Here is a 141233-nt window from a genome sequence, read left to right on the forward strand (position 1 = left end):
GGATCAAGGGTGCATAGAGAGGAGTCTGACTTGAAGAGGCAAAGGGCCATTTTTTTGGGTCAGAGTAATAGTAGATAAGGGTGAGGGGAGAAAAGGAGCTCTTGACAAATGGCTTGTCTTTATTTTTAGTGAAATAGGATGTTAGATTCTCAGTTGAGAGGATGGGGAGGGATGGGGACAATGAAAAATTTTAGAAAAGCCTAGGTGGTCAGTGAGATAATGAGTATACTAGACAGGTGGAAAAGGATTACCTTACTGCAGTGAGGGCCCAGTTGAGATTATTTACCATAAATTTGTAGTGAATTTAGTTAACATCGTTCTGTGATTTTTCTATAAGTCAGTATGTGGGTTGAAGCAAAAAGGGAGTATGTAGTCTAAGGCCAGGGTTTGAAAAGGTGTGACTGATGGTAGGATGAAGGGCCAGGGAATTGAATATAGAGCTGAACTGATTCACCAAGGGGTTGAGGAGGAAGAGAGAACAGTAAAGGTGGTGCAGGATTAAGAGCTTGGGAAAAAACTGAGGAGTAGAGAGATTGGAGGTCATAGTGAAGACATAGAACAGTCTGTGGTTGTAAGTCAGAGGGAACGATAGAATAATACATGTTTATGTTAGTCAACAAACATTTATTAAGCATTTACTACGTGCCAGGAACTATGTTCCACTTGCCGTACAAAGATGGCCCCTGGAGCTCTCAGGGAGCTCCCAGTCTGATGGAGGAAATAGGATGCAAAAAATAACATGCATGCAAGCTCTAAACCAGAGAAATGGGAGAGGTTCACCAGAGAGAAGGTTCTAGAATTAAGAGAGATCAGGAAGGTGGGATTTGGAGGAGGGAGAGAATACCAGGAATGAGGGACAGACTTAGGAGTTGGGAGATGGGATGTTTAGTTCTAGCAGCAATAAGGAGGTCAGTGGCACTGGATGGCAGAGTACATGGGCTTGGCTAAAAAGTGGTGTAAGACTAGAAGACTAGAAAGGGACCAGGTTATGGAGGTCTTTGTAAGGCAAATAAAGGGTTTCATATTTGACCTTGGAAATGATAGGTTACCACTGCAGTTGATAGGACAGGAGTGTGACATGGTCAGACTTGTACTTTAAGAAGGTTAATTTGACAGCTGAGTGGAGGATGGACTGCAGTAGGGAGGGACTTGAGTCAGGAAGACCCACCAGCAAGCTATTTCAATAGTTGAGGCAGGAGGTGTTGAGGGCCCGAACCAGGGTGGTGTCAGTATCAGAGGAGTAAAGGAAGCATCTGGGAGGGATATTGGGAAGGCAGAAACAACATGACATTGTAACTGATTGGATATGGAGGAACAGAGAGAGTGAGGAGTCAAGAATGATATCTAGGTTGTGAGCCCAGTGATTGAGAAGATACGTCCATAGTAATAAATACACCAGGAAGAAGGGAGAGTTTGAGGGTGGGAAAGGCAATGAGTTTAGTTTTGGACATATTGAGCTTAAGATCTCTACAAGATGTCTAGTTTGAGATAGCCAAAAGGTAATTGAGATGAGACTGGAGGTCAGAAGAGTCAGTCAATAAACATTTATTAAGGGCCTATCACCATGTGTCAGGCACTATGCTAAGAGCAGAGACTATAAAGAAAAGCCAAAGACAATACCTCTCCTCAAGGAGCTCCTTGTCTGATGGGGGAAATAACAGGCAAATAAATATACAACAAACTCTATACAGGACAAATTGGAGCTAGGCAATGGAGGAAAGGCATTTAAGGGGGATAAGGAAAGGCTTCCTGTAGAAGGGGTTGTTGACTAGGACTCTGAAGACAGCCAGAGAAGTTAGAGATGATGAGGGATAGCATTCCAGTCATGGAAGATAGTCAGTTAAAGTGCATAGAGGAGGGAAATAGAATGTCTTGTTCATGGACCAGCAATAAGGCTGGTGTCATGGGATTGAAAGGAACATGATGGTGGGTGGGGGTGATGATGTATGATGTAAGATTGGAAAGGTGGGGGCTGGGACATGGGTAATGAAGGACTTGTAAATTCAAGTAAGAGGGATTTATATTTGATCGTGAAGGCGATAGGGAGTTTATTGAGTGTGACATGGTCAGACCCGTATTTTTAGAAAGATCATTTTGACAGCTTAATGGAGGATGAATTAGAGTAAGGAGAACCTTGTGGTAGGCAGACCAACCAGCAGCTATTGCAAGTGGGAGGTGATAAAGGCCTGTACTGGGATGATGGCAGTGTCAGAGGAGAGAAATATATCCAAGAGATATTATGAAAGTTAAAATAGATGGGCCTTGGGAACTGATGGGTGTAGGCAGTAAAAGAGTGAGGCTTTGAGGATGACATCTAGGTTAGGAGCCTGGGTGACTAGGACGATGATGGTACCCTCAATAGTTATGGGGAAGTTAGAGGGGAAGGTTTGGGGGAAAAGATAATGAGCTCAATTTTGGACATGTTGAGTTTTAGATGTTTAGTGGACATCCAATTTGAGATGTCTAATAGGTGATTAGATATTCAGGACTGGAAGTTCGTAGAGAGGTTAGGGCTGAATAAGGCCTGAGAATCATAGGCATGGAGATGATAATTGAATTCATGGGAGCTGATGAGTTTACCAAGTGAAATATTGTAGAGGGAGAAGAGAAGGTGGTACTAGACAATACCCTATGAGACACACAGAGTTCATGAGCATAACCTGGATAACAATACAGCAAAGGAAACTGAGGAGTGGTCAGAGAGGTAGAAGGAGAAACAGGAGAAACCAGTGAGAAAACCCTAGAGAGAAGAGAGTATCAAGGAGGAGAGAGTGATCCACAGTGCCAAAGGCTGCAGAGAGGTCAAGGAGCATGAGGATTGAGTAAAGGCTATTAGATGTGGCAATCAAGATCACTTGTAACTTTAGAGAGAGTCATTTTGGTTGAGTGATTAGGTTGGAAATCAGACTCCAGGGAGTTAAGAAAAGAGGGAGAGGAAAGGAAACATAGGCACTGATTGTACATGGGTTTATTAAGACACATAGCCATAAAAGGAATGAGATATGGGATGATAGTTAGTGGGGATAGATGGACCAGGAGAAGGTTTGAGAATGGGGGAGACAAGGGTATGTCTGTAGACAGTAGGGAAGCAGCCAGTAGACAAGATGAGTTTGAAGATTAGTTGAAAGAGAAGGAACATAGAGGGGGCTAATTGTTGGAGGAGATTGGATGGAATAGGATCCCTGTGCATACAGCAGGGTGTTCCTAGGGAAGTAGAATGGACACTTTATTCATTATGTGAGATTCTGGTGAAGGAGGAGTTAATGGCAGGAGGCAGCTGGGTGACATGAGATAAGGAGTGGAAAAGAAGAGACTCTCAGAGAATGGCCTCAGCATTTTCACTAAAATGTGAGACCAGCTTCTGAGCTTAGGAGGATGGGGAAGAGCCATGGGAGGTTTGTGGAGCAACGAAAAGGTTTAGAAGAACCATTGTGGTGATAGGGACTATAGTGAGTCAATTGTGGAGGTATAGTAGGATTCCCAGCAGCAGTGAGGGACCAGTTGAGATTGCATAACAAATTTGTAATGGATCCAGTCAGCACAATTTTGCTATTTTTCCAGTTTCTTTCAACAGCATGTAAAAGGAGCAAAAGTATTGGATGGTCTAGTTTAGGAACAACCTCCTGAGAACTTGAGAAAGCCCTTGGGTGAAGATAGAAACCAAGGTGCTGGGGCTGACACAGGATTACCTGGGAAGATTCTGCAGTGAAGAGGTGATGACTGGAATGAAGTCACCATATCTGGAAATGTCCAAGAAGGGTTTTAGAGACCTGGTACTAAGCAAGCTAAGGCCAAAGCTTGTCTAAGGAGGTTCTAGGTGTGGAGTCTGAGAAGAGGTAGAGGTGATGGCTTGTGCAGAGATGGCTTGACTGTAAATGTCCATGGAGAAAAGCTATCCCCCCAAGTCCTTGGAAAATCTCTAACTTTCTTTTTTTTTTTTGTTTATGGTGATTTATAGTGAAACAAGCAGAACTGAGATAATAATATTTACAATATACCAAAATGTGAATCTCAGGATCACATATTTAGAGCTGGAAAGGACAAAGACCTGTAATCCAACCCTCTCATTTTATGGATGAAGAAAAAGAACCCAGAGATTTAAAGTTACTTCTCCAAGATTATATACATGAGAAGCATCAAAAATAGTACTTCACCCAATGTCTTTCCCCTGCTTCCTACACCAAAATGGAAGTGTAACTGAGTAGTTGGGGGAAAAAATAGAAATAAGGTCCAGAGAAGTATCATTTTCTTATGACTGGGAGGTGAGGGACTACTGGGGCAGAATGTCACATACATCACCATACTAGTCTCAATATCAATTATTTTTCTTTCAAAAGGCAGGGAAAGTTGAAAATGGTCATGATGTTTAAAGACAAAAGCATTAGTGAAACATTGGGATAGGGACTGGACAGGTAGTAGTGACTAAAATTCTGATTTTATCAGTATGGGATATTTCAGGAGTGTGCTGGTATGTATTCAACAATCAGACCTCCAAGGTAGGAAGATTTTAAAATTTAATCTATATTATGAATTTTTTCAATTATATTCTTAAGTTGAGACAATCCATAAAACAATCTATCAAATCCTGATTTGTAGCTTTTGCTCATTTCAGAAGTGCAAAAGCTCATATTGAAAATTTAATGATTGGCTTTTGGTGACTGGGTCAAGCTGACTCTTGCACTCTCTGCATATGACCAGATTAGAAAGTCCCCTACCAATGCAGACTGGCACTTCCTTTGCAACTCAGAGCATAGCCTAGTGCCAAGAAAGATTAGGTGACTTGACCAGAGTTGCACAGACAGCAGATGTTGGAGGTGAAATGTGAAATCAGATCTTGGCCCTGAACCTGGTTTACTGTCCACTATGATGCTGCCACTAGAACATACTTTTATTTATTTATTTTTATTTTTAATGTTCTACAATCACTGCCATAAAACTTAGATTTTTCCCCCCACTCCCCTCTCTCCCCAAGATGGCATACAATTCTATATAGGATCTACACATACATTCCTATTGAATACATTTTCAAAATCTCTAACTCTTAAAGATGCTTTGGCTATAACCAGTAGATAAGAGTTAATTTCTTTGGATGAAAGAATCAGAACTCAGTCCTTGCTTATACGCTAGGTAGCCACTTTCCTATTGACATCAAGAACTTCCTGAGGAAACTCAATTTCACCCTGTGTGGTAGTAACCACACTAGCACACAGGGTGGGCTGCTAGCACAGGTTCTTTGATCTGTTTTTCTAAAGGAAAGACAACTTTAAAGGGGTTAACTATCTTACTTTAATTAACAGACAGATAAGTACAGTTAAGTAGTCCAAGAAAGAATTCAATAGACAGGGTTCCAACTATCTTAATAGGATACTATAAACACCTACATAACACCACCAGACTGAAAGAGCACCAATATCTGAGTAGTTAGGGGGCTCTTAACAAATGGCTACCCAGAGTTCCATTCAGGGAATCAAAAGTAACTTCTCATGAGTGAGCCTCCAAAGCAAAATGCCAGCCTCCTAGTATATGTAACAAAGACTCAGCCCCTGATTACCTCAGAGCCAGAAGGCAAGAAATCTACATGACTCAGCACAGCTGTGAATTATCAGGGTTCAAAGGAGATTAATCCTTCAGATGTTTACAATTTATCCTGAGTCTGGGAAACTGAACTCCAAAAACAAAACAACAAAAATCCCACCTTGCTTATGCTTACACCCTGATATCTTCTAGGTACTTCTAGGCCTTTATCACTCAAACTATCAAGTCCCAGCAATTGAAATTGAGGGTAACACTGTTCAGGAAAGTCTTGCATTCTCAGTTTCAACCATCACATCTGCATAAGGTCTTTTGACATTTTAATTTTAAATTTATTTTATCTAAGCTTGCTTTAATGAATCTGATAATGAAATTACAGTTAAGCAGAGGGCTTATTACTTTACTAGATACAGTCACTGTTCTCAAAGGCAAAGAAGACTTAATGACATCAGTGATCAGAGTACATATGTTTGGTTTGGTGAGTTAACATGTGTGGTAGGTAAGTGTCCTCTTTCCACACAACATTGTGTGACTGTCCTCAGAACCAAGAATGACTTCTTTTCCTGGTCCCACCTCAGTTTCACCAAACCGGAAAGGAAAACATCAACTTTTATGTGACCAACTCTGCATTTCTAGTACTGGTATGGTCAAAGTGGCTATGGTCCTCAGATCCACAGCATAACAGATGGTTGATTTGGATCAGGTTTTTGTACCCTCCATTCCCTTGATCCCCTTTCACTCCTGAGTGTCTCCACACTGGTGCTTGTGGCTCAGCCTTGGTGGTACTACTTCCCTGCTTGGCTTCTGAGCCCCACACTGCAGAAGAGGGGCCAGGGCCTGCTATGACCAAGTCCTTAAGCTCGAGAGTACCCATCTCCCTTGAGGGAATTGTTGGCCTTGTTTTCTGTGGCTGCATAATCAAGAGTCATGCACTGACACAGTCTCCACAGTCCCATTTCACCTGAGTTTTCAGGGTCCACCAGGCCTCCCTGCATCAGTCTGTGTAAGCATTGCCCTACCCTCAGGAGGAACTCAACAGGCTTTTCTCCTTCCTGCTGCACATTATAGAACAGGGGTGGGGAACCTGCAGCCTCGAGACTACATGTGGTCCTCTAGGTTCTCAAGTGTGGCCCTTTGAACTTGGATTCAGTCAACTGCAGTTTCCTTACTCCTGATATAAAGCCTAATTAGCATAGGCTTCTTCTAACACCCCCCTCCCCAAACATCTCAGCTACAGTTTGGATACATTTGAGCAAGCCAGGTGACATCTGGCTGTGTACCTGTGTTCACTGCCATTGAGGCTGTCTCCCTTAGCCACGTGGTCAGTGTCATCACTTTGTCTGGCTCAGGGATCTTCCAGTGTCTTGGGCCCACTGGTGCCTCTACAGCCCAAGCCTCCCAGTGTTGTTCTCTTAGGCTACAGGGTTCCTGTCCTGAGAAAACGATCATTTGGGGCTCTATCTACCACAGGGGCTCTAGTCTCAGCCTTACTCATGGATGAAGAGATATTCCTGGATTTAACTGGGACATTCAGTTTCTCTACAGGAATGCCTCTTTTGATTAGATCTCCCACCTTTCTTGGTCATTTTTCCTCAAAAGGTGGATTAGTATAAAATTTCTAGGAGAATCCTTTATTGTCAATTCATCAGGCATATGTCTTTATGGCCATAATTCTCATGTAGGATGAGAAAAGCTTCCTGAGTGGTCTCACCTGGTACAGACTTACTTTCATCTGAAAGCTTTTCCTTTCTCACTCCTCTATCTTCTGAACCTCTCCCGATGACACAGTGAATCTGGCCACCTTTTCCAGCATTGGTTGCACTCACACTTAGTCTGCATTACTTGACATGGCTGAGATGGAGGAGATGAAATACTTTGTACTCCCTATTTTCATGTTCAGGTTCTCCTTCTACCACCATCACTTGATAACCTCTCTTCCTTTGTGGTTCATCCAGTACACTTCATCTACCTCCCAATCAAAATTCTGATATCTGTTGTCAACTGGTATTCGGGATACCCTCCTTCTTTCCTTAGTGGGTTCAATGCCTGGCATGTTGATATTCCCTTAAACACTTTACTCTTGTCCCCCCCAGCTCCACTCAGCACCCCTGTAAACATACTGTAACATACCTGCCACTGCCCTCAAACCCCTGCACATACATGTTACATACTTTAACATATCAGCCAGGTGTCATCACATACTGTGCCCACGGGGCACATCTGGTATCTAGTGCCTTCTCCCACTCCCCATGTGCTTCAGGCCCCCTTCCCTCCTCTCTGGGTGGGCCTGGGAGCAGGGGCAGGGTTTAAGGGCTGCCCCAAAGCCCACCATAAACAGTGGTCATAAGACAAAAACAATTTGCTCTCTCAGTTCCTTAACTCACTCATTTCCTATGAACTACTCCTCCACCCCACCATAGCCATATACAGAGATGGTCATACCCTTGATCTTGCCATCACTCACAAGTGTGGCACATCTTTTATTCATGAGTACTGAAATTCCTTTATCTGATCACAGTCTATAGTCATCCCCCTTCTCCTTCTTCGCAACCCCAAACCTTGTTCTTAGTTCATGCCATCACTTCCAATCTCTCAACCCTTCAGTTCTTTCTCAGGCCATCATCCCTACTCCAGCTATACTCTTTTCCCTTCCCTATCTTGACCCCTTAGTGAACCAGTTCAACTCTACTCTGTTCTCTTCCTTGGAGTCCTTAACCCTCTTTTTTTATATTTCCAATATTACTCTATGAGCCTCAGTTTTGGATCACGTCCAGCATCTGTTGCTTTTGCTCCTACTTATATGCTACAGAACAAAGGTAGAGAAAATCATGAAACCACTAACTGGGTCCATTACAAATTTATGTTGCATAACCTCAAATGTTATATAACCTCAAGTAACCTCACTGCTGTAAGTCAATCTTCTCAAATAAACTCATTATCCTACTCATGAAAGTGGTTCTTCCAACCTTTTCATCCCTCCTCAAATCTCCTATGGTTTATCAGAGTTCCTGATACATAGTAGGTGCTTAATAAATGTTTATTGACTAGTCAGTCAATGGCTAGGCAGATCTTGGCTCCCCCCCATCATCTTAGCTCAGAACCCCACCTCCTATTTTACTGAAAATATGAAGACCAGTTGCTGAGAGTTTCTTCCCTCTTCATCTCATGTCACCAAAATGCTCTCTGCCATTATCTTTTCTTTCACTTAGGCCTTATGTGATGAATGAGATGGCCCTTTTCCTTGCCAAAGCAAACTCTTCTACATGTTCAACTGGTTCTTTTCTATCCCATCTTCTCCAGCAGAATGCCCTATCATCCCCAATCTCTCAATGATCTTCTCCTACCAGCTTCCCTACTGCCTCCAAACATGACCATATCTCCCTCATCCTCAAAAAAAAAAACCCCTTAATTGATCCATCCATTCCCTGGTATAGAACTGTAACTTGATGTCTCATTCCTTTTTGTGACCTTAATGAAGCTATCAACAGTCAGCACTTCCACTTCCTTACTTGTGACTCTCTTCTGAACTATCTATCATCCAGTTTTCAAACAAATCATTCATTCAACACTGCCTTCTCCAAAGTTACTAATGATGTCTTAATGGTCAAGTGTTGGAATAGTGAAGTGACATGTGTTTTATATATAGTTCCTTGTAGAATTGTACATATAGAACCAGAATTAGAACTCAGGGCTCTGGAGTTTGTTTCCATTTTGACTATACCCTGCTAACTTCTGAAACACTTATTCGTAGAAGCAAAGAGAAAACAACACACTCCTCCTCTGTCTTCTACCCTGCTCCAACTACATGTGGAGCATGATGTTAATTTCTGGCCAGCATAGTTTGAGAAGAACACCAATCAATGAGGGAACACCCAGGGAAGGGTGGGGACAATGGTGAAGGGCCTTGCATCCAAGATATGAAAAACAGTTGAAGGAATTGGCAACATTCTGTTTAGAGAAAAGAAGACTCAAGGAGAACATGATTGTTATGTGTTTAGGCTCAGAGGTCAGAACCAGGAATCTTGCAAGGTAAACCTTGCAAAGAGGTGAATTTAGGCTCAGTGTCAGGAAAACCTTCCCAAAGTGCAATGGGGTACCCCTACTGGAGGTATCCCAACAGGGTTGGACAACCCCAGTCAAGTATGTTATAGAGGGAATTCCTCATGGGTAGGTTGCACTAGATGGTTGCTGAGATCTCTTCCCAGGGCAAATCACTTCACTCTGTTTGCCTCAGTTTCCACATCTATAAAATGAGCTGGAGAAGAAAGTGGCAAGCCACTCCAGGATGTGTGCCCAGAAAATCCCAAACAGGGTCACGAAGAGTTGAATATGACTGAAAAGCAACTGAACAACAACACCGGCCTCAAGGATTCTATATTCTGATGAGGAAGACATGTACATCAACACTGTAAGTATATGTTTATTACATACAAAGTAGATGGAAATAACTTTATTGAGGAAGCATTGGGGACTGGGAAAGGCCTCTTGTAAAAGGCATCTGACCATGAACCAGAAAGTTTTTACAGTTTTGCCAAGAGGTGTTCAAGCTTTTCTCTGTGTTTGGTTTCCTTGTAAGGATTTGGTGTGACCCAAGTAGAGACATTGAGAGGTCAATGAAGTCTGCAGTACATTCCTAGTACATGGGGTACCAAAAATGGCCCCCCAGCCTTTAACTCTGTGTTTGTGGATGTTTGGGCCAAATCCCCATTTGCCTGTTTCTTTCTTCTTTGGAGACTGGGATAATGGAGAAGGCATAGAAGCACGAGAGATTGAATCTATTGCTTGGCTGGAAGATCCTCTGAAAGAAGCCTACTTCCTCATTCTGGCCTGAGCTCCCAGGAGCCCTAAAAGGAACAAGTGCTGTGAGGATGCTTGAATTCATAGTCAGCCAGCAAGAGGATAGAGCTCTGCTCAGGAATCTTGGAGGGCAGAGAACACACAGGAGAGATGGAAAGCTCTCCTATTCCTAGAAGCTGAAAGATCAGGCAACAAAATAGCCCCAGAAAATGGAGAGGCCTTGAAAAGACACTACATGAAAACTACCTGTTGCCCATTGGGGGTTGGGTTAGCTGGACCCTGTGGTGATGGATGAGGAAGAAAGTGAGTGTTGGCACTCGTACGGGGGTCAAGGAACTCTGGTGGGACAGAGCAATGTTAGCCAGGAGGTCCTGGAGCTGGTCAGTCAATGCTGAAAGTGCATGTATGCACCCAGGAATGTGCTAAGTGTTGGTGATAACATAGAAAAGGCAAAAATACTGTCTCTGTCTTCAAGGATCTCAATTTGAATGGGGGAGACTACATGCAAATAACTTTGCATTTAAAATATACCAAGTAGAGGGGAAGGAATCTCCTGGGGGAAGGTACTGGCAGTGAGAGAAGTAAAAAGTTGAATTGAGTCTTGGAGGAGGCCAGGAAAGGTAAGAGGCAGAGATTGGGGGTAGACTGTTGAAGAAATGGGGGATGGCCAGTCAAAAGACCATCTTCCATGGAGTTGGGAGGTGGCATTTCATGTGCATGGAATAGTCAGGAGGCTGGTGTAGCTGGATCAATGCATGGAGGTGAAAAAGATTGGAAAGGTGGGAGGAGGCCACAGTTGGAAGGGCTTTAAATTGTAGATAGAAGACTTTGTCTATGCAACTATGACCCAGGGAACCTTGAATATCCCTACAACAATTCTTGGGAAGCTGTGAAGTCAGACCTGTACTATCCTTGGGATGCTGAAGAGGGAGGAAATCGAGTCCAGACTGGGAGGATTTTTTTTTCCCCTTTGCCTTGGAGAATCAGAGTTTGTAGGTGAGTGGATTGGCACATTTTATGATATGTGCTCATTGTTTCTTGGATGTTGACCACACTTTTTACCAATGTAATTAAACTGTTTAACCATGGCCTTGAGGTCTGAGTGACTGAAAGATGCTGTCTTTGGAAAGCACAGGTGTGGCATTGAGTAAGAATCAGGATTGAGGTGAGAAGTCCACTCCTAACAGTAAAGGATAGAGTGTTGGGTGATGGACAAAGGACTCATCCCAAGTACTGTGGTAGATGGGGAACGGCTGGTCACCGATTTAGGCTTAGATAGATTTAGATCTGGAAGGGACCTCAGAGGCAATCTATTTCAACTGCCTCCACATTCTTCTCCATTTTACAGGAAACTGAGACCCAAGGAGGTAGAGTGACTTGCATAAGTAGTGCCGGGTGGTATTTGAACTTGGGGGTGGCGGGGAGAGGTCCTCTGAGCCAGGGATCTTGGCTGTTATCAGCCTGTATTGGACACCTGTTACACCAGAATATCTAGCTGCACCTGCCCAGTTGTACCCATGGTAACAGCTCGGTTGGTTTCATGGTGGAAGACAGCGATTGCCCTTGTGTGACTCCGCTCCTTGTCCACCAGCTCGGCCCCGGGCCAACAGTCCACTCAGTACCATTCTCCCTTTGTGAAAAGATAACGACGGGGCTGGGTTGGGTTTCCTGCCATTCTTTGCCCCTGTCTGCGCAGTCCTTGATTTCTGTTTTGCTCCGGGGTGGTTTGCGTAGAGCGCCTTCGTCTGTGGACGTGGGTGGCCCTGGAGAGCTGGCCTTTCCTTGGGCAGACAACAAGTGTCGCCGGCTGTTGTGGTTGGTCTGTTTGCGTTGGGAACAGGCGGGGCGGCTGGGGATCAGGAGGAGGGAACGACAGAGTGGGGGGGGCGGGGGTGGATGGGGGGGACGGTGGAACAGGAAGGAGTTTGCACACATTTCTGCCTCCGTCCGCATTTCGCACGCTGCCGAGGCTGTCCAGGACTGTGTCTTTCCAAAGCCTGCAGAGGCGCGCGCGCGCACGCACGCTCTCCTCCGCCCTCCCCCGGGCCGGGGCGCGCGCACAGACACCCGCACGCTCCCTCTCCCTCCACCCGGCTCAGTGGGTCTCTTCTTTCAAGATGACAGGACGGAGGAGGCCAGGCTGCTGGAATCAGCTGGTACGTAGGGGAGCGCCCTGGCCGGCCGGGCCTGAGCCCGCGGCTGCCCGCCGCTCTCAGTCGCTGGGTCCCTGCCCAGCTGCCGGGCTGCTCTCGGCGCTTTGCGGCGGCTCTGCGCTGCCCGGCTGCTCTCCGCGCCCTGGCTCGCCCTGGGCTGGCGGAGCGCTCCCGCTCCTGCTCTGGCTCCTGGCAGGGAAGGAAGCGAGCTAGGGGCGCCCGGGGAATGGGCAAAGGGGGGAAGGCAAGGAGAGGCGCTGGAGCGCCTGCAGGTGAGCCCCGTGGGTGGGCGGCCGGCCGGCCGGCTGGGAAGGCGCTCTGGCCCGCCTGGAGACAGGGGCACCCTTGCCCAACTTCGCCCCGATGGGCGGCGGCGGCGGCGGCGGGAGCTTTGGCCGTGGCGGCAGCCGGGCGAGTCAGAGGGAAGGGTAGGGAAGGAGGCCAGCGTGCGCCCGGCGTGCCCGCTTGTGCCCGGCTCCTGCTTCCATTCCTTAGGGTGGCCAACGCGGCCGGCAGAGGGCACGCCCCCTCGGGGCTTGCTTGGGCGCGTTCGCCTTGACGTTCCCCCCTCACTCTTCCGCCTAGTCCTACCCCGCACCTTGTCCTGCCGGCCGCTCTGCCTGTCCTGCCGTCCCGGCCCTGCCCTGCCCTGCCCATCCCAGCATCAGGCGATGGCGCACTGGCTGGGGGAGGAAGGGGGGGTTAGGGGGGCGGCCCGGGGAAGGGGGGCGCTCTGTGGCTGGCCAGGAAGGGGACCTTGAAGATGGCAGGGTGGAAGGGGGGGCGGGAGTGGCTGGGCCTGGCCCTTTGGGCCTGGCCACTTGAGCCCTTCCTTCTCTATTTCCCGCGGATGGCCCTCTGTGAGACTGAAGTTTTTGCTCTTCCACTCACCCAGAGTTTTCCCCTCTCCACCTAGCCCATTTATCCTTTCCCTCCCATTCTACCTTCTCTTTTCAGTGTCTTTCCTTGGTTCATGTGTGGATGGGTGTATTTGTGAGGAGGAAGGTGTGTGTGTTGGGGGGGTGGGGGGAAGATCTATATGAAAGCAGTGGGATTATGTATGTATGTATGTATGTATGCATGCATGCATGCATGCATGCATTCTATTGGCTCTTATTCCAATGGTGACCCAGCTGAGCTGAGAAGACTACCTATTCCACCTTTTCCTCTACCCAGTGTTCCCCTATGGAGGAGGGGTGACTGGCCCAGGGAGGGTTCTTTTATGGCTTTGTCCCTCTGCCGGGGGCTGAGTGTGGGTAGGGGTGAGGGGGGGGTAGGAGCAGTGTCTTTCCTGCAGCTGGTGATTTCAGCCTTCAAGCTTCCTTTCCCTCTCCCACCCTAAGCCTCTGCTGCCCGATTCCTTAGCAAATTTTCAAAGGGGATCAGCAGTTATTGGCTCCTCCATGACTCACAGGCTGACCAATTAGTTTATTAGAAAAATATGATGTAAAGTGCCCCCGATTTGTTACCTGGAGTCTGTTTTCCAGGTTGTCATTCAGGTCTGAAAGGTGAGAAAATAAGAGATTTCATCCCAGTTGGGATGCCATTTTTGCTTTGTGACCTCGGGGCAGTTGTTGAGACCTTTCTTTTCTAGGATACCCATTTATATAGTGGGATAATCATTTTTGCCCCAATATTGTGAAATTTAACTTTATTCTTGAAGAAACAGTCTGCTTCAAAGGACAGAAAATTGGGTTTCCACTCAGGATCCTTAATCTCAAACTGAAAGGGGCCTCAGGGCTCATCTCCAATATCCCTTTCATTTTACAACTGAGACCCAAATCGATGAAGTGACTTGCTCAAGGTCTTAAATAGCATCACAGGTATGATTTGAATATAAGTATTCTGACTCCAGAATTAGTGTATCGATTCCTTCACAAGATGGAGGACCTGGGATTAAATTCTTACTCTAATGCTTTATTACCTGTGTGACCTTGGTCCAGTCCCTTCCCCTGCCTAGGTTTCAGTTTCTCCCTCTGTAAAATGAGGCATTTGAACTCAACAGCCTCTGAGGTCGTTCCATGTTTGGACTCTTCCACTCACCCAGAGTTTTCCCCTCTCCACCTAGCCCATTGATCCTTTCCCTCCCATTCTACTCTTCTTTTGAGTGTCTTTCCTTGGTTTGTGTGTGGATGGGTGTATTTGTGAGGTGGAAGGTGTGTGTGTTGGGGGAGGGAGGAAGAGATCGGTATGAAAGCTGTGTGATTATGTATATATGTATGAATGCATAGTTCCAAGGACTCTCTGGGTCACCTTGGACAGGTCACTTCATCTTCCCTGGGCCTCAGCTTCCTCCTCTGTAAAATGAGAGGGTTACACTTGTTGGCCTCTGAGGTCCCTCGCAGCCTCTGGAGCTAGAACTCTGAGTCCAGAGCCAGTTCTGTACATAGGGAAAGAAAGCTGGTTATATAATGAGTAAAGCCGGGACATTGGCAAGATAAAAACCTTCACTTGCTGTTATTGGTCTTCTAGATGCCAAATTTACTCGTTACCTTGTTTTTGTTACAAGCCTGATTTTCTTCAAGCTAACAGAAGGGGTGGGGGGAAGCAGGACTCAGGAACCTTAGGATTCATTCTGGTGAATGCTAATCAGTTTCAGTCATAGCCTAAATGATTTTAAGGTGCTCTACCATGGCTTATCTGAGTCAGTCATTTGGAAATAGAGCCTCACCCATTTTGAACCTATGTGGGGGCAGCTACCTCATTTGTATTGGAAAGCAACATAAGTAGTTTTTGGCATGCACATTTTAGGCATCTTTAGCATGTCGTTATAATGAGTCACAACATTTATTGAGCCTCAAACTGATCCATCTGCTGCCACGGTCTTGGGGTTTGTTGGTGTTGGGGTGGAGTGGGTATTTGTCTTATCTACTCTGGACAGCAGAGGCTGGGAATGGGAAAGGGAGAGGACAGTGGCTCTTGTAGTTAGTTGTTCTTCTGGCTGGGTTCCTCATATAAGTCTTGCCTCGGGCCTATGTATCACACGAGTCCACCTCTGGAAAGTCCTGATACTAAGAGTGACTCAGTTGCTTCGTTAATATGAGCAGTGTAAATTGATTTAGATGAAATTGGTTTAGTGAAGCCTTCCTCGGAGTACACGGAGCTTGTCCCAACTTGCAGGTCCTAAAGCACTGCCAGTGGAGTTTGTTAATTGCATCAAAGAATCACCCTGGGTACTGAGCAGGTCCACTCCTCCCTCAAAATCTGCTGACATCAAAACCATCAAGGCAGGGAAGGAAAATGAGGGGTTGGACTCGATGGTCCAGTTTGCAATCCCCTGTTTGGGAGCACCACTGACAAGCCGGAAGTGTTCTGACCTTACCACACGATGGCTCTCTGTGGTATGCAGGGCTGCTGTTGGATCTTATCCCTTCTGTCCCATTGACGGGAACCCAAGTGCAAACCCACTTAGGGTCAGGGCTGAGACAAAGGTCTGCCCTTAACTCCTTTAAACTTCTTAGTCACCTCTCCTGAATGTATAGAATATCGGTATGCCCTGGAACATTTGTATATGTCATTCAATACTCTGGGCGGCTAGTGAGGGTCAAGTCGAAGTTGCTAATATCTTCCTTAATCTGAAAGGTAGTATTTGCCAAGGACCCAACTGCTCTGGATGCCTAGGGACTCCACCCTATCAAGATATGGGTTGTAACATGTTCTTAGGATACATCATGGTTCAGTAGAGTTCAAAGCTGTTTACTTTTTGCCAAGTGAAAATTTGGTACCATGGTGAGGTTGGCTCATCAGTCATCCAAATGGCCCTGCTATTTCTACTTTGAGTCTCTTAAGGCAGTGATTAGTCTCATCCCTGGTCATTGGGTAGAGAGATATCTAGCTCAGTTTTTTTTTCTAACTGGGGGGTATCCTTGATTTCTGTGTTTATGCTGGAAAACCTGCTAGTCCTTCGCAAAATAATGCCAGCTCTTCTTGGTTTTGAAATTGTTCGGTAAACGGTGGCTGCTACTGTTGCTCTTTTCCAGGGAGCAATACATTTTTCTCTAACATCCTGAAATAGAACCCTGCTCAAGGTTTCCTTTGGAAATATATATGGGAGATCTATAGCTTATAATCCAAGCTCTTCTACAGCAGCCTAGTGGCTATTTCTAAACCCCCCCTCCCCCAGTCTCCTTCTTCCTCTCCCTCCCTCTCTCTCCCTTCTTCTCTCTCTCTCCTTCCCTCACTCCCCCTTCTTTCTCTTCTGTCTCTCTCTCTCCTTCCCTCCCTCTCCCTTTCTCTCTCTCCCTCTTCTTTCTCTTCATTATCAGTCAATGTAACTTGATTTGAAAAAAGTGCATATTAAATTTAATATCGTAGTGACAAAGTTCCCATCTTTATTCCCTTCTCAACTTTTTTGTTTTCTTCTGTATACCTTCTAATTGTTTTATTGATGCTCTTTTCTTATTCCTTTCTCATATTTTCATCAAGGATATGAGAGTATTCTTGTAAGAATTTGATAAAGATCAAGGAAATAGACCTATGAGAAAACTGATATTGAAAGTCTTTAGATTGCCTTTTTTCAGTAGTAGTCAAATTTGTGATTTTTTTCCCAATTGTTTGATGTTCTCCTTTTAAGATGCCTTTTGTTGCCTCTAGTTGATACTAATCATCTCATTAATTTTCTTTGCTGGTTCTCTGGGGTTTTCTAAGCGTACAATTATGTTGTCTGCAAATGGGTATAATTTTGCCTCTCTTTTGCCATTGTTTATGCCTTCGATTTTCTCTCATTTTATTGCTATAAGTTAATATTTATAGAACCATGTTATATAATACTGGGGAAAGGGAGTATTCTTATTTTACCTGTTTGTTCCAGGAAAACTTCTAGTGGTTCTCCATCTTACTTATAGGATCAATATAAACTTCTGTTTAACATTCAGTGCCCTTCATAACATGGCTACTTCTACATTTCCATTCTTCTTACACTTTACTCCCCTCCATGTTTTCTATGATCATGCTAAGCTGTTATCCTGGTTGTTCCTTACACCTGATATTCCATGTCTTTGCAATAGTTTTCTTCCCGTCTGCCTTATAGTTTTCCTGACTTTCTTCAGGATTCATTTCAAAACCCACCTTCTGCACCAGAAACTTCTCTCCTGCCCCCTATGCCTTCTCCTTTCAAATAATCATTCTCTCTCTCTCTCTCTCTCTCTCTCTCTCTCTCTCTCTCTCTCTCTCTCTCTCTCTCTCTCTTTTTCCCTCCCTCTCCCTCTCCCCCTCTCTCTATTTTGTACGTGCTTAGTTTACATTTCGGCTCCCTTATTAGACTAGAGCTCCCTGAGGGCAGGCATTGTGCTTTTGCCATTCTTTGTATTCCCAGTGTTTGACAAGACTCCTGGCACATAGCAAATACTTCATAAATGCTTATTGACTGACCCACTCTTGATTTTAAATATATGCTTTTGATGATAATTAAATATGGCTTCGTCTATACTCACATTTTTCCCTCTTTAGGTTGGTTTTGAACCTATGATTTCATCAATGTAGGGAGCTTTTCTGGCATGGATTCTCCCTCAGCCAGTTCACACGGGCAACTCACCAGTAACTAACTGTCTTAGGGAGGAACTGAGAGGCTCTAAGTAAGTTGCCCAGGATCCCACAGTCAGTATGTTCCAGAGCCAAGTCTTACACTCAATCTTTCTGTCCCCAAGGCTAGCTCTCTGTCTTCTCTACCAGGATGCTTCTCCATGTCTCAGATTTTTAAGATTTTTAACACAAACAAGCCCTGAATTTTGTCAAAGGCTTTTTATTGCTTCTATTGAAATAATCATATACATTTTGTTTTATAGGGTTAATTATGTTAGTTGTTTTCCTAATGGCAAACCATTCTTTCATCCCTGGTGTGAATCCAAGTTAGTCACAGTAAATTCTTTTTTGGATACAATTCTGTAGTCTCCTTGTGAGGATTTTATTTAAAACTGTTGCATCGTTGTTCTTTCGTGAGATTTGTCTGTTTGGTCTCTCTCTCTCTCTCTCTCTCTCTCTCTCTCTCTCTCTCTCTCTCTCTCTCTCTCTCTCTCTGTCTCTGTCTGTCTGTCTGTCTCTCTCTCTCTCTCTCTCTCTCTCTCTCTCTCTCTCTGTCTCTCTCTCTCTCTCTCTCTCTCTCTGTCTCTCTCTCTCTGTCTCTCTCTCTCTCCTTCCCTCTCTCCCTCTCTTTGCTTTATCTCATCTTAATATGGGGATTGAAACTATATTTGTTTCATAAAAGAAGTTTGCTAGCGTGCTTTTTTTTTGTTTTGGAGTCATTTTGGTAGCATGGATATTAGTTGCTTTTCCAGTGCTTGTTAGAATTCATTTGTTAATCCATCTGGACTGGGAGTTGTTTTCTTTGGCAATTCATTTGTGGTTTGCTCAATTTCTTTTTCCAAGATTGGGTTGTTCAAGACCTCTGTTTCTTGTTTTGTTAGTCTGGATATTTTATATTTTTGGAGATTTTAATCAATTTCCTTTGAATTCCCAGTTTTGCTGACATCTCATTGTCTGTTGTAATTTTTGATAATGGGTTTTATTTCATTTCTGTTTAAATGTGAATTCATCTTTTCAGTTTTTTTGGTTTGGTAATTGGATTTTCTTCTCTTCCATGCCATCAAGTTGGCTAATATTAATCAGTTTTGTTTGTTTTCAACAGAATCAGCTCTTGGCTTTTCTGATAAGTTCTGTGGTCTCTATTTTTAAGTTTTTCTATTCTCTGACTTTCAAGATTTCTTTTGTGTATGTTTAAAGATCTTTTAAGTTACATTATCATTTCACTGATCTTTTTTCTGTTTTGTTAACATAAGTTTTCAGAGGGAAATTTTCCTAAAAGTTTTGGTTCCTTGTTTCACTTTATTGTTGTTAACATAATTACTTATTGTTTCTTTGACTCAGTCATTCAGGATGACATTACTGTGTCTTCATTTACATCTGCATTTTTTCTTTTATTTCCTTTATTCATTATAAATTTCATTGTAGCAATCTATAAAGCATCCATAAGTTTATTATTTCTTCCTCTTTACATATGTTTATGGTTCCTTTATGTTCTAGCATGTGATGACTTTTTGTAAAGGTACTGTAGCATAATGAGAAATATGAATATATTCTTTAATATTACTTGCAGAAGTCACCATAGACCAGCCAAAACTGGTCAATATCTTTCTATTTTCCTTCTCTCTTATATTTCTGTTGGATTTATCTTACTCTGAGAGGAATACTAAAATATCTTGCTATTATTTTGTTATTATTAAATTCTTCTTGCCTTTTGCCACCTAGCTTTGAGAACATAGTTGCTATGTGATTTGGTGCCCATCCATTGAATACTGCTCATTTCTCACTGTCTTTGGTGCCTTTACGTGGAATGCAGTTTTGTCACTTTTCTGTTTTGACTATCAATTTTTAGTTTCTTTAAGATTGTGATGCTAATCCTTGCTTTCTTAGAGTTGCCTGAGGCACAACAAATTTTTTTTTGCATCTCCTTATTTTCATACCCCTGTGTGTTTAAGATGAGTTTTTTCTATATAGCAAATTGTTAGATTTTTTTTTTTTTGTATTTTGATGTTCATTTTCTTTGAAGAATTTAACCTATTTACATTTGAGGTTCCAATTCAGTTTGTATTTTCTTTCATCAACTATTTATACGAATATGTACATCTATATATTCTATATGGGATACCATCGGACTTATGATTTCATTGGCATAGGGACCTCCTCAGTGAGGAGACTCCCTCTACCAATGCAGATAGAGTTGTCTAGAGCACTGAGAGGTTAAGTGACCAGGGCCATACAGCCAGAATGTGTCAGAGTCCAGACTTGAGCTCAGGTCTTCCTTAGTCTGAGGCCAGCTCTCCATTTTTTTATACCAAACTACTTAAATGCATATTATGTATACATAATATAAATGTGTTGCCTATTATGTTTGTTTTGCTACTGCAGACCTAAACCCAATCTTCCCTCCCAGTTCCTTGCCCAGTCCCAAACTCTTTGGGTTTCCTTTTATCATTGTTCTCCCTTGCTCTTGTTTAAGCTTTCTTTTTTCCAACTCAGGTAAGAATATGATACCTAATCATCCTTCCCACCACTTCCATTTTTCTGTGTCAGTGTTATTAATTTATAATGCAATGCCCCTTTCCAAGAAGTGCTCTCTTCCTCCTGCCCCCCTTCTTACCCCTCATTACTTCTAGGATTCTCTATTCTAAGAGTTTTTAACTTTTCTTTGTTTCAAGGGTCTCTGAGGGTCTGGTGAAGCCAGTAGATCCTTTCTCAGAATTATATTTTTAAGGAACTGAATGCTAAATTTTAATTAGAAAATAAAGATGTAATTTCCCCCCTTATTCAAGTTTCTGGACCTCCTGAAATCTATCCATAGATTGGGTTAAGAAACCCTACTCAACTCTATTCTAGGATAAGTTGCTAGGAATTCTAATTCTTAATGGAAGTAGGATACAGTGGCAAGTGTTCCATGAGGCTAGTCTTGAGTGGGGAGAGCGGAGAGCTCTAACTGTTCTTTCCCTCCTCACTTAGTCTTTTTGATATCATACCTCCTTCCCTTTGAACCTCTAAAACCCTGTTCTTCCCTCTCTGGGTCATGCCTCCCTAAATACCCAACTACTTTCTCCCCCTTATCCCCAACCCCCAGTGGGAATTTGCACGGAGTGTTTATAACCACATGTTGTATAAGCTGATGGGGTCCAACTCCCACCCTCCCAAGTAGGATTCATTATGAGTCGCTTGTCTCACTCTCTGGTTTATGAGGGACTGACTCCATGCTGCTCCTTCTCTGTTCACCATACTCAATTTCCACTGTATTCTGTTACCCCACCAATGTTCCATCCCTGTTATCCCACCCACCACTCCTAATGGCAGGGAGAGAAACGGAAATCCTCCTGTCTATTTCTTGAGTGATGACCACTCATTATTACCATCCCCCCCTTCATTCTCTCCTCTTCCTGGCTGAGATACATTCCTCTTTTTTCCCTTCCACCTATAATATTGATTTATTAATGAGGGGCTGAGAATTTTTCCCCTGAAATATTAATACACTCTGTCTACCTAGCCTCTCGATTTTTCCTGTTACATGTTTTGTTCCTTAGCTTAACATTTTCTTTTTTTTATTTTGAACTTAGCAAATATCAACAAGCAGCCATTTCAATAAACAGGGAACAGAAAAGAAGAATGTATATGAAATTGTGAACTTCTTTTAGGTAAAGTTTTTTACATTTAACATGGTAGTAACAAAACTGCCCTGTGTCTTCTTATGAACTCCCTTCTGTTCTCTTTGTATTTTTTCGGTTCATTAATGCCCTTTTCTTCCTTTTATTTTTGTTGTTTAAATTTAGTGTTTTATTTTCCCCCACTTAGATGTAAAAACCTTCTTTTTGAATCTCTGTAACAGCTCACCAACCCTCATTACCTCCCCCTCCCCTAACAGAAACCCTCCTTTTGCAACAAATACATCCAACGACAAGAATGAGCACTTCAGCAATGACTGAAAATGTACATCGTAGTCTGTGTCTCAGTCTGTCACCTTTCTTCCAAGAAAGAGTCAGAAACAGGCTTTGTCATTATTTTTCCCAAGTCGGAATTGGCCGCTGCTTTGATCAATGTTCCACACTCTTGCAGAGTTGTTTTCTTTTACATTATTTTGATCATCAAGTAAATTGTTCTTTATTCTACTCATTTTACTTAGCTACAGCTCATACACATCTTCTCTCAATCCATTATATTCTTTTCTTTTCATGAAATGATACCCCATTACATTCACAGATCATCATTTGTTCTACCATTCCTCAGTCGGGTGCACTCCCTTTGTTTTCAGTTCCTTGCTACAACACGTATGATGCTGTACGTATTTTTGGGTACCTGTGGGACCTTTGTGTCTTGTCTTTTATCTCCTTTGGCATATATGCCTAGCAGTGGACCAGTTTAGTGACTTTGGGGATAGAATTACAAATTGCTTCCCAAATGGCTGGAGCGATTCTTAACTTCACCAACAGTGGATTCTTGTGTCTGTCCTCCCACAGCCCCTCCAACAATTGACATTTTCCTCTTTTGTCATTGTGGCCGATCTGATGGGGAGTGATAGAACCTTGGTTGTTTTCATTTGTATTTCTCTTGGAGCATTTTTCATGTGATTGAGTTGGCATTTCTTCATTTGGAAAATTCCTCTACTTATTTTTGACCATTTATTTGTTAGAAAATAGATTTTTGTTTTACTTTGAAGAAATTTTCTATGTGGTTTAGATATCAGACCCTTATCAGAGAAGTTTTTCTCTTTTTTCTCTGATTTTATTCTTCATTGGATTATAGTTTTAGAATTGTAAGGGACCATAAAGGTTATTAAGTCCAACTTTCTCATTTTATGGATGAGGAAACTGAAGTGCAGAGAGTTTGACTTGCCCAGGGTCCCACAATCATTAAGTGTCTGGTAGAATCTGAACTCAGGATTTCTGTTTATAGGTCCATCACTCTACCATACCATAGCAAGAGCCTTGTCACTAGCCTGGCCCCTGAGGGCCGGTCCCTCAGGACACTACTGAGGGGGTGCTCCAAGAATGCTGTAAGCTGAAACCTCTTAACCACCTTTGTGTCCTTTCTTCTACTGATTGCCCATTTTCTTCCTGTGCTGTTTTTATTACTTTTAACCAGTGGTCAGTTTCTGATCTCTCTCTCTCTCTCTCTCTCTCTCTCTCTCTCTCTCTCTCTCACACACACACACACACACACTTTCTTGTTTCTCAGGTCCATCTCTGTATTACTCCCTCTTTTCCTTCTTAAGACTCTAGGGTGAGTGGTCCGATTTACTGTTGGAACAGAGAAGGAAATCTAGAATCCATGGGTGTACCCTGGAGTGATGGGACCTCCACTCTTCCCTGAACAGGGACAACCCTTACCCCCAAACTAAAAGTTGACTTCAAAGGCCAGGTGCTTTAAATCACAGTAACCATGAGGGTCATAGGGTAGTATATGTGGAGCACTCTAAAGGTTAGGTGGGTGAATTGGGTTTTGGTTACTTTTTTCTGCAAGAATTACCTTGAGGAGGGTTTTCTCACTATTTTCTTGTTCTTGATGAGCCTTCTAAGTTGTGAGGTTCTTTATACTAGTTGGCGTTGTGGGTGGAAGTTTCCCTTAGGAAACCATCTTCTTACAATAATCACTTCTCATGACTGCTAGGGCAAGATGACCCAGTGTGCCATGAAACTTCTTGCCCTTTCATCATATCATGTAACCAGCTCTCTTAACACCTTTATTTGCATAAAACTCATAAGCCATCCTTCCATAGCCCAAAGACTAATGGACTCCATTAGTGGAGAGCTGGTCCAAACCACAAATCTGATAGATGACAGAACTGGGATACAGAGGGGTTCAGTGATTTGTTCAAGGATGAGGAGAACAGAGCTGGGATTCAACCCGCTTCTTTTCACTCCAAATCCAGCCCTCTTTCCACTGTACTGTACCACATTCCATGTGGCTGTAACTTTCTTTCATCTCTGGCTTCATTTATAGTGCAAATGTCAATATTGACATGACTCAGTTCCTCCAAAAGTATGTTGACTCACCGATGGTTGAACAAAGATTGCACAGTTAGAGCACCAACAGTTAGGTTACTGTTGATTGACTTTTGAAAAGTTTAGCCCACTGCCACCATCACTGTGGAACCAGAAGGGGACCACCCAAGACTGAGAACCATTTGTGGCTTGCCCAGCTAAAGAATTCCTCACCTGGTGGCCAGCCAGCTGGTGACAAGCCTCTCTGTACTTAGCTGGGCTGGTCCTCAGAAAGCAGACACAGTCTGTCACCGGGCTCAGACTCAAAGCTTTTCCAGTATGTTAGAATATGCCAGAGTTTATGCCCTGTTGGCATGGCCTCTGAAGTTACCACCATGTCACAATGTGGCATTAGAGAAGAAGGAATTCCTTCATGGGGGAATAGACCACCTCTATAACCAAAAAATCCCATTCAACATAAAATCTCATGGTCTACAGTTTACCCTGACAGGAGCACATTATATCAATGTGGTAGAAAAGGCTGGTTCAGACCAGTTAGAGTTTTCAAATTTCCCCTTCGATACCCTTTGAGCCCGTGTCATCTTGGGCCAGGTTCTTCATTTCCTTGGGCCTCTTTTATCAAATGAGAGGGTTGGGCTAGATGCCTCTGAAGTGCTTTCCAGTTCTAAATCCAGAACCCTATGTGCAATCTTGAGGGAGTCACTTAGTATCTCTGAGACTCAGTTTCCTTCCATGTAAGGATTTGAAATTGTTGATCACCTTCTCCTTCGGGATACTCTCTCCTTCCTGATCTCTTTTGGTTCTCCTCCTACCCCAACCTCTGACCACTCCTTGGCCTCCTTTTCTAGAGAATCATCTTTGTTCTGTCCTATGTGCCAACTTACACACTAGGGTTCTGGCCTGGCTTACTTTTCTTTTCTCTCCGTGACTTTATCAGTTCAACTACCATCTCTATACAGATGACGTTAAGATCTATTTATCTACCGCCTCCTGTCTTCTGGGCTCCAGTCTGTTGGACATCTCCACTTGTATAATCTCAGAGGTGTCTCAACAGATCCCATATGAAACTTCTATTTCCCCCTAAACCCACCTTTCTTTTTAACATCCCGATTCTATTGAGTGAAACCACCATTCTTGTGTTCACCTCTCACCTGGGCTATTGCAGTAACCTCTGAATCAGTTTCCCTGCCTCTTGTCCCCCTCCTCTTCAATTCAGAGGTCACACCATTGCCAAATTGATATTCCAGAAGCACAGGTGTGACCATGTCACTTCTGATTAGGAACTTCATTTGCCTCACCATTACCTCTGGGACAAAATACAAGCTTCATTGTCTGGCTTTGACCTCTATTCCTAGATTGATTTCACGTTAGTCTTCATGTTCCAGCCAAACTGTCCTCTTGTTGTTCCTCTCCCATACCCCCAAGCAAGATCCCATCACCTGTCTCTGTGTCCCTCCTCTACCCTCTTTAAGTTTTCTGTCTTCTACTATGAAACCTCCCCCATTCTCCCCAAAGTCCTGCTTCCATTATTTTTAAAGAAATACTTAATTATTCTTGATAACCAGGATTCTGGTGAGATCGCCTGGTCCGCTAGTAGGGAGATGGGCCTTCAATTGGAGCTACCAGAAGTCATTTGACTGTGAAAGAAAAAACAAATATTGGATACTCCCTGTGTTCTATACAGATTGGGATCTTTGGTCCAGTTTTTTTTTAATTCATTGTGTTTGCATCTGACTCCTAAGCACCTAAGTAAGATCCTTACAATCTATTTTTGCCTTTTAGTTTCCTTATAGCAGCATCCAAGATCTTTTGATTAGTCTCTAAAACTTTACAACCATCTTGTACTCTACCTCCTCTTCCCTCCTCTCTGTTTTGTCAACTTGCCCTACTCCTTAATCCTTTTTGCCAATTTGCTTTACCCATCTATTTGTCCTCTTACCTCTTTTTACTTGCCTTGCCAACTACCTTCCTCTTTCCTTTCAGGTCCTTATTATTTAATCTTGTTCCTTCTTCTTCAACCTTCTGTCAAACAAGCTCAAAGTGAAATTGTTCTCTTGGCCATTTCCTTTAATTTCCCCTCACTAAACACAGTTTCTACTTTTTCACAAGTCAAAAGCCCTCTATTTCATCTTCACAATTTCCTATTTCTTATTCAGCTCAGTCATCTCTTCTCCTATTCCTTCTCCCATAACCTTCTCTCACAGCAGCTGAAAGTCAAGTAGACTCAGGCATTTTAGAAAGATTGTTAAAATAAGTGGAGGTATCAAAGATTTTCTGTTTAACTCTCAGCTAATGGGACATTTCAGCTTTTGAGCATGAATCTTCATTCAAAAAAAGTCTTAGTTTTAGATTATGGTACTAGGAGACCATTTGCTTTGGGAATTCTTACTAATACCTCCTTTGTGTTACAGGTGAATGACCAGCCTCCATGGTTCTTAATGGACCAACAAGATTATCTTCATTAAAGATGGAAACATTGGAGTCAGAATTGACCTGCCCAATCTGCCTAGAGTTGTTTGAAGACCCCCTCCTGCTTCCGTGCGCCCATAGCCTCTGCTTCAGCTGTGCCCACCGAATCCTTGTGTCCAGCTGTAGCTCTGGGGAATCAGTTGAACCCATCACCGCTTTCCAGTGTCCTACTTGCCGATATGTCATCTCCTTGACCCATCGTGGCCTAGATGGCCTCAAGAGGAATGTGACCCTACAGAACATTATCGATCGGTTCCAGAAGGCTTCTCTGAGTGGGCCCAATTCCCCAGGCGAGAGCTGCCGGGAGCGGACTTATAGGCCTAGCCCCACCATGTCTAGCGAACGAATTGCATGCCAGTTCTGTGAACAGGCTCCACCGCGTGATGCAGTGAAGACCTGCATAACCTGTGAGGTGTCTTACTGTGACCGCTGCCTCCGAGCCACCCATCCAAACAAGAAGCCCTTCACCAGCCACCGATTGGTGGAGCCAGTACCAGACACACATCTTCGAGGGCTCATGTGCCTGGAGCATGAGAATGAGAAAGTGAACATGTACTGTGTGGCTGATGACCAACTGATCTGTGCCTTATGCAAACTGGTGGGGCGCCATAGAGACCACCAAGTGGCATCTCTTAGTGACCGATTTGAGAAACTCAAGGTAAGAGATTTGGAAGTGTTCTGACAGTCTGTTCTCCCTGCTCAGAGTCATGTAGTCCTTTAATTTTCATGGGCATGGGTAGCTTTTCTCACATGACCAAGTAGTTTTTTTTTTCCATTTTGCATTCAAAGGGAATACCCATTTTAAAGAAATAGCTCTGCTCCTATAATTTGTCTACTCATGCAGACTCTTGCTGGGTTTGGCATCAGAGGACTTGGGTTCAGATCCTGACTTACCAGTGTGACTCTGGGCAGTTGACCCGGGGTGGGGAGTCTGTGGTCTTGAGGTTACATGTTCTGTGAAGTTTGGATTCAGTCAAAGGGTCACATTTGAAGACCTAGTGGGCTTCATGTGGCCTCAAGGCCACCGGTTCCCCACCCCTGACTAACCTCTTGTTTCTTCTGTTTTAAAAGGAACAAAGTATACTACATGACCTCAAAGGTGTTTTCTCCCTGGATCAATGATCCTAGGAACTCTGTTAATATATAGTCAGGAAGTGCATAAGTAACCAGTGGCCTATTACATCTACAGCCTAGTCAAGTCTGATGGCATCTAGTTATAGCCAAAGCAACATAGATAATAGCTAATAATAATAGCTAGCATTTATGGAGTGCTTTAAGGTTTACAAAGCACTTTTCATATGTTAATCCATTTGATCCTCACAGTAACATGGGAGGTAGGTGATATTTCTTATTCTCATTTTACAAATGAGGAAACTGAAGGTGATTTTTCTTTTCCCCTTTTTACAGATGAAGAAACTGAAGCACATAGTGGTTAAATGAATTGCTTATGGTCACACAGCTAGTAAATGTTTGAGGTTGAATTAAAACTCATTTCTTTCTGACTCCCAAGTAGCAAGCTATATCTACTGCTGCCTAGTACCTTCCCAGGTACTGGGAAACACTGCATGATACATACGTCTTCTCACCCATCCATTAGCTCTTTAAAAAAAAATTTTTTTGTTTCTTTCTGCTTGACAAATGCCATGAAACATGAGCATTTTCATGTTCACAGAACAGAAAAAAGGATTTGATCTGAAGCTACATATCTCTATAGCATACTGTTTGCATTTTCACAATGTAAAAAAAAGGCTAGTTTCAAAGCTGTCCTAACTTATCTGTATCTCCTTTTGAATCTCTTTTTGTTTTCTTTTGTACATTTCTCCCAAATGCTACAATGACCTTCTTTTCTTTTCAACCTCTCTATTGCTGTTCCCTCTCTTCTTCCTAAGTCCTGCTCCCTCCCCTCCATCATTAAAATCAATTCTCCCTTATAGTAAATAAACATAGGCATGGGGATAGGGGTTAAACCTGTGATCTCAATGATATAGGGAACTCCGGTATAAGGAAAATCCCTCTATCAGGGTAGATCAGCAGCTACTTTATAACTTAGAATCTTAGAGAGGTGCCTGGGGCATTGAGGAATGAAATGACTGCTCCAGCTTGTCCTGAGTCAGAGGGAAGACTTGAACCCAGGGCTTCCTGCCTCCAAGGCTATCTCTCTATCTACCATGCCATAGCAAGCTTATCTACACATTGGCCATATCCAAAAATTTATCTCTCACTCTCCCATGAGTCCCCCAGCTCTCTGCCAGTCCACCTCCTCTTTGGAGTGCGTCCATGTCTACGTGTCTATATCTGTTGTATGTCTGTCTTTCTGTACCTATGTTTATGTTGGGGGTGGGGTGGAGAGGTGGCAGGGAAGCTTTGGGTGTGTATAGTTATGTGGGTGATGGGGTTTGTGGGCAGCATATATGAAAAAGCCATTTTGGAACCATGAGACCTCACTGATCCACCTGGTGAGCAGGAAGGAGCCCTAAGTGCCTGACCGAATTGCAGTCATCATCACTGTGGGTAGTGGTCTGCCTGAGAGTCACAGGCCCAGACATTGCTGGGGTTTCATCAGTACCCCATTGGTCTTGCCAACTCAAGTGGTTTTGGAAACCCTATTACCTCACCCTGGGATTGCCAAGCATCAGGTTAGTAGATGAATTTCAGAGGTGACCATTGATCCTTCTCAATGTCCTTCCTGTGTGGGCACAAATGCCTCCAGAAGAATCCAGAAAATGTGTTGGTGTGTGGTTTGGTGGGGAAGTGAGAGTGTGGGACACTCAAAAGGGCCTGATTGTATAAGCCTGGATGGAGGGGGGAATCCAGGAAGGAGGAGGAAGGGAGAGAGAGGGAGGAAATGAAGGCTTTCTCCTGGTAGGCCAGTACTTGATCTCAGTCTGCCCTTAAGAATCCTGCCCTTTCATTTTTATTTTCTTTTACTTTTAATAGTTTGTTTTTTTGTAAGCACTTATTTATATCACCTTCATGCCTCCTCCATCCCCTTCCCTGTGAGCAACCCTGGTAATAATGAACTTTTTTTAAGAGGAGGGGAGAGATCTCAGCAAAACCAGTACATACATTAGCTGAGTTTAAGAGTATATACAGTAGAACCCCCTTTTAAAGGTGTGTATCAGCAGAAGCTGTTAAACTTGCTTTGTACACTGCATCCATCTGTATCTCCATCTCTGTAGGAAAGGTCACCCCAAAGGGGAAGGCACTGGTATCTGGGGGCACTGGAAAAATGGGATTTAAGCCGAGTCTCCAAGGAAGCTAAGGAAACCAGGAGGGGGAGGGAAGGAGGGAGAACATTCCAAAGGTGGGAGCCGGCCCAGGCTTTAGTGTATTCTAGAGGAGGAACAATTAGGGGACCATTTTTGCTGGATTGGAGAGTATATGGAGAGTTTGGAGAGATGAGAAAGGGGCAGACCATGAAGGATTTTAAACACCAAATGGAGGGATGATGACCTGTGTGACCATGGGTCGGTTATTTTATCTCTGTGGGTCTTGTTTCCTCATCTGTCAAATGAGAGAGTGGGATTAGGTGACCTCAAAAGTCCCTACCAGCTCCAGCTTGATCAGTGATCCTTGGAGCAAGTGTGACCTTAGGCAATTAATTTAAACTCACAGGGCTTCAGTTTTCTCATTTGTCAAATGGAGGGATTAAGCCAGATGGCCTCTGGGTTCCTTTTCAGTTAAGATCAAGGAGAGAGAGCTTAGGTCCTGGGACTGATGAGTAAGCAGTTCTAGGGAAATGTAGTGACTTAGCCAAGGTTATGGAGAGCATCTGTTCTTGGGGAGCTAGGTCTCAAGCCCAGGTCTTCTGCCTCTCTGGCCCCTGGCACTATATGCAATGATCCTCCTATGGGGCTGCTTTACCCTGTGTTCTCCCCCACTAAGACTGGCATCAGATGCTTTATACTTCAGCATAAACACATTACCCAAGTCATTAATTGATCACTAGCACAAGCAAATAAAGGTCACCTAATAGCTCACACATTATAGTGCTGCAAATTTTCCAACAACCTGGTGAGGTAAAGGCATGGCAAGTATGATTTCCATTTTCTGGATGTGGAAACTGAGGCTTTCTGAGAGTAAGTGAAGTCAGGATTAGTACCAGGTTTCTTCCATTTCCAAGACCAGTGCTCTTCCATTTATACCACAGTTTGCTTGGAGTAGATGCTTACTGTTTCAAAACGAAAGATATGACAGAAAGACAGAAGCTCAAGGGTTTGAAGCAATCTGGAGTTGGGAGAGTGAAGGGAGGGAGATGGGATGATGGAACAACCACTGCTAAAGACTTGCAGGTGTTGGAACTGGAACAAGGCAGTGATCCTGAGAAACATTGAAAGGATAAAACTCTGTATCCATGTGTATCCTTGAGATAATAAAAAAACTTGGAGAATATTAGGCTTGATATTAGGAAGAACTTCCTAACAGTCAAAGCTATCCAAAAAGAAAATCAAGTAGAGCAAATTGCCTCGGGAGGTGATACATTCTCCCTGCCTCCATCAGAGACCTTGGATGAGTTTTGGTGGAGATTTGGCAGGGGGGATACCAGTTGGACTAGATGTCCACCGAGCACCCTTTCCATCGCTGAAATGCTATGATTCTGTGATGAAACTATATCTCCACAGTACCAATTACTTGAAAACCTGTAGATGATTGACTGAATTTTCAAAATTTTGATGAGTGAAATATAGAGTCTGAGACTGAGCAGCGATTTTGGTAAGGAAGACCAAAAGAAGACCCTCTTTCAAACATTGCCTTTTTTGCTTTTGAGGAAATAGTAGATCCCTCAGATTATGAAATGAGTGGACATGAGGGGCAGTGTGGTGTTGTGGTGAGAGAGCTGGCCTTGGAGCCAGGAAGACTGGCTTCAGATCCTGCCTCTGAGACCTTCTAACTGGGTGACCCTGGTCAGGTAACTTAAAGCTTCCTATGCCTCAGTCTTCTCCATAGGCCAAGGAGGATGTACTGGATGACCGGTAAGGTCCCTTTCAACTCTTAAGTCTTAGGCATAGATCAGCACTGTTGTCCTGGTAGCATGGGCAGATCATTTAACTTGTCAGCACCACCAAAGACAATTCTCTCCAATTCTGACTTACCGAAAGGGAGCTCCCTCCCAAACTACAGACCTGGAGTAAGGGGTAAAAGAAATGAAAAGGTTTTCTGCTCAGGTTTGTGGTGAAAAGTAGAAGCATATGAATTGCTCACAAGGCTGTGGTGTGTTGTGTGTAGTAAAGGATTATTTCTTTCTTCTATTTGTATCCTTAGCACCTAGCATGGTGCCTGACCATGGGAAATGCTCAGTACTTGTTTGTTGATTGAATGATTAGGAGGTCTTCCGGATCATTTTGAATGGGGGGGCGTGGAGTTGGAAGGTGAACTATGTGAGGAGATCTGCTTTGGCTTGAAAGAATATTAACTTCTCCACATGAGGAGAGAGAGAGCTTGATTTTACTATCAGTTATATTCTATTGGGATGAATTAGAAATTGGAAAAGCATTCCTGATTATCTCCTTAATCTCTTGGGTACTTCCCTAAGGAGAGAAGGATTGTTGAAAGTAAAGTAGCAAGAAAAACATCTCTGGTCTTTTGTGAAGGAAAGGACAAAAACTCAAGCTAGAAATACCAGGAAAAAAAGAAGATAATGCTTACAGCAAATACACTACACAAGCATATCATGATGTAACGTAACACAAAATATCAGCATAGCTTAGCATAACATAACATTAACATAAACATAACATATGTCCAGTGATATATAGTGACTTAATGTTTTCCCTGGCCATGATATCATATGATTCCGACAACAGCCCTTGGAGGTAGGACAGAGGTCTTAGATTTATAGAGAGAACTGAAAGGGCCCTCAGAGACCATGGAGTCCAACCCCTGCCTTTTTGTTGTTGGTTTTTTGGAGGCAATTGGGGTTAAGTGACTTGCCCAAGGTCACACAGCTAGTAAATGTCTGAGGCCAGATTTGAACTCAGGTCCACCTGATTCCAGGGCCAATACTTTATCTACTGTGCCACCTAACTGGCCCTCCAACCCCCTCATTTTACAAAGGAGAAAACTGAAACCCAGGGACAGAAAGGGACTTGTGTGAAATTACACACAGGATCCTATGTCTAGAGCTGGAAGGGACTTCAGAGACCAGCTAGTTCAACCCCTCACTTTACAGAGGAGGAAACTGAGGCCCACAGAGAGCAAGGGACTGGCCCAAGGTGACATGTAGACTCTGATCTAGAGTTGGATTTAGAAATTTACAAATGAAGAAACTGAGGTTTTGAGAGGTTGGTGACTTGCCTGAGGTCACACAGCACTAAGCAGAGCAGATAGGATTTGAATTCTAGTCCCTTGACTCAAGATCCAGGGCTCTTTCTACTATATTCTGCTGATTATTCACATTTCCTTGACGAAGAAACTTTCACTCAAAGAGTTTGTGATTGGCCAATGGGAACATAACTAGTATGTGGCAGAGGTAGGATTTGAAAGCAGGTTTTCTGACTTTCCATTACACCATGAAGACTCCAAGCCAAGGAGTCCCTCCACCAATGGAGATCTTAGCCTTTCAGCAACTTTGCAAGATCTTCATGAGTCGCTGTGGCCAAAAGATTTACCTCTTTGCAGTAGACCTATTGATGGACCTCTCTCGGCATAGCTGGACTGGTAGTTCTGTGTTGGTCACACAGTCAAAGGCCTGGAATTGAAGCCTTTAGGAACCCACAGTCACCTCTATGACAAGATGAGGCATCAGCAGAGAATCTGGGTTCAAATCCTACTCTGACATTTATTCCCTGTTTGACCTTGATCAAGATACTTTATTTCCCTGGATCTCAATTTTCTCCTCTGAGGAGAAAGAAAGGGTAGGACTTAATGACCTCTGAGGTCCTTTTCAGCTCTATAGCTATGTTACCATGAGCCTGTGATCTCAACTTTAGTGGAGAATGCGAAGAAGCATAGCTAATATGTTTTGTTGTCTAGTCGTTTCAGTCATGTCTGACTCTTTGTGACCTCATTTGGGCTTTTTTTTGTCAAAGATACTAGAGTGGTTTGCAATTTTCTTCAGCTTATTTTACAGATGAGGAAACTGAGGCAAGCAGAGTGAAATGATTTGCTCAGGGTCACACAGCTAGTAAGTGTCTGAATCTGGATTTGAACTCAGGTCTTCCTGACTCCAGGCCCAACACTCTACCCACTGCAGCTCTGCCTGGTGAATATGTATCAACTGTTTATCCTGACTTTCTGGTCTGCAACTGATAGATTGAATTTTTTTTTCATTCTTCCAGAGCTTCAGTGCTGGTTTTTAATCATTTTTGATATAAGATCCCCTAAATAGGACTTAGAGTTCCTAATGTTGAATTGTGTAATGAGTAGAACATTAGATTTCAAATGGGAAAGTCTGAACAACCAGAAAGCACCATGGTCTCTTAAGATATGTTCTCCAATGAAATTCTATAATCCAGCCTCAGCTGTCACATCTACCAGTGGGGGTCAGTGTACATTTCAACCCAGAAACTACCAGTGCCTCAATTAATTCTTGAATGTTTAAAAATGCTTGTGTTTTGGATATTTCTTCTTAGAGGCATCTGGATAAAGTAGACAGAAACCTGTCATTGAAGTCAGAGGACCTAGTCAGATCCTGGCTTTTCTGCTTACCACCTGTGTGACTTTGGTCAAGTCTCTTCCACTCTCTGATCATTAGTTTCCTGGACTGTGAAGTGAAAGAGTGTAGCTATCTGATCTCTGAGGTCCCTTCTAGCTCCATGAACTCTACCTTCATATGCTCTATTAGCTCTATGAACCAATGAGATATTCCATATTTCGTGTGTGTGTGTGTGTGTGTTTAAGACTTGTAAGTTACAAACACTCCTCCCTCCCCCATCCTTAGAAAATGATGTTATTAACGTGGAAATACATTTTGATCTCTATAATTATACCGCTTTTTAAACTAGCAAAACCATCCTCCTTTGCTTCCAATCCAAACTCTTCAAGTTGATGTTAGGGCCCTCCACAGTCTAGCTCCACCCATCCTGCTGTTCAACCTCAGTTCCCTGCTTCTTTCCACCACAAATCCTTCAGCCTAGTTAGCTGGTCTCCTCACTGTTACCCCACACAGCCATTGATTTTTGACCCCGGCTTTTATTTAGGATATAGCCTGCTTACCTGGAATTTCTGCTCCCTCTATCCAAATCCTGCCTATTCTTCTGTGCCTCTATGCCCTATTCTGCCATCCAACCATCTTTGACTACTCCAGCCCACACTCACTAGAATGTAAACCCCTTGAGGCCAAGGACAAAGCCTTTTCATTTTATCTTTACTTGAGATGTATTTATAGACTTAACGATAGTTCCAGATGAAGCAAATCTTAACAGTGGTTTTCCAGAAGTCGGTAAAGCTTGCTACAGCTCTCACCCTGTGGGGTATGCATTCATCTTACCCCTCTGATTATTTCAGGAACTTGAAAGAATTACTGACAACATTATGAGCCAGAGTATGAGCAAAAGTGTTAGCATGGCCTTAATTTTAAGTACTTCTTCATTTTGATTGCAGGATTTTCCTACTGCCTAACCCGACAATGACGTCTGTGTAAATCAGACATGATTATCGTAATTCTCTTGGAGAGTGGTGTTGTCCCATTTCCATGCCTCCAGCCTGCCAAAAATATGGCGGATGAAAACCAGTGGGAATAGAGGAATTTCCTGAAATGAATAAACAAGCATATTTTCATTTTCTCATTATGTTTCCAACAATTTTCATAAAGTATGCTCAAACCGAGCCACGTTTACACGTTTTGGGGTTCTTGTTTTAAAATATCACCTGGCAATAAAGGATATTGGCAGTGATATAGGGGGAAAGTTGAAGAGAGAGAAAAGGGAAGAGAGAAACAGAAGACTAGAAGGGGAGATTGAGAGATGGGAAAAATGGAGCAAGACTGAGCAAATTTAGAGGAAATTCGAAAGGATATTAGCAGGTTGGAAAATCAGATGAAGTAGAATACTTTTTATCTCTTTGCTGGCTGGCCACTTGACCTTTTTTCCCTCTTTGTCTTTTTCCCCACCCACCTACCTACCCCAGCCCCATCTTTTTTCCCATTCAGCCTTCTAGTTAACTAGACAGCCTTCTTTTTGGAATTCTATGCTGATTAGTGTACCCAACTCTATAAATCTTATGTGTGTAAGACTATGTTTCTCTGTGTGTAATATACATTATATATGCACATATCGATCATTATGTCTGTCATTTTACAGAAGAGGAAACTGAGCTTTAGAAAGTTAGTAACCTGCCTGAAGTTACATAGATAGTAATTTATCACAGTGCTACAGACATATGGTCATAAGATCTTAGATCTAGACCTAGGAAGGACCTCTGAGGCCATCTGTTCCAACCCCCTCATTTTACAAAGTAGGAAACTGAGGCCCAAGGAAGAAAAGTGATTTGTCCAAAGCCTCACAGGTCACACACTGCAGTCTCATATCTATATCTGTTTCTGAAGATCTTTGTGGAACTCTACCAAGGTGCTCTATGTGAAAGTGCTTTGAGAAGTATAGAGATTATGTGAATACCAGAGATACTTATTAGTGCTCCAAAGCATATTGAATTATGTTTTGGCTTCTAGCAATTGCACATTTGGGCTCCTAAAAAAATGGCCACTGTTGGAGCCTGGTACTGTTGGGGGAGGGAAGGAGACCTATTACAGGATTTCATTTGAGAAAGTCTTAGTGGGCCATTAAATGGAAATGGTGGTTTTTCTCAGGAGGAGAAGAGGATCAGGCTGTTTTGTATTGTGTTCAAACTGGAGAAATAAGCAAAGAAGGAGGGTTTAGCTCCTGGCTGTATTTAGTCACCCAACCAGGGCTTCTCCTAAACCAGGGTTCTTGACTTGGGATCCATCACCTTGTTTTGTTTAATATTTTGATAATTATTTTAATATCTATAATTCAGGCATGTTGTGATCCAACATATTTTCTTGTGTGCATTGACCATCATCCTTCTGAGAAGAGGGCCACTGACTCCCCAGATACAAAAAAGGGTCCATGACCCCATGATCCCTTGGATAGCAAGATAGTTTCAGGGCCTCATGAAATGAAGCTTCATGACCTCCCAGCTGGCTTCACATCTTGACTAACCCAGGGGCAGGACTTGGCCAAGCCTCCCTACCTCCATCTGGCCTGGTCCTTTGGGTTTTTCTGCTGCCTGAACTTGCAGTTGAGAGCTTGAGGCAGCTGATCCTTTGTCTTCCCCTCTTCCTGTGGGGCAGACTGCTGTGGAACTCCATCCTTCTGCCCAAAGAGCCTCTACTTTGCTTTCCTCCTTCATTCTGGCCAATGCTCTTGTCATTGCTTCCTCTTAGCTCCTCAAATGGGGAAAATTAACCAGAGTTCCAGATGGTCAGGGCAAAGGTCCTAGAGTAAGCATCATATCAGTGCTTCTTGTGAGACCTAGCCTGTGTCAACCCAAGATGAAATACATGTATTTTGGGAAGGAATCAAATGTGACATAAGGCTATGGCCTTTAGTTTCTGAACCAGATGGCCAGTTCGGCTTCTAGAGAATCCATATGTCTTTGATGAACACAGAGACAGACTAAAGCAAAAAATCATATCTGGATTTGAAAATTGACTTTTAAAGAGAATACAAGGTGGGTCCCTAAAAGCTGAGGAGGGTCCTTTCTGTTGCTAGCAAGCCTGTGAGATCAAAGATTCCTAGATCGAGAACTGGAAAGGACCTCAGGGGCCATTCATATTGCAGATGGGAAAATTTAAGCCCAGAGAGATGAAAAAGCTTGCCCAAGGTCACACAGATGCTCTGTGTTCATCATTGAGCCTGAATTCTAACTTAAAACATTTGTATATCAATGAACGAAGCTTGAAATTAGGCTTATCTTCTCAGGCCTGCTTCTGCTGTTAAAAGGGGTTGGCGTTTTGTAAATTGCTAGGTAGGGCTTAGGCAAAGGAACCATTTGCCTCCATTTTGTGACAGTAACGCAAATCCCACAACCCAGCAAGACCTTAAATTGTGTGTGTACAGGTCTGATTTCTTTTTTCAACGGCTTCTTGGAGGCTCCGAGTCTCAGATCTGAGCCACAAATGCATAAAGCACAACAGTGTTCATACTTGTTCTCTGAATTATGAATTATTTATAAGGGTTTCCAGCATCTCACATAAGCCTGGTACATAGTAAGCATTTCATAAATGCTTGTCAGTTGATTGATGACATTTATGAAACGCTTTTTCAAAAACATATCATCCTTGAGGACTGCAAAGTTTGAAGAGAAATATATTATCTTTTGAATTATTGATTCCCCATATCACATGTTTGAGAAGCAAGGTGATAGAGTGTATCCAGAGTCAAGCAGACCTAAGTTCAAAGTCCATACTGGCTGTGAGACCCTGGGCAAGTCACTTAACCTCAGTGCCCCCAAGCAACCCTCTCAAATTTGAAGTTTAAGTGAATGTGCCAGTGGATTGGTAGCGCTGATTTCCTCATCCTTCCGCATCCCTCGGAATTGCGGCTCCATCCAAAACAAATGAGCAGAAACGAACATATCTACCCTAGGTTCTCCATTCTGTGTTACATTTCTCCAAGGTATTCTAATTTGTGCCTTTAGGACATATGAGATTTCCATTGGTCCAGGAATAATCTCCAAACTGAGATTCCTGCTCTCCTCTCCACTGCCTCCTACTATGCGAATGATCTGTGCTTTAATGTACAAGTTTACACAAGTAAACACACCCTAAAATACATACAGGGGAACTTTTTTTTAACTGGACCCATGAATTTATTCATGTTGGGATTCCTTTAGCCAACAAAAGTTAGTACCGTCTCTTCCATTCTTCTCTTAGATAACTTGAGAAGTTAAGTGACTTGCCCAAGGTCATACACCCAGGAGGTGTCAGAGTTGGGACTTAACCTCACCAAGTCTTCCTGACCCTGAGGCTGGTTTTTTAGCCACAGTTCCGGCCTTATACAAGGTAAATTAAGCATCCGCAACCTCCTAGTGTATTGAAAAGGAATGCTGTGCTTGAACCCTTCTGAGCAGACTTCCTGAAGGCTCTGGCTGCAATGAAAAAAGAATCTGTTCTCTGGAGCTTTCATAGAGCTGGAAAAAGGCTGAGATTGAGAGGTTTCTAAAAATCATGGTGGGGGATGTTTTAAGGAGAAGGAAGCAAGGCAGGAGTGTAGTGCGAGGCTGGGGAACCTGCAGCCTCAAGGCCACACGTGACCTGCTAGGTCCTCAAGTGTGGCCCTTTGACTGAATCCAGACTTGACAAAACAAATCCCCTCTAGGTCCTCAAGTGTGACCCTTTGACCAAATCCAAACTTCACAGAACAGATTCCCTTAATAGAAGAATTTGTTCTGTAAAATTTGGACTCAGTCAAAAGGTTGCATCCGAGGACCTAGAAAGCCACATGTGGCCTTGAGGCCGAAGGTTTCCCACCCCTGGTATAGTGTCTGAATAAGTTCTTGGCAGGGGGAGGGGTTGGGGGGGAGAAGAAGCTCCAGTTTAAGGCTTGAGAGAAAGGGGGTAGAAATAAGGATATGGGTGAGAGGGAAGATGGAAGAGATCCTAGAGGCTAGCTAGTCTAACCACCTCGTTTAACAGAAGAGAAAACTGAGGCCTGGGAAGAAGTGATTTGCTCAAGGCCGCAGAAAGGATCCTAAATATAGAACTGGAAGGGACCTCAAAATCTGCATAGTTCAATCCCCTCATTTTCCGGAAGGGGAAGCCAAGACCCATTGAGATAATATGACTTGTTCAAAGTCATGCAAAGTAAATGGCAGAGCAAAGATTTGAGCTCGTGTGTTCTGCCTTGGCATCCAGTGCTTTCCCTCACTTCAATGATGGGACAAAACCTCATTGTGTTTGGGAGTTGGAGGGGGCAGATTTGCTCATCTCAAGCCTGTGGTTCTAAATACTACAGTTAGGTTACATGAAGCCCTTCATGGAGATGGGAGCTGCTTACAACATGTGCCTGAAAGCACGTGAGTGACATCATCTAGTGCTCTCTCTCTTGATCCGATCACCCTGTCCATCTAGCTCCTCCATGGGCCACTCCTTAATGGTGAAGAAGGAAAACTCTGAGGCTAGATGAATGGACAGATGATTGAATGAAGATTTATTCATTTGGATCATCCAGTGCAAGTCTTGTCATCATTTCTCTTGTCATGGTCCTCTTCGAAAATGAAGGACGAACGAACACAACAGCAACTCAAGTGCCATTTTTTTTTTGAGGGGTAGATACAGATTAGTCCTATTAGTGAGAATAATGAATCCTCCTGAAGTGATTGCATTATTTGAATTTGCCCTGAATATTTCCATTGGGTTGGAACCAGTTACCATATTTAACCTAACTATCGCTTCAAACACTGGGAATTCAGATACATGTAACCAGGGGATTCATTATTCGTACTAATCAGGACCTACCCATGTTGTATCAGGACCAAAGAAATATTCCAGAAATCTAATGATGATATGAAAAATTGGAGAGGCCTAGGAAACATGGTGTTGCCATAGCAATGAACTTGACTGGGAGTTGTAATACATGGGTTTGAACACTAGTTCTGCTGCTAACTTGACATAGAACCTTTGTTGTTGTTCAGTCATTTTCAGTCATGTCCAATTCTTTGTGACTCTTTTGGTGGGTTTTCTTGGCAGAGATACTAGAGTGGTTTGCCATTTCCTTCTCCAGCTCATTTGACAGATGAGGAAACTGAAAAAAACAGGGTGAAGAAACTTGCCCAGGGCATACAACTAGTAAGTGTGAGGCTGGATTTGAACTCAGGAAGAGGAGTCTTCCTGACTCCAGGCCCAGTGCTCTATTCACTGCAGTGCCACCTAGCGGCCCTCAAAAAACCTATGTAGCAGGGTGTAATGGAAAAAGTGCTAGATTTAGACTCATTAAGTTTTGGTTCAAATACAGGCTCTGCCTCTTCATACTTGTGTGATGTTGGACAGATCTCTTCCCCTCCTTAGGTTAGACTTGACCTCTGAGATCCCTTCCAGTTCTGACAGTAGGATCTTTACAATGAGGCTACTTTTGAGTCTGAGAAAATTCTCATGTGCAAGGTCATTGGAAATGAATGTTTAGAGTTCTTGGCTGCCACATCAAGTGTGTCAATGCCTAACTATTGATTTTCTCTCCTTTTTCTCCCCCATGCTGCCACTTTGTCCTATTCCATGATGACAGCAAGCTCTGGAAATGAACCTGACGAATCTGGTTAAGCGTAATAGTGAGCTGGAGAATCAGATGGCCAAACTGATCCAGATCTGTCAACAAGTCGAGGTACGTGCTGCTGATGTTTGACTGTCCCAGAGCACTGGAGACTCCATTTTCTTTCTAGGGTATGACTTCCTCTTCTGGCTAACCTTGGCATTTGGAGGGAGGTGGATGGCAAAGTGTCACCAGCCCGTCACTAGCCACTTCTCAAGCACCAAGTGTCACCAAGCACTGTGCTGGGTACGGAGAATATAGAGACAAATTTAAAATTGTCCCTGCCTTTAATTAGCAAGCAGGTATTAAGCAACCTACTATGTGCTAGGCACTGTGCTAAGTGCCCGTGATACAAAGACAAAACTATAATCGTCTCTGCCTTTAATCAGCAAGCACTAATTAAGCACCTCCTGTGTGCTAATGCCAAGGCTACAAAGGTGGAAGTGGAAGTAGTCCCTGTCTTCAAGGGACTCAAGCTTGTTCACCCTAAGAAACAATGAACAAGATGGGAAGGCTGCCCCTTTGGGAGGGAGAAGCGATGTGGAGATTGGCCCTGAGGTCTGAGAAATGGAATTCCATTCGGAGAGGTGGCTGGGCCACAGTAGGGGAGCTGGAGCAAGGGTGGGGTGAGGACTATTGGCTCAGTTGCCAGCACCACAGGTAGCATTCTCCTCTCTGCCTTTCACCTCCACCCACTATTTGTCCTACTTCTAGCCTCTGCCCATCCTCATGGCTGTTCCTGCCCTGTCATCACTCCTCTCCTCATCCCAACCCAGCTCAGCCAAGGATTGTTTCTGAAATAGGAAAAGCAAAGCAAAAAATGAATGACCTGCTCTTCCCCCCTCCCCAATAGCAGAGAAAAAACTTTGCTAGGCTATTTTTCTTGTTTCGTTTTGATCTTATGGGAGGGGTGAGACCAGGTATGAAAGGTCATAGGAAGCCTCAGGGCAAGTACCAGGATAAAAAGGTTTGCAGGCCTGTTCATCAAGTTCTGATGGATGAGCCAGGTAAATGCAACCGGACAGGTGTACTTGGTTTTACACAATACGTATTGAAAGTACCTCCAAAGTTCAAGGCCAAATGCATTTCTGTACATCAGCTAATATCTTAAACCCACAAGAGAGGGATTCCTGTTTCCACGAGCCCTTCCAGGACTTCTTAGGGAAAGCAAAGAATCTTTCTGCTAGGTGAGTAATTAATTACCTGCTCTTAGCTTGTAGTGTAGATTTTGCTGGCTTGGGGTTCTGGTTAGCAGAGAGTGCTTGGGTGGTAAGTTGCCAGGGGAATGAGATCCTAGGAGCTTAGATCTAGACCCAACAATGGTGGAGGAAACCTTGGAAGCCATGGAATCCAACTCCCTCATTTTTTAAAATTAATTTATTTGTTTTCGGTTTTCAACAATCACTTCCATATGTTTTAAATTTTCTTCCCCTCCCTCCCCTCTCCCTCCCCTCTCCCTCCCCTCTCCCTCCCCTCTCCCTCCCCAAGATGTCACGCAGTCTTATATGGGTTCTATGCAAACATTCTTATTAAACATATTTTCACTTTAGTCATGTTGCATAGAAGAATTAAAACGAATGGGAAAAACCAAACATAACAAAGGAGAAAATAGTCTGTTTCATCTGCGTTCTGATTCCATAGTTCTTTCTCTGGATGTGGATGGCATTTTGCATCATGAGTCCTTTGGAAATGTTTTAGGTCCTTGCGTTGTTGCAAAGGGCTAAATCTATCCTAAACAGTCCGTGCGTACTGTGGCTGTTACTATGTACAATGTTCTCCTGGTTCTGCTCATTTCACTCTGCATCAGTTCATATAAGTCTTTCTGTGTTTTTCTGAAGTCCACCTGTTCATCATTTCTTATTTCTTATTCCATTACCTTCATATGCCACAACTTGTTCAGTCATTCCTCAATTGATGGGCATCCCCTCAATTTCCAGTTCTTGGCCACCACAAAAAGAGCTGCTACAAATATTGTTGTACATGTGGGTCCTTTTCCCATTTTTATGATTTCTTTGGGCTATTGCCTTAGAAGTGATATTGCTGGGTCAAAGCCTATGCACATTTTTATAGCTCTTTGGGCATAGTTCAACACCCCCCCCCCCATTTTACAGAGGAGGAAACTGTGGTCCAGGGAGGGGAAGGGACTTGTTCAAGGTAGCTCCTAGAATCCTAGAAAGAGAGCCAGAAGGTACCTTAGAGGCTACCCTTCTTGTTTAACAGAAAAGGTAACTGGCTCCCAGAGAGTTGAATGACTTACCCAAGGTCACACATAAGAGCCTAACTCTAAGAGCTAGAAAGGGTCTCAGAAGCCATCTAGTCTGATCCCTTTGTTTAACAGATAAAGAAAATGACACCAAGAGAGATAAAGTGATTTGTCCAAGGTCACATAGGCCAAGCTGGAATTTGAACCCAAGTCTTCTATGCAGGGCTTCTTAAACTGTGGTCATGACCTTTAGAGGCCTTCTAGTGGAAATCCCTCATTTTACAGATCAGGAAACCCAAGGCCCAGGGAGGTTAAGGGACTTCCCCAAGGTCACACAGCCACCAAGCCAAAGTTGAAACCCATGTCCTCTATAATCCAAAGGTAACTGGGAAGCTATTTAATTCAACCTTCTCACTTTACACAAAGGAGGAAACTGAGGCCCAGGGAGGTACAATGACCACCCAAGATCACTCTAAGGTAAAATTTTAACCCAGATCCACTAATTCCAGAGCCAGTGTCTTTTCCTCATCAGTTGCTGTTAGAGCTTGAGGTGATTAAAGAAGGGATGGGTACCACTTCTTTCTTTCCTTCTCTTTCTTTCTTCATGTTTAACTCCTATTCCCTCCATCCCCTCCTTCTGCCCCCCTCCAAAATCAAAGGAATAGAGAGACACAGCAGAGGGTTTGTGAAGGAGAAGGAATTCTAGAGCAGATTTCACCTGTGTAGCAATCATAGAATGAAACAAAATGAACTCACAGAACAAGAAGACTGTTGCCCCTTGACTGAGCAAGAGCTCGGATTGTGCCAGTGGGTATCACTGCAAAGGGGAAGCAGGATAATCATTACAAATGGCTTGGCTTCATTCTTTACATGTGTGCTTGGGGAATCAGAGGAGGGCTGATACTGATTGTGATGGAAACCTGGAATATAGAAACCATATTCTTGATCATTGAAAAGCTTTTATTAAATAGAATCTAGCAGAACTGCAAAACAATTAGGTGGTCTTTGGTGTTCACCTACGTCGCCACACTATTACGCCCCCCGCCCTTCTTCAGGGTTGCCTGGGTTCACCCATATTTTAATAGAAGAAAGAGCACTGCATTTGGAGGCAGAGAAAGGAGGTTCGTGACCTTGAGCAAGTCACCTAACCTTCATTTTCTTCATCCGGAAGATGAGAGGACTAGATAATCCTGTTTAAAGTCTCCTCTAGCTCTAAATCTATGATCTTCCTATAGAATTAGCTCCATAGATGTGCATTCCTATGGGCTCTCCAATCAAAGCCTTGATTCTCTTTACTCAGGGCCATGCTATTCTCTGATTTCAAGGGAACAAGTCCTTAATACATTTTTCTTTTTGCCCAGATGACTTCATTTCTATAGGGAACTATAGGTAAGGACTCTCTCTGTATCAGTATGGCGCCTTCATTCTTCTACACCTCATGGTCTTGAAGAGTTGTTTGGGGACCCCGAGAGTTGAAGTCACTTGCCCAGAAATAGAGAGCCAGTGTGAGTCAGAGGCTGGATTTGAATGTAGGTCTTCTTGATTCCAAAGCTAGCTCTCCATACCCTACTCCACACTGTCCCTCTGTTAGCTAACATGTACCCAATGCTTTCATGGTGGAGGAATGACTAACTCTGCCCCTCCCAGGCAACACATGTGTGTTCTGACTATGGCTTCTGGAGAAAAGAAGTAACTCATATCATGGGAATTTCAAGCCAGGGAGGAGAGAATGACTCCATGACAGACTAGTGAGAGATCACTTTGGGGGCAGTTCACCTTGGGGTGATACATCCGATCGTATGGGTAGCCACCTACTCTGTCTGTGCATAGGGCTACCTCTTTAAGAATTTACTTTTCTATGTCATGGTACAAAATAGAACTTGAGACATAGTCCTTGTTTCTTGAGAGTTTACAGTTTAACAGACACGCAGATCTGCATATATGGAAAATACCGACATCAGAATAAAAGATGAAAAAAATGTAATATAGGGTGTCCCAAAAGTGTTAGTGCAGTTTTAAGTTTATTAAGGCCTAAACTGCACTAAGACTTTTGAGACAATCTGTATAATATATTACATCAAAATGCTGTAAGTCATGGGTCAATATGTTTTAGGCATTTGCTTGGTTATGGTCTGAATGGACTACATCTTCCATGATATTATCATCAAAAGTTAGGAATGTGCCCTGGATTGCCCAAGAATGGGGTTTGGACTAGGATTTCATTGGTACAGGGAATTTTGGAGGGCAGAAGGTCCTTTCAGCAATGCCGATCAAGAACTTTTCTACAGGACAACTTTTCTATAAGTTATCGACTGTGAGAGTTACCTAGAGTACCTCAGTGGTATATCAGGCTAGGATTTGCCCAGGGTCTCATGGTCAGTGTGTATCAGAGTTAGGCCTTGAACCCAGGTTATTGTGTCTTTGAGGCTATATATTATGTCCCGCTGCTTCTCCTGTGTCAAATTCCTTACTGTAAGTCAAGACATTTAGTAAATAGTATATTAAAGCTGGAAAGGACCTCAGAGACTCACTAATCCAACTTCCTTTTTCAGCATGAGGAAACTGAGGCTCAGAGAATGGAAATGAATGGCCCAAGGTCACTGGGTTTAGCTCAGGTGTCTGGTCTTCTAGTGCAGTGAGAATACCTAAAAGGACCCATTTAAAAAAATACCCCAGAGGCTGGTGAACCTGTACAACTGAGACTGGAAGAAGAGGGAGGAATTAGTGCAGTTTACCAACCATCTCTATAGTTCCTCCATTGGGTGAAGCACTGTGCTCAATATGGAGATCCTAGGAGAATGATACTGGCTCTTGTCCTCTAGTAGCCTGCCTTTTGCTGGGGCAACCCAAGGTGGACACAGAATAGGAAATGCAAGCTAACCTGAGGAAGGAGAGGATGTCCTCAAGTGAGACTCAAGGTTTTGCATTAGAGGTCATGTCTGAGTTGAGCCTAGAAGGGAGCCAGGGAGTCTAAGAGGTAGAAGTGAGGAAGCAAGGCATTCCAGGAATAGACCGTGTCTATGCAAAGTTATGCCAATGAGGAATAGACTGTCCAGTTCTGAGGATAGCTAATGAACAAGCTTGGCTGGAATATAGAGTGTATGAAGGAAAATAATAGGAAAGAAATGTGGGAAAGTGGGTGGGAGCTGGATGGTGGAAGACTTTAAATACCAACTTTAAGGAGCTTGCCCCAAAAGGAAGCCACTGAAGAGTTTTGAAAAGGGAAGGAATAGGGTTAAGCTTCAGTCTTAGGAAGATTAATTTGGCAACTTTATGGACAATGGGTTGAAGAGAGGGAAGACTGGAAACCAGGAGAACATTGAGATATGATTAGCATTAGAGATGAGTGGTTGCCATATGTATGGAGAGAAGACAGTGAATGAAAGAAATGTCATGAAAGTGAAATTGACAAGACTTGGTAACTGATTAGATATGGGGGATAAGAAAGAGGAATGATTAAAGATGCCACCAAGGTAGGTTGCAAACCTAGGTGAGTAGAAGAATGGTGGTTCCCTCGACAGAAATAGAGAACCTTAGAGGAGGGGTGAATTCGGGAAGAGACTAGAGTTCTTTTTTGGCTAATAAATGAGGGATCTTAATGCAAGAAGGTAAATTCAGCCTCTACAGTATCCTTGGGATTTGATAGGATGTATACTGTTATGGAATTACTATGAATATAGAAGTTCTTTGATTCTTCATCGAATTTATGATCTCTGCAATGTGGGTACTTCCCTCTGCCATTGCAGGTCATGACCCATTCAGACCCTTTTCCAACATATGACTCTTGTCCACGTTCTCCCATGGATCTCTCCTTGAGAGGCCACCCAGGGTGCCATAGGTCTTCCTCTAAAGTTCTTGGCATTGTGGCGGAGTACTCAGCAGATTCTTGGTTACCCCCTTACCCAGGCTTGCCACATGATGAGACCCCCCCTTTTCTGGTCAAAAGATGTCTTTTATGTCTTGTGCCACCCCAGACTTTCTGTAAACTTCTTTTCCCCTGTACTGCTTCTCACTGTTTTCTGAGCTAATGTCTCTCAGGATCATCCAGCATCCTCCTACAGTTTTGCATGGGAGTTATAGTCTAAAACTGTGCTGTCTTTGGCCTCCATCTCTTTTGGCTTGGCAATACAAGTAAGAATTGGCTGGCGGAGTTGGTTCCCAGGCTCTTTTGATCTTCTTGTGGGGATTGATTTATATTTATTTTTCAAAATTCTCTTTTTTTGTCATTATTCTGAACTCCATAAACGTCATCGAACCATGAATATTTCCATAATCCATATTCTTCCACAGAAGAACAGAAAAAGAGGATTGTGCATGAAACCATGAATCTATTAGGTTCAGTTTGCACTTTTGAAAATTGACTATAATAAATTCAACAAACCGGTTCCAACCTGTCCTCTTTGTCTATATCTCCTTTGGAGTCTCCCTTTGCTCTCTTCTGTACATTTAAAAATGCTATAATGACTTTCTTTTTTATTTTTATCACTCTATCTGATACCCCTTGTCCTTCCAAATCCTCTTCCTCCATGGGAAAAAAAAAATGAAAACTCTTCTTTTGTAGCAAATAAACATAGTTAAGCAAAACACACTTACAGATTGACTGTTTCTAAAAATATTTATCTGTTTGCTTCTCAAGTCCCCTGTCTCTGCCAGGTTGGGGCAGGGTGTAGGGAAAAGCTAGTATTCCTTATCCTTGGTCCTCCGGAGATGTGATTGGTCATCGCATTGATGATGGTTCTTAAGTCTATGAGAGAAAAGAAAATCACCAAGAGCTCTCTGTTCTCCCCTCCTCCTACTCAAGTCTCCTTCACTCCAACTATGTCCCCCTTTTCCTTGCCAAGGCAAAGCTCTCTACATGTGTCCTTGATTCTGTGCCCTCCCGTCTTCTCCAGTAGATTGTCCCCATAAGCATCTCCACTCAAGCTCCAATCTTTAGTCTCTCCCTATATACTGTCTCCTTCCCTGCTGCCTACAAACATGCCCAGATTGCCCCCATTGCTAAAAAGCACTCAGTGGATCCTAGCATGCCCACCAGCTATAATCCCATGTCTTTCTACTCTGCAGCTAAACTTCTTGAAGAAGCTTTGTGCCTCCACTTCTTTTTCTTATTCTCTTTTAACTCTCAGCAGTCAAACTTCTGACCTCCTAATTCAATGGAAACTACTCTCTCTAAAGATACCAGTCCTCTCTTAACTGCCCAATCAAATCCTGTTTTTGCTTCTCATCTTTCCTGACCTCTCCACAGCATCTGACACTGATGATCATTTTCTCCTCTTGAATATTCTCCCCTCTCTGGGTTTTCATGATTGTGCTCTCTCTTCTCTTCCCATTTCTTGATCTCTTTTATTGCATCTTCATGTCACAAATGCTGATTGTCAACGTCCCACGAGACTCTGTCTCATGGGCCCTTCTTCTCTTTATGTTGTCTTGCTTGGTGATCTCATTGGTTCCCATGGATTTCACTTTATCTCTAGGCAGGTGATTCACAGATCTAGTTATCTAGCCCTAGCCTTTCTCTTGAGTTCCATCAGCTACCCATTGGATATCTTGGAACTAGCTACTCTATTGACACCCCAGACTCAACAGAACTCATCAACCACCACCCTTGTGTGAATCACTGCAAAAGCCAAATTGAACTATCTGCTCCAAAGCTCTCCCAGCTCCAACCTATCCTCTACTCAGCTGCCAAGGAGTTTTTCCCCAAAGATCAGCTAGGATCATATCACCCTTTGCTCAGTAAACTCCATCAGTTCCCTATTTGCTCTAGGAGCAAACATAATGTCCTTTGGCATTTAAAATTCTTCATGACTTAATCCTGCCCTGATTTTGTTCTGGTCTCTCCTGTCACCATTCATTTGTGTAAGCTGTATTCCATGCTTGAAATATACTATTTCCATGTCTTTTTGAAGCCTAGTTCAGGTATTCCCTTTTCCATGAAGCCTTGCTTGATCTCCCAGATAGAAGTGACCTCTTCATGACCTCTGGAGCTCTATTTGACCTTTCCTTTGGGATTAAGATCAGAGAATCCTAGATCTACAGCTGGACAGCACCTCAGAAGCCATCTGGTTCAACCTCCTCATTTTACAGAGATGGAAACCAAAGCCCAAGGAGGGAAAATGACTTGCCCAAAGTCACACAAATAGTAAGCTTCAGTGGTAGGATTTCTTACATTCTTACTTCTATTATAGTTATTTATGGACCTATATTTTTCTTCCTGCCACAAGACTGAAAAGTGCCTTAAGAGTAAGCACTCATTCTTTGTTCATTATTGAGTCCCCCCAGAGCCCAGCACAGTTCACTTAATAAATGTTTGTGGAGTTGAACTGAGTGATGGCCAAATATTGTGTAAGACTAGACAGAGGACAAAATACACAGATGACTTGAAAAGGGATCTGGGGACCATTTTCTAATCCCTAATTAAAAACACCCGAAACTTAGTTGAATGAAGATTTGTCTTCAGCGTAACTTTATTCAGCAAGTAAGCCTCGCCTGACTTTCTCAGTGGTGGGCCTCATTATGGGCAAGCCGGCCCAGGTACTTCTGAGAGAGCTCCAGCTGTTTCTCTTCATGCCAAACCTGTTTCCCTTCCTTGTTGTCTTAGATTGTTCTTGTCAGAGATTGACTTTCCAATAGGGGACCCTAAATACTCTCTCTTTTCCCTTTTCTTGTCATTTTTCCCAGCCTTCTATTCTCCCTGAGACGGGAAACATAGCTACATTCTTCCCATCATTACAGAAACAGAGATTAGAATCACCTCTTGTTTGTTAGCTGAATTCTGTAGTGGATTGGCCTGCAGCTGATAGTTGTTGCCCAGCTTTTAGAAACCGTCGACCTGGTATTTGGAAAATATTTTCTGTTAGGGCCAGGGATCATGGGAATGAGGCCAAGGAAGCCCCAACACTCCCTTTCATCTCTGTGTTGACCTTGCTACTCCAACAACTTGATCTCTTTATATAGTTCTTTGTCCTGTTTTTGTTTACATTTTCAAAGGAAATCCTTGTATCATGCCTATCTAGTGGAAAATGTATACCCAGATGAGTGCTTCCTCTTGGCTTCCAAGATGCCTTGGAAGTGAATGCTCCTGAAAAACAACTGAGAAGAGAGATGGGCAGTACCTAGTTAGCCAGCCAACAACATGTATTTGGATAGCCCACCATGATAGGTATTGTAGATGATAAAATAAAACCAACCAAAAAATAAAAACCAACTACCAAATGACAGATGTAGTAGTGGATAAAAAGCAAATAAGTATACATGATTGATACCATTAAAGAAACTTGGGTTAGGGAAGCACAACTTATAAATGTGTGTGGCACCTTGCATACAGTCAGTACTTAATAAATGTATTAAATAGAAATGTTAAAAAGACTCATTGATCTCCTGGAGGATTGAGAGAGGTCCTTTCTCCATTCTGGTGGACTATTCCTTTCTCCCTACCCCAGCGAAAGCCTATACCATCCATGTGATTCATAGCATTGCCGTCAGACAGGTTTTCATGGAGGACCAAAGAAAAAGGTTCACCATCAAGGTACTTCTTCCTGTTGATTGCTTCTGTGACTCCTCCCAGTTATCCTGACACTTGGAGTCATTGCTATTTGGTTATCCTTCACACATACAGTTGCTCTTTCTAATCCCTTCTGCTGTCTTCTTCTGTTTTGTGAGTGAATTCATCCCATTCATGTTCATGGTTATAGCTATTAGTTGTGTATTTCCCTCCCTCCTATTGTTCTGTCCTTCCCCCCTGCCTTTATTCCCCTTCTCCCTTTTACAAAGAATGTGGTGAAAGAGGAGTTGAAGCTGTTTTTAGTTTTCTTCCCCTCATTCTGTCCCTTATTGTGGATTTTTACCTTTTTTCCCCTTTTAATCCCCCTTCATGCCCCACCCTCTGACATTAAAAGTTTGTTTTGCTTATGAGTAATCCTTCACCAATTAGACTCTCCTTCTTAAAACCCCCTTCTACCCTCTCCCTGTCCCCACCTATTTCCCTGTTGAGTTTAATATATTTCTACATGCAAATCTGTGTGTTCAACCCTCCTTTGTCTAGTTCGCATAAAAATGAGGTTCACATGAACCCCATTCCCTCCCCACTTCCTCCTCATTTATGTACTCTTTATCTCATGAGCTCCACTTCTGTGAGACTGTAAATTCTCTCTTCTTTCTTCCCTATTCTCTTCCTTTCCTTCCTTCCCTTAAGATCATCAACACAGAACAAAATTACCCCTTGGCCCTTTGTCTTAGCTAATTCCACCAAACTTGAAGACTTTAGTATTTTGAAGGGATGCTTGTTTTTTCTTTCCCTTAGTAGAAGCACTTTATCATCCTTCTAGAAATTCAAATATATCATCCTTTCTAGACTTTTCTTGGCTACCATGTTTGCATTTCAAAGTTTCTCCACAGCTCTGGTCTCTTTATAAGGAATGCTTGAACTTCTTTTTATTATATTAAAAGTCCATTTCTACCCCTCTACCCCCTCCCTCCTTCCTCCTATACCCATAGGATTATGCTTATTTTCTCAGAGCAAGTTATTCTTAATTGGAAGTCTTGATTGTGTGCCCTTTGGAATGTCATTCCAAGAGCCCTTCTCCTTTATTGTAGTAGTTTTCAAGTCTTGTGTGATCCTGACTGTGGTTCCTTCGTACTTGAACTCTTTCAAAGGGCTGTCTTGAGTATGGTCTTTTACCTGGATGCTCTAGATTTTGCCTATAAAATCCCTGGGATTTTTCATTTGAGGGTTTCTTTCAAGCCACAGTGACATCAAGCAGAATCCAAATCCAGTGATTTCCCCCACCCTTGTCCACTCAGAGATCTTATTGATGAAGTCTCTATGAGTTCTAAAACTTGTCCAATTCATTTCTTTTCATTGCCATCTCTTTTATTGACTGGGAGGAATTATGGGGCAGGGGAGAAGGGGAGTTCATAAAAGTTGTAGTGGATCCTATAGCTTACTGTTTGAGAGACGTTTTACCACTTGGGTTTATATACTATGTTTCAATGAATTATATTTGTTGAACCCTAGGAATTGCAGGTCATGAAAGAAACCAAGCATGAGATGAAAACCTGAAGAACAGATGAGAGGGAGGGATTCCATATTTTTGGTAATTTAGGGGCATGCTCTGTGCCATATCTCTGGACCTCTTGAAACTAGAGTCCAACTCAGCCATACACAGATTCTAGAAAGAGGGTTAGTGGCTAATAGAGGGAAGTAAGGTAAGTACTTATAAGTAGGCAGAATAATTGTTGGTTGCCAAACAATATACTATACTTGTTCAGTTGGTAAATTAATTAAATAACCAGGTGACAAGTGGTGTTAAAGCTATAGCTCTGACAGCACCACTACTTTCTTGCCTCTTAGAACTCACCATCTTCATGATCACTAATGCCTAGACCTATTTTGCTTTTTTTTTTTTTTTTATCACTTTCTTAAGATAAGGCAATCCTTGGGAATTCATCAGGTGGCTTAATCATCTTAATTTCATGTACCCTCCAGAAGCTACCATGCTTTTTAGAATGTTTCTTGTTAATGATTTAAGTACAAGGTGCTAGGCCTGGAGCCAAGAAGACCTGAGTTCAAATCTGGCCTCAGGAACTTACTAGCTATGTGACTTTGGGCAAGTCACTTAACCCTGTTTGCTTTGGTTTTCTCATCTGTAAAAAGAGCTGGAGAAGGAAATGGCAAACCACTCCAGTATCTCTGCCAGAAAAACTCCAAATGGGGTCATGAAGAATTGAACACAACTGAAAGAAAGACTAAACAACAAACAACAACAACCTTACAGGGGTGTGCTGGAGCCAGATTTGACCAGCTAATTATTAAATTGTGAGTATGAGCATTTATCTTAGAAATCAACAGTGGCTACAAATCTGGACTTGATTTAATGTCTTCTCGATTGGCTAGGCTAGAAAGTATTAATAATGTAGTGTGTACACATTTTTCTCTCCTTTCCAGAGAGCTGGTTGTTAAACATTAACCAGCATACCCCTATAAAAACTACTTGAGTTCAGCAGGAACTGTTTGCTTCAATTACCTCATCTGTAAAATGGGGGTGATAATACCACCTACCTTCTGGGATTGTTATGAGAGTCAAATGAGATAATCTTTGTAAAAGTTTTTAGCTCAGTACCTGAGGTGTAGTTGGCACTATACAAATGCTTATGCTCTTCCCTTCAGTCAGAGGTGGCAGGTGGGATGGCTAGATCTCACTTTGTCTCCCCCTTTCCTTGTTCTCTCCTGAAATCAATTAAAAATGAACTCAAGCATAACTAACTCTGAGGGGAAGCAGGTTGCCTGAAGGAAAGCCCTAAGGTTTCCTGATGTATTCTTAGAGGTAGGAGATGGGACAGTGGCCATTCATCCAAATGACTGCTTACTGTTGTTCAGTGTGTCCGACTCTTCCTGACTCCATGGGATACAGCAAGCCAATGTTGTCCATGAGGTTTTCTTGGCAAAGATCCTAGAGTGGTTTGCCATTTCCTTCTCAGCTCATTTTATTGAGGAAACTGAGGTAAACTGGGTTAAGTGACTTACCCAGGGTCACACAGCTAACACACAGTATCTGAGGCTGGATTTGATTCCAGGCCTGGTGCTCTATCCATTGAGCCACCTGGCTACTAACAAATATTTATTGGGAGTCCCAAGAGGGAGGGTTCTAGACTAGGTGATTAGAGTAAGGATAACAGTACCTCCCACTGATCTATTAGTTTAAGAAATAAATGAGGCCTGACTCTAGACAGAGACCCGGGGTTTGAATTATGTCTTTGCTACTTAATACCCATGTGAACTTGGGCAAGATATTGAATCTTCCTGGCTTCAGTTTCCACCTCTGTGAAATCCAGCTGTGATTCTATATGTGGCAAGTTCATTTCTCTCTGGGCCTCAGTTTCCTCCTCTGTTAATAATGATGATGATGATCATGACAATAGCTACCATTTATATAGCACTTACTATGTACTTTACAATTACTTACCAAGTACTTTCGAATTCTCTAATTTGATCCTCACAACAATCCTGGAAGGTAGGTACTGGTATTGTCCCCCATTTTACAGATGAGAAAACTGAAGCAACCAGAGTAACTTGTCTAGTGTCACATAGCTAGGAAGCTTCGGGTCTCCCAGACTCCAGACCTGGTGCTGTTGGAATGGATGACCTCCTATGTATGACCTTGGGCAAATCCCTTCCCCTCTCTGTGCCTCAGTTTCCTTCTGTAAAGTGAGGGGGTTGGATTCAGTGGTCTTTGGGGGCCCTTCCAGCTTTAGCTCCTGGAGCCTAAGATCCCTGTCCACAGAGGAGGTCTAGGAGAAGAAAGGCCAAACCAACTCTAAAATCATATTTTTTTTTCAGTGAGGGAACATGTTAAAATATCTGATAGTTTGCCCTCTGGCTTCCTGAGGATTCGACTTCATCCATTTTAGGTGAGACCAGGGTAGAGAAGCAAGGGGGTGGGGGCAGGGTAACAAGTCCAGACAAAGACATGAAATGTAATCAGGACTTTGTCAGGGATAAACAAAAAAGAAGAGTTCCCTCCCTTTGTATTCAAAGGGTGGTTTATAAACAGGCCCTAGCCTTGAATGTCAAGGGACTTGGTGATGGATGGGCTGCTGGGAGGAGCAGAGCCAGGAGTCACTTTATCTGGAGAGTCGTTGCTGACCTCTCCAGGTAACTGCATTTGGGAATATGGGGGTGAAAACTGAAGCTGGCTGAGAGAGGGGGAGGAGGAGGATGGGGAGGATGAGGAAGAGGAGGGGGAAGAAAAGGAGAGGAAGAAAGGGAAGGGGAAAAGGAGGAGGAGAAAGGGGAGGAGGAGGAGGTCAAAGGAGTTTCAGAAAGTTAAGCCCATGCAGTATCCTAGGTGAATTAACAAAAACCAAATGAAAGACAAGTGTCTGTTTGGCCTTTGTGGCTGGAAACAACCAGAGTATGTGAAAGTGGATTAGCCAAAGTAATTTGGCACTTTTAATTCTGTTTTGTTCCATGTTTTCACTTTTATTACGTTTTCATAAGAGACCATCATATGAATTCCAAAGCATTTCTGAGTCAGAATAAAATTGAACACATAAAACAGCTATGTCTGAGAAAGAACAGGGCAATCACTGAAGGGCCAGACTTAAGTCTGAGCCAGTCAGAAGGGATGATAGTCATGCAAATAAGCCTTAGAGACAGCTTGAAGCTTAATAATGTCTTCTTAGACCCAGGAGGAAGTGTACTGGTTACCTGCATAGTACTTTCTGGTAGTGGTTATCATTTGTTAGTACAGCCCTGTGGGTATTGCATGGGCTTGTGTGTTCATCCTTCGTTGACAAAGAAGACCATGACATCAGAGAAATAATGACCTGACTTGCACTTGACTTTGTTTTGAGTGAGGGAAGGCTGTGCAGGTCACCAGCCTCACTTCTCCAGAGCCATCTGAATCCAGTGACCAGATATTCATGAGGATGACTGGAGATGACCCAGCATGAGGCAATTGGGGTTAAGTGACTTGCCAAAGGTCACACAGCTAGTGAGTGTCAAGTGTCTGAGGTGAGATTTGAACTCAGGTCCTTCTGACTCCTGCACTGTTGGTCTATCCACTACACCACCTTGCTGCCCCATTGCAAGGGCTTATCAACAGACAGGATAGACGGCCTCTCATGCTATTCATGGGATCATAGATGTAAGAAACTTTAAGGGGCATACCCTCTCATTGTACAGAGGAGGAAATTGGGGCTCAAAAAGGGAAAGAGACTTACTTGAGGTCATCCATAAATTGAAGATATAGAGTTGAAATGATGTCAAGGCCAACTAGTTCCCTCTCATTTTATAGAGGAAATGGAGGCCCAGGAAGGGGATGGGACTTGTCCAGAAATCACAGAAGCAGGCAGGATTTGAACCCAGATCCTCTGGCTCCAGACCCAATATTTCTATCACTGTACCACATTGACTCACTATCCCATGAATACTTGTAATTGATCCTTTGTTCCCCAAGGGTCCCTGAAAGCCACAAAAACGACCACCCTGCTTTAGTTTGTTATTTTTTAGTAAATCCAGCAGGACCATTTTTGAGATATAGTTATTTTTCCTTTATGAAGTGAAAAGATACAATGCTTTTTGTTGTTTTTTTCTCTCTGCTGATATTCAGCTTTAGATTTCACACATAGGCTTGTGATATCATAGCAAGGACATTGGCTCTTGGATCAGAGAAATAATGACTTTTCTGCTCTGTGTATGTGTTACCTAATGTATGACCCGGGCTAACCCCTTAGCTTTGACCTTCATTGGTCGTGCGTCAGGCAGCCCTGATTCTGCTACGTTAAACATTCTATCCTTTCTCAGAAAGTCAGGAACTTGTTCTGCTTTTTGCAATGACAGATTGGTTATTTTTTAGCTCTTTGATAGTCTGAAAACCTGTTTACCCCCTCTCCCTTTTCCTTTAGTGTCCCTTTCTCAAAGAGGTGCCAATATATTGAAGGCCATACAGCTCAGACCTTTCTCTGGTTTCATCACATTTGAGAAGGTGGGAGAGGATATTGCTGGGCCAGCCTTGGGCAAAACTGAGAAAGCGACAGTGTGTGTCCTTGGGCAAGTCACTACCTACATTGTTCCCAAGGTTGTTGGGAGGAGAGCCATATCATTATATAAATGAGAATCGTTTCTATTTCAGCAGCTCTCCTTCCCACATCTTCCTGTTGCTAGTTTGTCAGCCGATTCTCCAAAGTAGTAGCTGATAATGGCTTAACAGACTACCACTCTCAGAGGTATTTGTACTTTTTAAAAATTCTTTTTTTGTTATTATGAACTTGACTAACATCAACTAATAGGAGCATTTCCATTGACAGACAAGAAGAGAAAAGAAGATTATATAAGAAACTGTAAGACATATACACACACAGAGGGAGGGAGGGGGACAGAGCTTATTTTTAAGTCTATGACAATTTAACATGGTAGTTCCTAAAATGTCCTACTTGGCTGTCTTTTTCTGAATTTCCTTCTGTTTTCTTCTGCGCATTTTTTGAAATGTTTCCTTGATACGCTTTTCTTTCCTTTTTTCTCTTTTTTTTGAGCATCACTGTCATTTCTTCCTCTTTCCTATCCCATAATTTGCCCTCCCCCTCAAATTCAATTCCTTGCTTTCAATAAATAACTAATACTCGAAGAAAAAACAAATTCACACATTGACTCTGTCTGTAACTGTTTATGTCAGTCTGCACTCCTAGTCTATCACTTCTGTGTCTTCTGGAGTCCTTCTGGAGTGGAGATGGTCACAGAGTAGGACACAGTAAGGGAATGACTAACAAACGCAGTTGTTGAAAAGCTTGCTCTTTCTTTTTTGGAGAACTGCCTGTTCATATACTTTGTCTTATACATTTGAATCAATTCTTTATATATCTTGGATGTGAGACAAGTTTGCTGCAAGTATTTCCCCCACCCCCTCCCCATTCAACTGTTTGCCTTGTAACGTTAACTATATTGATTTTGTTTGTGCAAAAATTTTTCAATTTTATGTAATTGAAGTTTTGCAAGTTGTCTCCAGTAGTCTTCTCTATCCCTCATTCATCAAGAGTTCTTGCCCTGTTCCTAGCTGTGAAAGAATTTTCTTCCATGTTCCTTTAATTTGTTTCTGATATGACCTTTTGTGTCCAGGTTATGTACCTCTTTGGAGTTTGTTGTGTGAAATGGTAGTCTCAACCTACCTTCTGACAGGAAACTCCTTTCTAGTTTTCCCAGCATGTTTTGTCAGATAATGACTTCCTTACCCCAGTACTTGTCATTGTCTTTACTGAACACTGTAGTACTATGGTCATTTGCTTCTGCATGTTTTATACCTAACTTGTTCTGTTGATCAAACTTTGTATTTTTAAGCAGGATCAAACAGATAGCATCGTTACTGTGTTGTAGCATAACGAGGCCCCTTTCCTTCCTTTTTTCCCCCATTATTTCCCTTGACCTTTTATTCTTCCGGATGAATCATTATTTATTCTAGTTCTATAAAGGAGACCTTTTGATGGCTATGGCATTGAATCTGTAAGCTAATTCATGTAGTATTGTCATCTTTAATCTCTCCAGTTATTTAAGTCTGTCTTTATTTGTGTAAAGATTACATTGCAGTTCTAGTCATATAACTTCTGTGTGTTTCATGGGAGGTGGGATTCCCAAGGCAGAATGTCCCAAAAGCTTAAAACTGCTCTCAGACATTTGGAACACTCTGCTTTTTATATAATCTGTAGTTCTTTTGAATAGAATTTCTTTCTCTTTCTGCGGCATTAAGTTGGTAATATAAGGAAAGGCTGATGACTTGTGTGAATTTGTTTTATGGCCTGCTACTTTGTTGAAATTATTGTTTCAATTAATTTTTAGTTGACCCTCTAGCATTGTCCAAGTGAACTATTAGTTCATCTGCAAAAATCAATGGATAATTTATGCTGTAATAGTGGGTTCTTAGAGGACTCCCAAAGCCTTTAAGTCTCAAAGAATTTAATTCCCACACTACTGAACATGTATCCCAAAGAGATTCATGACAAAGAAAAGACTTCTGTGTAACAAAGTATTCTTAACAATACTCTGTGGAAATGAAAACAAACAAACAAACCTGGAGCAAAGTGGGCCACCTTCAGCTAGGGGGCGGCCAAACAAATGTGGCCTACAATTGTAATGCAGGGGTATTGTTTCTCCCTTGAGGATGGAGGACTGTAGCCATGTAGATGAGTAGGGCCTAAGAGAAAGTGGTCATTTTGTAGGGTTCCCTGAGGCCAAAACAAAACGTGGGTAAATCCACACACCACAGCTCTTCCTGTTATTTGTTGAGTTGTTTCAGTTATGTCTGACTCTCTGTGACTCCATTTGGGGTTTTCTTGGCAAAGGCACTGGAGTGGTTTGCCATTTCCTCCTCTAGCTCATTTTCCAGATGAGTAAACTGAGGCAAACAGGGTGAAGTGACTTGCCCAGGGTCACACAGCTAGTAAGTGTCTGAGGCTAGATTGGAACTCGGGAAGATGAGTCTTCCTGACTTCAGCCCCAGGGCTCTATCCACTGCAATGCCACCTAGCGGCCCATATTCTCTTATAAGGCTTTCTTTCTCTCCAAATTCAAAAGAAAAAGACTGAGGGTCTAACCTGAACTTAGACACACTCTGGAAAGTTATGATGATAACAGATCTGCTCTCATCGGCTCTGCTCCCACTTCAACTTTCACTAAGGGAATCTTCTCTTGTCCTTTTTTTTGGATTAAATGCCTCTCTCTTAATCCCATTCCACACATTCATAATGAGACAAACTCATAGTAAATGGCCTTATGGTTTTAATACTGGTTTAAAATAACATAGCATTGTGAATAACCAATTAAAAAAAATAAAACTTCCAAATGCCAAACTGCCGCCAATAGGGAACAAAATGGCTTTTCTTCACTCTCCTCCTCCCACTAGGTCTGAGGGGAAACAGGAAGTGAGTGGTCAGACAGGTAAATAGACAGTAGCTTCCCCCATCTAGGGAATAACAGGCCTGTTGTTCTGCTTGATCTCCTCACTACCTCACTGTACTCTCAATTTACACTGTTCCCTGTCCTCAACTTGTGGGTCCCAAGTGAGCAAAGGCAACTTTGGCCATCCCGCCACTCCTGTGCTCTGTCAGGCATGAGAGAGTCCAAAATCCTCATCTGAATCTCCCTATGACTGCCTTCGAGTCACTAAGGAAGTCCCTTTCAAAGCCATCTGTTTTCAGAGTGACCCATGTTCTCTCTAGCTATTGGGCTTTCCCCATCTCAGGGGCAGTGTCTCTGAGGGTAGGGTTATAATTTCAGTCTAAGAAATAATGAATACAAGGAAGCCAGAGAAATATGGGGAGACTTAAGTGAACTTCCCCAGGCTTCGGTTTTCTCCTCAGTAGGAGAGCTTTGCATTTGATGGCCTCTGAGGAACCTTCCAACTCTAGATCTATGAGCTTAAGGGCTGAAGTAAAAACAAAGACAGTGATGATAATAACATAAAGTAAAAACTCCCTAGTAGGCAGCTGAGCTTAGAGGAGATACAGTGGACAATTTTGGTTCCAGAGAACACAGCCTACAACCCACATCCCTCTTCTCAGTTGAGACGTTGGGGGATCGTGGGTACAGAAGCTAGCTGATGTTGTCAGACTTAAGTGCTTTGTTGGTTGATTATGCTTAACTGTTTCTCTTTGTTACAAGAGAGGATTTAGTGATTTGGAGAGGGAGTATATTGGGAAATGATGAATTTAAAAAAAAAAACACAAACTAACGACCATAAAAATGGTAGGGAAATCTCTAGCGGTAGGCATCTGTTAAGTAGATTCATAAATTTAAACCTAACCTGCAGTGCCACCCCACCCCCCACCCCAAATCATTAGCGATCAGAATATTGCATAAGAGAAAATCTGGATGATTTCTCCTGGGCCTACTTGGTCTGAGTCCTGACTGCTCCATTTATTAACTATGTGGCTTTGGGTAAGTCATTCCACCTTCCTGGCCCTCAGTTTCTTCATCTGTAAAAGAGGCTTGGACTAGGTGGTCCCTTTCAATTCTAGATCTATGACCTTAGACAAGTCCCTTCCCCTCCCTGGGCCTCAGTTTCCTCCTTTGTAAAATGAAGGAGGTAGAATAGATGACCTCTGAGACCTCTCCTAGCTCTAAGTTCCCTGACCTTATGATGTTGGATTTTTTTTCAAGTAGATTTCAAAGCCAGAATGGTTCTGGTAGTGCTTTCAGGGAGGATAGATTTCATGAGGTTGCTTACTTGTTGTACCAGCTACATCCAGATGTAAAAAGGACAGGTAAGACTCTAGGGCCCTCTGACAAACCAGCTATCACAGAAGAGATAAAAGATCATGAAGGTAAAGCTGGGCTGCTCTCTAGCCAGCAGGTGAAACATCTGTGTAAACAAAGAAACTGTAGCCCTGTAAAATCCAGCAGCTTATCTGTACCCAGAAATGTTTTATTCATGCCATGGAAACAACCTTTCCCTCGATAATCTCTCTATCAGAAAACATGATGGGCTAATCTCAAGGTCCCTGGGCCTTTAGGCTATCTCTTCACTTGGTGAGATTTTGAATCTTTTTAAATTATTGTTATGAACTCAGCACATATCAACAAACTTGTGCATTTCCAAATGCAAAGAACAGAACAATTATATATGAGATGATGAATCTCTATTATGTATAGCTTTTTTTAAAAAAAATGTCTTTAAAAATTTAACACAGTAGTACCAATACTGCCCTGCTTGACTCTGACCTCTTCTGAAATCTGAAAGGAAGTTTTAATTTCAAGGCGTATCTTTGGTTTGCAGTTCTATCTTTTCCAACTCTACTAAATTTGCATAATTTGTCTCTTTCCTCACCTCCATCCCCACGCCATATGAATGTAACAGTGGTCCAAAATGCTACCCAAGAACTTTGGGTAGCTTTGGGTTCAAAACTACTCACAGTATTACTCTAGAGCCCTGACTCACTGAATCTGGAAATCTCATGATCTGAAATCATGGTGAAAGCAAAAATGATTTCCTTAAAATAGAATATGTAGTATGGGATGAAAAAGTGGATAGCTAGGGTGCTCCACTGAAATGTCAGGAGAAAGCAAGGAAGGTCTTTGGCACATTGAGTGGAACTGCTGTAATGAACTTTTGGAAAGACATGGACAGGCATCACAGAAGACGGACAAGCATGGCTGAATTAAGATTCTGCATCACTGAGAAGACCTTCCAAATGGACGAGATCACAGATCCGTTTGGGTATTTTAGTATGTGAAGAAGTACCCAAAGGATCTGTGATTTTGTAAGTTTGGGGAATTCTACATGTGGAGCCCTCTTCTATGAATGTCCGTGTCTTCAGAAGCTTCATCAGAGGTAAGTGATTTGATCAGGGTTATGAAGCTCTGTCCTAAGTATCAGAAGCAATATTTGAATCCAGAAGTTTCCCAACTCATAAGACCAGCAATCCATGCACTGTGCCAGGTTGCCTCTAGAATGCCAAGTAAATATTTGACCAATTCATTGACAGAAACCAACTCCCAACATGAATGTTTCCTCATAGACAGGAAGAATTAGTCTCAGTATACCATGTGTTGAAAGCACTCTGGGGTTCCCCCTTAACGTAGTAGCCAGGTAAAGAGGACATCGAGGTCATCTCTTGTCTGGTCTTTCTTTTCAATCAGATCATTCTTCTTGGCCCTGAAAAGCCATAGGCCCATATAGCAGCTACCAAATGGAATTTCCCCAGCACGGAAGGGGTGAAGATCTCACAGGATTGTCTAAGTCCAACTATGCCAGAGTTCTCATTCTAAAATAGTTTGAGGGGAAGAGTATTAATAATGGCATGACCTTGGGACAATGAGACATGATTTGTGGAATGTCCCTCTACCGTGACCATTGTGTTTCTTTAGTTTTTTTCTGTTATTGCTATTTTCCTTTCCTGCTCAATTTTAAAGTTGGTGCTTCTCATCTTGAACCTTCTGCCCTTACCCTCTATTTGGACTTTAAAGTAGACTTTGGACTTTAAGATAAGGACATCCACCTTCCAGCTAAACTCTCCCCAATTATAGGGTGAGTTTACTGAGAGCAGACTGGCTACTGCTTCTTTCTCTGTTCCTAGTTAGATCCCTATCATATAGCCCAGTGCTTGGCACATAGCAAATGTTTAATAAACGCTTTCTTACTCACTGATTGACCAATAGACCAATATTGAGGCTATGAACACTGAGGCTGCATTGGAAGCTTCCATTCATTAATGGTAACTGCTAGAGCATGTAACTCTGAGCCACCCCGGGGGTTGTTCTATTTGGGGATGCCCTCTTTTTCTCACATCATCTTGTCAAAGGGGAAACTTAAATAAATGTCAAATATGTTTTATATAGGCTCCCTCCCCCAACTTTAGAGGTTTTGAGGTTAATTTTTCCACTGCTATTTGGAAAAATATTCATCCAGCACTTCTTGATGCACAATGGGATAGAATAAGGAGCAATTATTAAGCATTTTCTATGAACTAAACCCTGGGGATACAAATAGGAAAATGAGGGAATACCTGCTCCCTTGGAGGGGAGATAGCAGATGTAATTAGGAAGGTTTCACTGAAGGGTGAATGGGGGTGTGTGTTTACCAAGCTGATGGCAATGACTAGAGGTCCTTGCTATTGGGAAGGAGAGATCTTGGTTGGATTTGGAAGGGTGGTAGAATTCAGGGCAGGGTCACTGGGGAACATCCCCCTACTTGTCCAGTCTGCCATTCAGTACCTTGTATTGGTCATGGGTGGGCGGGCAGGGTTCAACATAGGTCAACAGGAGACACTTAACTAGGTACTATGAGAAACACTTGGCATCAATGAATCTGGTTGGAAAACCAAAGAATGCATCAGTTGAGTAGTAAGCAAAGGAATTGCTCTAGAAATTCTGAGTGAGGAATTCTCCGTGTGGGAGAGTGGGGAGTGGGGAGCCCCTTCCAGAGTAGATGAGTCTTGAAGGACATAGAAGGTACAAGTAGACAGAGCTTTGGTGGGGAGTGTGGGGGTGGAATTGAGTCATTCAAAGCGAGAGGAATGGAGGAATAGTTTGGAGGTAGAGATGCACCAGGAACATTCCATGGAGTTAGCAGAAGTTTGGTTTAGATGTTCTGTGGAAGATAAAGTTGGAAAGGCAAGTTGGAGCCCAAAGGTAATAGAGAGCCCTTGAGTTTGTGCATGGTGATGCTCCTCTGCTGAATCAAATGATTTTTATGCCCAATAAACCAGCACAGTGGGATCTTATATTTACACCTTGGTCAGTTGTGTGACTATGCAGATGCCTGCTGTAAAATATAATTTGCAAAAGTCAAATGTTCCCTGCTCATTGGCGTTAAAAGTGCCCTTGGTACACATATAGACCATTCTTATAAATATTTTATAGAGATGATAAAATTAGGCATATAAATTGATAGTTTTTAATATCTTCTTAATCATATTTTGTGGTAGTAGTAACATTGACCCACATCTTCTCATATCTTCCTAAAGGATAATAATAGAGACAAATGACAGATGTAGATGGACTATAGCTTATTACCAACTAAGAACTGTATCCCAGAAGCATCATAAAAGAGATTATCCAAGAAAAGCAAAACCCTAAGAAGTGGGCTATTTGTGTGGTAATGGGATTCCAGTCACTTGAAGTATTCCAGCCAAGGTTGAAGGACCACTTGTTGGCATAGTAGAGAGAAGAGATTATCCAACAGGAGGTAATCAGCACAGTCGGGAGGTTCAGAAAGATGAGAATTGAAAAAAGACCAACAAATTTGGCAGTTAGGAGATCATCAGTGACTGGAGAAATCAGTTTCAATTGAGTGATGAGGTCAGAAGTCAGATTGAAAACAATTAATGAGCAAAAGGAAAAGTAAAGGCAACAATTGTAGATGACATTTTCTAGGAATTTGACTGAAAAAGGGAGGAAAGAGAAATGTAGGTTCTTGTCCAGTCTTTTCATTCCTCCCTCACTGATTCACCCTCTGACTCCCCACAGAGACGATTCCAAGCCTTTCCTCAAGCCTCTCACACCTCTCCCTACCTGCCCCCCCCTTAGCTGAGGACCTGGTCTCTTGGCAGAAAATGGATACCATTTATAGTGAGCTCCCTCTTCTCTCCTCATATCAGAACTCCTAGGTACTGCCCGTCCCCCATCCCCTCCTTTCCCTTAATCTTTAACAATGAGCGAGGCAAGACCAGACCTTATAGACGTGTTCTTGATCCCATTATCTACTGTTTCCTTTAGCAGATTGAATCCCCTTCCTCTTCTGTGTTCTCTACCATGATCCTTGTCCCCTAATCTTCATTCTTTTCCTATCTATTCATTCTTCCCCTGCTGTCTACAAACATATCTCCCACATCCTTCAAAAACCTTCACTCATCCCAACCATCCCCTCTGTATCTCTCTTCCCTTTCTCAGGCAAACTCCTAGAAAAAGCTATCTTTACTTCTTACCTTGTTCCTTAATCTTTTTCAGTCTGGCTTCTGACCTCATCACTCAGTTGAACCTGATCTCTCCAAAATGACTGGTGATCTCCTAATTGCCAAATCTGTTGGTCTTTTTTCAGTCTAGTCCTCATGCTTCTCAACCTATTGACTCCGTTGACCACCTTCTCCTGGATGCTCTGGGTTTTCATGATGCTACCCTCTCTTTTTTCTCTTCCTTCCAACCTGGTTGCTCCTTCTCAGTCACCTTGGCTAGTCAAACTATCATATCATGGCCCTAACTGTGAGTGCTCCCCAAGGTTCTGTGTGGTGCTCTCCCAGGTTCTGTGTAGACCCTTCTGTGCTCTCTCTTGGCAACTTCATTGGCTCCTATGGGCTTAGTTATCATTTCTATGAAGATGACCCACACATCTATATATCCATCCTCAGCCTCTCTCCTAAGCTTCAATCCTCCATAACCAATTGCCTATTGGATGTCTCAAACCAGATGTCCTAGAAACATCTCAGACTCACAATTGAACTCATAATCATTTCCCCCCAAATCTTCCCTCTTCTCAATTTCTCAGTTCCTGTCAAAGGTAGCCCCATCCTTCTAGTCTCCTGGGCTCATAACCTTAGCACTGACCTCAGCTGCTCATCCACCCTCACTTCACATATCCAGTCCCTTGCCAAATCTTGTCATTCCTACCTCCACACCATCTCTTGCATCTGAGCCCTTCTCTGTACTCATAACTATCACACAAGCCTACACAGAACCTTGGAGAGCACCTACAGTTATGGCCATGATATGGTAATTCAACCATCAAAGAAAACTGAGAAGAAATAGTCAGCTTCTCACCTTATTTCAGGCCTTCATCATTCTTGCTTAGATTATTGTACTAACCTTCTGAATGGCTTCCTCGTCTCAAGTCTATCTGCATTCCAACCCATCACGTATATTGCTGCCAAGGTAATTTTCCTTTGACGCCCCTACTCAATCAACTACAGTGGCTCCCTGTTGCCTCTAGGATAAGATATAAACTCCTCTGTTTAGTTTTTTAAGCCTTTTACAATCTATCCCTAGCTCGTCTCTCCCACTTCTTTAGATGTTACTCCCCATCTTGTACTGACCTTTTCCCTGTGCCTTACACATGACCCTCCATCTCCCATCTCTTTGCCTTTGTACTGGCTGTTCCCTATACCTGGAATGCCCTCCTTCTCAACTTATTCCATAGATTTACTCTTCTTTCAAGACAGCTTAAGTACCACTTTCAACAGGAAGCCTTCCCTGAACCCCCCCCCCAACTAGTAGTACTCTCCCTCCCAAAGTACCTTGCATTTAACTGCTTTGTTATTTATTTGGGTTTATACTTTGTATTAATTCATCTTTATTATCTTCATATTCTGTATATATTTATAAGTGTACTCATCACCCACATTAGAATATACATTCCATGAGAGATTGTTTCATCTTTTGTCTTAGTTTCCCCATTGCCTGGCACATAATTTGTGCTTAATAAATACTTATTGATTTCTTTCTGGCCTCTACAATCCTTTGAGTATTGAGATTCTGTGATACTTCTGAGAAGCAGTGTGCTATGATGGAAAGATTTTTGGACTTGGAATCAGAAAACCTGAGTTCAAATCCTGTCTTTGCCACTTAATTACCTCTGTAACCTTCAGATAGGTCACCTCGTCTCTTTAGCCTCAGTTCCCTCATCCAGAAAATGAGGGGAGTGGACCTCCAAGATCCCTTCCAGCTCTAAATCTGTGATTCTAGGATAGCTGTCAAGAGTGAGGGATGACAGATGGACAACACACATCCTGCATTAATAGCCACATAATGTAGGCCCCCCGCTTTGTTGGATGGTGTCCTTGTGGTAGATTTATCTAAAGATGTGGGCATGAGTTGCATAGGATGAGATGACATGGATGGGTTGTGACCTAATGCCACTGGCTGTTCGTTACTGAATGAGAACAGAGATCCCCTGATATTTTGAGCACGGTGCTACCTTATACATAATAGACATTTTAAAAATGTTCATTGAAATGTTAAAAGAATAAATGAATGAACTACTTTGTGAATTCTTTAGCCCATTTTTTGAATATTTTATTTTCCCCCAGTTATGTATAAAAACAATATCTAACATTCATTTTTAAAATTTTGAGTTCCATGTTTTCTCCCTTCCCTTTCTCCCCTCCCCTCTCCTTGAGACAGCAAGCAATTTGATATCAGTTATACATGTGTGATCATACAAAACATATTTCCATATTAGTCATGTTGTGAAAGAAAACACAGACCAAAAAACAAAAAACCCAAGAAAAATAAAGTGAAAAAAAAGTCTGCTTCGATCTGCATTCAAACTCTATCAGTTCATTCTATGGAAGTGGATAACATTTTTCATTTCAAAGCCTTCAGAATTGTCTTGGATTGCTTGTATTGCTGAGAATAGCTAAGTCATTCACAGCTGATCATCCTATAATGTCACTGTTATTGTGTACAATGTTCTCCTGGTTCTGCTCATTTCACTTTGCATCTGTTCACATAAGTCTTCCCAAGTATTTCTTTAGCCCATTTCTTTAGCAGCACTCTCATAAAATGTCCATACTTCTAACACAAAGTATGAGACACATATATAAATGAGAACAAAAGGAGATAACATATAAAGAGCTTTGCAAACCTTAAAGTGCTATATAAATGCCAGCTAGCGTTATTATTATCCAATTTCTAGCATTTTATATATAGTTGTAACCCCTTCTAAGCATCACTCCCTTTGCATTTTTCTCATTGTTTTTAACTATATATACATACTTTAGCAATTGAGAGGTAACTTGGAAACTCTAGTGAACTCTGATTTAGAAGATCTGGGCCCAAATCCATATTCTGCCGGTTCCCATCTGAGTGACCCTGAACCAAGTCACTTGACCTCTCTTAGCCTCAGTTTTCCCAGTGATAAAATGGGAGTGATAATACTGGCACTAACTACTCTTTGGAAAGCACATTTTAAGCCATTGAAGTGATATTGAGATGTGGCCTATAATAATCAGGAGAAACTGAACATCATGTTAGTGTTCATTCCTATTAGTGAGAGGTACTAGCTTTGGACGTTAAGGGTAATTAAATGTTCTGGAAATATTAGGAACATTTTGAACTCGATTCATTTTCTTGACACCATAAAGCAGCACATGACTGCGAAAATATGAATTGCATACCCCCCCAGCATTGGCATACCCAGTTATAAACAGTTACAGGCACATCATTATAAATATTTACATATAGACTCCAGTCTTCTTCAGACTTTTGACTTCAGAAGCTTAACTAAAGGACCTTACAGATTTCATCTGCTATTCTAATTGTATGTTTCTGCTGCTACATGGCTACTTCCCCCACGTGAACCTGAGATGCTAATTAAATAGGTGTCTACTTAAGATGCTACCTGGCATGTAGTAAGCACTTAATAAATGCTTGGAATGGGTTGTGTTCCTAAAGTTCCCTGAACATTGGCACCTCTGCAGCTTTGATCACTGGATTCAGCCTTCCCAGAATGCTTCCTTCCTTCTTTTCAGCTTATCTAAGTTCTGTAACTCATTCAAGATTCTGCCCCAGTTTTCTCTCCTCTGTGAATCACAAAGCCATCCATAGAATGTTAAAACTAAAAAAGATTACAGGGAAAGCTTGATACAACTTCCTCATTTTATAGATGAGCAAACTAGAGCCTAGAGGAGGAAGTGATTTCTGCAGCGTTACATATTGATTTGTGACAGAGGACAAAATCAATGCAGTCAGGATAAGAAGAGAAAATGTCGATTGGAAGGAACAACCCCCAAACCTTCGTACCAAATATCTCTGATGTTCCAGGTATATAGGGAATTAACACAAATATGTAAGATAGAAAGCCATTCCTTGAAAGACGTGATCAAAGAATTACCAACTAATAACTACGAAATCATCCTCCAAATCACTAATAATAAAAGAAATAAAAATAAATAGAAAAATAAAAGCAACTCTGAGGTTTCTTATCCAGCAAATGGGCAAAAAAAATAATGATTGAACTAGTAGATGTTCAAGGGGCCTTGGGAAGATAAGGCACACTGATGTACTATTGGTGGAGCTGTGGATTGGTCCAGCCATTTTGGAAAATAATTTAGGATTACAATTGAAGGGGAAAAAAGACTAAAATATGTATTCCCTTTGACCGAAAGATCTCACTTATAGGCATAGTCCCCAAAGAGATCAAAGACAAAAGGAAGACCCCATGTTCCCCCAAAATAATCATAAGAGCCCTTTTTATGGTGGCAAAGAACTTGCAACAAAATTAGATGCCCATCAATTGAATGGTTAAACAAATTTCAGTATATGAATGTAATAAAATCTTATTGTGCTGTAAGAAACAATGAAAGTGATCAGTATAGAGAAGCATGGAAAGGTTTATGTGAACTGACACAGAATGAAGTAAAAAGAACGAGAAAACCACTCTACATGGTGACTACAGTAACATAAATGAAAAGAACATGGGCACAAAGACAAACACTGTGTCTTTGTGAGGACCATTCTTGGTCCAGGAGCAGAGATGAGGAAATGCCTTTCATTGCAGAGGTGGGGGACTCTGGGTACAGAAATGTTTCACATATTGTCACACACAGTTGCCTGTAAAAAAAAATTACACAATAGAACTAGAGAGAACAATGGTGCTCCAGGTAGCAGATGGGATTCTGGCCTAACTCAGAACTAGCGGATCCATCCTTCACGAAGAAGCTGGTTTGGGTAGAAGGGAGTAAACACTTTGGTTACGGACAATTGAGTTTGAGTTGTTTGTGGGTTATCAAAGACAATGTAATTAGCAGGCAATTGGAAATATTCTTGTTTATCTTCCTGACCTCTTCCCTAGTGAGAAAGGGGAGAAAAGAGAAGGAAAAGCCAAACAGAAATGGAGAGTGATCAAGAATTCAAGTACGAGATTCTGTTCTATCACTTGGGGGCTAATCACAGCAAGAACATTCACTGGCAGGGTAAGGGTTGGAATGTGGGTCTAGCCTAGGAAAAGTGTATACAGCCACAAAGGACAAGAGAGGGGATGGTCAGTAAAGAGAGGCAATAATTTGAATTTCACCTGGAATTTCACCTGAAACATGCCCATGTAAAGTAAAGGTACTTTTCAGAGGAAGAAATTAAAACTGTCTACAGTCATATGAAAAAATGTTCTAAATCAGTATTGATTAGAGAGATGCAAATCAAAACAACTCTGAGGTCCCACATCACACCTATCAGATTGGCTAACATGACAAAACAGGAAGATGGATAAATATTGGAGATGTGGCAGAGTTTGAACACTAATTCTTTGTTGGTGGAGCTGTGAGTTGATCCATCCATTCTGGAGAGCAATTTAGAACTATGCCCGAAGAGCTATAAAAATGTACATACCCTTTGACCCAGCAATATTTCTTCTAGGGCTGTATCCCAAAGAGATCATAAAAATGGGAAAAGTCCTACATGTACAAAAAAAATTTACAGCAGCTCTTTTTTTGGTGGCCAAGAACTGGAAATCTAGGGAATGCCCATCAATTGGGGAATGGCTGAACAAGTTGTAGTATATGAATGTAATGGAATACTATTGTGCTATGAGAAATGACGAACAGGAGGACTGCAGAAAAACCTGGGAAGAATTATATGAACTGATGCTGAGTGAAATGAGCAGAGCCAGAAGAACATTGTACACAGTAACAGTCACAGGGTGTGAGGACTGTTTCTGATAAACTTAGCCCTTCACAACAATGCAAGGACCTAAAACATTCCTAAAGGACTCTTGATGCAAAATGCCATCTACATCCAGAGAAAGAACTATGGAATCGGAACTCAGAATGAAGTAGAATATTTTCTCTTGTGTTATGTTTTGTTTTGTTTTTCTCATGGTTTCTCCTATTCATTTTAATTCTTCTGTGCAACATGACTAATGTGAAAATGTGTTTAATAAGAATGTATCTGTAGAAACCCATACAAGATTGCATGCTGTCTTGGGGAGCAGGGAGAGGAAGGAGAAAATTTAAAACTTGTGGAAGTGGTTGTTGAAAACTGAAAACAAATAAATAAAAAAGTAAAGGAAAGGTACATCATAGTGCAGTAACTCAGGGGTGGGGAACCTGCTGTCTGGAGGCCACATGTGGCCTTCTAGGTCCTCGAGTGTGGCCTTTTGACTGAGTACAAGTTTGACAGAACAAATCCTTTTATTAAGGGAAAACTTCTGTAAAGTTTGGATTCAGTCAAAGGGCCACACTTGAGGATCTAGAGAGCCGCATTTGGCCTCAATGCTGCAGGTTCTCTACCCTTCTAGAGATAGAACACAGAATTTACGAGGTAGCAGAGACCTTGGATATGTCTCGTGCTGCCTCTTCATGATACAGCTGGAGCAAAACTGAAGGCCAGAGAAGGGAAGGGACTCACCCAAGGTTGCACAGCTACTTAGATCCAGAACTAAAACTAAGGTGTCTGGACTCAACAATTCAGTGCTTTTCCCATTCTAGTAATAAGAATCTAACTGAACAGGTAAAGGAACATGAGAAATTAGGGCAGATGAAAGGGAACAGGACCCAGTGAGGGACAAACTGTGTTAGGGGTGGGGTATTTTTTGGGGGGAGGAGTAAAGAAGATAGAATCCATATGATCCCACATCTAGAAGGGACTTCAAATGCCATATAGTCTAGCCTCCTCATTTTACATATGAGGAAACTAAGCTAGAAGGAGGGAGATTAAGTGACTAGTCTAAGGTCCCACAATAATACGCATCAGAGGTGACATTTGAACCCTGGTTTTCTGACTCAGAATTGATATGATACCCTTTCCATAGTACGGGCAAGGACTACAGATTAAAATTCATGTATGTCCTGCCTACTACAGGAAATGCTGCTCCCAAACAGCGCATGCCTGGTTGGATTCATGTAAGCCTGTGACTTTTGGGTGTCTGCCATTTTGAACATAGAGCTGACTCTTACAGTGGTTGTACTTACCTATGTAATTACCTCACATATTACTAAATGAAACAGGGGCTTCTCAACCTCTTCTCCTTCTTCCCCCTCTCCATTCCTTTCCATATACCCCAGGGACTCTTCTTCTGAACCTCCTACTTCATTAGCCTGAGGACCTACTATTACCATTCCCCTTCTCCTCCCACCCCAGGACTTTATGCCACACTGTATAGTTAACAACAGAGGTGAGAGGGAGGCATTATGGTACAGTGGAAAGAGCACTGGGTTCAAACCTCACCTTTGGGTCTTACTACTTTTGTGACCTTGGGCTAATCACTTCCCCTCTTGGGTCTCAGTTTCCTCTACTATAAAATGAGGGAGTTGGACTAGATGCCACTGAGGGCCCTTCCAGTTCTTAATTTATGATGTTGTGATTTATCCCAAAGCACTTAGCCTCCCTGGGTGTCTGCTTCTTCATCTGCCAAATAAAGAGATTGAATTGGAGTCTTTGAGGTCCCTTCCATCTCTGTGATCTTATGCTACTTTGGCAATTCACTTGAAATTCTTGGCTTCAGTTTCCTCCTTTGTAAAAGAAAGGGACCTCTGAGGTCCCTTCTAACGTTAGAATCCTGTGTGTGTGGCCTTGAGGAAATAATTTCTCTTCTCTAGGCTTCAGTTTCCTTATTACTCACTTCCTCTTGGTTTGGCTCCACTCATCCTGTTATGCCTGTTCAGCAAGCTTCTCCCAGTACATGTGATTTAGGTCGCCAGGTGGTTCAAGCAGGTCACATGAGTGTATTAATGAATGAGAAAGATCTTTCCATTTACATTGCTGTTACATTTGGCCCCAAGATCTTTCATATTCATTTACATAGGTTGGGCTAGATGGCTTCTCAGGTCCTTTGCAGCTTTGATCCTATAAAGATCCTATAAGGATTGTGGGAATAAATTGAGGCAAGTCTAAAGGAGATGGGGACAAGAAATGAAAGAAAACCAACTGGATGGTTAGGAGAGTCAAAAAAGACTGGCCAGATGTGTGGGCTGGGGATTACTTAGGAACAGCTCTAGGGCTATGAGATTTCCAAGTTACTGCACATGGTGAACCACAGTAGGGTCATCAAAGAATTGACTTGGGAGTCATTGCAGGGATGCTTCCTACCTTCAGCATGCATATCCATGACATAGGATGGGTCCATCCTAGGAGGGTGCTATGAAGAAATACCCCTTCCTTTACCATTGGCAGGAGTGGTGTAATTCAATTACGTGTAGTCTCAGAAACCTATATGAATAATTTCCAGCTCCCTTGAGAGCAAAAAAAAAAAAATACAGAAGAGGAGAAAAAGACCCTAGGTAGAATAGGATGGGACTGGGCTCCTTTCTGCCGGGGTTCTTGTTCCCCCACTGATCTCTAGCTTACAGACTTCTCATATTATTCCCTTGCCCTGCTTCTGCTCTATGCCCCTTTCCCAGTGTTGTGCTAAAGAAAGTAGAAAATGAAAGATGAAAGAAGAGTAGGTCAAAATGTCAACTCCTTCCCCTGCCTATCCACTTGACCTTTGACCCTGGGATTGGGACATTTTGCTGTCAAAAGTTTATTACATCCAAATGCTCATATATCCAAATGAGGTTTCCCCTTCTGCAACATAACTTCACCTAGAAGAGGCTTGGAAAAGACAGATTAGTTGGAGTTAGCCACTGGAAATAGCATCTCCACATTTCATCCATCCCTCTACCCAACCATTCATGAGCCACCATGACCTAACAGTGATGTTCTGAATGTTTTGAACTCATCAGTGCCCAAATTAATGTCCCTTCCTCGAGGAGCAGACCTCAGAAGTAAAGAAGTACGTGCCTGGCCATTAGTTCAAATCATTCAGAGGTAGCAGAGCATCCAGTGCTGGTTCCCTGTGTTTCACAATGTAACATCATGGACTTTCTTGATAGGTGAATACTGCAATGCATGAGGCCAAGCTTATGGAAGAATGTGATGAACTGATGGAGATCATCCAGCAGAGGAAGCAGGCGATTGCAGTCAAAATAAAAGAGACCAAGGTGAAGGATGGAATTTCATTGAGTTGGCGGGATGTCAGCCTTTCAAGTGTCATTTGCTATAACTAATAAATGATGGGTTGTAGGGACTGGGATTCAAAGGTAGCAGTTTTTTATATGATGCCATTCCCCAAGTGGATTACTTGAGCCTAGAATGGCGATACTCGAATTTCATTGGTTCACAGATTCTGGAATGGGGGCAAAGGATGAAAGGGAGTGGGAGAATTTGCCAACTGGGAGGGCCAAGAGGATATTAACAGCACCAACCACATTTGCATTCTTCTCTGTTGCTGCAAATGTGAAAGTGCCATAGAAATTCAAGTTAGTATAATTTTCTTGTTCTCATTTTTTTTCAGTGGTTGAGTGCATAGCATTACTGGATTTGGAATCAGGAAGACCTTGGGTTCACATCCTGCCACTGACACATACCACTGAAAAGTCACTTTGCCTGTTTGTAAAATGAAGTGGTTGGATATGATCTCTAAGGTCCCTTCCTGCTCTAAATTCAGAATCCTATGAAACGGTTTTGGGACAAATCACTGTCCTACTATTATTCTTTGAGATGTATTATTCTACAGACTATTTCAATAATAATAAAAATTATTATTAATAATAGCCCATGAGTCTGATGATAGAGTCTGGCTGCCACACTAGAATAATGTGGGCTTTATTCACAAGCTGAAGGCAAACAGTGTCCCCCATCCCAGTTCAATTAGACAGGCATTTGTTGAGTGTCTCCTGTGAACCTAGCACTGTGACATGCACCTCGTCTCTCAAGGAGAGAAAAGACTAAAGCACAGGAAAGCTAGAGTACAATGTAAGATAGCATATGAGAAAGTGACAGTGTAAGATAGCGTATAATAAAGTGTTTCATTGAATGTAACCAAATGCTAAACTGTATGATCCAGCTAGTAAGAAATGGGGATAGTGACTGGTCCTGTGATTTCATGATAAGGATATCCCAGATGAAGAAATTCTATATCAGTACAGGTCAGTACCTTCTCAGAAATCTTCTGGGGGCCCTCAGAGATTAAGTGACTTGACCCATGTCACACAGGCAATATATCTGAGGTAGGAGAATCAGGAGATGAAGAGGGAACTAGAAATTGATTGGGGAAGGCTTTGTGTTGGGACCTTTGGGCTGGTGGAAGAGAGGAAAGGAGATCATTCTTGGCAAGGGAAACAGCATGGGCAAAGGTAAAGGGGTGGAAATGAGTATAATATATATGGGGAATGATGAAAGACTGGCCTAACTCTAATGGAAGGAATCAGTTGCGATACAATGAGTGATTATGTTGAATAGGTGATGTGAGAACTGATTATAAAGAGCTGTGAAGGACAGTTGTGGAGTTTGGACTTGATCCAATAGGCAGTGAGGAGCCATTTTGAGTCTCTGAGCAGGAGAGTTACATAATGCTTTAAAACAATGTTTCAGGAAATATAACTTTTATAATCTGTCTGAAAGATACTTCCATCAGGGAGACCATTTAGGAAGCTACTTTCAGGTTGTGGGCATGAAGACAAAAGGGCCTTAATTAAGCTCATGGTGCTGAGAATAGAAAGAAAAAGGGGGATAATAGATATGAGAGATATAAAGATGGAGAGGAGGCAAAAGTGATTTCCAGGTGTTTAGCCTGCATAATGAAAATAATTGGGCTGGCACATTATGAATATATCAAAATGGGGCTGATATTTTGAGACTGAGTCTTTGTGTTTTTATTTTTCTCAGTCTGACAATAACAATGTAGATGACTCTGTGCTCATACTCTGCATACAGTAAGAGAAGCCACGTGCCAATGAAGTGTTTGTTATTGACATAAGATGACTTTATACCTTGGGGAATGGTTCTAACCCTCACAGGCTCTGAAATTACTAAAAGCACAGATATTATACGTACATTCATTCACATAAAGGAGTAAATAAGTGAGAATGCATGACATGCTGGGTGAATGCTTGACCATATAGGTTGATGGGAGAAGCAGGGGGCTGACTGAGAGAGCAGGGGGCAAGTACATGATGGAGAAATTGAAGAGATAGACGTAGCGAGTGGTCAGCAGTTTGATCTTAGGAGTCCTATCCTGGGGATTCCCCAGAGATTATATTTCATTTGGGTTGCTTGAAGTGGAGGGCCTCATGTTTTCCCTTTTTCACTTGACTCATTTTTTGAAGGTGATGAAGCTGAGGAAGTTGGCACAGCAGGTTGCCAATTGCCGCCAATGTCTAGAACGCTCAACAGTCCTCATCAACCAAGCGGAGCGCATCCTGAAAGAAAATGACCAGGCACGATTCCTACAATCTGCAAAAAACGTCGTGGAGAGGTGGGGTCTTTATGGTTCTCTTGAAGCAGATGTCTGGTCTTGTGAAAAGAGGCCAGTTTGTAAGCTATTTATCCCATTCAGACATGTCTGTTAGCAGCTGCCACCTGGGCATTGCACCAAATCCACTGAGAGCAAGGAACAGTGCTGTTCCTTGTTCCCAGTTACTTATAACTATACGAGTAACAGTGCTGTTCCTTGTTTCCAGTGGTGAGCCCTGTGAGTCATTGGAGGCCTCTCGTCCAACACCATCTGCCATTCCTCTGCTCTCCAGCCCAGCACGCATCTACCTCTACCAGCTACTGCCATAGCTTCCTGATGCGGGTCTGTGGCCGGAGTTGTCTGAGCTGGTGCTGGAGGAGAGGCAGGGGGAACAGTTGGCTTTGACTTTACTTAACTATAAACCTTCTCCTTACCTTCATTTAGGGAATTCCCATAATACTCCTTTCTAATGGTACATGGTCCATTTACTTAGAGTAATGTGGTAGAGAACAATGACCATGTGTCTTGAGTACTAGCTCCTAACTAACGGTGACTTTGGACATATCAGTCCTGTCTGGCCTTTACTTCCCTCACCTGTCAAACAAAGATGACGGTATTTACATTTTCTGCCTCACAGAAGTACTGTGAAACACTGGAGAAATGTGAGCAATGATTCCAGTGCCCAGGGCTCGAAAAAACCAAAGTAACTTGTCCAATGATAATTTGGTGGCAATGCCAGGAGAAATCATGAGATGATTTTCCAACTTAGCCCCACAGCAGTAAGGAGAACATTTCTCTTCTTATTCATCAGATTTTGCATGGAAGTTGCGTAATTTGTCCTTCATTCTCAAAGAGGACCATGACATCGGGGAGATGATGACATGACTTGCAATTGACTTTGTTTTAGTGAGGTCGGGCTGTGCAGTCACCATCCTCACTTTCTCCTCTAGAGCCATCTGGGTCCAGTGGCCAGGTATCTATCAGGATGACTGAACATGGCCCAGGATTCAGTGGGAGACCTTTGCCCTTTTAGGCTATGATCTTTTCAGGTTCTCACTTTGAGTGAGGCAGTACCCATTGAGGCCCCTTTAAGAAGAGTCACAGTCTTTGATTTCAGCCATTTATCCTGGCATTAGCTTGTACCCAGAGCTGTGCCTATTTAGGGGACCAGCCCCAGGAAGCAGAGTCCTGCAGTGTTTGCATTTGTCTCTGTGATGGTAGCAGTGATGAGATCATGATGGTGATGGTAATGTGGCAGTGATGGTGGTACTAATGACACATAGTGATGGTGAGTAGCAGTCTTTCCATAGGTGGATGTGTTGATGTAAGTGAGGATGGGTTAGATGTAACAGTAATAGCATTGGTGGTAGTGATGGGATGCTGACAACAGTGACAGTAGGGATGGTGGTGCCAGTGTTGCAGTGATGGTGTTCCCATTGACAGTGATGCTGATGTTGGAGTGAAGGTGGGGCTGACATGGTGGTTTTGGTGATTCCTATACCACCTGGCAGCCGTGATGTGGTAGTTGTGGTGGCAGTGACATGACAGGGATGATAGTGACGGTGATGACAGTTTTGGTGGTTCTGATGTCAAATCAGTGTTGTTCCTTTTCGTAGCATAATGTTGACAACAATAGCAGTCCTGATCAAATAGTGATGTTAATGGTGATATAAAGGTGATGATGGTGCTTAGGTGAAAGTGGTGGTGGGGTATTACTGAGAATAGTCACAGGGGTGATGACAGTGGTGATGGGACATCAACTGTGGCATCATTGAGAGCATTATGATGGTGGTACTGATGTGGTGATGGAGACATTGATATCATGGTGATGCTAGTGCTCATGTGATCATTATTGTAGTAGTGCCATAATGGTGGTGGTGCTGCTGATGGTAGGGTTGCCACTTGCTGCCAATGTCCTCATCAACCAAGTGGAGTGCATCCTGAAAGAAAATGACCAGGCATGATTCCTACAATCTGCAAAAATCATGGAGAGGTGGGCTCTCTCTGGTTCTCTTGAAGCAGATGTCTGGTCTTGTGAAAAGAGGCCAGTTTGTAAGCTGTTTGATCTCATTCAGACATGTCTGTTAGCAGCTGCCACCTGGGCATTGCACCAAATCCACCGAGAGCAAGGAACAGTGCTGTTCCTTGTTCCCAGTTGCTTGTAACTATACAAGTAACAGTGCTGTTCCTTGTTCCCAGTGGTGAGCCCTGTGAGTCATTGGAGGCCTCTCGTCCAACACCATCTGCCGTTCCTCTGCTCACCAGCCCAGGGAAACTGAACCCTGCAGTATTTATGTTTGTCTGTGTGGAACATGGGATAGGGATTTGAGTGTGTGCCCTTTTCTAGCCCCTTGTCCTGCTCTGCCAGAATTTGTGTACTAGCATCCTAACTATTTTCTCTGTTCCATTTTCTCCCCAATTTAAATAAATCAATTCAGCAAGCATTTATTAAGCAACTTTTGTGTGCCAGGCACTAGGTATAAAAAAAACAAAACCAACACTGTCCCTGCCTTCATGGAGCTTGTACAGATATACATATACAGATAAGTTAATACAGAATCTATAACTAGTAACATTAGCTTTTGAAATGGGGAAGGTATGGGCATCTGGAGAGATCACTAAGGGCCTTATGTTAGAGATGGTGATTGAACTGAGCCTTAAATGAAGTTGCGTATTCAAAAGATGAAAGTGTAGATGAAATATTCCAGGCGTGGGTCATGGAAATATGTACATGAGAGACGGCATGCCATATATGACAAAAAGTAGTAACTCGTGGGTTGACAAGATGGAAGACGAGTCACTGTCTCTAATCTTTACAATCTTCTCAAATCTTTCAAAGATAGTAATTATGTGCAAGAGATAATGGAATTGTAGTTGTCTACATGGTCTCAGACACCAAGAGTCCTAACTAGGCAACAACCAGAAGTGAAGGTTAATCTCTGCTTACTTAGCATTTTCTCCCTTCCCCCCACCAGCCACTACACTGTGTTAGCCCCTCCCCACTTCTGCCTCCCTGCTCAGGGAAAATCAAAAGCCAAAAGCTTGCTCTGGCTGAGACTGTAGTGTGGCAGGGCTCTATGCTGCAACAGTATTCAGCTGGAGAACTGAGGAACAGAGGGAATGGGGAGGCATGCCAGCATGTGTTTTGCTCCACCGGGCCTGAAGCAAAGGGGAATGGCATGCAGCTGTGGTCAGTTCTGTCTCCTTAGAAGTCACTTGAGACAGAGACCAAGGCCAGTGAAGCCTGAGTTGTCTAACATGGGAGAAGTCTGAGACACCTTTGAGGTTCAGTCCCCAGGGAAGCTGCCATTAAAGAAGAAGGAATCAGAAAGGGAGCAATATAAGAGGGGAAAGACTGAAATTATCAAAGATCAGAAGATGAAGAAAACTCATTTAAAGACTTTGAGTGCCAACAGATAAATCAACAGGGAAGATAATAATAACAGATCATTTTTAAAAGTCTAGACATCTGTAAATAAATCTGCCAAAAGAAATAGAAGGGAAATGAATGAGGAAGAAGACCCTGTGGATTCCTGAAAGGACATGGAACCACAACAGGATTCTACTGAATAGTTTAAAAGAAATAAGAATTTTGAAAGCAGAATTTGTGCCCTGCACAGCAGAAATAATCAGCAGATTTAGAAAAACTGGAATCCATTATGGCAAACCTTCTGAAAGAAATAAAAGAGAGAACAAATGATTGTGAAGGCAAATACACAGAGGTAAAGGATGGTCTGGAAAGAAAAGAAGCAAAAAACAGTAACATTAAAGAAAATACTCTCTATGCAAGGAAAACATATTGAACTTGAAGACAGCATGACGAGAGACAACTTAAGGATTATAGGTATTCTAAAAGAACATGACTAGTCAAAAGACTTGAACACCATGATTCAAGAAATAATGCAAGAAAACTGCCCCAAACTTCCGAACAGAGAAACCAAAGTGCCAATTGAAAGAATCCGCAGATCACTTCCAGAAAAATTCCTGTGTTGCAATCTCTAAGACTCCAAGTTATTAATTTTAATATTTTCAATGATAAACAGCAAATTTTGCAGGTGACCAGGAGCCACTTTCAAATAAGCAGGAAAGAAAACTAGAATAACACAAGACTATTTTACATCCACCAGAAACCACAGAAAATAATGAACTAATGTGTTGCAGAGAGCAAAGATGCTTAAGAAGCAACCTAAGGTGACTTATCCTGCAAATTGTTGAATGAAAAAGCATTTTCAGTATACCTGCAAAGAAAACTATACTTGAGCAGACTATTTGTTTTGCAAATGCCCCAGACAACAGAAATATAAGAAAGGTAAACAAATACAGTAACCAGAGAAGGCATATAGGTGATGAGTGAAGGAAAGATACCCATGGGGTTAGCAGCACCAACAGCAAAGTAACAAGAGGGATCATTAAGTGATTTCTTCCTAAAAGTATAACAGGAAACACAGGTGAAGACAGAAGACAAATAGAAGCACTGGTGGCATTTTGACTGGATCATTTATTTTTCAAACCTTTTCTGTCTTCAGGCTTCCCATGGCTCCCCCTTTCCCCACCCTCTCAATTGAGGATCTTGCCTAAATCTTTACTGAGAAAACTAAACCTTTACCTCCCTCTTCTCCCATCATATTCTTCTCACACCCTTCTGATTTTATTCCCCACTATCTCTCTCTCTCACAAACAGGCAGTCTTTCTCTTTACCATGATCAACCACTTATGTGTTCCCTTGATCCCATCCCCTCCAGCAGATTGCCCCTATTATAATACCCCCTACACCCTTAGCAATATGTTCCATCCCTGCTGCCTACAAACACAGCAAATTTTCCTCTATCCTTAAAAAAATCCTTACTTAATCTGTCCATCCCTAATCAACATCATCCAATATCTCTGCTCCCCTTCTCAGTCAAATTACTTGAAAAAACTAACTACATTCAATGCCTCCACTTCCTATCCTTCCACTTTCTTCTACACCCTTGGTAATCTGGTTTCCCACTCTATCAGTCAACTGAAACCGATCTCTCCAAAGTGACCTCTAGTCTCTTAATTGCCTAATCTAATGGCTTCCTTTCAAACCTCATCCATTGGGACCTCTCTGCAGAATGTAACATTGTTGATAGACCTTTTATTTTGCATACTGTCACTTGTCTGAATTTTTATGGCACTGCCATCTTGGTTCTCCTCTTGATTGTTTACTCTTCCTCAGCATCCTTTGCTGATTCATGATCTGTATTTTAGCACCTAACTGTAGGTGTACCTCTAAGACTGCGTCCTAGGCCCTGTAATCTTTTCTCTTAACATTCTCTGACTTGATAACATCATCAAATCCCATTGGTTTAGTCCTTATCTCTATGTAGGTCACACATGTACATATATACATATTACATGTATATGCATATGTGCACGTATACATATTAAGAATTATTTATAATATATACACATATTATATATACGTATAAAATGTATGTACACATATTAAGAATTATTAAAAGCTAACACTTATGCAGTGCTTACTATGTGCCAGGCACTGTGCTAAATTCTTGGCAGTTATCTTATTTGATTCTCACAACAGCCCTGGGAGATAAGTGCTATTATTATCCTCATTTTACAGATGAGGAAACTGAGAGAGACAGAGGTAAAATGACTTGCCCAGGATCATACCACTAGTAATTGTCTGAGGAAGGATTTGAACTCAAATCAGTCTCTCAATCCTGTATCACCAGTTAGAGTTTTCAAATTGGATGTATCATAGGCATTTCAAAATCAACATACCCAGGACACAAGTCAGCATCTCTCTACTAAACCTAGTCTTCTTCCAAGCTTTTTATTTCTGGCAGGGGCTTTACCATCTTTCTATTTATCTCATCATCCTTTACTTCTCATTGTGCCTTATCCAACCTATCCAAAAGGTTGCCAGATCTTGTCACTTCTATTTCACTACCATCTCTCCTCTCCATCCTCTTCAGTTACACAGCTACCTCCCTAATTCAGGCCCTCATGCCTGGTCTATGACAATAGTCTTATGGTTGGGCTGCCTGCCTCAAGATTCTTTCCACTCCATCTGCCACATTGATGCCATATTAATATTCTGAAAGTCCAGGTTTTACTACACCTCTCTGTCTCTCTCTGTCTCTGTCTCTCTCTCACACATACACACACACACACACACACACACAAACACACACACACACACACAAATACACACATACTCAGAAAGCTTCAGTGACTCACTGTTACCTCTAGGATCAAATATAAATGCCTCTATTTGGCATTTGGGCAGCTAGGTGGTGCTGCAGCAGATAGAGAACTGGGTTTGGAATCAGGAAGACTCATCTTCTTGAGTTCAAATCTGGCCTCAGACACTTACTAGCTGTGTGACCCTGGTCAAGTCACTTCACCCTCAGTTTGCCTCAGTCTACTCATCTGTAAAATGAGCTGGACAAGGAAATGGCAAATCACTCCAAGTATCTTTGCCAAGAAAACCCCAAATGGGGTCAAGAAGAGTTGGACATGACTGAAATGACCAAACAAAATTTGACATTTGACATTTAACTCTCTTGAAAACCTGGCCTCTTCCTATCTACTTAAACTTTTAACACATTATTCCTCTCTACATATCTTATAGTCTACCCCAGGGGTGGGGATCCTGCAGCCTTGAGGCCAAATGTGGCCTTCTAGGTCCTTAGGTGTGACTTTTTGACTGAGTCCAAGTTTTACAGAACAAATCCTTTTTTTAAAGGGGATTTATCCTGGGAAGTTTGGATTCCATCACAGGGCCTCACTTGAGGACCTAGAAGGCCACAGGTGGCTTTGAGACCACAGGTTCCCCACTTCTGGCCTGGCCAAGCTTTCCCTCTTGCTGTTCCCTCCTTTGCACAAGCTGCCTCCAATTCCAGAAATACTCTCCATCCTCAGTTCATTTCTTTGAATCCTTGGCTTCCTTTGGGACCTAGCTCAAGGACTACCTTCTACGTGAAACTTTTGCTGGTTCCCCCAGCCTTCTCTGAGGTCATCTTCTACTTTCTCCATGCTTGGTATGGACCTATATCTATGCATGTTGTCTCCCCACTAGAACGGCAGCTCCATGAAGGCTTTTGTCTTTTTCTTCCCAATGATCAGGACAGTTCCGGATAAATAATAGTTCAAAAAGTGCTTGCTTGATTGACTTTAATTGCCAAATGAAGAAGTTTGGATTTTATCCTGGAGCCACTAGGGAGCCTATGAAAACTTAAACAGGAGAGTGACATGGTCAGGCTTGGATTTTCTGAATATCAATTTGGCAGCTTTATGGAGGAAGGATTGGAGAAACAAGAAACTACAGGCACATAGAATGATTAGGCAGCTATTGTAATATTGCTGATAATCAACGATTCTGGGTTGACTGAAAGGGTAATGATACCCTCAATAATAAAAGGGAAGTTTGTATGAAGGATGTGTTTGGGAGAAAAATGAGTTCTGTTTCAGACATGTTGAATTTGAGATATTTATGGTTCATCCAATTTGAGATATTCAATAGACAGTTGGTGATACCAATGTAGTTCAGAAAGACTAGGGCTGGACATATGTGTGTGTAGACCGGGGCGGGGAATCTGTGACCTCAATGCCACCTGTGGCCCTCTAGGTCCTCAAGGGCAGCCCTCTCACTGAATCCAAACTTCACAGAGCAAATCCTCTTAATAAAAGGATTTGTTCTGTAAAACTTGGACTCAGTCAAAAGGCTGCATTCGAGGACCTAGAAGGTCACATGTAGCATCCAGGCTGCAAGTTCCCCACCCCTGGTGTAGATAGATAGACAGACAGACAGACAGACAGACAGACAGACAGACAGATAGATAGATAGATAGATAGATAGAGATATATATATATACCTATATTCTCATCTGTATAGGGATGATAATTGAACTCAAGGGAGCTGAAAAGATCACTCAGAGAGAGGAGTGTGCAGAAAGAGAAGGGATGATAGTGGTAGATAGAGACTTGGGTACACTCACAGTTATGTGGATGATAGTCAGGCAAGAAGACAGGCAGAAGATGAACCAAGAGAGTGAAAACTCATGGATGAAAGGATCTGGGAGGAGAGAGTAGTCAACAATGTCAAATGCTGTAGAGAGGACCCAAAGGATGAGAACTGAGAAAAGGCCATTGGATTTAGCAATTACAAGATCACTGATAACCTCGAAAAGAACAGCTTCTATTTATCGATGAGGCTGGAAGCCAGATTGCAAGGAGCTGAGAAAAGAGTGAGAGCCAAGAAACAATTAATTATAACCAAGTTGGATTTATACCAGGAGTGCTAGGATAGTTCAACATTAGCAAACAATATAATGAATCATATGAAAAATGAAGACATCCACAATTATGATTTTCTCACTAGATGCAGAAAAAAGCCTTTGTCAAATACAACACTCATTTATGCTTAAAAAAAGCACCTCTGCAACATATAGACGTAGGGGGATCTTTTTTTTAACAATATAAAAAGTGTTTAAAGCCAAAAACAAGCATAATATACAGTGTCAACACACTAGGAGCTTTCTCAGTAAATAAAGTAGTAGAGCAAGGGTGCCCACTCTCATCACTTTTATTTGATTTTATTCAAGAAATTCCATCCATAAGACAAGAGAAAGAAATTAAAGGTGTAAAGATAAGGAAAAAGACTATACCTATTTGCTGATGACATGTTGGTTTAGATAGAAAATCCTAGAGCAGGGGTGGGGCTTTGACTAAATACCAACTTCACAGAACAAATCCCCTTAATAAAAGAATTTGTTCTGTCAAACTTGAATTCAGTCAAAAGGCCACACCTAAGGACCTAGAGGGCCACATGTGGTCTTGAGGCTGCAGGTTCCCCACCCCTCTCCTAGAAAATCAGTAATTATACTCATTGAGATGATTGATAGCTTCAGCAAAATTTCAAGCTACAAAAGAAACCCACATATATCAATAGTATCTCCATATAATAATAACAACATCTTAAAAGCCAGCAATAGACTGGTAAATATACTACTGAAAGTGACTACAAAATGCATAAAGTATTGGAGGGTGGTGGGGGTCAATTCACTAAAACACATTCAAGACTTGTAGATATTCCATTCCAAAGTATTCCACCAAGAACAGCTGAAATAGCTAGAGTAGAATTCAGTGTCCATAGCTGGGGCATGCCAATATAATAAAAAAAAAAAACCAGTATGACCAAAGCTAACTTACAATTTTATTGCTATACTAACCATCACAGTGATACTTTACAGAACTCGATAAAATAATAAAATATTCAGCTTGAGAAACAAAAGATCTAAAATATCAAGGGAAATAATGGAAAAAGGCATAAAGAGAGAGTAGCCCTTCGTAAAGCAGCTTTCATCAAAACCATTTGGTAGTGGTTTAAAAAAAATAGAAAATTAGATTAATGAGACAGATGAGACAAGAGAATCAGAAACAATGGAACTCAGTCATCCATTGTTTGATCATTTCTGCTAGGCTGCTTTCTGGTTTTCCCAACGGTTTGGGGCTTTTTTTACCCAAAAAGCGAGTTCTTTCACAAGCAGTTTATTTTTTCAAGTTTTCCATCCCAAATGTTCATATAGACTATTTGAGCATGACCTGTGGTAGAGCCTTCTGAGCTCATATTTTTCCGATCAGCCACAGTCAGACGCACTGTATGTTAACCCCCACATCATATCATCTTGGTCCTCTTTAAGTACAAAGGACAGCAACAAACATTTTCAATTTTATGGAAACTTGGAATTATGACAATGATGGTTGTGGTTGTGACAGTGATGATAGCAGCTATTTATCAGTAATGATGCTGATGATAGAAATGTGGCAATAATAGCTCAGTGATGATTTGGATTATAGGGAAAGTGTTGTGGTTGATGGTGGCAATGTAAGCAAGGTGATGGTACTGATGGTGGAGATGATGTGGTGCTAGTGGTGCGATGGTGCTGGTGGTACCAGTAATGTGACATTGATGATGGTAATGACAAATATTATTTGTCATAATAATGATGGTGACATGACAGTGATGAGGTCACTGATGGTAGATAGTATCCTGATCGGCGACTAGGTGGCGCCATAGTGGATAAAATGCTGGGCCTAGCTTCAGGAAGAACTGAATTCAAATTTGCCTTCAGACATTTACTAGTTGGGTGACTCTGGGCAAGTCATTTAATCTATTTGCCTCAGTTTCTTCACCTTTAAAATGGGGATAATAAATAGTACCTACCTTCCAGGGTTGTTGTGAGGACCAAATGAGATAACTGTTAATCACTTAGCACAGTGCTTGGGACATAGTAAGAGTTATGTAAATGTTGTTATTATTATTATTATTATTATTATTATTATTATTTTAACAGTGATGATGGTACTCATTATACTATTCTGACAGTGATGCTGGGAATGGAACAGTGATAGTGGTAAGAGTAGTAGAGATTTGATGGTGCTGATGGTGCTGATGGAGATAGTGTTATGACAGTGATGGTGGTAGGGATGGGACAGTGTTATTGGTGGAATTTGGTCATTAATGACTGTGTTGAAGGCAGTAGCTTTGTGTTAGTATTGGGGAAGCTTCAATGTTGATGGTGTATTATGACTGCTAGAACATTGGACTGGATCTACTCAGATGAAATTCAATAAGGTGCTGTAATGTTAATGTTAATGGGAGTTAAAGATCTTCCCTGCCCATTAATAGGGATCGCATGGAGTCCATTGAGGGAGGAACTTGTTTAAAGGGAAAATTTGCTTAGGAGAGGCTTGCATGTAGGAAGGCTTCCACACCTTTGGGTACTAAGTTGATTAGGCACTGAGTCACGAGGATTGTGATGCCTTCTGGCCCTGAGAAGTGTATATATACTCTGAGTTGGCATTTTACTTTGAGTCTCACTCTTTGGAAACAGGGTTGTGTGCCAGATGAGACTCTGGGTAAGCTTTAAGGAGCCTCCCCTGGCTTTGAAAACCTAGCTGTTGGTGCTTCTCTCTGTAGTAACTATGTGTGTATGTAATGGTCAGTTGGATCTATTTGTTGATCTGTGTTGTATGTATTACTTATGGTCAGACAGTTAGAAACTCTGTCTGTTGGTCTTTATTTCTCTGCTTGTATTTTCTCTGTTGGTGAATGGAATTAAAGTAGATTGTTGACCCCTCAAAAATCACTTTCCTTTTAGAAAAGCAGATCCAAGAACCTGTACCAGGAGGCCATCCTGAACATGCTAGGGTACTTGCTGTTACAGGTGCAAAGTGTGTGGGCACAAAAAATCAACCCCACAAATATAAAGTTTATGAGGTATGATAGGCAGCAGTTGTTCTAAAAGAAGATCTGGGGATTTCAGTGGACTATAGGCTCAATATAAAGTAGCAGTATGATTTGGTAGCCACAAAAGCTAATGCAATCTCTGATTGCATTGAGGGGCATCGTTTCTAGGAATAGAAAAGGGGTAGCCCACTATCCTCTGCCCTCATCAAACCACATGTAAAGTATTATGTTCATTGAAGAAGAATATTGATGATCTGGAGAGTGACAAAAGGGGGGCAGCCAGGATGGTGACAGGCCTTGAGTTCATGACATTTGATGTCAAGAAAAATTTCTAAACAATAAGAGCTATCCACAAGTAGACTTCTCTTGAGAAGTGGTGGGTTCGTTCTGTTTGGACATCTTCAGGCAGAAAGCAGACAACCATTTGTCAAGTATGTGAGAGTGGGGGATTCCTTCCTGGATGGATTGGACTCTCTGGCCCCTGAAGTCCCTTCTATTTCTTAAATATGTGATTCTCTGGGATATGACAGTGTTAATGGTACTGATAGGTAGTATTATTATGACAGTATCAATGGTGTTAATGGGAGAGTGATGGTGATATTTGTGATGGTGATGTGACAGTGTTGGTGGTGATGTGAATGCGATGATGGTGTTGCCATTGATGGGGTGTTGCTAACAGCATTACGTTGTGATGGTGTTGATGGTGCTGATGTAACAGTTGATGTGACAGTGATGATTGTAATGATAGGACAGTGCCGGCAGTGCTAATGTTGATGATGCCTCCTTAATTCTGGATGCCTGACTTCTGACTTCTCTTAACTTGGCCCAGGATTGTTTTAACTGTTTTTGGTTGCCACGTCATACTGCTAACTTATATTGAGCTCGTAGATCGCTAAAACCTTGAGAACTATTTTTAAAACAAACCATTACCTCCTTCATCCTGGATTCGAAAAGTTGATTACACAAACCCAAGTGCAAGATTTTACATTTATCCATATTGAACCTCATCTCATTAGATTCAGCCCAGTGCTCAAGTCTGCAAATATCCCTTATCCAGACCTATTTTCCTGCCATGATTCTTATCCCACCAAGTCTCACTGATACCAGTGCAGTCAAATTTGCTGCATTGCATTTGGGTCTCTGGTTCATCCAACTTGTTACCTGCACCATGTGTATTTGTGTATAGACATCTGAGGCCATGGGCTAGTTGATTGGTTGGTTTTTACTGGCTTCTCTCTTGCATTCTGTCTCCTGTGAGTTCCTAGATGTGTCTACTGCTTATCTTTTTCCTTCTTTCTCTCTATGATATCTTTCAGTGGATTGCACAGCTAGTTTTCTCCCTACCCCCTTCCTTTTTAGTTTATCGCTCTTTTGGTTAGATTTGCAATGCTATAGGAAAATACATTCTTATCAGTTCTTGTTAAGTACGTTCCATCTCTAGTCATTTTTACATTTTATATTTTTATTTATATTATAGTTATATTTTTATTTGTAAATTTTGAGCCGTGATCTAGATACCCATATCCAATTCTTAGATGCCAAATTCTTTTTCTCTCTGCTGTACTGGTGCCTTTTGTTTTTATACCACTGTCTCTTCCCAGTAATACCTCTTCCCCATAGAACCTTCTCTTGAAATATAGAAAACCAATTAAAATAAGCCATTTTAACAACGACCTCTGACATGTCACCTACGGGACATTCCATTCCTACAGTCCATCATCCTTTTCCTGAGACAAGCAAAGTGTGTATCACTCTCAGGAGCCAAGATTTGTCCTGGTATTTCATCTGAATTCTGATGCTTTTTAATATTTTTTTCACTTGTTTTATTGTTGTTATCGTGTATTTTGTGTTCCTTTGGTTCTACTTTCTTAACTCTTATCAGTTCATACAAATGTGCCAATGTTTCTCTGAATTCTTCATATCCATTATTCTTTACAATACAGTAACATTCCATTATATTTATATACCACAGTTTAGCTTAAAAAACAACAATGCTTTTATTATCATTTCCTTCCCCAGACAGCCTCAGCTTATTCTGCAATTTAGTTCCTCTGAAACTAATCTTACCGGACCATACCGTATTTTTGCATTCATGCTGTGTTATCTGCTTTTGCTTTTATCCTTTGTACCCATCATTTAAGAATCTAAGTTGATTGGTGAGTTCCCTGTGTATCACATCCATCTCTTTAGACAACTACCCTTTTTCTTCCTCATTGAATTGTTTCTCTTTATGTCTTTCAAAATTCTTTCTTTAGAGTTTTCCATCCTTCCCAGGACTATAAAATTTGAAGCAAATCTGTTCTCCCCAAATGGTAGGGGGAGAACATGTCTGGTGACTCCCAGCATTCTTTCCCCCTATCCTAAATTCAAAATCAGATCTCTCCATAATGAGATACAAACTACATGCTCTAGAATGGAAAAGTCAGAGATCAGTATGAGCTGGCTTATTGATATAGTGAGAAGCTAGGGTATTGAAATAGAAAGGGCCCTTGACTTGAATTCAGAAAATCTTTGAATCCTGGCTTGGACATTAACTTGCTGAGTTACCTTGAGCAAGTACCTTAACCTCTTTGAGCCTCTTTCCTCATTTGTAAAAAGGAGACAACATTTAATCTATCTATCTCACAGAATTCTTGGGAGAAAAGTACTTTAAGCATTAACCTTCAAGCTTGAGAGAAATGTAGGCTGCTGTTTTTCCTTGCCGGGCTGAGCCATGGAAGTTAGGTGTTTTGTTTTTTTACAGCATTGCTATGACTGGTCTTACCAAACCTCCTGAGGATTGACTGGGCTGGCATTGTTGACAGTGGCAACCTGACAAATTAGGAAAGATGAGGAGGGAAAAAAATCTGTTTGCTTCTTAGAAGTAAGATGGGGATGGGGGAGGGTATAGATTAGCCCAAGAATCTCAGAGCTGGAAAGGACTTAACCCCATTTGCTTTGCGTCCTCTCTCCAATCTCTCTAACAGGATGTCATCACTCGATGACAATGTAAGAGGAAATATGGTGTATGCCCTAATTGACCTCTGCTAATTAAAACACAAATTGTCGGGCTTAAGTGATATGATGGGTTAAGCAGGCCTAACATCCAACTACAAGAGGTTTGTTTTTTTGGGGGGGGGTTATTATTGTTGTTTTTTATCTTTCTAAATGAAAAGTCAAATAGATAAAAGTTGAAAACCCATTTTGATGTGTGTTGATATACTTTCTTCTCTTTCAGGGTTGCCATGGCAACTGCATCCTCTCAAGTTCTCATCCCAGACATCAATTTTAATGATGCTTTTGAAAACTTTGCTTTAGATTTTTCCAGAGAAAAGAAATTGTTGGAGGGGCTTGATTACTTAACAGGTGTGAAAATAGTTTTCTTTCTGATTTTCCTCTTGTCTTTTAGGGGTTATTTTCCTTTGAATTCTTCTAGGAAGGAAAAGGTAATGTTTAAACTTGGACAAAAATCTACCCTGCCCTCCCTTTTTAATGCCAGAATTGACCCTGAAGCAGAAAAGAGAGATGTTTGGAACTTTCTAGATTTAGAATATCTCTGATCAATCAGTGAACAGCTGTTTAACCCTCACTGTGTGCTAAGCACTGGGGATACAGGGAAGGTAAAAACAGCCCTGGCTCACATTGTAATGGAAGAGACCACCTGAAAGCAGTAAAATTCTAAACTATAAATGAGATCGTATTTTCCTTTGGGTCGTCCAAAGTTGGGAAGGATATGAGAATCTTATGGGAAGGAAGGTAGAGTGAAGCACAAATCAAGGGTGATAAACTACATGAATATTGTTAAAGTAATGATTTTAGATTTTCTCTCCTAGATTAAGCTGAAGGGCATCCTAATCGGATTTGATGTTTTCTGAGGTCTCTTTTAGCTCTAGACTTAGGATCCTATGTATGATCTTGGACAAGTCCCTTCTCCTCCCTGGACCTCAGTGTCCCCCTCTGTAAAATGAAGGGGGTTAGACTAGCTGGTCTCTGAGATCTCTTCCAGCTCTAGATTTAGCAGACAAATATGAATGCCAAATATTTTTGGTCTCCTTTACCTGTTGAACTATTGGAAGGAAAAATATCAGCTGAGGTATCTCTTTACTAGGCTAGCAGTGACATTTTGCTATTTTCATAATGATATTTTAATTAAAGGCCTGCATGTGCAACCTTCTACATTAGACTTTGAACATAATTAGACCAAGAGCCATGGTCTCTCTATTCAGGGGATAATAGATTTCGAGCTGGAAGGAACTTTGAGGGCCGTTGAGTGTAGCACCCTTGTCTTACAGCTAACAAAACTGAGACCTAGAGCCATAACCTTGCTTGACAAGGATAATGCAGGTGGCAGAGCTGGACTTTGAACTAGGGTCCTCTGACATCAAATCCAGTTCCCATTCTACTGTACCATGCTGGTTTGGGCTGAAGCATTTGAATGAGCATGACAGTGATAAGGTTTCAGTACTAAGGAAATGTTAATATAGAATGTGTGCTTTGGGTAAATTGAGGCATTCAGAATGTAGCTGAGAACCCAGAGGCCAGTGAAAAATAAGGTCCCCAAGTGGCTTCTTAGCAGCCAAAGTAGATGTCACAAAACCCACACACTTTATATGTTGCATCTGGTTCAGAAAAGCTTGCTTCTGTGGTTGTCTCCATAGCATAAAGCATCAAAGGGAATGGGAAAATCATCAAAAGTAGGTGCCTCAGCTACTACAAGAAGTAGCAACTGATGGTCAAACAGCAAAGGAGGAGATTAAAACTACTGAAAGAAGATCCCAAGCTCAAAAAAATACATCAGCCTGGAGCCATTCTGCGTTAGGTCAGAGGCCCCATGTCCCTCAGTAGCCCAGATTAGAACTCTGGCTATAGTACAGCTCAGTATAATAGAGCTAATTAAGACAGCCCCGAGTCATCAAGAAAAGGTTAAATGATGTTCATTGTGCCCTGTCTGAGAAGGGCAGTAATTTTGGAAAGATTTTAATTAAAAATGGCCAAACGAATTAAGAACGTTCATATAGCCAAAAGGGCAAGCTCTCCTCATCCGGAAAATTCACTCGTGTCAATTTCCTCCCGGAGGATGCTCATGGCTACTCTCTAGCTGTAAATGCCATGCATCTTTGCAAGTTGATTGGGGAGACATAGGAAGGGAGAGTGGGCTGTTTGCTTTGAAAACAAGGGAAATGGATACAACTACTGAATGGTTCATAAAAGTTTTTGAAGTGGGAGAGAGGGATGAAAAGAGAAAGACAGAATCAGGAGTTTTGAAGGAATGCCCCCCCCCCCTCAAAGAGACCCATATGTTTTAGTAAAAGATAGAAATCATTCAGTAGTTTGGAGAAAATGGAGTTTCAGGGAGAAAGTAAGAGCCAGATGGCAGGTGATTTTTAAAAATGAGGGGGTGGGTACACCAGATAGTGCCTACGCCATCTACCAGCAGAGTCTCAGGGCAGGAATATGATAGGAAGGGCAGGAATTCTCCTTCTGTTTATGTGTATCCATTGGGGCTGGCTGTTAGTGCCAATAAGGCAACTCCATGGAGTGAGGGCAAGTCAGCCCCTCGGTGCCCTCGGGCAACTCTGAGACTCTAGTTGCTGAGCAGGTGTTAGTCTGCACTGGTAAAGGAAATATCCTTACTAGCAGTTTGGTATGCCAGTGAAACCACAGGTGTGTACCATGATTTTGAAAGAAAAGCAAAACAGAGCTTTCTTCTGAAACGGGAAAACAAATCTCAGCTGTTTTCTTTCCTCCAATAGCCGTATCCATCAGATCCCCTCATACAGAGGAGGAAAATAAGGTAGTCCATCAGTTTATTTTGGGCCCAAAGACAGTTTTGCCTGAAATCACTAGGTAGTTGAGACAAAGCTTTTGGGGGGGAGGAGGGGAAGAGGAAGGAAGGTACTCCCTAAGCATTCTCCATAAAGAAAATATATTCATCAAGAAGATGAGAAACTGAATAGTGTTGAAGGAAGAGCTTTGGCTCTGGCATTAAAAGACCTGGGTTCAAATCCCAACTCTCCCATTTACTACATGTATAGGTTTGAACAAATTACTTACTGGGTCTCAGTTTCCTCCTCAGTAAAATAAAGGGTTTGGGCTAGCTGGGCCCCAAGTTCCCTTCCAGCTCTCTAGAGCTAGGTCCTATGTTGGCATAGGCAGTATGCCAAGCCCAGAAGCCCTCACCCTCACTCTTTTGTGTTCTTTCCCTACAGCCCCCAACCCACCGTCTATACAAGAAGAACTTTGTACTGCTTCCCATGACACTATCACCGTCCACTGGCTCTCAGAAGATGAATTCAGCATCAGTTCCTATGAGCTGCAGTATACCATATTCACTGGCCAGGCTAACTTCATCAGTAAGTCATGGTGTGGTTGGGGCCTGTGGCCAGAGATAAGAAAATGTAAGGAAGCAGTAAGCTGCTCAAGATTGGCCGGGGCTGCACGAGGCAAGTGTTTCCAAACTGTCCTGTGTTGCTGAGCCCGGTGTTTCTCAGGCAGTGTGGGCCCAGAAGTGGGACGCTCCCGCTGATGTGTCATTGCACCTCCAGCTCCTGCCCTCTGGCGGGTTGTCCCCAGGGACATCCCTGCCTCTGTGGCCTTCACCTCCCCACCCCCTCCAATCCATGTCCTGCCACCTTCCCTGACTGGACCCCAGCTCGGAGCTTGTCTCCGAGGTAGGCAGTCTGGGACATTGAAAATCATGGGGGACATCGCTGGGTTGGGGATGCATGTGTGCCTTCCTCGCTCTGATCCTACCTTTTCATTGTTCTGGTCAAACATGCTTTGCAAAGCTCTACCTCTCCTGGCTCCCCAGTTTTCTTCCTTGGACACAACAGTATCCTTTCCCTCTGTTACTTTTCTTCCTTCCTCCCTTCCCCTCTCCCACATGAATTTTAAGAAACTTACAAATGGGCCACGGGATGCAAAGCCATGGTTTAGTCCCAAGTGTGTCATTGGTTCTTTTGAATTGTGTGTCTGTTCAGACCTCAAGCTTGTTAAAACAATATGGCGCCAGGACCCATCAGTCATCAATTAGGGATGTTTGAAAGAACAGCAAAGGAGAATTAAAGTGTGTGTGTTGTGGGCAGGGGGGTGGAACCAATTTCCATGGAGAGGCGGCCCTCATGGGACACAGGCATTGTTTTTCCCATTGTTTTCATCTTTACATTTCTGCCTTCTTGGCTTATATTGAGGGGAGTTTCCCAGACAAGAGTCACTGAATGGGCTGCCAACCTTGGGGAATCCTGCAGATCAAGCTGAAGGCACTCAGCCCAGGCAACCCCCCAAGAAGAGACCAGGCAGCTTTTAAATAGGTCAAAGGTATATTTGCTTTTGCTTTAAGGACACATGGTGTTCCGTAGAGGAAGCTTTTCACTAGCAGTAAATCTAAATCTAAGTAAATCTAAAACTAAGTACCTACTATGTGCCAGGTACTATGCTGGGCACTGGTGATACAAGTACAAAAAGTGAAGCCATCTCCAGGAGCTCGCAGTCTAATGGGGGAGGAGGAAACAAACATGTATATATATGAATGTATTCAAATACAAAACAAATACAAGATAGTGAGGGAAGGAAGGTACTAGCAGCTGGGATGAGGAAGGATTTCATGTAGAAAATGGTGCTAAAACTGTGTCTTGAAAGAATAAGAGAGAAAGCCTTGAGGTAGCATGGAGGAAGTCACGGATTCCAAATGGAAGGTACAGCCAATGTAAAGGCATAGAGATGGGAGATAGAGTGCTATGTATAAGGAGCATGCTGGCCTATGGCTTGCTATAACACTAGCAAACTATTGTGAAAGCAGCCCCTGTGGTGCAATGGAGAGAAGGCAAAAGTTGGAGTACTAGCTGTGCCACTTCCTAGCTGTGGGACCTTGGGCCCGATCACCTAATTTCTCTATCACCTATTATCTCATCTTTAAAATCAGATTGATTTGAGTGAGTCCTATCCTAACCATCCAAAAAAATCATTGTGAGAATCCTAAGAGGGAATGTATATGAAGGCACTTCCAAAAGCATGTGTGGAGGGGTGGTCACTGACATCTGTTCTGTCACATCACCTCCAGTTTTCTCCTTGCATCTAACCTTCTCCTAGAGCTGCTGCCAAGTGGCCCAGTGGACTGATGGCAGTTTCTGTCCCTTGCCTTGGTGCTGTCCAACTTTTGGTAGAGTTTGCCATCAGTGAAGTGGCCCAAAAGACAGATGGCAGGAGAGAGGAAGGGAGACTGGCTGACCCTTCATCAGGACTTCAGCCTTTCAGTGACTCTGTGATCTTTTCAGTATGGGTATATCCCTTCAGAGGACATGCCTTTATATCCTCTTGCCAAGGCCCTCCTTTTCTCTGTTCTCCTTAGAGGATGTTCCCAATGTACTGGTGTCCTTCTACAGGTCTTTAGCCATGTCTTCACCATGTGCTCAGCCCACCTTTTCTGATCATACATTTCACAGAATCACTGACTCAGAGTTGGAAGGGACCTTGGCAGCCATCTTAGTTTGCTCTGCTTCTTGAACAAGAATCTCTCCTGACAGCCCTAATAAGTGGTCCTCCAACTTTGCTTGAAGACCTGCAGAGAAGGGGAATCTACCACCTCCCACAGCAGCCCATTGCACTTTGGAAGATCTCTGATTGACCAGAAGTTTTGCTTGTCACCTCATCTGAAGCCCCATCTACCCATTGCTTCTAATTCTGTCTTCTGTCTCTAAACATTAAGTTCACTTCCTCTCCTATAGGAGAGTCCTTCAGATATATAACATCATAGATTTCAAGCTGGACAGTCCCTCAGAGGTCACCTAAACCAACTTCCTTATTTTACAGATGAGGAAACTGAGGCACAGAAAGGTTAAGTGACTTGTCCATAGTGACACAGTTAGTAAATAAGTAGAGTCAGGCTTGAAAACATCTGCATTGTCTTCTCCAGGCTAAATATTATAATTTCCTTCTCCCAGTCCTCACATTGGATGATCTTAAGGCCCTTCCTTCACCATCCTGGATGAGTCTTCTGGACCCTTTCTAGCAATCACCTTCCCAAAATGTGGCTTCTAGAACTGAACGGAGTACCCCAGATAAAGTCTGAACAAGGCAGAGTACAGTAGGCTGATCATTTGTCTCATTCTGGACACCACAGCTCTCTTAATCCAACCTAAGATAACATTCACACTTTCAGCTGTCATATCCTACCATTGGCTTATACCACATCTGCACAACCTGTAGACTTCTTTGGGCCGCAGATAGGTTAGACTAGAGACAGACTGACAATGATTGGTTGCCACAGGTCATGTGACAAACAGGAGAGCGTGCACAGTGACAACGCTGCATTTTTGTGGGCCACATGGGCCATACATATGTTGTGCAGCCTGGCTTAATACTAATCTTGTAGTTCAATAATGTTCCACCCCAATCTTTTTTATAAAAGGGATGTCCAGTCTTGCCTCTCCCATATTGTACTTGAGAGGTTGATTTTTCAAAGTGTAAGACTTTATATTTGCCCCTATTAAATGTCATCTTGGATTTGGATCAATCTCCAAATGTGATCAGCCTGCCACCTATCTGTTCAATGATATCTCTGATAAAAATGACTGACAGTTTGACTTGCAGATCTCTCATGACAGCAAGGTAAGTGTAGTGAGTAGAGCTGGACCTGGAGTCAGGAAGACCTGAGTTCAAATCCTCCCCCTCTTACTAGCTGTGTGACCCTGGACATATCACTTAACCTCTATCAACATCAGTTTCTTCATCTATAAAAATCAGGATCAGAAAAGTATCTACTTCCCAGGATTATTGTAAGGATCAAATTAGGTAATGTTTGTTAAGTGGGTAGCAAACCTTAAAGCACTATATATCTCTCAAGCTTGTCCCCAAGAAGAGCATGAAAAATTTTGTAAATTTTCTGCCACTTCTTTTGTGCACTCTTTTGGGACCACGCTGAAGCCAGATACATCCATTTTTCCATTGCTTTCTGGATCATCTGCAATTTTTATTCTGAGATTATGGAGTTGTGTGGTTTGCAGCTATACAGCATGACTGGAACACTATTGGCATTAGAAGTACCAGAGAATTGTTTGAACTACTATGTAGTTTCCTACATTCAGTTCACCCTGTTTTCTTTCTCAGCTTCAACTCTTGGCTAAATTCACATGTTCATCTGCAACGAATATAAATTGATAGATGGACAGCTAGGTGGTGCAGTGGATAGAGCACCAGTGCAGGAGTCAGGAGGACCTGAGTTCAAATCTCACCTCAAACACTTGACACTCACTAGCTGTGTGACCTTGGGCAAGTCACTTAACCCCAACTGCCTCATCCTGGGTCATCTCCAGTCATCCTGATGAATATTTGGTCACTGGACTCAGATGGCTCTGGAGGAGAAGTGAGGTTGGTGACCTGCACAGCCCTCCCTCACTCAAAATAAAGTCAAGTGCAAGTCATGTCATTATTTCTCTGATGGCATGGTCTTCTTCAGCAATGAAGGACAAACACACACACACAAATTGATAGACTCACTCATTGGCCTACCTATCCAGCAGTATATCATAGTTTAGCCAAATAGATATTCATCATCCACTTAGTTTTTCTTGTGTGGATAGTTAGGCTGAACTATTTTGAGTGATTATGGAAGGTCTGCAGTGCTTTGGGGACTGATGCAATTAGCATAATTCCATCAGCAAATGGGAGTATCTGAAGGGACCCACCATCTATAATAGCAAACCCTTCTATTTAGACTCTCCTCCATGACAGTGGTGAACAACTTTGGTGAGTATCCATCGCCCTATTTCATGCCTTGCTTAACATAAGTAACTAAAGAATCATTGCACAAAGTTTTGCCATGGATGTCATGTTATCAAGGAATCTTGTATGACCTTAACATATGTTTGGGAGATACCCTCTTGAAGGAGAGCCTTTATGGTGCCTTATTGTTCCACTGAGGCAACTGTTTGGTTTTTTTTTAATGATCAAACAACAAACACAGGTCTTGTATTCTTGACACCTTTCAGTTGTATGACTGAAGACCTGAACATGTCGTAAGAGATTCTTCTGCAAAATTGTGCCCATTCTCTTCTCATGTTTTCAGCAAAGATATCCTTGATAGAAGTAGTATGGTGTAGTAGTTGGAGAGATCCTGGCCTCAAAGCCAGGAAGAGCATAGGTCAAGTCTTGTCTTTATGTAGTCTAGGCTGTGTGACCCTGACCAAGTAACCTTTCCTTCGAGTGCTCTGGACAACTCTCAGACACAAGAAGTTGCAGGAGAGGTGATAGCCTGTATTAGGAGAGGAGTTTCCTCATATGAGAACTCTCTAAATAAACCTATGAAGTCAGAAGTCCAGCTCTGATCACTATCCTTATCGCTATCCTTGATACCTGCATAAGCCATCCTTTTAAAAATTTCATAGATATGAGAAAGATGTATACATCAATAGTTGTTGGTTTCTTCTTGATCTCTATATAATATACTGTATTAATATATTCGATATTAAATATCAATATATTTGCTATATTAATTTTTATGCAATATACTGTATTAATACTATAGGTCTGGGATTTTTTCCTACTTTTATACTATATTTCCCCTTTTTTTCAACTATCTCAAAAATCAGTTCCCCCATGCTTTAAAATTTGTATTGCCTTTATCCCTGACTTCCTCTGGATAGCATAGTCTAGCTGGCCTCTTTCATTTCCTACTTCTGAATAATATTTTCCAATATTTTTTTGCCCTCCTGTCTGCTGCCCTCTTCCATATTGATTTTTCTGAGTTTCAAGGTATCCATTAACTTGGGGGGGTCTTGTCAAAATCTTCAGAGAATTTCTCTGCCTTGTAGGCCTCATGTTAGCCTTTTTGCTTATGTTCACCATAAGCACTGCCAGATGAAATGACCAGGTATCCTAGGAGATAGTGTTTCTTGCCACCTTTGAATGCACGATGAAATCAGGACCAGGGAGCTGTTCTCCCACTTAGCTATACCTTCCTTATGTCTTCTGGTTTCATTTAGAATGAGAATACCATATTGATATGACTCAGGTCCTCCAAGTAGCATGTCTCTCTGTCTTTAGACAAAGAATTTACATTTATAACACCAACAGTGAATTTATTGTTGAGAGATGATCCAAAATCAGTGTGATATCTAGCACACTTCTTCACCTTTTCTACTACTCTTCTACCATCATTGAAGGAGCCAAAAGGGGCTACATAGGACTCGGGCACCATTTGGCAGTTTTTCTTCTGGATAATCCAACCAGCTAAACCACTCATGGCCTAGGGCCCTCAAGGTCTCTGGGCTTACACAGATTGGGTTCTACCCTAGGGACCTAATCCCAGGGAATTCATTTCTCTCTAAGTAACAGCTGAGTGGTACAGTAGCTAATGTCAGGAAGACCCAAGTTCAAATCCAACTTCAAGACTTTACTAGCTGGGTGATCCTGGGCAAGTCATTTAACCTCTTTTTGTCTCAGTTTCCTCATTTGTAAAATGGGGATAAGAATAGCCCCTAACCTCTCAGGATTGTTGTGAGTTTTAAGTGAGATAATAAATGTAAAGCACTTAGCATAGTACCTGGCACATAGTAAGCACTATATAGATGATGATGATGATGATGATGATGATGATGATGATGATGATGCCCCCACCCCAGAGAAAAACCCCATAGAAGTCTCCAAAATGCAACTTAGGTATAGCTCATACATAGGACTTTTTCATAGGTAGGTGGCAAGGTCCCTTCCCCCAAAGGTATACAATGTACCCATCAGGTATGGGACAGCATTTACTTCACCCACGGTAGAAAACTCATGACATGAGTTATACGGTAGAAACCAAACATTCAAGTAGTCCATTATACTCACGAAACTACCTCTCGAAAAGGTAAAGACTCTTCGTGGGACTAGTAAACAAAGATTTCCCATTTGCCTCAGTCTTTACTGTCTGAGCTGCTTACAGCAGTGTCATGGAAGGTTGGCAAGGCCTACATCACCTACCCCACCATTGTATGGCTTTAGTCCTTAAGCTGCCAAGTCTTTCTGATTAGTTATAGTTCCTCTGCCCCAAGAAGCGCACTGTTAAGGACATCTTCTTGTGGGCAGCTGGTATACAACTCAAGAACTCTTGAGCTCAGGATACCCCACCCTCTCCACCTCAGGAAGTAACTATCCATTCTCAAGATCACTTTTCTCCCATCTGTGCCCAGAAAAGGAAACAGAAGGATAGAAGGCATCCGGGAACTGAAGGCCCAGAAACTCCAGTTTGAAATTTGCCTGGGCAAGCATTGGGGTGGGGTGGGGTGAGGTGGGGAGAGGAGACAATCCCCTTTCCTCCCTTTCTGCAGTTAGGTCAGGAAGTCCAAGAGAGAGAAAACAGAAACACAGAAAGGTGAAAGAGTGAGCCATTTCCCAGCTTGCTTTTCAAAATCACCAGAGGGGTAGTTCTACCAACCAAAGTCTGTCTTCCTGAGTCTCAGACAATTTGAAATCAGGAAGCAACCCCATTCATTGGGGAGCAATCATAGAAATTCCCTGCATCCTTTCAGCAAGGTACTAAGACGTGTGTAGTTCCATGGGAGATGCCCCCTTCTGACAATGGTTCACACTGTGTAATCACATCAAATTGATTGGGGTGGGAAGGGCCAAGAAATTCATCAAACTGACCAGAAACAACTCTCATTATACCTTCTTTGGTTCAATATTTGCTGACCAATAAATTAAACAGGAGTGCCTTAGAAAACATTGGTCCATATCTCCAGTTTTCAAAATTTCCCTAGGGAACAGAGGAGGCCCCAGTATTGGCCTCTTCCTGGTTGTCTCCCCTAGGGCAGGGGTGGGGAACCTGAGGCCACCACCCTCTAGGTTCTCAAGTGCGACCCTTTGACTGAGTTGGCTTTAGTCAAAGGGCCACACTTGAGGTCCTAAAAGGCCTTGAGGCCAGAGGTTCCCCACCTCTGCACCTAAGGCCTTTCACTAAGGAATCTCATCAAAGTCCACAAGCTACAGTTCTTAATTGTCTCTTGGGGGCCATGTACAGAGAAGGTACATGCAGATCTTAGGCATACCCCAAAATATTTTATAAGTGGCTAGGTCATTATGGGCCTGGAAGACACTCATCTATCAAATATAGCTACACACATGCTACAAGCAAACAGTATCTTGCATTGTCTTGGTGCTTCTTAGGGGCTTGTCCTAACCCAAAACAATTAGGAAAGAACACAAAAGAAAACAACCACAGAACTGTCCTCCCCCCCCCCCCCCCCAAATAAAGAGGAAAAACAAACTGAACCTCTAACCACTTTAGAGGGGAAAAGCTAGTCTCAGATCAGATCCCAAGGACCACAGAGTTCTCCCAACGGAGTCTGGGGGCCTAGGGATGACTGGAAATCAACTCCTCACTTAATGAAACTAAACTGTACCAGGTGAAACTTCCCCCACTGGATCTCTGCAAGTATACCAGGCAGCCCGGAGTGATTCCAAACAAAATTTCTCTAGTGGATCCCTACAATACATAGAGGCAATTCAGGTGTGTGTGTGTGTGTGTGTGTGTGTGTGTGAGAGAGAGAGAATACATATATGTATAAATAAGAACATTTATCAAGCAATTACTGTGTGCCAGATACTGGAAAGGGGTGGAGAGGAAACGGTACCTCCATGGGTTCAAGACAGCTGGTGGGGAGGTAGAGATGAGCTGAGCTAGGAGTATTGCGAGCAGCATGGAGATCTGGACCCACCACACACTAGAGACAGAAGGCTAACTCAAAAATCAAACTCAGATTAACCCCAGAGATATGTGATCCATCCCAAAAAAGGATTAAGCATTTTGGATAAATGAACAATCAATTCCTGAAATATACTCCAGAGTTCAGGGGTGGGGAACCTGCAGCCTCAAGGCCACATGTAACCCTCTAGGTTCTTGAGTGTAACCTTTGAACTGAGTCCAAGTTTTACAGAACAAATCCTTTTCTTAAGAGGAATTGTTCTGTGAAGTTTGGATTTAGTCAAAGATCCACACTTGAAGACGTAGAAGGCCATGTGTGGCCTCAAGGCCACAGATTCCCCACCCGTGATCTCAGCAATTCACAGCACTTTCATGGAGGGGTGGCAAGGTTTGGATCTGCTCTGACCTCAAGTCCTCTTCTCCTCTGAGAAACATGCAATTAAGGAAATCTCCCTTTTCATGACTTGTGCCTGACTCAGGAACTCTTAACCTCAGGATTCCCCATGAGACCCAATCCCGAAGGCTAGCTAAATCAAGATCTTTAGTCTCTGAGCAATGAAAAGCAGAAGAAAGTAGCCAGGAATGACTTCTAGTCAGAGGCTAATACCATATGCTCCTTCTTCTGAAAGGTACCATTTTCTTGTGAGCATTGGGTATAGGAGGCCCAGGCAGCAAAGGCCATTCTCCACCCATTGTACTCAAGTTTAGAATTCTAAGGAAGCAAGAACATAAAAGGCTTAGAAGGGATGGACTAGTTCACAGCTCAATCTTAGGGATCACAGAGGGGGCAGCATCTTTCACCAAAATCTGTACTCCCAACTTTCAGTCATTGGGGTGCAGTTAAAGAAGTACTCCGTATCCTCTCAGCGAGGCATCAGAGCTTTAGTTGAGTTACCACCTGGGTAATCTTTATAGAATGGTGGCATTTTTAGCACACTCTGCCTCACTCTTCCACCATCACTGATAACGTAGAAGGGAGCCACACAGGAGAGTGTGGGAGACTATTTTGTATTTTTCTTCTGCAGAATATGTTGTCAGTCATCACCAAGGACCCCCCAAAGACTGAGATTATGGGTAGGGATTCATGAAACTGATGAAGGGCTCCCTTGATCAATTCCCATTAGAAGGAGAAAAGCAGTCCCCAGCTCTCTGAAACTTAGTTGCACATGTTTTCTTTTCTTTCTTTTCTTTTTTCCTAATTCAATTCAACAAGCATTTATTTATTTTTTCACATTTTTTCAATTATCTACATTTTCCAAAAGTCTGTTTCTGCGTTGTTATTATTAGTCTATTCTATTAGTTCAGACAGTCTAAGTTTTCTCAGGGTAAAGAACTGCTTTCCCAGAAGCTCAAAGGTTATCACTAATTATGCAGCTCTGGGTTTCTGGGCCATTCAACCCCAAATGGGACTTAGGCTTAGTATGGGGAAGGTATGGATAAAGCTAAGGTGGGGATGAAGAATTGGCATATTGCCATGGTAACTGAACCAACTCTTGAATTTTCCTATGATACCTATCCTGGAGCCCACCTTTCCATCCAGGTAGGAATGAGGACATAACAGGAGGGAAATATATCTGGAAGATAACTAGCTCTTTATAACCCCAAAGAGTGGCTGCCCATCCATAAATTGGCACAGCCAGAACACACCTGTTCTTTACCCATATGGCATGATAGAGCAGAAAGTCAGAAGATCTGAATTCTAGTCCCAGCTGTATGACATTGGGCAAGGCATCTAGCTTTCCCGGGCCTCAGTTTTCTCTGCTGTAGAATGAGGAAGGTTGAGCTTGGAGACCTCCATTGTGCCTTTCATGCCCTGATGCTCTGTGTTTTTCCACACAGAATACCTAGACAGGGCTACTCCACCTGCACATGGGCTATTCCCCACAGCTTCCAGATGGGATATAACTAGAGTATCTTAGAGGTGGACACCTAGAAAGAAATGCTGATTCAACCACTTGGAGAGTGGCCCCTCATGTATTCTTGGGTGAACATTTGTGAGACCAGCATTTAGGCCATAAAACTTTCTAGCAATTGCATTGGGTGTTTGTAGCAAGGAACTGGGCATAACCCAGTTAAAAAAGAAGTACCTAGGTGGGTGGGGATGTTCTCAGTGGACCTTCTAGAATGCAGAGGGGAAAACTGAGCTCCTAGAACCATCTGCAGGCTTGTGATATGTTTGCCTTGTGATTGTGTTTCTCCCCACCCCCACCCCCACCCATCTTGGTTACCTGCTGGTTAATGTCCTTATTTCCCCCCATATCTCAGGTCTGTATAACTCTGTGGATAGTTGGATGATTGTGCCCAACATTAAACAGAACCATTACACAGTTCATGGCCTCCAGAGTGGGACTCGTTACATCTTCCTCGTCAAAGCAATCAACCAAGCAGGCAGCCGAAACAGTGAACCGACACGACTGAAAACCAACAGTATGTTCTAGGGACCCCTCTAATCATATGCTGTTTGCCCCTGAAGATGGGAGGGTAGGGGGAAGTGGAAAGACTGACAGGAAAACTGAGCAATAGCCAAGTTCTAAAGTTCTTTTGTTCTACCAGTAAGCAACATTTAGCATTCAACTACCCTTATGTTTTCCTACTGAAATATTCCAGTCTTTCTTCCCTCCCACCAACATGCCCAGCTGCATCCCAACCCAAAGCAATGTAGAATAGAACAAAATTCAAAAAATGCTAAAAGGGGAGCATGAAGATGGGAATATGACCCTTTCCTCTTCCCTTTCTGGATTCAATTTCCTTTTTTCATTTGTCAGTTCGGTATTAAGAAACCAGTCATCACCTGTGTTTTTCTTCTTTGGCTCTCAAGGACTGGCAATGTAATTTTTTTTAGCAGTTACCGGTTGTTGGGGGTTCTTTTTAAGGGGGGATGTCTGGACCTATGATTTCATTGGTGTAAGGAGATCTCCACTGAGGCAACCCTCTCTATCAGTGCAGGTTGACCCTGGCTCTGCAACTTCTAATCTTAAAGAGCTACTTGGGAGAGGTGATTTGCTTAGGATTTCTTAACCAGTATTTGTCAGAGGAGCACCTTCCTAACTCCAAGGCCAGATCTCTGACCATTTTGTCAGTCTACCTCTCATAACAGCTCTCTATAAAAATATAGTGGTCCATGAAGTTCATTATGACAGATCTAGTGCTCTGTTTGAATGAATATAAACTCTCTGAGAGTAGAGATTGTTTCATTCTTTGTTATCTCTACCCCTAGGTCAGTGCTTGGCACATGGTAGGTACATAGAAGATTTTTGTTGATTCATTGTACCTTCTGGCCTACTCTCATGTAACAACTTAGCAATCCAAAAAATGGCCAACTTAAGCACTTAGTAAATCAACATGATATAATGGAAAGAGCTTCAGGCCTGGAGTGAGTAGAGATCTAAGTTTGAATCTCAACTCTGACACTAGCTGTGTTAGCTTGGGCAAGGTGGTTTATAATTTTGGGCCTCAGTTTGCCCATCTGTAAAGTAAGGAGATTGTACCTGATAACCTTTGAGATACCCTCCAACTCTAAATTGATGACCCCATGATTCTCATCCCTGGTACCTAGCTGGGTCACTTTACTTTTAAGTCATATCTATTAGTCATTATCTATAAAATGAGGATTATAACACTTTCCAGGGATGTTGCCAGTGGGGTAATGTATGTAATCAACTCATTAACCTCAAAGAATGTGGCAACCTGACAAACCATTGCTTGGGGTTTAGGACATTGAGAAGTGACGTGGTTGGAGTCCTTAGCTGTTTGATTGTGCTTGACTTTCTCCTCTTCCATTGGCAGGCCAGCCCTTTAAGCTGGACCCAAAAATGACTCACAAGAAGTTGAAGATCTCTAATGATGGCTTACAAATGGAGAAAGATGAAAGCTCTTTGAAGAAGAGCCACACCCCAGAAAGATTCAGTGGCACTGGCTGCTATGGAGCCACAGGGAATGTTTTCCTTGACAGTGGCTGTCATTACTGGGAAATAGTCATGGGGTCATCAACCTGGTATGTAGCTCTGCCTCGAAGATACTCCTTCCTTCCTCTCACTTATGTCCTCATTGTCAGATTCCTGGTAGGGTGGGATAATAGCCAATGCCATAACAGTACATCCGAGAGACGTAATAATAAAAGGTCCATGGTTAGGACAAAGGAGGAGAAAGTTACAAGAAACATTATAAAGGTTACTTCAGAAAGTATTTTGCAGCTTTTTCTCAAGTCTAAGAACAACATGTTATGTAAATAACGCACCAGATGGCAGCATAGTACTATTGAAAGTACCCTGGATTTGGACCCCAAGGGCCTAGTTAGCATCAGGTTAAGAATCTTGCCTCTGATTTTTTACTACCTGTGTCAACTTGGGCACATCATTTCCCTTCCATGGGCCTCAGTTTTGTTGGACTAGGTAGCCTCTAAGATCCCTTTCACCTCTATGTCAGAACTCTAAGTCAGGAGTTCTACTCCAGCTCTGCTATGTGCTACCTCACTGTGTAACCTTGAAAAAGTAGCTTTCCCTCTGAGCTCTAGTTTCTTCCTTTGTAAAATGGGTATAGAATAACCTACCTTGCTTCTTAAGATTATTTTGAAAATCTATAAGATCACAGAATCTAAGAGCTGGCAGGGACCTCATAGCCTATCTAGTTCAACTTGTACCTGAATTAGAAACCCTTCTACAACCTGCCAAGCTGATTGTCATTCAGCCTCTTCTTGAAGACCTCCAGTGAAGGGTTCAGACTGTCCCACTTTAGGATAGCTCCAATTGTTAGAAAGTTTTTCCCAATATGAGTTTGCCTCCTTGCACCTTCCACCCATTCTGCCAGATTCTTTCCTCTGGGATCAAACAGAACAGGTCTAATCCCTCCTCCGTGTAACAGTCCTTGAAATACTTGATGAAGGCCATCTGGTCAGTCAAATCCTGTTCTAAAACAGCCTCGTTTTAACCAACTGTTCACTTCCCAAATCTGTCTTTTCTGGAGCCCCTGCCTTCAGTCAGCAGCGATGAAAACACCACCTGTGCCCCTAATGTCTTCTTGCCAAAGACTTAATCATTTTAAACAGAGCTTTCTAGGTTCTTTCTGGCAGGATTATTCTGTATTAATTACCAGAAGTGGGTAGGTGTCATCCAGTTGATACTGTATGTGCTGAACCAAAGCATACTTTGAGGAGAAAGTAATGGTAGCTGGATTCAGAGCAGAGGTGGCTGCAAGTGGAACTTGAGTAGATTCTTTGGCCTTTCTTTATGTTCCTTTATCAATCTGGTGAGGCCTATGGACCCCTTCTCAGAATAACATTTTAAAATGCATAAAAGTCATAGGATTACAAAGGAAATCAAAGACATTTAAAAAAGATTATCAAAATATTCTTTAAAAAAATTCAGGTACTTCAAGTTAAGAACACCTAGACTAGAGAATTGAATGTTAAACCCACTTTTCTGGTGGCCTGAATTAAGGCAACTTTCAAAAAGGTAATATCCAATTACTTTCTCATGAGCTGATATGGGCTTGTAATTCATTTGGGGGTCATCTTTATCCTTCATCTCCCAAAAAAACTTTTTGGATTTTTAAACTAGCTAAAATAAGCTGATACCTCATTTTCTGGTTTCTTGTAAGTTAGGAATGCTGACTCTCTGCACTCAAAGATCCCAGAAATCCTCTAGCAATGAATTTATTTCTTTAATTTGATCAAATATGATAGTATCCATTAAGCATTTTATAAATCTCGAAGTGCTTTATCAACCAGTTAGCAAGCATGTCTTAAGCATTTACTCTGTACCAGACTCAAGCATACAAAGAAAAAGAGAAAACACAATTCCTACCTTCAAGGAATTTATATTCTAATGGGAGATGGGGTAGGGATGGGGTGAAAAAACATGCAGATCAATAAATATATTATTCTCTCAACAAGCTCCTTCCAATGATGATATTTTATAAATGAGATCACCCAGAGAATATTGAGGAAAGAACCTAGGATGGAACCTTGGGGAATATTTGCATTAAGATAGCAAGAGGAGAAAGAAGACCCAATGAAGAAAACAAAGAAGAAAAGGAAAAAGAAATTGACTGGGTATATTCCTTTCTTAGTAGGGGAGATAAGCTAGACACAGATGATCCCAGATAATGAATTCATAAGGGAAGTACAAAGTGCTGAGAATTTCCAGAAGAAGGAGAGAGAATTATGTCAGCGTGGGGAAAATCAAACAGGGGGCTGCATTTATTCTGGGCTTTGAAAGATATCCAATCAACCAGTCAATCCACCATCATTCAAAGGAATTCCCTTCATCTGTGGCTTCTGGAGCCCAGGACCTCATCTCTAAATGGCTGTGGCATAACCCCTCAGTGACTTCCTCTCCCTCAGGTCTTAGAGCACCCATGGGTGCAGGCCCATTCCCAGAAAGTGTTTACCCTTGCTCCCCTCAATCTACCACTGAATTCTATCTTATGTATAGATTTTATGTGTGTTTTGTATGTTGAAGGGAAATGAAGTGAGAGAGGGTAGATCCCTGGCTTCTTTCCTTTTCATCATTATTTCTCCCAGCCTCAGAGACTATTTAATAAAGACTTACATGCTTTTGGTATATATGGAAAAAAAGACTACGATATGCCAGGCATTGTACAGGATGTTGTTAACAGGCAGAGAAAAAGGTGGGGTGGGCATTCCTGGCATTCCAGGCATAGAGAATTTTGTGAGCAAAAGTACAGACTTGGGAAAGGATGTGATTGGGGGATGGCAGATAGACAGTTTATCTGGAACTTGAAGTCCATGAAGAAGGAGAGATGTGGGAGAAGCTGGAGAGAAAAATTGGAGCCAGATTTTAAATGGCAGGCTGAGGCAGATGTTATTTGGTTAGAAATGGGGAGCCATTGAATTAGAATGATTATTCTTGCAAATGTACATAGGATAGATTGGGGCAAGGACTGAAAGTGAGAAGATTGGTCAGGAAGGTATTGAAATAATTTACACAATTTTGTGATGAGAGCCTGAACTAGCATAATAACAGCAATAGTGGAAAGAAAAAGACAGATGTGAGAGAGAAATTGCCAAGATAGAATCTATAGGACTTGGTGACTGATTGGATGCCAAAGGAGGGAAGAACCTACACACCAAGGTTTTTGAGCTTACGGTGATTGGCTAACTATTCTCCATAAATGGAAATGGAGAAGTTAGTAAGAGAGACTTTGGCAAAGGGAAAGATGATGACGTCAGTTTGGGGCATGTTGAGTCTGATATCGTCACTCATCCATCAGATGGAGATGTACACTACGCAAATACAAATGCAAAACTGTACCTCGATAAGGAAGGAAACAAGCCTTTATTAAGTACCTCCTATGTGCGAGGCGCTATGCTAAGTACATTATAAATATTATCTCATTTGAATCTCACAACATCCCTGGGAGTAGATGTTGTTATTATTCCAATTTTACAGTTGAGAAAACTGAGGCCAAGGAGGTTAAGTGATTTGCCTAGAGTCACACAGCTTGCAAGTGTCTAAGGCAGGAGTTGAACTCAGGTCTTCCTGACTTCAGTCCCAGTGCTTTATCCACTGCAGCGCCACCTAGCTGCCTCTAAGAATTATAGTTGCAGATATAGATTTGAGAAATACATGCAAAGAGGTTATAATTGAAGCCATGAAAATTATATGATATCACCAAAGAAAATAACTTAGGGAAGAGAAGAGGGCCTAGGACAGAGCCTTAGGAAATAGTAACATTTAGGGGGTAGGCAGAGGAAAAGCAACCATTGAAGGAGAGAGAGAAGGAATGGTCAGAGAGATAGAAGAACCAGGAAACCAGCATCATAGGATCTAGGAGTTGGAAGACATCTTATGGGTCTTCTATTCCAGTTCATTCCTGACCCAGAATCCCTTCTGTAACATTCCAGAAAGGTAAGCATCTAGCCCTTTGCTTGAAGGGATTTCTTCTCTTCAGGCTTAGGTCCTCAGTCTAGTCTGTTCTGGCCTGTGAGTTCCTGAACTCCATCTGAGGGACAGGACTCCCCATGCCCCAGCTGGCTTTCCCCAAGGCCCATTGAAGTAGGGTCTCTCACTACAGTAATTGGAATGAGTGCCCTTTGAGTTGGAGTTTTAAAATGAAGAGGAGATTCAATCAGTTTCATTTCTTTCATTTGGCAGCAAATTCTTCTCCAAATAAATGAGTATGTGGTAACCCTTTGACGCACTAGGAAGGGGAAAAGGAAACTCATGCCAAGACTTACATGTCCAAAGATTTATGAGAGGATATTCTGTACAGCCAACTTAGACCTCAAGAGGACTGGAGAGGGGAGAGGGATACTTCAGTCCTTCAAATACACATCTGAATGGGGGTGGGGTAGTCTAGCGCCTCCCAAGATTGCTTCCTAGCTTGCTTTTTTTGTGTGTGTACAGGAAAAATCCCTGCTCTGATATGTATTAATGAGTCTCTACTTGTCAAGGGTTCCAGCATGGCGATTGATGGGGAGCTACCTCAGCTTTCAGATTTTCGCATCAGGATTTTTGAGTGAAATAATTGATGGAGAGAGATGAGACTGTAATGTTCCCTGAGTTACTCAAGGTTGGCTAGAAAGGGGGATGTAGAAGGTCCTATTTATGATTCCAGGTGCTACAGAGGTATCTGAATCCAGAACAACAACCTATGAGGTTATTATGAAAAGAAGGGGAGACCGTGGCTGGTTTTAGGGTTAAAGGGAAAAAAAAAACAAGGAAGAGCAAAAGTTTCAGGGATATGTGCCAATTACTTTGCAGGTGCTGGGAGAATAACCTTGGGCATTCTCTCATGTGAGGAGTCAAAGCAAGGCCTTGCAGAAATGCTCCTGGGGTTTTCCTTCCCGGGATTTTATGTGCAGAATGCTAATTCTGATACCAGTAGGGAGAGGGAATAAACTTCCCCGAACCTAAGACACAAACAATGCCTTGCATATTAATTATTAGTTAAGAATCTGTAAATGTACATATGTATGAGGTTATTCTCTAGGAAGTGGTGTTGATTCATTTACATTCTTCTGGATGAGGAAGGCTAGTATTTGCAAGTACAAAATTCTGCAAAGCAAAACCTATATCCTTGCTTCATATCATGCGAGGAGGGTGAGAGAAACTCTAGAGACCAGACATTATGTTAAGCAGTACAGCGGTTAAAGATTTATTGGCCCTGCCATAGCCATTCCGTGAAGGTCACATTTTCCCATTATTCACACTGCTCAAGGCTGGGGGCTGGGAACGGAGAGAGTAAGAAGAGGATAGCTGCTCTTTCCCTCCCTTTAACCTCTCTTGCTGAATCTCTGCATTGGAAGGTGATTGAATGCAGTCCTCCCATTCTACAGATGAGGGAAACTAAGACCCAGAGAGAGGAAGGTATACAATTTATAGATCTAGAACTGGTTGTTGTTCACTTATTTTCAGTCATGTCCAACCCTTTGTGTCCCCATTTGGGGTTTTCTTGGCAAAGATACTGGAGGAATTTACCATTTCCTTTTCTAGCTCATTTTATACATGAGGAAACCGAGGCAAATAAGGTGAAGTTGTTGAATTTTAGGGATGCTTGGACCCAGAAATTCAAGGGCTAGTGACGCAGGTCCTGCCTCAAATGAATTCAACTCAAGCCTTCTTTCAGCCAGAGATAAGGTTTATTAGAACACTGGTTGGGGTAGGCGAGATTTTAAGAATCCACATTATTGTGACACTTGTATGGACAAGCAGACCAGACTGAATCTGAGCAATTTAAACAGGATGGACCTTATGTACAGAAAGACCGTGGGAAGGATCTAGGAGTAGTTAAGTAGTCGGGGCTGAGCAGGAGGTAACAGAGAAGGACCTAGAAGGGCTGGGTACCCCAGGCGAATGCCAGGGACCTGGGCCACATGGAAGGGGTCTAGATGGAAACGAGGAGTAGTGGTCCAGGGTGGGGCCAGGTGCAATGAGGGAAAGGATTATTAACTGGGAAGGGCCAGGGACCTGGGCCATGTGGGAAAGTCCAGAGGATTTTCCTTTTTGGGGTCCAGATCCCAAAGACATGTTTCTTTCCCTTTTGGGGGTTCAGATCCCATCCCCATCAAAGTGACTTGCCCCAGGGTCACACAGCTAGGAAGTGTCTGAGGCTGGATTTGAACTCAGGTCTTCCTTACTTCAGGTCCAGTGCTCTATCCACTGCAGCACCACCTAACTGCCCACTAGCCCTGGAAGGGACATCAAAAGCTATCTCTTCCAATCACTTCATCTTTTACAGATGAGGAAACTGAGTCACCAGCATCTCCCACTCAACATCTACATGAGGACATACTTCACACAATTGACCTTTGATTGGGCACTGACATTTTCACACTCAAATAAAGATTGATGTCAGTATCAGCTTCACAGAAATTTAGATTGCCAGTCCCTTGAGGATAATGTAGTTCCTGTGTATTTCTCATGGTGCCTAATTCCTGGTTGGTCACATATTTGGAGTTTCATGAAAACTACTGAGTGAATGAATGAATGAAAGAATGCATGAATATACCTCTTTCTCCCTTCCACTGCCCTTAGGTATGCTGTTGGTGTTGCCTACAAGTCAGCTCCAAAGAATGAATGGATTGGCAAAAACTCATCATCATGGGTTTTCTCCCGCTGCAGCACTAACTTTGTCGTGAGACATAACAACAAAGAGATGTTGGTCGATGTGCCCCCTCAGCTGAAAAGGGTTGGAGTCCTCCTGGATTATGACAACAACATGCTCTCCTTCTATGACCCGGCTAACTCTCTCCACCTTCACACCTTCAACGTCTCCTTCATCCTCCCAGTTTGTCCGACCTTCACCATCTGGAACAAATCCCTGATGATCCTCTCCGGCTTGCCCGTCCCAGACTTTATCGATTACCCAGAGCGATACGAATGCAACTGCAGACCCCAAGACTCCCCATATGTATCTGGGATGAAAGCTTGTCATTAAGTGTTTCTGTGACCGCTCCCCGAGGCAGAGAATAGAACACCTTGCCAGCAAGCAATCTGTCCCTGCCTCATCTTCAGCTAACCTTCAAAAACAAATAATGAAATAAAGTCCTTTCAAAACAACCAAAATAACTCGACATAATGAGTCTGATGTTTTTGCAAAATGAAGCTTGTGTGAACCTCATTTTATTGCACTGATTCTCAAGACAGATCCTAACCTGGAAAGAGTCTAAGTTCAAGTCACATAGTAGAGAAATCGAGAGACGATTGTTGTTTCCTGCCATAGAAAGTAACCAAGTGGGAATCTAACTGGCACTCCAGTGCTTTAGCGTAGGGGTGATGTTGGGAGGGCCTCCAGGACTCTGGAAGAATGTGGTAACAAAGCAGCCGAAGGTGCTCAAGCCCCTTAGGATACTTGGTCTTAGATATTTGATCAAGTGGAAATCTGAACATGAACAAGTCATCAAGCCCTAGGTATGAGTGTGGAAAGAACAGCCAAGGTCAGAATAAGGGAAAAGAAAAAAAAAATGTAATTAACTTAATCTCTGCCTTGAAGCCGGAGACGGATTGACCTGAGAAAGAGTCAGGAAGGATTTCTTCCAGTTCTGTTGACTTTTGTGCTTTTATAAGTCAATGTGATCCTAGTTTCTTATGATAGGAAGAAGAAAACATATCGGATTATTTTCATCTGCTAATCCTGTAGGGAGTCATTGTTTGATCTCTCCCCCACACCTCTGTTCTCCCTTTCCCCCAACCCCACCCTGTCTTCCCTGTTTATCTTCCCCCTTGCATATCTCTCCTACTTTTCTCTCCTCCATCTGCTTTCCTCCCCCTCCCCCCCCCACTTCTCTTTCCCTGCGTATCTCTCTCTCTTGCTCTGGTCCTCTCTCCCTGTGTCATACACACGCGCGCACACACACACACACACAAACGCACAAATGCACACACACACTGGACTAGAATAGTAGAAATTCATTGGTAAGAGCATAACAGATGCTGCCAAATCAGGAGAGAAACATAATAATTCAGTAATTAAAACTAACCAGAGAGAAGGCTAGAAGGAATTCATAAAACTATGGGCTCAGAATATTTGCAAAGCATGGCAGTTCTGTGACTCTAAGGCACGGTGACTAACTAGAATTAGGCTAACAAAGTGTTGTCTCTAGAGGTCCTTAGGGAGCCTGCTTTAATGAATATGTAAGCACCGAATTATAATTAACAGCAGTTCTTTTCCTCTAAGGCTTTTTCATTGTGTAGAGATGAATCTGGCCTCCCCAAGGCCTTTCCAGCCAAGCATAGGATTTCGAAGGCTGGAAAGGCTGCCTAACAATTCAGAAAAGGCTGAAATTAAGGGCCCAGCAAGGGACTGCCTTTAATAAAAGCCTCTTGCCTTCAGACTCACAAGGATACTGATGGGACTGGAGATGCCGGATAGCTGTCTGCTCTTTGATGAATGGACGCAGCAACTAAGGGAACCAGCTCCGAGCTTCTGGTCTTCAGTGGTGGATTGTGAAATCCTGCAGTCTAGCAAAGCAGTTGTTTGGGCATAAATATATTTACGCTGTCCACTTCTGAAGTGTTTGCCAGCATCTAAGAAGAGTGTGCTCCCTTAAATAGGTTAGATATCAAGTGAGCATTTCTCATATACCTACTGTGTGCCAGCACTGTGCTAAGGGCTTGGAATACAAACAAAAAAAAAATCAACGACCCCTGTCCTCATGGCACTTACATTCTAATGAGGAGACAACACGTGCATATGTCAGGACACTGTGTATAAGAAACACACAGACGAGATGGAAGGTAACCATGGAGGGGGGAGGTCCTAGCATCTGGGGGGACCAGGAGCTGAGTGGTGAAGGAAGCCAGGGATTCATTCTAAGAATTAGAAGTGAAGGTGGAAGGCATTCCAGATGTCTGGGACAACCAGTACAAAGACACAGATTTAAGGTGATATGTGTAAGGAACACAGATTGATCTGTTGAATCGTAACATGCATGGAGGGGAGTAAGTGTGAGAAGAGGTCAGGCTGTGAAGGGCTTGGAATGCCAGAGGATTTTGTCTTCTATCCAGGAGGCGATAGGGAGTCACTGACTTCAATTGAGAAGGAGAGTGCCGATGTAGTTGGACCTTCACTTTAAGAAAATCACTTTGGTGACTGAGTGGAGGGTGGTTTAAAGTGAAGAGAGACTGGAAACAGGGAGACCAACCAGGAGGCTGCTGCAATAGGCAGGGAGTGAGGTGAAGATGTGCTCCCCTGACAATGGCATTGACCCTAGTGATTTACTTAGCAAAGTCTCTATTTGTAGAGAAATTCCATCCATCACACATTCCAAAATTTAGAGGCCCTGCTCATGTTACTTTGACGCAGAGACCAGTCCCTCTTACTTGGTGATGTAGAGAGAGTCCTAATGTGACCAGCGAGCATTTATTAGGTACCTACTATGTGCTAGGCACTAGAAGTACAAAGAAGAAAATTATCCCTGCCCTTGAGTTTACATTTTAAAAGGGAAATACCATGTCTACACAAGTAAACAAAAGATTTGAAAAACCATTTTTGTGGCAGAAGGCATAATAGCTGACGAGTGGGAAATGTGTCATGGCAGACATCTCGGCTGAATTTTGAAGGAAGCAAGGGGGCTCTTAGATGTAGTGATGTGCACTCCAGGCATGGAGAACCCTCTTCAAAGGCTAAGAGGTGGGAGATGGAATGAGAAAAAAAGCAAAGTGATCCATTTGGAATATAGAGTTCATGAAGGGGAGTCATGTAATAAGTCTGGGACGTGAGACTGGAAGCTAGATTGTGAAGGACTTCCAATGCCAAACAGATGAGTGTGTTTTATCCCATAGGCAATAGGGATCTCTTAGATGAGAGCTTCTTAAGTGGGGGTATCACATGGGCATGATGTTCCTATGCTTTAGGAATATCCCTTCAGCAGTTCTGAAAGAGGAGAGACTTGGGGCAGGGAGCCCAATTAGTAGCCTATTACAATAATCCAGGTGAGGGACGAGGAGCACCTAGACTATAATACATTCTTTGTAAGTGGAGAGAAGGAGACATTTGAGAGGTACTTGGAAACTGATTAGACATATTGGATGAGAGAGAGAGGAGAAGTCAAGGATGATGCCAAATTTATGGATTTGAGTGAGTAGAAGGATGGCGGTCTCCTCAACAATAATAAAAAGAATTCAGGAGAAGAGAGGGTTTGGGGAGGAAAGGTAATGTGACATATAAAATATTTGAGAAATATAGTTTCTGGGTAATTAATCATTTTATTAATCATGCCAGCAATGATTAATACAAGGGATCAGTGACATGCTTGAATGCCATAGAACCTTCATGGAACCCACTCAACACTTACATGCCCTTGGAAGAGTGGATGTTCCTGAGGGGGCAACTCTGATTGGTTAACAAGTAATGAGAGAATAAATATTACAATGAAAGATGGGCTTATTCTAATGAGGGTCTGTGGTATGTGACTCTGATCAATCAGTTTTGCTCTAAGAGACTTGTCTCTTATCCAGACTACCCCTGCCTAGGGCAATTGAAACAAAAAGGGGTCCACTTTGCTTAGACCTGGCTGAGTGGAACACAGTGGGCTGGAATTCACCTTAGGTCAAATTGCTTGTAAGGTCTTCTAGTTGGATGGAGCAACAACCCCAACCCAGAACCTTACGGCATGAACCCTGGGGATTTGAGCAACCTCATCCATCATCAATGTCCTTGAAATGCTGGCTTGGCCTAATACAGAATGAGGATCTAGGAAGGGAAAAATTTCTGGGTCTTCCCAATATTAACAATGAGTTATTTAATAATCATTTCTCTCAGTAATGAATCTTATTTCGGGAATGTTGAGTTTGAGATACCAGCAAGATATCCAGATGGACACGTCCACATGTCTTATACTGTGGGACTAGAGCTTAGGAGAGAGATTTGGGTTGGATATCTAGAACAGCCAATCTCCTTAACACAGAGATGGTCATTGAACCCGTGGGAACCAGTGACATCACTGAGAGAAATATAGAGAAGAGGGGACCCAGGACAGAGTCTTGAGGAATACCCATAACTGGGCAGGACATGGATGAAGAGTGAGGGAAAGATACTTAGGGGAACACTAAGACAGGTGAGAGAACATGCAAGAGGTCAATGTCATGAAAACCAAGGGTTTGTTGTTGTTTGGTCATGTCTGCCTCTTCATGACCCCATTTGGGGTTTTCTTGGTGGTTTAGCCATTTCCTTCTCCTACTCATTTGACAGATAAGGAAACTGAGGCAAACAGGGTGAAGTCACTTGTCGAGGGTCACACAGCTAATAAGTGTCTGAAGCCAGATTTGAACTCACGAAGATGGCTCTTTCTGGTTCCCAGCCCAGTGCTCTATCCACTCTACTACCTAGCTGCCCTGAAAACTGAGAGAGGAGAAACTAATCTAGGAGAAAGTGGTCAGTAGTGCCAAAGGCTGCAGACAGGAGCCTCATGGTCTAAGTTATAGCCTGGAGAGTGCCTAAGTCCTGAATTTTCCCTCCCTTTTTAGGTGTACCTTTGTTGTTTAACTTGACAGGGTCAGGGATCAATTCCAAGAGAGAGAACACAGCATGAACATGAAAGAACACAAAAGCTGCTCCAACAGCAGACATCTCCCACCTTCCCCTTCTCCCTCAACTTCCCTCACCAATCCATGCAACCAGACCCAAATACCCACGAAAAGGAAGATGAAACAGGTAGCTTTTGTATTCCTCTTAGATCAACTGCCATATTTTCTTGGAGTTCCATCACCCTGCTTACTTTATTTGTGTTTCCTTGGCCTTATCACTAAGACCCTTCAGAGTTTCACCAATTATCTCCCTCCCTCACCCCATGAATTAGGACAGTCCTACACAACCTGAGGCCCACGGGTCACTTGCAGTAGGCCAAAAGATTTTGGGCAGAAGGTGAAAAATGTAGAAAAGCATACTCTACATTTTTTGTGGGCCACCCGAAATCCTTTGGTGTGCTGCAAACAACCGGTAGACTGCAGGTTGTACAGGCCTTGGATAGGCGATGGCAACAGGACAATTAGAAGTGCCCAATAAACAGCTGGCAATGTGGCACTGGAGTTCAGGAGAGATCATCATGAGACTTTTTGTTCCCTAAGGTGCCGCCCACTGTTGTCTTCTTCCTCAATCTGCCCATGTCATTGTTGACCCTCAACCTGTGCCTGATACAGATAGAAAGGCCTCATTGGTGTCTCTGTTGCCTGTTTTGTTTCCTTTTGGTGGTCAGAGTAGCAGAACTGAAGGGACCTCAGAAGCCTCTTCCTCCAACCTGACCCAGAATCCCCTCTTCAATACTCTCCGCAAAGAGTCATCCAGCCTACCCAGGTGGCCCATTCTACTCTTAGAAATTTTTTCCTTAAGCTGAGCTGAAATTTGTACCATCCACTCACTTCTGATTTTTCTGGGCCCAAAAAAGGGCAAGCATAATTCCTTTTCACATGAGAGAGCATCACCTATTTCAAGATTGCTTCCTATCATGTTCACTTCCAAACCAAACATTCCCAGCTCTTTCAGTTAATGTGCACATAGCATAGTCTTGACTCTCCTGGTCATTCTCTTTCAGACACACCCCAGCTTACCCTAACTAGCATTTAAGGTTTGTAAACTGCTTTGTAAACATTACCTCATGTCATCCTCACAACAACCCTGGCCGATAGGAGCTATTATCATCCCCATTTTGTTATTGTTCAGTTGTTTCATTCTTGTCTGGCTCTCTGTGACCCCATTTGAGGTTTTCTTAGCAGAGATACTGAAGTCGTTTGCCATTTCTTTCTCCAGCTCATCTGACAGATGAGGAAACTGAGGCAAACAGGGTGAAGTGACTTGCCCTGGGTCACACAGCTAGTCAGTGTTCGAAGCTGGATTTGAACTCACAAAGATGAGTCTTCCTGACTTCAGGCTCAGTTTTCTATCCACTGTGTCACCTAACTGCCCATCCCCATTTTAAAGATGCGGAAACTGAGGTTAAGTGATTTGCCTATGATCACACAGCCAGTAAGTGTCTGAGGCCACATTTGAACCTAGGCCTTCCTAACTCAAGGTCCAGTGTTCTATCCAGCTATCCAGTGAGCTACCCATGTATACAATGTGTACATTGTTTGTTACTGTCTTCTTAAATCCCTTGAGGGCGGAGCCTGGGTCCATGTAGTTTAGTTTACATGGCAGCCAACACTAGGTCATATGAAATGATGCTACTGCTGCTACTGACTTCAGAGCCACTCCCCTCCCCCCGCCTTGGCTCCTCTCTCTTAGTGACTGCTCATTCCCCCAACTTATTACAGATACAGACTCTTAAGGTGCACTTAGAAAAGAAGGGTCCTCATGCTATGCACTAGACCTAATTGACAGCCTTATGTCTAACCAACCTTTCGAAGGGCTCTGGGAAAAAATATGGTAAGGCATTATCCTGGGAATGAAAAGAGGCCATGGCTCTTGAAGGAGTTTATCCCTGTGGTGAGAGAGAGAGACAGAGACAGAGAGAATGAGAGAGAGACAGAGACAGAGAGAACGGGAGAGAGAGAGAGATATGAAAGAATGAGCAAGTATTTATTAAGTACTTTCTATGTGTGGGGCACTGTGGGGATGCAAATACAAAAGCAAGACAATGTCTGCCCCCACAAACTTACATTCTAATAAAAGAAGACAACGCACGAAGGGGAATGGTGAATAGAAGAGAGAACTTTGGTCAAAGTAGTTCCAGAGACAATGAGTAGTCATAGAGCAATTGGATGACATGTCCTTCCCAGGAATGGCAGTGTTTTCTTGATTTTAGTGATCATTTTCATGGAAAGGTCAAGGATCAAGTAATCTAATGAGGGAGACAACATGCAAACAAATTATATATATATACATATACATATACATACATGTATATGTATATGTATATGTACACACACACAGGATAAATAGGAAATAATGACCAGATGGAAAGCCCTGAAATGAAGAGGGGTTGGGGAAGGCTTCCTATAGAAGGTGGGGTTTGGGTTAAGACTTAAAGGAAGCCAGGAAGGTCAATACTGGAGGAGGAAAGGCATTCCAAGCATGGGGGACAACCAGAGAGAATGCTGGGAACCAAGAGATGAAGGATCTTATTCATGGAGCAACCAGGAGTCTGGGGTCACTGGATCCAAGAGTACTTGTTGGGGAATAGACAGAAGAAGACTGGAAAGATAGGAAACTAGGCAATGAAGGGCACACTTGTAGACCTTTCATCTAGAGAAGATTGGCTAGTGATCATACAAGAGAAAAGAAGGGGTGGCCGAGATCCTTCATTCCCTTCTTCTCCACAGCCTATGGTATTCTTCAACCACTCATGGACTCTGCAGAAATAACAACTTTTCTCAGGAGATGGCATCAAATTCTCCAAACTACTCCAATGGCTTTACAAAGAATGTGGAAGACTTTATGGGAGAATGAAAAGTTATCCCCAATTGTTCACTCACCCTCTCCCCTCCCCTCCCCACCCCTTCCTCTTGCCCTTTTCCCATCTGCACCCTGGTCTACTCATTCATTCACCTGGCCCCATACTTCACATGCATGGGCATGCTCACACTAACACATACACATATTGCGGGTGTAACTGGGGGAAGTAATAGCAGCATGCTTTGTGTGTTTCTATACTTAATTATGTGTACTTTATTACGCATCTACTTTATTAAGTGTGTGTATTTGCAATTTTATGGGAGTGCCTCTGTGTCTACATCTCTGTTTGTATATAGGTATAGATCTATGGGTGGATCTGTTACGAGTTTGTCACCAACAATGGCCTCTTGGATGTTAGCCAGTTCAACAAACATTTATTAAATGCTTACTATGTGCAAGGCCGTGTGCCTAACACTGGGCGTACAAAGATGAAAACAATACCATCTCTGCTCTCAAGCAGCTCCCATTGTGTTGAGAGTGAATCCAGTGTGTCCACAGACAGTATCAGGAAAACAGAGGAAGGAGGGAACATTAACAGCTGGGAGTGAAGGGAAGGGGGAATCCAAGAAGACTTCATAGTGGAGGTAGCACATAAGCTAAGCCCTGAAAGAAGTCAAGGATTGAGAGAGCCACAGGTCACCAGAGAGGATAGCTTGTTCCAATGCACAAAGGAAGGCAATAGAGTACCACGTTCAGAGAACTGGTGTGAAGTCTAGTTTGTATGGGAAGTAGTGTGAATAAGGCTAGCAATGTGGCTGGAGACCAGACTTTGGAGAGCCTTCAATGCTACACTATGGAGTCTGGGTTTGATCCTAGAGTCAGTAGGGAGCCATTGAGCAAAGGAGTGATGTAGTCATACTTGTGTCTTAGGGGAAAAGTGGTTTTGGTGGCTGTGTGAAAGAGAAGGTTGGAGAAGAGAGAAATTAGAATTCCTAGATCACCGTAGTCTAGATGAGAGGGGATAACTCAGGTGCTGTCATGTGGATAGAGAGAAGGAGCAGTATGCAGGAGACATGGAAATAGAAGAGACAACTTAAAAACTTAATACCCAACATTACTAGACACTATCGGATGGAAAAAATCAAGCCACCAGAAAGCAGTCACTTTAAGGTATGAATGAACTTTCAGTGTCAAGATAAAATATTTCTTATTTGCCCTTCTAACTTAAATTGTTCATGCCACAAGAATGTGTGTGCACACATGTGCGTGCACACACACACACACACACACACACACACACACGCTATAAGATGCCTTTGTAGCCAGGTGGGGTGTTGATTGTGTGCTGTGTTTGGGTGGTTACCTGAACAAACATACCAACTTTCACCTTTTATCACCACTGGCTTGTTTCTTTGTTAAGTTATCTGACATTATTCTGGATCACTCATTCACCCTTATCCCACGTCCAAATTGTATTGTTTCTCTCTCTACAACATCTCTTACTTCTGTACCTTTGTCTTCATTCCTATAGCTACCACCCTGGTCCAGGCCCTCATCACCTCTTGCCTGGACTACTATAACAGCCTCCTTAATGACCTCCTTGTCTCTCTGCTCCAATCTATCATCTGCACAACTACAAAAAATGATTCGCCCTAAATGGCAGATTTGACCCTGTCCCATGATAAACTCCAGTGGATGCCTATTACTTCGAAGATAAAATAGAAAGTCTGTTGTTTGGTTTTAAAATTCTTTACAGCCTGGCCTCAACCTACCTTTCCATCCTCATTATATATTATTCCTCTTCCTGCACTCTGTGGTCCAACCAAACTGGCCTTCTCTCTCTTCCACGTGTAGGATTTCATCTCCTATCTGTACGCCTTTGTTTTAGCTGTCATACATACTTGGACTGTGCTCCTACCTTCCCCTCATAGAATCCCTCACTTTCTTCAAGACTGCCTTTTCTGATTCCTCCACTACTGATGCCTTCTCTATCTAACTGCCTTGTATTCATTTTATATTTCTTTTGTATATTGTCTGCATATACATACATGTATGTGTTTATATCTATGGCTGACTGTCTGGAGTGGGATTTCATGCATGCCCAGATCACCTAAGTTGGAGGCACCCACCCACGTAGGAAATCCCAGGAACCTGCTTCTGGGATTCAGGAGGACTGGCATATGCATGGACATTCCACCTTGGCCTACCATGTGGTTGGCAGCAGCCTCTTTCCATTGCTTTCTCTTTTCTGAGTCCAGAGGTAAGGACTCCCTTGATCAGAAGTGATACCATGTAATAAAGCAGTGGAAGGAACTGAGGGCCACACCCCTCAAGCTGTGTGGCCCTGAAAAATCAGTTTGGGATTTCAATATGTTTCATTAGTTATTTTTGGCTCTAGGTTTGAGCTGTGAGGATCTTGGAGCCCAGGATTCCAGGATAGATGTTGCAACCAGCTCAGCAGGGCAGCCTTAAGAAGCCAACGTCCACAGGGACATTGGACTTGAATTTGGTGTGTCCAAAGCTACATGTGACCTGAATTAATCTGTGGTCCTATTTGTTGCTCCCCTGTGGTAGGTCAATGCAAAATGTCCATGCTCAGGTCAGTCTTCCTGTCTCCCATGAGCAGGTCCCAGTGGTCTCCTATATGTGTTCCTCCATCTTAGGTGATCTAAGCATTCACCAGCCCCATTATCTATCTATCTATCTATCTATCTATCTATCTATCTATCTATCTATCTATCTATCTATCTATCTATCTATCTATCTATCCGTCTGTCTGTCTGTCTGTCTGTCTGTCTGTCTGTCTGTCTATCTATCTATCTATCTGTCTATATTTGTATCCATCTATTCATCCAAATAACATTTATATAAACACTCAGCACAGTGCCTGGCACATAGTAGGCACCATATAAATATCTATTTGCTTCCCCCCTACTTGTCTCTTCTGGTAGAATATAAGCTCCTGAAGGTCAAGGTCTAATTCCCTTTTGTCTAGCACAATGTCTGGCACATAGTGGGTGCTTAATAAATGTTTTGTAAATTGGTTGATGTTGTTTCCGCCTAGTAGCACACGAGTTCATTGACATGATTTCACTTTTGTGTTTCTATGTCCAAGGAGGTTCACAACACCTGGCACCTAGAAGGTGCTCAATAAATGTTGTTGATTAATTTATTGATCAGTTAAGAGTCTCCTGTGGTCACAAACAAGCCGGTGTATAAATATCCAGGAATTACCAAGACTGAAGACATTCTCTCTTTACTTGGCTCAACCCCCATCTCAGCCTGAACTGAGGAAAACCTCTTTTGGTCCCAAATCATGTTCTTAAAAGACTGAACACAAATAATTGTGGATAATCATACACATTAATAGCTGCTTCGGGAAGCATAGAAAATGTAAATATATGTAAATATCAAGAAAATGTAAAACAAAGAAAATGTAAAATTACGGAATAGGCTCCCACTTGTAGCACATAATAGCCTCTTCCCTCTTAGACCCAATCAAAGGAGAAAAAGGAATTAAGTGGTTGGACAGGTAGATGGAGGACTGCCTCTCCATCCCAGGGAAGCAAAAGGGAGAAAGGTGTTATGGACCAGATCTCAGTAGCTACTGGCCTAGTCCAGCCATCTCTCCCCAGGTTCCTGTGCCTCACCATGAAATTTCAGCTCCATTTGTTCTTCCTACTTTCTGTTGCAGAGGCAGCAGTCAGTCCTTTGGTTCCCTCCTGGATTGGCAGAAAAAGCATGGGAAGGAGACTAGGGGAGGAACTGGTATAGTCCAAAGCTAAAGGCAGGACCACCTCCCTCTCCCCTGTCTCTCCATGAGGCTTTTCTATATCATCTCTGGTGTGTGGTTTTAGGGCAGAAGCAACTTCCTTCCAATGTCAAAAGTCCACTCCTCCCCCATAATTTAAGGAAATTTGAACAAAATCCATGCTTACCTATGGCAGTCAATGCCCTCCCCCTCCCCCCTTCCCAAGTTTCCATGGTCACTTCTCTGAGGAGGCGATGTTATTTGGGTGAGAGTAAGTGTAGAGGGGATGATTACATGTGAAAATTCCCGGACTGAAAAATATCTGTATTTGTCAGTCAATAGTAGTACCGGGCTAATGAAAACAACTATTTACAAGACAGCTGTGTGTGTGTATACACACATACATATGCACAGACATATATACATGCTTGCTCAATTGGAGGTAATTCCAGAGGAGAAACAGTAATATCAAGGTGGTTTAAGGGATGGGATGTAAATGCATGGGTCGGTACCTGTATATATTTTACCAACAATTTCCAAATTGGCCCCCAAAGCCCACAGACCTGCCATCCTTGTCTACTACAGTTCTCTCAAGTTCTTGGGCTTGTGCCCATAGCAGGGGTGGAGTTCACCGTTTTTGGTTGGGAACAGAGGTTCCCAAGAATCTGTCTCAACCTGTCTCAATCTCCTTCTCTGTAGAACAAGAAAAATAATAAGGAAGTGTAAGGAAAATTAAGCAGTGTCCTGAAGAAGGACCTATATGGAAGAGGAAGTATGTTGTCACAATAAAAGCACTACATTAAGAGTGAGAAAACCAGGGCTATATTCTTGATTCTGACACTTGGTAAACACGATTGTGTCTCTTTACTCTCTGTGCCTCAATTTTCTGACCTATAAAATGGGTACATCTAATCTTGAAGCAACCCTGCTAGTCCCATAGAAGATACATCACTCACTTTTCCATTAAGGGAACCCAGGCTACCTAGTTTAGACCAGGTCCAGTCTGGAGAGGAACCTGTCTTTAACAAAAGGGGTTAGGTTCTTTGTTCTCATGTTCATTTGCTCATTGTCTCCCAGTCTGGTTCCCTACAGGCTGTTTTACTTATTGGTTGACATTTATAACTTCCTCCAAAGAGGGGAGGGTAGTAAAACAAGGTACTCAGTGACTCAGATATGAAACAGGTAATTTATTCCTATGCAATGGAAGACCCAGCCCTCATGAGCATGCTCAGATTGGAAAAGTCGCTGGCAATTTTTGCTTAGTTTATTTGCTATGCCACTCTTCGTCTACGTTCTATTTAGATTTCTAGTAGCTTATTCTTATTAGAACCATGAAAAGTTGTCTCTCATTCCTGGGGTCCACTAAGCAAATTCATTCTTGTCCATGTTCTAAGGAGGCTGATTGGAATGACCAGCGGTACATACTTTACAAATTCATCATTGAACACACCAGAAAGAAAAGTAGTAATCTGAATGGTCTTCCCAACTCCCATCTCATCTGCCAAGGGACCATGTTTTTTTCATTTTATATCTGGCCTACCGAGAAAGGTCATGACTTCCTTCCAGTGATCAAAAAATTAGTCATGCACTCCTCAATACAAAGTCAGGTCATTGTTGCTAATAAATCTGTGAATTCATCATCTCCTTATATAGCTAATTCTTCCAGTCTCCCATAGTCTGGGGATTTTGCTTAAAACATTGTCATTGGGGAAGATTGCTTTCCCCAGGACAGGTTTCCATAATTCTTACAGAATGCCATTCTCGGTCATTTGCATATTTCCAGTAATTGGCCACCTACTCTGGCTTTAGCTCCTGGTTAGCTGTATTCCCTGTCTCTGTGACTTGTGGCCACTACCACTGGTGATCAGTGTTTTAGTCTTGGACTTAGTCTTAATTATTTCTTGTCACCAATAAACAGATATAGATAAAACAAATTCACTATGGTCTCAGGATGCAGCTGATTATGCTAACCTGAAGACTTGACCTCCACATCATTATGGCCTTTTTTGGAGGGGGGTAAGGAGGGAGGCAAGGGAATAAATATTTCTGTAATACCCACTATGTGCCAAGTGATTTACAAATATCTCATTTGATCCTCACAGCAACCCTGCAAGGTAGGTGCTGCTATTATCCCCATTTTACAGTTACGGAAATTGAGGCAAATAGGCATTAAGCGACTTGCCCAGGGTCACACAACTAATAAGTTTTCCTCAGTGTCTCCATTTGTAAAATGAGCTGGAGAAGGAAATGGCAAACCACTCTAGTATCTTTGCCAAGAAAATCCTAAAAAGAGGTCATGAAGAGTTGAGCATGACTGAAACTGACTGAACAATGGGATCCTGGGGCTAGATTGAATGCTGGCTTTAGCCAAATTCCCGTATCTTTTGTCTTTTTTTTTTTTCCTAGAAAGAGGCTATCTCCAGATAAATGGCAAGTACTTAGAAGTTCACCTAGGATGTGGCTAGTACTTTCAAATAAATTTACATCTGTAGTTTTTCCAAAAATCAGTTCTGCCTTCACTCATGCCTTCCTTGATTTTTTTCAAAGCCTGGCTCTTTCTGAATTTTCATTTCTGCCATTGGAGGAAGCATTCTTTGTCTATCTTCTCTCACAGGAACACTGTCAGGCAAGAAGAAGCCACATAAAGAGGAGTAAAGGCTGTGGTCAGCTGGTACCTTCTGAATACACCCCCAGTTCTGATTATGCAGCCACATCCAGTCAAACAGCTCCTGTCTGAAACCAATGACAGAAGGGCTATCTCTACTTCCAAGCGTTCCATTCCGCCTCATCATAGCTCTCCTGGAAGCATGCTCTCTAGTTTCTTCCATGGGGAGCACTGTATTAGCAGCTCCCTGTGCCCATTTGGGTTCAGGGGCCCCTATTACAGTTGGACACAACCCTGTCCCCCCCCCCCGCCCCCGCCGAGATGGGTAGTTCTACCCAGTTTGGGAAGAGAGGAAATTAGTGTGTGATCAGACTGGAGACTTGGGAGGAGAGAAGAAAGGTAGCTGTCCCATGGCAGTAACACAACTGGGGCAGCAGCCAGTGTTTGCCATGTCTGCCCTTCCCTTTTATAACATCATAAGAGATGATCTCTATCTAAATGTACAAGCTAGAAGTTGTGCATGACTACATGTCTATTTTTTCTCAGGTGTCATCCTGAGAGAAACAAGCTAGGCAGAGCAGGATCTCCTGAGCCCCAGCCTTATTTCCATTTGTGTTCTTTTAATGTATTCTGTTAAAGAATAGATTTGCCAAATTTAACATTACTTTTTTCCTAAACATTTGTGGTTGAACCTGTCCATACGTTGCCCAGTGTATCTTTGTTGTAAGAGGACACAGTAGGAGACACAGGAGAGAGGGATCTTTCCAAGCACAGGGGTGGAAGTTCATCCCCCATCCCATTGTTAGAGAGTCTTGCTCTCTAACTGGGGGCCTAAGGCAAAGCTATTTCATAACCACCTTTGTAGGAGCAAAATCGTGATGAATTGGAGCCCTATTTTATGTCTACCTCATCATAGATGATGGTCAAGGTTGCAAAAGAAATACTAAACACAGAACACTTGTCAGACACCATTTGACCCCAAATAAAATAGGAATCAGCACCTTCATTTATAACTACTGTTAGAATCTTCTTGGAGGTTAATAGAGTCAGTTAATTCATAAACATTTATGAAGCACACCCTAGGTGCCAAGTACCATATTAAGTACTGGGGATACAAAGAAAGGCAAAAGATAGTGCCTTGCTCTCAACAAGGTCACCATCTAGTAGAACGTAAAAGGGTTTTCAGGACTACTAATTTGTCAGTTTACATTTCACCTCAGATCAGCACTGAGTTGTTTGGACAATTCCCCTTATCTATCTGCTAGTAAAATAGCTAGGCTTGAAGCAATCCTCTGACCTGTGGCCATCTTCTATAAGAGCCCTGGAGCACTTTTCAGGGCCTCCTTCCCTCTCTCTCTCTTCAACTACAATCCAACATTCCAGCTTCCCAAGCATTCAAGGTTGCCTTTACTCTAAGATATATCCATCTTGGAATAGGTATTTATTCCCCCCAAATCAGAAAGCGCTAACACAGAAAAAGTAACCCAAATGCTGGCTTGCCTAGGCAGAAAATATACTTTAGCTGACATACATGGTGACTGGGGTTAGGGAATGAAGCCAGCAACTTCTCCCTCACCCATCTCTTGAGAAATAGTTCAGAACGGTCCTGCCATACTTAGTTGGAAAGGAAGAGAGAGTTGAGGGGGCAGGCTTCCTTCTATACATTCTGAGTCATCAACTCTTCCAGTCCCATGGCCAATAGTGAGAATCTTCACCATCTCAAAATGCAAGTCTCTGAGTCACACATGGCTGGATGTACCCCTTCTGCCACCCCCAGAGCTACCATATGGTTGTCTAGATCTCAACTCTAAGCATGTTCCATGAATGTGGCTCTCAATATATGGATAGAATGATAATCTCTGCCCTACTTACCTCACCACATTGATGGGAAAAAAAGCACTTTGTAAACCATTCAATTCAACACACTTATTAAAGAGAAGCAACATGGTACAGAGGAAAGAGAACTAGATTTTAAGTCATAGGTTCATTGTTGTTCCTGAGTCCTTCCAATCATGTCCAACTCTCTATGACCCCATTTGGAGTTTTCTTGGCAAAGATACTGGAGTGGTTTGCCATTTTGTAGATGAGGAAACTGAGGTAAACAGGGTGAAAGGACTTGTCCAAAGTCACATAGCTAGTAAGTGTCAGATGACAGATTTGAACTCATGACGTCTTTCTGACTCTAGGCCTGGCACTCTATCCTCTGTACCACCTAACTGTCCCCAAATGCCTAACATGTATCAATTTTGTTTTTTGTTGTTTAATTGTTTCAGTCATGTCTTACTCTTCCTGACCCCATTGGGGTTTTCTTGGCAAAGATCCTGGAGTGGTTTGCCATTTCTTTCCCCAGCTCATTTTACAGATGAGAAAACTGAGGGAAACAGTGAAGTGACTTGTCCAGGGTCACACAGCTAGTAGGTGTCTGAGGCCATATTTGAACTCAGGTCTTCTTGACTCCAGGTCAAGTACTCTGTCCAAAGTTTAAATCTCAGATTTACTATTTATTTACCTCAATGACTTTCAACAACTTACATCATCTCTCTGGGCTTGTTTCCTCCTCTATAAAATAAGTAGGTTGGATTAGAGAAACTATGGTGTCTCTTCCAGCTCTAGATGTATGTGCTTATATATGACCTTGAGAAAGTCACCTTATCACCCAGGGCCTTCGTTTCCTTCTCTGTAAAATGACAGTTTGGACTAGATGGCCTATTTAGTCCCAACCTGCTCTAGACGTATGCTCCTATGACTAGAAAACCTCCCAGTTTGTTTGGGTTTTCTCAGCTTTAGAACCATGCTCCCATGGCTATATGGCCTATAACATTCCTTCCAGCTCAATATTCTATGAATTCAGTAGATTATTTCCCCTTTTCACCAATTTTACAACAGAAAACAAATATTTCTGAAGTGCTTACTATGAGCAAGGGACTAACATAAAAAAATGACTGTTCTTCTCCTCAAGAATCTTGCAGTCTCCTAAAATAACTTTCCCAACTTTCCCTCCAACACTATCTGAATGGGACAGCTACCCATTGAGCTGTCAACACTCTGAGGTAGGGAAATTTCTGGTGTAATGGGAGTTCTCTGTGACCATATGTGGGTAAAATACTTGAATGAGCGAAGGGTACATGCTGTGGACATTTTCGAGAAGGGAATAAATAATTCCCTCTCGTTGAATGATTTCAACATTCACTGGTCATTCACAGGGCTGAACCACATAATCTGATTCTTTTCCAGTTTTGACATTGTTGCCTTCTTAGTTCCTGGAGTCATTTAAATGACAGGGGATGCTACTGGGTGTCAATAAGCATTTTCTAGAAGCAGAAATGACTTCTTTAAAAGAGTGTGATTCTAGGAAACCCCTCAACAGCAATATTTTGTTGACTGTGGCAAAAGATGGATTTGGTTCCAATGGAAAGGGCCCAGATTCCTCACAGATGGTGATTTTGTAGGGGACTTTCTGGAACTGGGCACATAGGCAGCCATTCCAAAGTTCATGCTGGATCGAGCAGTGAGAAAGCTTTTTTAGGGCAGGTTTGACAAAGAAATTAGTCATGTCTCTGAGCTCAGCGCTGCTGATTGGGTTTCTAAGAACTGTCCTGATAAAAATAGACCAGTTCAGTTTAACTCATTCAGAAAGAGATATGGAGTCATGCTTTTAAAATGACTGAGGTTCTTACCTTCTGATGCATAGATCCTACATATACCCCAAGAAGGTCAAAAACATAAAGAATGGTTCTGTATTCACCAAAACGTTCCTAGTAAGACTTTTCATGTTAGCAGAGAACTGGAAACCAATAGATGTCCATGCATTGAGGAATAAAGGAAAAAATTGTGGCATGTGAATATCACAGAATATAATTGCACAGTAAAAAATAGCAAATTTTAAAAATCCCAAGACATATGGGAAGACATATAAACTGGTGAGAAATAAAATAAGCATGAAAGAATATATACAATACTTATGATAATGGAAATGGAAAGAACACAAAAACTGAAATTAAATGTTATGTAATTATTATGACCAAGCTTGGCCCCAGAAAAGAGTTTAGAAAATGGAACTCTGGTCCTTTACAAAAGTGGGGAACTCTGGTTGTGTCTATTGTACATACTGGCAGACATTGGTTTTATTGAAGTGATTTTGTTCTCTTCATTGTTACAAAAGATTACTTGCTGAATAGGGAAGGGGAAGAGATATATTCAGAAATGAAGATGATGTAGATAGCAAAATTAAGGTTTTCTAAAAATAGATCACTTTGGGAAATTTGGATGAAACCAGGAAGATCTGTCTGCTCATTTTTGATGGACTTCCTGAGATTGTGTCTCTTGGGTAGCCAAGAAAAGAACAAGAATATCGAACCAGAGTAAAAGAAGACAGTGGTTGTTTCACACAACATCCCTTCTGATAACTCTCCAGGAAATTTCTCTGAGGAAACTTTAGCCCTTGTTAAAACATTCCATCTGGGCAAAATCCTATGATTTTCAGAAGCTGACAAGAAGGAGTCATTCTTTAAGTAATATGGAGATGCAGATATAGCAATGGAAGTTTCCGGTATTGTTGGATGCACAGTCAATTCATCAACTTGTACTTTTAAAATGAATGCTCAGAAGATGTAATTGTAATGGTAACCATTCTGTGGCACATGTTTCGGGGTGGGGGAGTCCTCTACCTTGGCCATTTCCGGACGTGTCCTGGTGAGAGCCACTTCTCATGGAGTGATATACCTGTACCTTGTCCACTTGAGTCTCCGGTGTGATTCCACATCCGGAATTGCTCCGAGCCTGAGGGTTCAGATAAACAATTCCTTTAATAAAAACACATCCAACATCCCCTTGGTAAAAGTAATCCTCGAAGTGTTTTTTAAAAGCAGTCCCAGAAAGTAAAATCAGAGAAAAGTCACCAGTGAGGAGATGAAAAGTAATCACAGAGAGTTCCCTGGGATCTAAGGGTCTCTTCAATACATCCTGCAGCTGTCTTTATATCTTCCTTGCCCAAAAAGGCTCACAGCGGGGTCCAACATAAATCCACCTAGAGGCAAAGTGAGTTCAGACTACCATAGGGCTGCTGAACAATCCTGAGTTACACTAGTGTTGGATAGTGCTGTGGGAGTGTGAACTTAATCAAACCTCCTAGGTTCCACTAGTGGCCTGGCCCATTGTATACTTCCTGAGAGACATATGCTTTGGCATAAAAAATCATGCCTAACCAGAGGTTTCTAGTTTGTGTCCATGTGTGGTCTCTTGTCCCCAACCCATGGTGTTGCATCAAGAAAGATTCATCACTAAATAGCAATAGTCCTTAAAAAAGAAAGACAATTTCCACTCACTCTCCTCTTCTGAATGTATGGTTTGAGACTCTAAAAGTTCTCCCTTGGAATTCTTGTGGGAGGGAAGTAGAGGACTGCCTGCATGGGGCAGAAAGCACACTTGCTAGCTTAGAAGAGCCTGAAATTGGACCTCAAGTCTCTACTTGCCTCTTCTGCATTATATTTCTCTTCCTGAACTTGGATGATCCAACAGGGATCCTGAGATAGGTATTTCTAGCACTGGTGGCAACATTGTGAGTTGCTCCACAGTCTAGGTGCTGGCTACCCAGTGGGAGGTGTTTCCTGTAGCCACTGCAGTGAATTTTGGAGGAAAGAATGACCAGCAACATGAGGATGAGCCACCAAATCTTGGCTCTCTAGAGGATATAGGCCTTGAGGAAGTTGTTCAGAAAGGAGTGAAGGAGGAGAGAGTGAGTGATGAGAGATGGGGAGGACCTCTCAGAGAATAGCCCACATTTCTTTTTGGCCATCTATGAGCCAAGTTTCTTGGCTGAGAGGATGGCACGGAGAGAAGACTGGGAAATTTGAAGAGGGATGAAAAGCTTAGAAATGTCCACTGTAGTGAGTAGGAGAGTTAACCAATTAGGCTGATATAAAAGAAGAGTCTTGCTGCAGTGAGGGCTTAATTGAGATTATGTACCATAAATTTGTGGTAGATCTGGGTCATGCTTTTGTAACTTTTTTCTATATTGGCTCAGCTGCCAATCTATAGCTAAGTCATTAACTGATAGGAGGAATCTAAGGTTGGAGCTCGGCAAGATATAATCGTGAGAAAATAAAAGGGCAAGGGATTCAAGTGTAGATGACAGTGTAGACCAATATGCTGATCTACTTTATATATACATTAAGGACCTTTCTAGAAAGGACTGTAGGAATCCTTTTTTGGGGAGATGCTCAGCATGAGCCTGAATCTAAGCTTTGTTTGAGAAATTATCCCTGGAGTTTGACTCCATGCTGTGATATCATCAGCCCAAGATAATGAGCAAAAAAGTCTGGATTTCCTAGGACATGAATCTGATTTGTATGAACCCAGAATTTGGACCCCTCAGAGGGAGAGGATGACCCCTAAATACCTCACCCCCCCCACCAAGTCATGGGTCTGTTACAGAATCAAGAACTGAAGACAGACGATGATAACAAGGGAGTATTTAACTCTTTCTAACGATAGATTATATTCTTCTAGCAGTGTGGGGGCGGGAAGTGAAGGTGTTGGTGAATGGGAAATTAGTTCATTCCTTTTTACTATCCCTCACCTTCATGTGGGCAGGAATCTAAGTTCCTAATTCCTTTCATGCGTGACTTTCTCTCTAGTCAAAGCCTTTAACTCAATCCCTGGGGAGGGGTGGAAACCAGGTTCTTTAGCCTACACTGAAGGATAAAGGATGAAAGATACCTGGAACAACTCAGCAAAACCAACTCCAGCTTTCAGAGGGACTGCTATAAGGCTCAGTTGTGCCTGGGTTTTTGTTTTTTTGTTTTTTTGGTCAAAATTTACTTAATCTTTGTCTCTGTATGAGAAGTTATAAAATATGAATCAATAAAATCTTTTTTTTCAATTTAGCCCTGAGACTTCACGTTGTGAATGTTCCCAACAGTTATGAAAATCTATCCATCTCTCTTCTGGGGTACCTTACCTGACAAGGTCACACAAAAATTAATACAGTAATAATGGCCACAGTCTGAGAGAAACCAATTTCTTTTAAAGTAAATGGCAAAGCAGAAAGCAAAGAGATTCTTAATGAACAAGGATTGATAGAGCAGATTCATCTCTCCTTAGAGAATATCTGAGTGGGGGTAGAGGCAGGGGATGAGACTGCATAATTCACCAGGCTCTGTTTCTATGACCACTGCAATCACTCAGCCTGGCTCACACAGACCCCTGTTTCTCAGGGACAAGTCTTCACATCCTTCCCCCCTGCACATTTGGCCCCTTCTTGCCGCTTGCCAGGTTTCAGCTCTCCTAGTCCTTTCTGATGAGAGACAGGGAGGCTGCCCTTTCAGAAACAGTCACAGCCCCCAGGGGAATGAGTAGACAGACACTGGGGATTTTATGTCTGCCAACAGGCACAGAACCTCAGTGTTCCTCTACACTTAGTACGGTCTTGTAAGAACAATGTCAGAAGTGTTAAAGCTCAGAACAAGCTGCCACTGACTATGAATTACAAAATGGACTTTTTTCAAGCTGTGTTTGGAGAAAAGGGAACATCAAAGAAGATCTAATGATAATGGATGTTGGTGAAAAGGCCGACCTACTCAACTCTCAATGTGCATCTTTTTTCCCTGCCAAGAAGATAGATCTTTGGAATGGAAAGGACAGGGGAAAAAATGGTTAACAGGGAATTGAAACCTATGATATGCAAAATACTAGGCAGAGAGAACTTAGCTGACCTTAATGAATTCAAGCCATTAGACTCAGATGAACTATCCATCCTTCGGCACTGAAATAATAACTGCTAGATCCAAGTGATGAGCTACTATTGGTGATAATTGAAAAAGAATTGTAGATAGAGAAATGTCCCAATTTTTTACGAAAAGGGTAGAATGTACAAACCAGAGGTCTGTGAGCCTTCAGTCTGGTTCCTGGTAGAATTCTAGGACATACTATTAAAATATGTTAAGAGCATTTAATAAATGGGTTTGAGGGTGGATGAGGTTGAGGATGGATGAGGTGTTTTGTTTTATTTCATAGCAATCCTATCAACTAGGTGCTACAAATACTTTCATTTTTTGCATGAGGAAACTGAGGCTCAGAGTAGCAAGCTGATTTTCCTAAGATTCCACAGCTAGTAAATGGTGGTCACAGACATAGCTGTCCTACCTGACAGTCTAGTGTTGTATCAAGTACACCATGTTGCCTCTTACAGGACCCTGGTGGAGTTATAAGGATAAAAATGGCATAGGATCAGCCCTCAAAATATAATATAGGTAAAACACAAAGATAAATATTACACAGTTTAAAATATTATACCAGGAGAACAAAATGTTACAAGAGATAGACAGAGTTACCTTTAACTGAGGGAGAACAGATCATGCCAGACTAACTTCTTTTCTTTTTTAGGAGAGTTAGTAGGCTGGTAGATAAGAGAGATGCTGTTGAATGTAGTATACTTAGATTTTAGCAAACCATTTGATAAAATTCCCTATGTTATCCTTGTAGAAAAGATGAAGAGATGGGACCTGGACAACAGTACAGCTATATGGATTCATAAATGGCCACATAACCAACCCAATTCATTAATGAGTCAAGTTCATCTTTGAGGGAGGTCTCTAGTGGAATACCCCAAGAAGTGTGTCTTTGGTCCCTTAACTAGTCACCATTTTTATCCATAACACAGGTAAAGGTGTGTATGGCCCAGATCTAACATAGCAGAATTTAATGGAAAGAAGAGGGTTCTAGATCTAGAGTTGTAAGGGAACTCAGAGGCCATCTAATCAGATCCCCTTATTTTACAGGGAAGGAAAATAAGGCACACAGAGGGATAGTGACTCTACCAAGGTCACACACAGGATCCTAGAATTAGAGTTGAAAGGAACCCTACAGTCCATCTAATCCAACTAGTTCATTTTACAGGGGAGGAAACTGAGGCCCAAGGAAGTAAAGGGACCTGGCCAAGGTCACTAGGGTGGTCAATGACAGAGCTGGGATTCAAAATCAGGTATCCTGATATCAAGTCTAACATTCTTTCCATTGTACCACTGGCCTCTTATGCTTGAGGCACCAAAAGATCAGCTTCACAAGTCCAAGATATGAGAGATATAACTAGCCAATAATTTCAATGAAAAAGATCTGTGAGTCTTAGTGAACTGCAGGCTCAATGTGAGTCAACATCTAGAGATAGGTGTGATATATTTGAGCCTGGAAAGATCTGGGTTTGAATACTCCCTTAGATATTTTCTAGCTTTATGTCTATTAATGTTTTTGAGTCTCAGTTTTCTCAACTGTAAAATGTAAATAATGATACCTGTGGTGCCTAACTCAAAGGGTTGTTGTGAGGATTCAGTGAGTTAATGTACATAAAGTGCTTTAGAAACCTTGAGGTGCTTTAGAAATAGCAGTTGGTATCATTAGCATTATTAACAATGTTCTATGACTGTCCACCTCAAGCTACATGGAGAAATGCAAGAATATCCAGGACTAAGGAGTGTGACCAGGATGGTGAGGGAACTTGAGTTGATACCATATGAAGATTGGTTGAAGGAACTGGGAATGTCTAGCCTAGAAGAGGCTCAAGAGTGACATGAGAATGGTTTGAAAGCATTTGAAGGGTTCCTTGTAAGAGTTATATCTGTTCATATTGGGAGATGCTGAGTTTCCCCTCATTGAAAGTCTTCAAGCAAAGACTGGATGACCAATTCTGTAGAATGGAGTCTTGTTCCCATACTGGTTGGGCTGCATGGCCTCTCAAGTCTCTTTTAATTCTGAGATTCTAGGGCTTATAACTCCCAATTTCCCTTCCCATGTATGCTACCATCTGCCATTGATCTGTGTCTCTAATTTCTTATTCCAAGTCATCTGACATTGGCAAATGTTATGAACTGAATTATAGGGGTTTCTATCCCAGGAAATACCTCCATTAGTATTTCCAAGATGTGACCTACAGTGGAATTGACATCTAAGATACCATTCTGCCCCCACACCCCCACCCTTCTCAGCTTTCTGAGAAATAAGATCATGAATGGTGTGTTAGGTGCTAAAAAGGCTTTTCCTTCCCTCCTCTCTTCCCTCCTTCCCTCCTTCCTTCCTGCCTTCCTTTCCTCCTTCCTTCCTGCCTTCCTTTCTTTCTTTCTTTCTTTCTTTCTTTCTTTCTTTCTTTCTTTCTTTCTTTCTTTCTTTCTTTCTTTCTTTCTTTCTTTCTTTCTTTCTTTCTTTCTTTCTTTCTTCCTTTCTTTCTCCTACACAAATGGACTACCTCCAGTGGTAGTCAGTTCCCCTTCACTGGTTGTTTTCAAGAAGCAAATGGATGACCAGTTTTTAGGCATGGTTGTAAAAGGGATTTCTCTTCTGGTACAGGTTAAGCTAGATGGTACTTAAAATACTTTCCTGCTCAGAGATGCTGTGGTTTCATTATTATTATTCACAAAGCCTTTAACAAGTCTCACATAATGCAAGTAAGAAAATGACCTCATCATGGCATTATGCCAATAGGTATTTGATTTAATTTTCCTATTTTAAAAAAATCAAACCTTGCCTCTGGGAATTGGAAGAAATTGGTTGTTGAGTCCTAGACCTCTTTGGTTTAGGGACGTATGTGTGTGTGTGTGTGTGTGTGTGTGTGTGTGTGTGTGTATGTGTGTGTGTGTGTTTTTCCAAAGCAGGGTCTTCCATGACAAAGATTTGTAAACTACGCAAACATGAAGGAGTGGGCGTACCCAAACACTTCAATGCACACAGTGTGGTTGAGTCACACTATCAGTTAACATATAGTTCCTGGTACTAACCCTTTCCATCTTCGCTGCTATCATTAGGTAAGCAATCCCAGGCCCCTTAGCACAAACTGACTCATACTTATTGCTAAAAGACATTCTGCCTGAAAAGAAATTTCCCACTGGATTCTGTTCTCCAAGCCAGGAAGTAGGAATTCCCCAAGTGTGAAGGGATAGGAGCTAACTTTTCCTTTCCCCATATATTCCCTTTCTTGATGCTAAGTATCAGGATTGTCTCCTTTTTGGCCTTCCTCTTCAATCTTCCTCCTTCCTGCTCCCAACCCCATCCCTCAAAAGTTGTCATATGGCTAGTTTGAACAGTTTTGGGTGAGTCTCTGGGAAATACTTGGAAAAGTTTCATAATAAGATCATCATAGAGGAAACTGAGGCCCAGGGAGGGGACTAACTTTCCCAAGGTCACACACAGGATCCTCGATGTAGAATTGAAAGAGCCTTCAGAGGCCTAATTCCCTCATTTTACAGAGAAAGAAACTGAAGAGATGAAGTGATTTGGCTAAAGGTCATGCAAGTAGTAAACATCAGAGAAAAAATGTGAACCCAAAACATCTAACTACAGGGTCAATGATATATCCACTGTGTAACCCTGCCTCTGTTAAACTGAATATTCATGGTATTTATACAAAATCAAATATTGTGGAAACTCCATGGGCTAGGAAGATCCCTTTTTAACACCATATTTTTTGGATACCCTCAGTATTATGTGTGAATTTATTCTCTCCCTATGAATTAAAACTTTCTATGATTCACTGTGTCTCAGCTGTGAGGAACAGGTCCAGGGATTCTTGGAAGAAGGGTGAACCCAGAGGCGTTTCAAAGTTGGCAATGACTTGTCAGTGGGGGAACCAGAAAACAGCTATTACATTCAGAACTGATCGCACCTTTGAAAGATCACAGGATAGAAAGTTCTTCACAACAGTCAGTCCATAAAATCCTAGATTTACAGCTCAGAGAGACATTAGCAATAGACTCCCTTGATTTGCTTGCCAAGGTCACACATGACCATAAAAGTCCTAACTCAAAGGGCCCCCAGATCCCTGGTTCCAACCTCACTCCATTTGCTTACTAGTTGTATGACTTTGAGTAAGTCACCACTCTGGCCCTCAGTTTTCTCATGTAGAAGGTGTTTTAACTTGCATGGCCTCTGAGGTTGTTTCTAGCTATAGAGCCATGATCCTATGTATGACTTTGGGCAAATCTCTTCACCTCAGTTTGCCTCAGTTTCTTCATCTGTAAAATAAGGGGATTGGGCTAAATGGTGTTTGAGATCTCTTCCAGCTCTTGATCAAAGCCCCCAGGGCTTAAGTGACTTGCTCAATGGAGCCTTCCTAGCATTGGCTACCAGCATCTTCTCATCCACCCCAAGTGTTCCGGTTCCTTCTTCATTAATATTCTACATAGACAGAGGACATGGATGTGAGTTGACTATGTTGGAATGATCTCCAAAAATACCCTGAAGGGGTGAAAAAGAGGGATTCACTGGGAGAAGGGGGAAGGGAGAGGAAGAATGGGGGAAATTTTATCCCATAAAAGAGGTGTGCAAGGAAGAGCTTTTACAATGAAGTTTGGGAAAATGAGGGGAGGACAACACTTGAACCTCACTCTTATAAGAAGGGAAGCATATATATATACATATATATGTATATATATAAACACACATATATATGTATATGTATATATACATATGTATGTATATGTATGTATATATGCATATATGAATACACACACTCAATTGTATATAGAAATGTAACTTACCCAATAGGGAAATAGAAAAAGAAGAGGATAAAAGAAAGGGGGTAAGGATGATAAAAGGGAGGACAGACTAAGCAAGGCAGTATTTAGAAGCAAAATAGACTTTTGATGAGGGACAGGATAAAAAGAGAGAGAGAAGAAACAGAAGAAAATGGGATGGAAGGAAAAACACATTTAATAATCATAACTTTGAATGTGAATGAGATGATCTCACCCATAAAATGGAAGCAGATAGTAGAATGGAATAGAAACCAGAATCTGATAAATGTTGTTCACAAGAGATGTACTTGAAACAGAGACACACACCGAGTTAAAATAAAGGTCTGGAGGAGAATCTAAAATGCTTCAGCTGAAATAAAAAAAGGCAGGGGTAGCAATCATGATCTCAGACAAAGCAAAAGCAAAAATAGACCTAATTAATAGAGATAATCAGGGAAACTACATTTTGCTAAAAAGGTGCCATAGACATTGAAGCACTATCCAAAAAATATATAGCAAGTTTCTCTAATAAAGGCTTCATTTCTCAAATATATCTGTGTATTCATCCTTTTTTGCTGAAGAAGACCATGCCATCAGAGAAATAATGACATGATTTGCACTTGACTTTGTTTTGAGTGAGGGAGGGCTGTGCAGGTCACCAGCCTCACTTCTCCTCCAGAGCCATCTGAATCCAGTGACCAGATATTCATCAGGATGACTGGAGATGACCCAGGATGAGGCAGTTGGGATTAAGTGACTTGCCCAAGGTCACACAGCTAGTGAGTGTCAAGTGTCTGAGGTGAGATTTGAACTCAGGTCCTCCTGACTCCTGTACTGGCGCTCTATCCACTGCAGCACCTAGCTGCCCTCAAATATATCTGAGTATAGAACTGAATCAAATTTATAAAAATAAGAGCCATTACCCAGTTGATAAATAGTCAAAAGATATAAATAGGCAGTTTTCAGAAGAATAAATCAAAGCTATCTAGAGTCATATAAAAATGCTCTAACTCACTACTGATTAAAGCAAGGCAAATTAAAACAACTTTGAGGTACCGTCTCACACCTATCAGAAATGACAAATGCTGGAGGGAGTGAGGGGAAATAGGCACATTAATGAATTGTTGGAGTAGTGAACTGGTCCACCCATTCTGGAGAACAATTTGGAACTAGGCTCAAAGGGTTGTAAAACTGCACAGCTAGCAATACCACTACTAGGTCTGAATACCAAAGAAATCAAAGGAAAAGGAAAAGGACTGATATGTACAAAACTATTTATAGCAGCAGTTTTCTGGTGGAAAAGAATTGGAAATTGAGGGGATGTTCATCAATTGAGGAATAGCCAAACAAGTTGTGACATATGATTGTAATGGAGTACTATTGTGCTATGAGGAATGACAAGAGGGGTGGCTCCAGTAAAACATGGCAAGACCTACATGAACTGATACAAAGTGAAGTGAGAAGAACCGGGAAATCATTATGCACAGTAACATCAATATTGTCATGATGATCAACTGTGAAAGAGTTGGCTACTCTGATCCATACAGTGATCCAAGACAATTCCAAAAGACTCACGAAGAAAAAACGCTCTGCACCTTCAGACAGAGAGCTTTTGAACTCTGAGTGCAAACTGAAGTATAGTTTTCTCACTTTCTTTTTCTTGAACCATGGCTAATATGGGAAAATGTTTTGCATGATTTCATATGTAATAATTAATATAATATTGCTTGCCTTCTCATTGGGTAGGGGAGGGAATGGGAGGGAGGGAGAAAATTTGAAACTCAAAATTTAAAAAGGAAAGAATGTTAAAAATAAGTAAATAATAAGAATTTTTCTAAATAAAAACTCAAACGAAAAAGAACAAATGTTATCCGCTTTTCCCTTCCTTGGAACAAAGATTTTTTTTAAAAAAATAATTCAGCAAAATTAGTCAATCAACAAGTATTTGTTACATGCTTACTGTGTTCAAAGTTCAGTGCTGGGTTCTGGAACTAATACATCAAAAAAGTCTGACACGATCTGCAGTTTTCCGTATTCGTGGCTTCCTATGTTTTTGCAAAGAAGAGAAGGAAATGACTTCTCCAACTATATCTCTTCTTTGGGGCCAAGCTCCCCCAAATAATATTTAAAATCCTTCCTTTGTCTTTAGCCTTCATCTGTAGCTCAACTCA

At 42.2% G+C, this 141233-nt stretch overlaps 1 protein-coding gene across 2 annotated transcripts; it reads left to right on the top strand.

Annotated features, from left to right (window-relative positions):
* Positions 1-12297: 12297 nt before the first annotated feature.
* MID2 (midline 2) lies at positions 12298-112945 on the top strand. 2 transcript variants are annotated; one of them, XM_072626387.1, is made up of 10 exons: positions 12298-12485; positions 26368-27083; positions 40606-40701; positions 73619-73726; positions 75893-76041; positions 90477-90604; positions 93448-93591; positions 104184-104345; positions 105705-105912; positions 112415-112945. In XM_072626387.1, exons 2-10 carry the CDS (start codon positions 26385-26387, stop codon positions 112815-112817), a joined length of 2097 nt encoding a protein of 698 aa, XP_072482488.1. In that variant the 5' UTR covers positions 12298-12485; positions 26368-26384; the 3' UTR covers positions 112818-112945. The 2 variants fall into 2 exon arrangements, with proteins under 2 accessions (XP_072482488.1, XP_072482487.1); XM_072626386.1 differs by having other exon boundaries at positions 12379-12485; positions 93448-93681.
* Positions 112946-141233: the final 28288 nt, after the last annotated feature.

The sequence above is a fragment of the Notamacropus eugenii genome, chromosome X, assembly GCF_028372415.1.
Source record: "Notamacropus eugenii isolate mMacEug1 chromosome X, mMacEug1.pri_v2, whole genome shotgun sequence".
In the NCBI taxonomy this organism is placed as follows: domain Eukaryota; kingdom Metazoa; phylum Chordata; class Mammalia; order Diprotodontia; family Macropodidae; genus Notamacropus; species Notamacropus eugenii.

Excerpts from the sequence above, each read along its gene's own strand:
- MID2 (XM_072626386.1), top strand. The coding sequence starts at position 26,385 with ATGGTTCTTAATGGACCAACAAGATTATCTTCATTAAAGATGGAAACA. Across the intron at positions 93,682-104,183 it reads ATTGGCCGGGGCTGCACGAG|GTCTGTATAACTCTGTGGAT; the intron begins GCAAGTGTTTCC and ends CCCATATCTCAG. Across the intron at positions 104,346-105,704 it reads GACACGACTGAAAACCAACA|GCCAGCCCTTTAAGCTGGAC; the intron begins GTATGTTCTAGG and ends TTCCATTGGCAG.